The sequence below is a fragment of the Zophobas morio genome, unplaced genomic scaffold (genome assembly GCF_036711695.1).
Source record: "Zophobas morio isolate AGI-343-1 ecotype UQ-CSIRO unplaced genomic scaffold, CSIRO_AGI_Zmor_V1 ptg000272l, whole genome shotgun sequence".
NCBI lineage: Eukaryota > Metazoa > Arthropoda > Insecta > Coleoptera > Tenebrionidae > Zophobas > Zophobas morio.
In genome coordinates, this window is record NW_026972376.1 from 33823 (window position 1) to 150141 (window position 116319).

Sequence of the window (116319 nt, forward strand, 5' to 3'; positions counted from 1 at the left end):
AGTAAATAGTATGACGGACGTATTAACTTACGTACGGAACTTTACAAAAATACAATTTAAAAAAAGTTCTTAGGAGAGAATCACACGTCTGGACACTTTTTTAAACGAAAGCTAAAATAAAGTCAATTACTCTTAATTGGTCCTATTTACAGTACCTATAATACTATAACTTATCTACTTTGTTACGAAAAAAAAGTTTTCGAGCGCTTTCTTTTTAAATTAAGTTATAGAATCAAAGTATACAGTAAAGTATTCATAAATTCCGAGTAGTGAGTAAATTCAGAAGGATTGTAAGATAATAAAGCCTTAATTAGTGGTCTCTTAAGTAATTCATTTTACTTAAGCGTTTTTCGGTAAATATATAAAATGATTTGTACTTTTAATTCTTTAGGCAAACGTGAATAATTACTTCACTTTGGAGTATCTCGGTAAACATTAATGCCATTGCGAATGATCGTTTGTACAGTTTTCTTAGCTTTGTTACTGTACTCAATTTTTTTTAAGTGGTACTTTAAATACCACTAAGCTTCTTTTAAGCTTTTAGCTAATCTTCCTTGTATGCACAAACTAACTTTTAGTTTTGGTAACAATAATTTCCAATTTAAATTTTAAAGCCCGAACAGAGAATTCTTTGAGAGAAAAACCAAGAGGTGGATGGTACTAAAGCGGGGCCTTAGAAGAAAAAAATAGGTTCACTTTCTGGGAAATAATGACATTTTATCGTCGTTGCTCGTAAGCAAATCAATCTAACGAATTGAAAAGAGCGGTAGGAAAATTAAAAACTTCCAGAATTCTTGTAAGTTAAAAATACATTAAGGTGAATTATATTAACTTAAAACGTCTACTGGGAAATTTACTAAAGCCACACCCTCGATTTACCGCCCTAATTATTTGTTGTTAATATATATATTTAGTATTAAAATGTACTTTACACTTTTTAAAATAATAGCAAATATCGTTATTTCAACATGCTAAAGCCAAAGCAATTATTTATTAAATTTAGTTAATATATAGCAGAATTTAACGGATCTATACTATATTAATATATCCTATTATATGATTTAATTATTTACCTACCTTTACTTATTTTCATACCATTAATTTTTAATATTTATTATTTGTTGCATATATATATGTATATATAAACGATCATAGCGCATCGCGGGGTCTGTGTTAGGGGTGCCATAACCCGCCCTGCAAGTTCGTGGGTCGAAAAAGTATTATAATAGAATGTAGTATTGCAAAACTTTGTCCCATTTCTAAATACAAAAGTGCCCCAATCAGGTAAGTTTGCTAAAATCCTGGGATGTACGTATTCACTTTTTGTCTAGGGTTAAGTTAGTTTGCATTAAAGCTTTACAATCTTTTTTTATTAAAAATACTTATGGTATATTGCTGCCCAAACCAGAAAAATAAATAAGACTCTACACTTATTTTGATCTTCCTTTGTACTTTAAGTCTAGTTTTTCGTCTTACAAACATTATCCTAATATAAGATATATGTATATAATCTTTTCAGGTTTTAAAATACCTTACTATCTGAGTTCTTCTTCTCTAAATAAACACTTTTCATCCTAACGTTCTTTTCTATAAATCCTTCAACATTAAACTTCCTTTAAAGTAAAATTCAAATTACTCCTCGTTCTAGAGTAAACAACTGCTTTATGTACCTTCACAACTACTATTATGGCTCAGGCAGACCCCATGAATATTTAACCTATGATATAAAATGTTCAAAAAATTACTCGTTCGAGGGATGTTATTGTCACTAACAATCTATTTGCATACGTCTTCTAGGAGTTAATAACAAAAACATTGAAACAAGATATCATAGACCATCAGCGTTAAATGGTGTACAACATGACAAAACACATAAATGCTAACCTCTCATCTTTTTTACAGTTCAGTAAAAAAAGAGAGACACGATAAGGAGAAAATGTAAATATAAACGCAGAGAGCCTAATGTAAATACTTTACTTTGGGTGAATCTGAAAGACTTATTTATAAGGACTTCATGTAACTACAAAAATATGAGGTTGGCCTATTTTAATATAAATTTGGATACAAGTGTTAATGTAGATGACTGTATAACTTTATAAAATGCTAATTTATTTTGGACAACTTGGCAAAGAAAATGATATAAAAAGCTCATTACAAATAACGAAGGTTTTTAAAAATAAGTTTGATAATTTGATGAAGTAATTTCAATGAATAGAGCGCCTTTAATCGAACAGATCGGTATTAAAATAATAACTTGAAATGTTAATAACATAACACTGGACTCATTCACCCATAACACAAAACTAAAACATCCTGGCGTTATGATTAATATCAAAGATTATGGCAGTTTTGAAGGCTTCTAAGATGCATGGCCGGTAGTAGAAGATCAGACATTGCGTAAGCAGATACTTTTTAAAAAGCTTTTTGAACAGTAACGAACAATACCTAACTGCACCAAGGAAAGTACGTCATTTAAAACTCCATAGCTTAAAATGCAGGTTAAAGTCATTGAGTTATAGCAATCTTTTATGGACGAAAAGTTACGACAAACGGCCAATTATGGGTTATATAAAACTTATCAGTGATAATTCCGTCCTCATATGAGGCTGAAACCACCTTTGAAAATCTATTAGATAACTGCATTAAAAACTACTTTTTAGTAAAGTTATCATTTCAACGAAACTGTGCTTCAAAGTTCGGGCACCCACTTGCGCCCAAAGTATAACTGCGATATGCGCTCGACCTACCAAGCGTTCACAAAAATTATATAAAAATAAACACGCCTTTTTTTGGTCTTCCTTTTACTTTTGTTCCTCCTGATTTTAATTAAATAGCATCACTTCCATGGGCGGCGGCTGTTGCTCTTCGAAGACGAATATCGAGGTAAGCACTACCTATCGTCTTGAAGTAATAGGTCATTACGCATGAAATACGGAATACAGGTAGCAGAGGCAGTAGACTGTCTTGACCTACTTCAGTACTGCCAAAATGAATGATGCATTGAAGGGCTACAGTGGGCCGTGTACACATCGATTATAAGAGCAACTTATTGCATAGGGATAACTTGGTTTTGCGCAGAGTAGCAGGTAAAGAGCACACATTCTTATCATATGTTCTTAATGATAACTTATCGCTTATAATAAGTCTAAGTATATAATTGAGAGTTCCATAGGGTCACCGCGTTTGCAGTAGAGAAGGAAGAAAGCAGCACCGCGTTTTATTTTAAATTAAAAGGACCTGGCTTCTAGCCCGAACAAGGGTTCCTAGTAGGGTTGGTAGGTACTGACATATTTACTTATAGCTCTTCGACGACGCGTAGATCTCCGTGCTGTCCATGTTAAAGGCGTTGAACCTATAATGTAAAAAACAATGAGGAAAGTAGAGAGCTCGGCCAAACTTCTGCAGTCAGCGAATGTTGCGCAGTGTCAAGGTGAGCGTGAAAGACAGGTTCATCCGGAAGGGAGCTCGCAAAAATTTCTTTAAGTCTTTAAAAACGACTTTTTTTTGGGACTTCATTAATGTAGAATAACGAGTCACTAGTGACTCTGTGTCCTGAAGTTCTTGGACCTGAACTTATACGAGATTTTACAATCTAATGCTCGTCTTCACAAAAGTCTCTAAGTCTGCGCAGCACAAGAGAGCAGGCAGGTTGGGTTATAGCGGCCGTAATAGTTTGCATCATATTAATTGATGCTGCCCTTAAAAATGGCCGCTTCTCTTTGCAGAATTTTAAGATTATTTCAATGTTTTTATATTAGCTGTGCTTTGGCAAGACCGGGAACCTTTTAATTATATTAATAAAATGGAGTTTAACTCTCGCGATACCTGGATACCCATGAGCAAAGCTGTCGGAGACCATCGATGCTCTGCTGAGTTTCTGCTACTAATTAGTAAACCCCCGATGCTGCACTCTGGGTTATTAAGACCAACTAGAAGTAAATACTAGATTGATATTATGCACACCAAAGCAGAGGCCAATTTACCGGGCATATTGTAAAAATAATTCTCTCATGAAGTTTAAAAATATTGTATAAAATGTTTATCAATCTCATTATTCAAAAATTTTCAAGTGTTTAATTTGCCGTAACTAAATTACTTACTGCGTCTTTGTTAAATTGAATTTACATTATTTGTTGAGGTTTTTATTGGTTTCTATATCCAGTTCGCAAAAATGAGAACTCGTGCGCTTGTGCACGTCATTTCTTGTACTCCGTTTTTGAAGCACAAATTTTTCATTTGGTGGGCTACATTTTACAACACTTTAAAGTTTTATAATATTTTTCCTTTTTTTTATATATAAGATCTTAACAAATTAATGGATAAATTTAATGAGAAAGACTTAGACTATAAGGAAACAACGGTAAAATTAAAAGTTGGGAAAAACTTTAAAGATAGGCGCCCTCGTTCTTCTCCTAATAAACCTAATTTTCGAAACAAATTAAGTTTTGAGAGGATGGAAGTATCTGACATTTCTTTTCCTACAAGTTCTTATAAAAATAAAAGCTCTCATAATATTGATGTAACACCCGTGTATAGTATCCTGAAGCCAGAAAGAGTAAAAAATTTGGATCTTTTGAGCAATGAATCCACTTGGAAAAATCAAAATTTTACTACTTTAGGCCAAGACAGCAATTTAAGAGTTAATGAGGATGAATTTATAAAAAAACATGCCGAGCGTGATTGTACTCCGCTTCGGAGAAGACGTTCAAAAAGTTCAAAAAAATATGATATACCTTACCGTGAGGAAAAGCAATATATTCAAAAGGTTGAACGAGATTTGGAAACAATTGTAAAGGAGACTTCCTTATTATCTGGTGTTTTATTGTATATTTTTATAATCTTATAAAAAGTACTTTTTTGTTTAGTTTTTGATGAAAACTTTGAACCCAAGCAGCTTGTTAAAAAGATAGTAGAAGAGCGTGGAAGTATTGTTAGAAGGATTACTTTTGCTTTACAACTCCAAAATATTGCTTTCAATCCAGCTACATTCCCTGTTTTTAGTCGTGACTTTGACTTTGTTTTGCAAAGTCTTTCGAAGTTTTTAGTCGGGGAATTTTGGTTAGCGCTAATTTTATTTTTTATTTAGACAACTTTGCGGTACTTGCTACTTGCATATCTACAGCGGTATTAAAAACGCCACGAAAGAAGAAAATCATTTTTTTTTAATTACTATCGGAAGAGCTTTAAGTTTTAATAGTTTGTGTGATGCTAAATCTGCAGGGCGCTATAAAAGGTTTCCTATATTCGAACTTTTAAAATTTTTTCGAGGGCATTTAAGTTTTTCAATACTAATTAAAAAAATACTTAATTTAAGATATTTATAAATTTATACAAACAGCTTTCTATTCAAGACTATCCCTTACCTTAAAAATGAAGAACTTACCATCTCGCTCCTAAATTCTTTTTATATAGTAAGATGGGCATAGAGAGTTATATTTTAATACAATATATAACTTTTTTGTTTTGTTTTCAGGCCTTACAGAAGGATGAGAATTTTCTTTTTAAGCAAACATTATTCTCTTTAATAGATTCTGTAAAAGATCTTCTAGAAACTATTGAGAATCCAAATTTATTAAAAGAGTTAAGATTTTTATTAGTTTTTAATTATTTTAAATTACTTTAAAACCTGTTTTAGGATTTTTAATATTGTGTCTCTCATATTTCAACGCTATGAAGTTTCCTTGGCTGATTTCAAAGTTTTTTTCTTACATTTGAAAATTTTTAAGTTATTTATTAAATTCTATACAATTAAGAGTCTGACGGACCTGTTAGTTGGTTGGTGCATTGATGAAAGTTTAAATAATTTGCAAATTTCTTGGTTTGTTGGTAAAATTTAATTTCTATTTCTAATTCTTATAAAATATTTTGTTGACTTTTTTAAAGATTTATTTTCGAGTATGAAAGATTACTGGAGGAAGTACGATTCGTTCACAATTCATATACTAAAGCAGCTTGCCTCTGATATTGTACTTTATATTTGTTTTTTTTTATATTTAATTTCATTTCTTTGATGGCTTTTAATTTTTAATTTTCTCATTTATTTTTATTTATAACTAGAATAAAATGGTAAAAAAACTTGCATACTATAATAATACAAAAATCAGCTCAAAGTCTACTTGCTTGGGGATCAACTCTTTTTCGAAGTACTTTTTCCATAATCTTCTGTCCAAAGCGTACTAACCACTTGACTTTGGCACGCAGATGTTTCGTGTTAATTGGGAAAAATATCGATTTCTGTCGCTACAGTGGAAGAGGACCACGTGAGGCCGACTCAGAAGGCTGCTGTATGACTTTAGACGAGCTGTGCATCGCCGTGGCTGAAAGCTTCGATGTACTCACTCGCCTTAAAAGTTCGGCTTCAGTGGATTTCCCATCCATTTCCTCGAGTATTCATATAACGTTGATTTAATTATTTAGTTTTTTTTGTAAAAATTTTGAAGATAATTATATTTGAGCTTTATACTAATTTGTATTACAAATATTTACTTTGTTTAAATTTTCAAATGCTGCTAAATTAATTTAATAAAATTTAATAAATTTTATTACAATTTTATTAGTTAATTATTTTTTATAATAATGACGTTTAATTATTTTATAAAAAGTTGCAGACATACTCCATTTGCTTTTGCCGTATTTAAATTTGACCGATTTTGGAAGTGAATCTCTTGACAGGCTAGTCAAAAACGTTTCTGTGCTAGCACTGACCACTTCGGTGCACGTTGAGGACACGTGCTCTCTTCTGAATCTTTTTTTATGTGTGCGTCGTTCTTTTTTTTGCACTGCGGTTTGTCGATAATTAAACTCTTGTAGATAATAAAAAGTTGTTATCAATGCGCGGATCATCGCGTTGTTGACGTTGTTCAATTGGCTGTTTGTGACTATTTTTTCCCCATAACAAGCGAATTGGGAAGCACTGAGGAAGCGCTAAGTGAGACACATGATTCGTCATTGTTGGATTTGCACTCTATTCCATGCGTGGACGTGCAAGAAATACTGTTGGCCGTTTATGCTGCTTTGCTCTCTTCAAAATCGTATTCTTTATATTTTATTAGTTGTCAACTTTGTTCGTTATTTTTTTTCACAAGACTTTGCAAGCATGTGAGCCTCTTACTTTTGGCGGATCTCAAAAGCCGCCTTGAAAGACTTTTTCGCAAAGATGGGGCTAAGCCAATTACGAAGAATGACACAAACGCAATACTTTTTGAGTTGTCCGTTTGTCGGGCCCACCTCCACACGCTTTTGCAGCACGAAACGGCGTTGACTGGCGCTTGTTCACGCGAGAGCTTAATCGAATGCATCGTGCGTGTGCTTAGCATTGACCCATCGTCTGTCACAGGCGAGGGGGACCATTCCATTATCATCGAGAGTGTTGCTAGTGTTTTTCTCGAGCTCATTGATAGGTCCATTTAAACACATGGATTTTTGTTTGGCTATTAATATGCTTATAAGTAGGTTTCCCACCAAATCGTTGGTGGTTGAACATACGCTTTTTTCTCTTCTCAGAAACTCACGTGTTTCATTGGAGTTGCTTATGAAGGGGCTGAAGTTCATCAGGTGTTCCCTTGACTTCTATCGGTCGTTTATGTTAAGTGCTAATACGGCTTGCAGGAGCCACTTGGAACAGTTTAGCCGCCGCATGGACAACTCCCAACAGATTGTAGACATTTTACTCGTGCACGGTGACCATTATATTTCATTCTTTTAAAAAAAAAATTAAATATTTCCAAGGAAACTCTGAATGTAGCGATGTAAGACTCGAAGTCGCCCAGTGTTGGGTTGCTTATCTTTTAAAAGGGAGAGTCGTTTCTGAGGCTTTGGTTGGCTCATTTAGAGTCTGGTGCTAAAGAACATGCCACATATTTTTCTTTCTCGTGCAGCTGCCCTCTGTAGGAAAGGAGTTTATAATTGGCTGTACCGATATTGTTCCAACCATTTCTGCCACTTACGCGGTCCTGTTTTCTTTTTATTCTCTGCGATACCCCTTTCATTGGCCTATTAAAAGGCACTATTTATATAGTTTGTTATTATTTTTGGTCACTCAATTTTTTTAATGCACGATAGTTTTGATTTATTTCAGTCCCACTTTGCTCAAAATCCCGAACTTTTTTCTGCGGAACACTTTGGTCGGCTTGTTTCGGAGTTATTTGACCCAGAAAAATTAAATTCTTCCCATGAGGTGCTTCTCATGGTTACCGATTATGATTAATTTGCGCCATACTATTTATTTTTAGGTTGACTGGATTGTCCTTCTTCTTAAGCAAAGCAAATTTATTATCAGGAGTGACGAATGCAACCTCCACATGCTTAATTTTAACACGCGAGTCAGAGAGCTTCCCCCGCATGGGAAGCTGTCCAATAAGAGCCCAATAGAAAGCGAGGGGTTCGGCGACTATTCCGTCGCTGATGGCGGGCAGGAGGAGTATGGGCGGTCCGCTATTCTTCCGCTTCTGTGGGCTCTTAATGAGGCTTCTCGCTATTGCATCATTAATAAGTTGTTTTTTTTAGTTAATTGCTTTTTTCGATCTCTTTTCTTCTGTATTTAGACTGCGCACGCCATATGGCGGGCCCAGCGCCACGCTTGCTTACCTCAGTGCTAAGCTCCATAAAATATTGACGGAGTTTTCTACACAGCCAATTAAAGTCACTGTAAGGCCAGCACATGTGGATATTTCTTACTAAGGCATGTTCTTTCCGCGATCTACTAATAGGAGGACTATAGTTACGCCTTTGCCAAACCCGTCACAGAGACTGCTCTTCACCGGGTTGAGCTAGTTCTTCATTTCATGGATCTACTTGAAAAGGTCAGCTTCGTGTTTGGCTAAACTTTTTTGCCTGCTCACTCCACGTGCATTTTATAGCATATTGTTGGCATGTGTAACGGCCTTTGTTGTTTTCCTTCTACGAGGGCCGTCGCCTCATTCTTTCACGGGAATTCCAAGGTTAATTTTTTTTAGTGAATTTTCTCTCTTCTGTGGGCCACCAACATTGTATGCAGGTCTGTCGTGAGTGGTTTTCCCGTATACGTGTCCCGCTGGTCGGCCTTTCTTTTTTGACTCGGCAGTTCCACGTGAGTGCCCACGTCTGTTTCTCTCTATCTTAATGGCTTTTCACTATTACGTCATAGCGCTCATTAAGAATTGGGCTTGAGTTTCTCAAAGACATGACCCACGCGCTTATCGTATCACAAAAAAATCTTCACGTGTCTCCACCATTACCCATAGACTTGAACGAGAATATGCCAGAGCAGATTTCAGGGGATGTTGGCGTTAGTAAACACCGTGAACTTTTTGTACCCTTTTTTTGGTCTCTGCTATTGACTGTCTACTCTGCCATAGAAGTTAAAGGTTTTTTGCCACATGCTTTCATACGAGCAGTTCGCTTAAATAATTCACAAATTTCGGCCTTCTTATAGGCTCTGATGTTTTTTCTTCCGTAGAAGATAATCTACTTACATGCATTAAAAGCTTTATTCCTACTCTTCCCGGTAAGAAAAGAGTTTTTCTCCTTATTATTAATGCTGTGTATGGTTATATTTCTAGAGCCCGCAGCAGACTTTTTTCCTCTTATAAAAGACTTCTTAAAAGCTTGTTCGTGGGAATTGCAAGAACGCTACGAGCAATGTTTGCTGGAATATTTTTCGCTTAAGCAAACCGTTATTGCAATTTTGGGGCACTCTTGCCCGTTGCCTGTCACATTGCTTCCGGGCTCTGGCAGCCTTGACAACCCTCATCCGTCCTCACAGGAAAGCCCGCCCCTGACCTCCACCTTGTTACTATACCCTACATTTCTTAAAAATTGCCCGGCACTTTTGAAGGGAACGCAAGCCTCTCCGTCAAATTCGGCTGTGAACCTCTGTTTGCATTTGCTGCTTGATTTTCTTTCCGACCGAATCGAGCGATGCTCTGTCCTGGTGGGCATGGGCTCCTCTGTGGTTGGTCAGCCCTTAATGCCAGCTGCCCAGTTAGAACTCTTTGACGTCAATGAAGCACTCCGAAAATTTGAGAGTTCCTGGGCTCTTGCTAGTGAAGACTCGCTCACTTTTGGGTACTTTTGAGACTATTTCATAAAAAACTCCCTAACACTTGTCACGCTCTTCTCCTTTTGCAGCGCACACTTAGGCGTCCCTTCCCCCACGGATGTGATTTGGTACTTTACCAGTGATAAAGACCGGTAGTGACGCCTCTTTTCTTTTTGTCCATTTACGTTTTCTCACGTTTTTTTGAAGGAGCGTTGCTGTCTTCAACAAACTGTTCGACTCTTCTGTTTCTACACTTCTTTATTTTGTTTGTTCTCAGGATATTAGCAAAAACTATGAAACCGCACTTTCTATAGTGTCCGCTTATATTTCATTGCAGTCCTCTCTGATTGGTGAAAACATGCATTTTCAGTTTCTCGTTGCCTTTTAGTATTGTTGAGCTGCTGTTTTTTTATAGTGAGTAAAAAAGACACCAACCTTCACGTGCTGTTTGAGAATACAACCGCTGAAGACTTACAAAAATTATTTCTCTGCCTCGGCAGAAATACAAAGTCATACAGAAGCACGCACTCCTTAAGCGCTCTCGTTGGCCTACTGCGATTGGTTCGTCAGCTCTGCAAGGCAACCATTGAAGAGGAAGCACGCAAAGAATATGAACACCTGCATTTCGATACACTTTTCTGTTTGTTGAAGAAGGCAAAGGATACTAAAAACTACCTCCTGACTGATCACCTCTACTCCGCAGCCAGCTCTTTTCCGGTGCCCGACCTCTCTGCACATGAGCAACTGGAATACTTCAGAATAAAATTTTGCAATGAAAAACGTGGCGTCCGTGGCGCTGAAGCCTTCGTGCTCGACAATTTGAACCCGCCAACCCCGGACAGCGCCCTTCGGGTTTTCTTGCAGGCTCTTGGTGTCGACGATGATACTCGTGCTTTTTCCGACTCGCTGAAAGCAATGCTGCTTGTCCATTTATATAAGTGGAGGTGGGCCATGTGATCTGTACTTTTTTTTGTGAGTGCGATGGAGCTTCTTTTTTTTAAAGACGCTCTACTGACTCTCCCAGCCCCCTTGACGGCCTCTTACTGGACATGAGCCGATCGTTGGATGCCCATAATAGCAAAGTCTACTACGTGTCGTGGTTGTTGTAGCCTATAACATCTTTTTTTTCCGCTTAGGCTCTCTACTATTATGCGAATTGGTGTTTTCAAAGAGGGTTGGCTCATTTTCATCAGCTACGCTCGCCGGATACTAAAGAAGAGCACTCACTTCTTGGTAGCTCCACGCAATTCCATATATTTTAATGATAAATTTCATGATTTATAAAGATTGTGAATTCGACGAGCTTAAAGACATCTGCCGCTCACTTTCTGATGATACTTCTATCGTAAAGTTTATTTCTTTTTCTTACTATATAATGGTAACCATACATATTAAAGACGATCAGACACGTGATATGCAGTAACCAATGGTTAAGAGATGCTAAACATGCAAAGTTTTTTAGGTTCCATGAAGCTGTTTATATAAAGATAAACATTAAAGTTTACGCTTCATTGTTTTTCTTCGCATTGTGAAAGATACGGCTTTTATGGCCACGAGGCCGTTACCAACACGGTGAAGCCCCTTCTTAGTAGTGAAGGGCAGGCAGCCGTCTTGCCTGCCTTGCAGAATTTTTGGCTCAAAGTTCAGCGGCGTGCATGTGGCCTCCTTTGCAGCGCTGCCGAGCATTACTCATTGTTTCTTCAGAAATTCTACTTTAAAAAGGTCCGTTTTGGACCTTAAAAAGCGTGTTTTAGCACGTGGTCATTATGACCTTTCTAGCCACATTCGGGCATGCAATCTGCTCTGCGCCTCGTGACGCTCGCGGTCATGTTGGGGCCCATTATCAAGCCACTTCTGCTTGATTGGCTTCAAGTTGTCCCTCCAGCCTGTTGGTTGGTGGATTTTTTATTTATTTATCAATTTTTAATGATTATTTAATAGGGAAAAGATTATCCCGCAGTTAATGGCCACGGTGGTGACTCCGGACGACGCCGCTGGTGATATTATTGAGACTGTGCTGGTGCAATGCGGACGGGCATTCCCGCGGGCTCTTATTTTTCCTGTGCTTACCCTTTACAAAACGGCAGGCCAATCATGTAAGCCCATCTTTCTTTTTATTGGATATCTGCTTAGCCGGCTCAAATTAGACAAAGGTAACGACCTTGCACGTGTGCAACGCTTGTTTGAGACAATTAAGAGCCGCTCGCCCGCCACTGTTTCCGACACCCAACTTCTTATCTCAGAATTGAATGTATGATAATAAAATCGACACTTTTGATTCGTTTCTGACAACGTTGCCCCCTGCGAAGCGGATCTCTCCTTTCTGGGAGGACATATGGATCGATAAGATTGCCCATTGGTCCCCGGACGCCGTACAGCGGCTTCTTCGCGTGCGTTTTGGTTTAACGCGGATGCGTTATTGGTTTCTTTTTTGGTACATCGGTTTTTTAAGGTTCAAGAAATATCTAAACGGTGCCAGCAAAACGACTCGCTGGCTGCTGAGCAGCAAATAGCCCTTATTAGCGACCAGTATAGTGCTATAATCACACCACTTTGCAACGAATTGGGTTTCTTCATTCTGGCGTTAATTTTTATGGAATTCTTTACTTTATTATGAACAGAGCAAACTCTGCGGGTGACAAGTCCTGAGAATTGTGCGACCAAGCACGAACATTGGTCAAAATATTTTTGTATATAAATAGTGAACAAAGATATAACCAACCATTAAAGGTTTTGCTCTACATTTTTTGACCGTTTGGCGGCTGCCATCCAGGAATTGAAGCATCCCGGGCTCAGTTTATTTAAAAGTACCGAAATCGTTCACTTGTGGGAACCATTTAGTAAAATAAGGTATTGGTGATACGTTTTATTTACTATGCTTTTTCATTATTATTATAACTTTTATAACACAGAAAAGAACTTCTGTTGGCTTCCCATCAAAGCGGGTTTATATTTATGCTTGAAGCAATAACAACGCGCTTGGATGCTATGAAAGGCTTTGCTGTGTCCATGCCAGGCGCCGGAAGAGAGACTACCATTGAAAAAATATGCAATAAAGTAAAAGAACAATCATTAGTGCTTGTCATTGATAACTTATTTTGATTGGTCGTTGCAGGTGTGTTTGATTCCCACCAAAACTAAACCGAAAAAGCTTACTTTTCTCGGGTCTGACGGGCTTTACTATTCGTACTTGTTTAAGGGGTCTGAAGATCTGCGAGTGGACGAGAGGATCATGCAGCTTCTGGCAACCACCAATCTCCTGCTGAATCGAGTCCTTGCTTTTTATTGATATCTTTTTTTATCACATCTTTACTTGCTAGCCCCACTAGAAAACGAAGAAACACGCAGCCAACCACCGTCCTAGCCCCGCCAGGACATACGCCGTGGTTCCTACAGGTGTCCGTTCTGGCCTTATCCAATGGGTGGCCGGACTTGTTCCATTGTACACGCTGTATAAGGTGCCTTCTGATTGGCGCCTTTGATGCGTTTTGGTTCACTGCTGATGCAGCAGTGGCATCTGACGGCACACGGGCAAGGCGGCTTTAAAGCTTCTGAAATTTTTCAGCAGAAAGTTAAGGCTCGTTTAGCGAAGTACCAATTGGCTGAGGGCACTTCTCGGAGGGACTGGCCAAAAGGTTTTTATTAATGATTTTTGATATTATTTCTATTACTATAATGAATTCTTTTAATTACAGAATTATTAAGAGAAGTTTTTGAAGAGTTATGCAAAGAGTGGCCGTCGCATTTGATTCGAGACTCAATTCTTCTTTTCGCCAACTCCAATGCCCATTGGTTGTACAAGAAGCAGCAGTTTGTGGGTTGGTGGATAAAAATTATTATTAAAAAAAAGTGAATGAATAATAAATCATAGATAAATTCTTTAAAACAATTATTATAAATAAAAAATACTAAGTATAATATAATAGTAATGAATATTTTAATTATAAAAAGTAATAAAACAAAATAAAAAATTAATAATTTTAGTAATAAAAATAAATTATTAATTAATATAATTTATAAATACTTAATATTAAATATTAATAAAACAAAAATTGTTTGGTAAATTAATATAAAGATAAATATAAGAAATATAAGAAAAATAGAAAATTTTTGATATAGAGAAAAAATATTAATCTGTTATATTTTAGTGAAGAACATAGTAGGAAGCAATAGTAAAACTTTAGTTTTTGGTGTATTAATAAAAATTGTATATATATATTATAATATGAAGTTGATTATAAAATAACAAAGAAATGAATTAGTCGTTCGTAAAGTTATAAATAAATATTAATAAGTAAAAAGTAATAAAGAAATCAATATGAAAATTTACTTTTTTAATTAAAAAAAAATAATAATAAATGAAAGGTAATAAAGAAATCGATTTGGAAATATATTACTAAATTATAAAAAAAATATATAATATATAAAAAGTAATAAAGAAATTAACATGAAAAAAAATATATATATACTAACTATAATTAAAAAATTATTATAATGAAAAATAAATAATAAAAAGTGATAAATAAATTAATATATAATAATGTTTATTAATTATTAATTAAATATTATTTAATAAAAATAAGTAATAACAAGTAAAAAGTTATAAAGAAAATTAATAAGTAATAATATTTATTAATCATTAATATAATTATAAAAAGGTAATACAGCAAATATAAAAAAAAATTGCTAAATAAATTATATAAACTTTAATAAAAATTATTCAATTTAAAGAAAATAAATAGTAAAACAAAAATTGACATATAAATTACTATATAAATAATAATAAATAATAAATAAATTTTTTTCTATAGTAAATATTTAATAAATATTAAAAAAATAGAAAATAAAATATAAATTCAAAAAAATTAAATTTTTTTTCATAAATAATATATAAATAAAAATATTAAAGCAAAACGATAATCAAAAATAAATAAATTATTATTTATTATTTATAAATAATAAAATGTAAACTAACTTAATGTAAAAATGTTTTAAGGAATATTGAATGAATATATAATAAATATTTTAATAAAAATAATAAAACAAAAAGACAATCAATAAGTTATTATTATTAAAAAAATAAAAATGCGAACTAAATGAATAAACATATTAATAATAAACAGTAAAAAAAATATCAAAATAATAAAACAAAAAAGTAACCAATCATTTTTCTTTGTTAGGGACCACCGCCACGATGTCAATGGTTGGTTACTTTTTAGGGCTCGGCGACCGCCATTTGGACAATATTCTTTTGGACGTGCGTACGGGTGAAGTAGTGCATATCGACTACAACGTCTGCTTTGAGGCCGGCAAAAAACTTCGAGTCCCTGAACGTGTAAGTTGGACGACTTTTTCTCTTCACTATTTTTTTTATGGAATCTTTTATTATTAATGAGGTCCCTTTTCGCTTAACACAAAGTATTGTGAGCGCATTGGATTGGGGGCTAAGCGGTCTTTCTTTTTTTATGAGTTTGTGCGAGGCTCTGCTGTCTGTTCTGCATGGCGAAAAAGTTATATGCAAAACTGCATTTCAATTGGTAGATTGAGTTTACCTTATTAAAGGACATCGTGTTATCGCTTCTCGAGTCGTTTGTGTATGACCCAATCACCAGCTGGCTTGAGGCTCAAGACGCGTCGATTCTTAAAGCCGCGGAGCATGTGAAAACCACAATGCATCTTTTTATTGCCCGACTCAAAGAGATGCACCACGATTGGGTTATATTTTAATAGTAATAATAAATAATGAGCCAGTAGACGGTTTATTATTTGCTTAAGCGGTTGAAGTTTAGTAAGCTTTACAGCCTCCTTGAAAAACTTTTTGAACTTTTTACGCGGCACTCCGTTAGTTTTTTTTGTTCGTTTCTCATTGGTTGATGGTTGTACTTGTCTTTTATTAGTGTCTCAAGAATTATATTGCCGACGGGAAAAAGGAAGTGGACACTGCAGCGGCGCGGTATGCTCGAATAAGAACATCAGTAAAGGACCTCTATGCGGTTCAGGAGGCCTTGTCTAAGGCAGAGGTATGGGCCCGGCCGTGATCCGCCCTCTGTAACCTCTTATATGCATGCTTTCGTTAGAGCGACTGTTCACTTGCCTCCATGCAGCTCTCTAGAGTGGACCTGCAGCTTGAACAGGAGGCTAAACAGACGGCCGCCTGCGTCTCTTTATACCAGAACCTTCTTGTCTTCCTCCAAACGACTTTTGCTTCGGTCAGCCACCCAATCGCTACTACATTGCCAGAGTCGGCGCCAGTTTACGAGTTTTTATCTAAGTTTGGCCAAAGTAAGCTGCGTTGGAGTAACTATTGATTGGTGTGTTTATCGCTGTTGGTTTATACTATCAATAGAGGACTCGGTGCAAAAGTTCAAGAGTTTGAGTGAAGCTTTCACGGAGCGTCTGGCCAATTATGATAAGTGCTATCAGGAATTATTAGAAAACTTTCGCCAATTGCGCTACTTCTTCACCGACGAGCTGGACGCCTCTTCTACACTTTTGTCCAATGACGGAATTTTTGCGCGTCCTCCGCTAAACTTCCCCAAAACTTCGTTTCTTTGGTTTTTGGAGGTTGTAAATCCACTAATCCAACTGCGAGAGGACGGTGCAGCTTTTTTTCTTGATGGCGGCCAGCAGCGTCATTTGATTGGCCGGGAAGTTTATAGTAACAATCCGCTGCACCAGAATTATAGTGACAAGTTCAACCTCGACACCTGGACAGCTACCTGCGAGCACATGAACCGTGATATTGGCGGGTTTACTTTTTCACTGGACCGTCAACCGCGAGGTCCGGCCTTCGAGGTCTACGAGGTGTTGAAAGAAATACGAGCGCGCATTTCCGGTACACATTATTTTGATGGAAACCCCTGAAACTCCTATGCTTATCGGAACCTCAGAGGCTGGTCTGTCGACCGATAGAGGAAGCGAAGGGTCTGTTCAGAAAGCTGTGCTACTGATAAAGAAATCTTTTTTTAATGAAGCGAATACTACAGTCTTTTTGCACACGGCGATTAGCGCTATTCAACATGTCTTGTCTAGCTTTGCTGTAATTTATCTTAGTTTTATTTATTACAATTATTATTATAATTCTTTATTATATAATATTTATTGTTTATTATTTATTTATTTATTTTATATTCGTTACATATTATTTATTACTTATTCTTATCTTAGAACCCATCCAACCCGTTTCCTTCGCTTTTGGGACAAGTTCGGTTTATCTGTGAAATCGTTAATATACTTGACGAACACAATAAGTCGGGCTCCGCCGATTATAGAGGAGCTAAGACTTTCTGGGCTGCTGTTTGGGAGGTCAGCCCTAAACTTTTTCATTATTATCAGTGTTCTTAAATTTTTATGGATTCATTAGACGCTCAGCCATATTAACAGCGCCGGACGGTCGTTTTTTATAGAAATGATTAGAAATCTGCCGTATTTTTTCAACGTCCACACACACGTCTCATTGGAAGGAGACGTGGACTTAATACGAGAGTTCGAGCAATTTCACAATCTGCTCACTGATTGTAGTGATACCAATAAGAAAGCGTCCAATGGGGAACACCCGTCCGTTTCGCCTGACTTAGAAAGGACAGCCTTAGTTAAACTTTTGCAAAAGACCAACATTCCCCCACTTTGCAAACTTGAAGAAGCTTTTTCTCAAGCCGAGCAAGTATGGATTCGATCTGAGGGCACCTGTGAGGATGGCGGCAGCGGATTGGATACTCTGCAAAGGGGCTTCATTAAAGTCTGCCTCAGTTTTTATAGCGATATTGCGAAGGCTGTGTTCCACGTGAAGGGCCTGAGCTCTCCCGCCACGAGGTCTAGTTTTTTTCCTTTTGAATTTGTATAGCCATGCGCACGTGCATATATGCAGCTATCTCGCCGAAAAGGCGGATGTCGAGTTGTTGAACTTTTTCAAGTCGATTTTTATGAGAAGTTTTTTTTTTCCAATGGGATTGCGCTTTTACGAATTTGTAAAAAAAAATGTTGAACTCTGCGATGCAGCTTTAATCAACTTTTCTTCATTCTTAGATCCTTCAAAAGCGTCTTATTAATGAAGGAATTGTGCTACTCGCCGCGCTTAACAAACACGTGGCCACGGCAGAGAAGGAGTGGCCGATCTCTGCCCGAAGTCAAACTCGTTCGAGCGAAAGAATTTGCCGCGCGGAGTGCAGGTTTTCTCCCGATCTTTTGACCTTCAACCTTATTATATTAAAAAAATAACAAATAAGAAAACTTCTGCGCTTGTGCAGTTTTTCTTATGAACTTTTTAGCCAAAATGAAACGAAGGAACTTCTTGCCTGCTGTGATATTGGTTTTCTTCTTAGAAAGTCACCTTTTTTTGTTACTCAACATTTTTTTAGCTCTTCTACGGCTACATTGGACGTTTAATTGGACGGCCGAATCAGACTGCCTCTCCACCGTGGAAAATTATTTGTTTAAAGCATTGCAGTGCGTATTTTTGGCAATTTTTTCATTACCCTGCTTCTCTATTTTTAATGAAATTAGAAAAAGTTACTATCAAACTTCGGAGAGTATTGTTGGATTGCAAGCTTTAAACCATCAAATGGAAATGGTGGAAAGCGACGTTCAAAGTCGGATGAAGTGGGCTGCAACCACCAATCACGACATTATAAAGACACTTGAAGAGTTTGTGGACTATCGAAAGGTTTCTTTTCGCACCAAATAAATAATGCATATATATATATATCTTATTAATTCATTTTTATCACTAAATTTCTTGTATTTTACAGCAACGAGGATTATCTTTGAAGGTACGATGCGACACGTACGCGGAAATTTCGCGAAGAGTCCAGGAATTTGCGCACTTCACAAAAGCCTCGCTTATTTCGTACGGTCTTGTTATATTTATTCAGTAGCGTTATTGGCCGTTCCTTATTTTTTTTTAGTTCAATTTTATTAGTGCATTTTTCCTATTTGAATAGTTATTTTTTTTTTGCAGTGGAATATTGACTTTCCCTTGGTAAAGTGCTTTGTTAATTAATTAGTGGACTATAATGTGCTTTTTTAGATTTGGTGGGGGGGGGGAGTGGGGCTCGTATTAACGCATTTTTAATTTTTAAGGAATTTAGAATTATATTTTTTTATTGGAGAGTTAAACTTTCACTATTTTTTATTCCAGGGAAAGAGCTGTCAATTGGGCGAAAAAGGTTTTTTCATTATTACTGGAGCGCAGGAACGTTTGCTGGTCTCTGCAGCACGTCAAGGGCCAATTGAAAGCTTATGAAGAACTTATTCAACTCAGCATGGTGGGGAAAAAATATCTGTATATATTAGTGGAATCTTATTTTGTTTTTGATGTATAGGAGGGACACGTCGATATTTTTTCGACGGAGGAAATCAACAAATGGCTGAGCTCATGCAATAAGGCTCTCCAAAAAAAGAACAGAATAATGAACACTGTATTAAAACGTTTTTTATTGGGTAAAAGGCGTTTATACGAGCTTAAACCAATAGAGATACGCCGAACTCAGAGCCATAGAAAACGAGCAGCGTGTCGGCTTAGACGCGTTGGCCATGTGCGGGAGGGATTTTGAACCGCTTTTTCAGCAAATAGACGAGGCGTTATCCTCAGTGCGGTCGTCCATGCCCTCGGGCTCATGTACACGACTTGTTGTTGGGACAGTATAGAAAAAAGCCGTTTGTCACTTGTTTTTCTATGTAGCTCCCGCCCTTCCGCAGGCCAAGCTGGTAGACGACTTTGACTGTGCTTTAAAGTTATTCACAGAGAAGTTAAAATTGTTGGACACGCTCGACAAAAATCGTCTCCAGGAATTGAAGGTTTATTAATGAAAATAATTTTTCTTATTTCCTTATTTATATATAAAGGCTTCTGCTGAACACGTGGATACTCTTTTTGGTGAATGGACTGGAGACTCAATAAGTGTAAAAAATAACGAACATCAAATGTTTAATATATTTAGGTTTAAATATTTCCCTACAACAGGCGATGTGCCCTTGTGAAACATCCAATAGTCTTTCGCAATTTGGTTGCTTCTTTTTTTTTTTTTATTCACCGTTTATTTCTGAACCCCCCCCCCCCCTTCCCAATCATTTGTTTTAGAATTTAATAAGCACGCTATCAAAGTATGGGACGTTGTCAGTGGGAAGCTCGACACCGGAGGCCAGCTTCAACCAATCAGTGCGAAGGTATTACACAATAGGAAGTTTCTTGCTTTATAATGGCTATCAACTGACACCGTCTTGGTCAATGAAGGTCGCATCTTTGGTCGAGCAGGCCCGCTCGCCTGACAATCTCAGTCACATGTACGAAGGATGGACGCCGTGGATTTAAAGTGAAGCGCGCCGGCCACCTTTTATGTCGACCAATCAAGATAGGGTTACGAAACCCTAAGGGGAAACGCCGTTTTTCCACATGTTTTCGCTTCATCTCCGTTGCTAGTGTGGATTTTGAGAAAACGAATATTGGCAATGTGAGAATTCTTTCAAATTTTTTAAAGAAGTTTTTTTATTACTGGGCATTTGGAAAAACCGCCCATGCGCTCTGGGAAAAGTATCCTCAAATAAGCGCGCTTTTTTATTCAATAAACGTAGTTATCACGTTTTAGCTGGTTAATGTAATCAATAAAGTAAATAAAAATAATGAAGTTTCTAAGGCGCTGGTTTTTTATTAAGCACCTCACGGCAACGTGGGCACAAGCACTTTGGATTGGTGGACTGATATAGCCAACAACGAGGACATTTGTTCATGCGTGTTTTTTCTACGCTTATATTGGTGGAGTACAACAATTTTTCACCACTCAACAATTCCACTTCCAGCGAGTCTGTCTTGCAGCTTCCGGACAACCCAAAGGAAAGTTCGACGCTGGCCCCTCCGAGGGCTTCTTTGAGTTCGTCTTTTTTGCCCTCGAATTCGTCCAAAAATGGTTTCAAGGCATGTGAGAGCGCGATGCGGATCTCCAATTGCTCGTTACTTGTAATATTTTTTAGTGAAGCCAAACGTTTTTCGTTGATAAGCGCTAATAAGAGTACGCGTTTATAAACAAAACGAACAGATTGGCTAATCGCCCACAACGAACGTACGCCGCAGTTTTTCTATAATACTACCGGCCACTAGTAGCTTTTCCCGGTCGGGAGTGGGAGCCGGAAGAGCTGTCCAATCCTTCATTAGTACGCTTGCCTTTGTTTCCTAAGTATTTGTTAGTCCAACTAGGATGGCCGCGAAAGGCGACGTGTAGGACCTTTCCATGTGGCCGTGGCGCGTGCTTGTAGATATCCTCGACAAGGTGGGGGAGAATTGGTGCTAGTGCCTCAGTAAAAACTTCCAAGCAATAAAAAAGGACGGTCTGCGCTGAGCGTCTTTCAGGGCCGTCCGCACGTGCTGCATACAGCCTAAAATTGTGTTAACTTATGGGCACTATTAGGAAAAAGGGTGGGGAAACCTGTCTTTCAGTAAAGTGAAATAGAAGGAAGAAAGATACGAAGTAAACGTGAGCATTCTGAATACGACACATTGAAATCTTTTCGAAAATATAATATGAAAGGGATGTTATATATATGAGAACTTTAGAAACCTGTACGAACTGTAGTGAAGGTTGAGTTCCTCTTGGAAGGCATGGAGGCGGGCCATTATATAGCGGTCGATGGTGAGCATGTTTGACTGGCTGACGCCATGAAGGCGGATACAGAAGTCATGAAGGACGCCAATTAGAAACCGTGCTGGGTGGTGTGCAGCCTTGAGTGTTACAAAAATATACCAAATAACATAAACAGAGGACCAGAGGTCCTTAACTTTCGCACGTTTTCCGAACTTTTCGCGAAACTTTCCTTTCCGGCGTAAAGATCACTGGTGAAACAGGAACTGGCCACCTCGTGTCATAAAGAGGACTGAGGGGTTCCGTTTAGGCGCAAGGAGACAGACTCAAATACCCAGAAGCGCAGCACATCAGCCCCGTAAGCAGCCTCCTTATTCTTATTGGGATTGCCTTAACAATAAATTGAGTGATTTAATGAGCATGTGAAAAAGGCGCGAACTAAAAAATGCCATTGATGATGTTGTTCGGCGAGACAACATTTCCCAGCGACTTGCTCATTTTTTTGCCCTCTGAGTCGAGAACAAAGCCATGCGTAAGAATAGTCTTGAAGGGAAGGGCTCTATACCGACACAGATGGAAAAAGGGTCTATACAAAATGGCAAACGCCGATTTAACCCTCGCAATGCCACTGAGGTCAGAAGTGATGACTGGAACCACCCACGATGCTGATCTGAGCCTGAATGGTGGATTTAATAAAGCGTAGCTTCGGGAGCATTTGGAACAGAACCTTCCACGCAAAGGTCCGCCACGTGCGATCCGGTGGCACTTTCCGTGACGGCGTTCCAGGATGTGCCACTGTCGAACCAAACGTCCATAATGTCCGTCCCACGAATGAGTCCTTTTCATTAGTATCGATATCATACAAAAAAAGAAAACCCGCCGTAAAGTAAATGCCTTCTTTCCGGCGCGAAGGGGGCAGTAGAGCGTCGTCATGCTCAGCAGACCACCAAATATCGCTACCATGTGCTCTGAAGAGCCCTGCAACGTGCTGTGAAATGTCACGACTAATCACAGCTAAGGGAAAAAAGTTTTATTTCGTCATCTAAACTTAAAAAAAAAAGATCGCACGCTGTCTCTTATCGTTATTTTTGTAGAACACTGGGATCGGCACTCCCCACACTCGCTGGCGGGACAGGCACCAGTCTGGTGTGTGAGCATTAGAAACACTATATTTTTTGCAGCCCAAAAAAAGGAAAACAATGTGCCTTTTCTCGCGGAAAGCATGGAGTGGAGGCGGTTTTTGGACGTTTCCGGGATCATCAGTAGCGTTTCTATTCCCTGCAAGGCTCGCGCTAGTAAAGGGCCTACACAGCAGCAAGAAAAAGAAGTTTTAAAATTTCAACACCAGTAAAAAAAAACTTTATAAAAAACACCGCCGATTCGACAAAACCATTGCAACGTCGATCGTAAAATGACAGGTTTTTTTGTCCGCCAATCGTATGGGTAGCGGTGGAGATGTATCTCGTGTTTTACTAAAAGTCCCTAATAAAAATGAGTTTGGATTCTTTTTTTTAAGAAAAGGTTCAACTTCGCCAGAAAGCATCCCTATAATATTTTGAGTGCCTTCCTTAAAAATATCCAAACCAGAAAACCTGTACACAAAAAAAATAAAAAACGTTTTCTATAACAACACAAGGTTGTAAGCAAGAGCAAACCTCGAATCAAAGTCGGTGAACTTTCCAGCGTCGTCCACGTAGCAAACGGAAGAAACGTCATTCACAAGAACCTTAGAAAAATAAAAACCATCAACTACTATTATGACAGCAGAAGTATTGCACCTTTCCTTCTAAATCCGGAGTGGTGCACACGTAAAAATCTTCAAGGCCGTGCGCGGGGTTGGCATGGACAATGCCAGTCCCTTAAAAAAAAACTAAACAAAATAAATTAAAAAAAAATAATAACCTACCAGTATAGCTAGACACGTGGTCCGCCGACAAAACGACGGACTCGCGTTCTTTAAAGATGGGGTGACAGCACGTGGTACCCACCAAGGCCTTTCCGAGGATTTCTCCGATGACCACAAACTCACTGACTTCAGCGGCGAGTCCATGGCTGCATTGACCACGTGATGTCGAAGGCAAACTGGCAAAGAGGCGGGAGAGGTCAAAGATTTGGGCCTTCATGAAGACCCAAACTTCTTTGCAAGGGCGAGACGCAAAGGCGACCAGCGCAATGGCGTAAGAGGCAGACGGATTTACGCAAAGAGCCACGTTGCCGGGGAGTGTCCATGGCGTGGTTGTCCAGACCAATAGACTCGCTTGGATATCGCTGTTTTGGATGTCCCCAGGTAAGCCCGCTAGAAACGTGTCTTTCGCGCATCTTATAGGAAACTTGACATACACCGAATCGCTTTCGTGTTGGTCTACGTATCTGACCAATAAAAAGTTTTGTTGTAACCGAATTGGATGACTCTAGAATATTAAGTACTCTAATTCGGCCTCTGCTAGTGCAGTTCTGGACGAAGGAGACCAATAAACAGGTTTATAGTCTTGATAAATATGGCCTGTTAGCGATAAAACTCTAATTAGAAAAAATATTCAAATTACAACTCGAAAAAATTATAAACATTTCCGTAATCTTTTTCCTCAAAATTTAAATTTTTATTTTAATTTTAAAAAAAAAATTTAGACCTTTTTCAAACATTTCAGTAAAAGCGATAACCTGGCTTGCCTCGTACTCGTTGTTCATTGTTTCATACGCGTTATCCCAGTCAGCAATAACCCTGAACAATAGCAAATAGGCTAATGAATAAGCAACTTTTGCTGAAGCATCGCAAAGGAACCCCCATCTTCGAAAGGCAGCCTTCTGCAAAGCTACAGCATCTTGAGCAAAACTGCGTGCTTTCCTTCTTATTTGAAGTGGCTGCAACGTTAAAGGTAATTTTAATTCAAAATTAAAAAATTATAAATAAATTGTAAAGTACAAGCAACTTTAAATTAGTAATTAAAAAATAAAATAGTTTTTCTACTTGTAAACATCCTTTTCATAACTTTGCTAAAAAAATAATTAAATAAAGTTAAAAAATATCTTTTAAACCATAATAAAAAAGTCCACATTTTTATAACGCAGTATTTATAAATCTACAATTCTTTCTTTATATAAACTTAAAATCTTTTTAAACTAAGAAAAAATAAACTCAAAGACTTTACACAAACCTTCTACCTAACCATTAAATTTTATTTAGTTTATTATTTTTAGCGCCGTTGATGCTTACAAATTATATTTGTCTCAATTATCTTTAGAGATTGCTCTTTTGATATACTTGAACCATTAACTAGGAAGAAAAAAAAAGGATAGCGATCTATAATTTAGGGAATTTTTTAGCTAAAATGCAAAGATAAACATCAAGTGGATAAAGAAAAGTACACTTTATAGATTTAATGCAGAGATTAAGAGGCAAACAAATAGTAAATCTTGGCAGTAACTATAATTATAGATTTTTTTATATCTTAAGCTACACTGAAGCATAATTATTAATAAAAAGGAAAGCAAAGACAATATAATCAAACGTTTAAAAATTGACCTAAGTTGTAATTCGGCATTTTGGATAGATCTTTTTAAAATTAAAAGATTAAAACTATTTTTGAGGTTTATTATACTGTCTCAATACATAACAAATCATAAACATGATAAAAAAAAATTTTTTTTAACGAGCCTTCAGTTTTTTGTAAATTTACCAAGTTTAAATCCACTTAGTGGTTATTTTTATCATTAAAAGTGAAAAGCAAAGAAGTCTGAAGTACTAAGCACTTTGACGCTCCTTTCTTAAAATTATATATTAACTTTTTTTTAATGTCGAATCTCAGGGGTTTAAGAGTGAGATGCTGTACTTCCCAGTTACTTTTTACTATGTTTTCCTAAGCAAAAGAGAAAATACCATTTACTATTAAGTACGTTCTTCTAATTATTCAAATAAAGTTTGTGGGCTAAAACGCTTGTAATAGATGTGTGTTTAAATAGAGAAAAATATTGTAACCAAAAGAAAATTAAGTGCATAAATCAATTGTAGAGAATTTTTTTAAAAAAAAAAATTTCTCGTAAGCTGTACCAACAACAATGCCTAAAACAAAACTTAAGAAGTACTCCTTACTAAGTAAAAAAAATTACTTTTTTATAAAAATCACTACTGTAAATAAAAACTTTAATTGATTTAAAAAAGCAATTTTCAATAAATTAATTTACAAATTTATATAAAAACTAATTTAAACAATAAAAAGCTTACAATGTTAGGGAATCTTACAATAATTAAAAACATTGTTGATTTAAATATGAAGTCTCTCTAAAACTAGAGATGTAGTAAATTCGAAAGAAAATTAAAGGTTTCAATTTTTTCAAATCTAAATAATTAATTAGACTACATCACGAGGAGCATCTTCTTCAGAGTTCTGAAGAGCCTTTATCTCGATAGGCAGTCCATGGCAATCCCAACCGGGAATGTAACTTACTCGGTAGCCCTCCAGTATCTTACGTCTTACAATAAAATCTTTTAAAATCTATTAAAAAAATGGTATAAATAAAAGGAAATGCTGAAATTAGAGTACAAAAAGTAAAACAATATATAATAAAAAGCAAAAGGTTATAAGCGAAATTTAGATCAAAAGTATTACAACTTTATATAAAGTTACTACAAAAGTTTTTGAAAATTCCTTAATTTTTTAATATAAAAAAAGATTAAAAAAAAATTTTCTGTTCACTTCGTTACAATTATCTGGTGTCGAGTCAAGCGATAAATAATATTTTGCACACAAGTTTACGTCCTTTATCTTAACTTATAAAACTTTACTTTTTATAAAACTAATACAGGGTAAGTATTAAAAAAGAAGCTACTGATATCTACTAGCTATACTCCAACCTAAAAAAAAAAATAAAAGCTCACAATGGAAGAAAATCTAAGATCTACTAACTCTATACCTTGAAATATAATATTACCTTATTTACTGCGTGCCCTAGGTGAACATCTCCGTTCGCAAAAGGTGGGCCGTCCTGAAGCACAAAAGTTCCTTTAACATTAGTTCTATTATACTGCCAGGAATACAAAGTCTTAAAAGATGCATCCTGAATTTCTAAATTGTGAAAATATAGTCAAAAGTATGAAATTTCTTCAACCTCACATAATATACACTAAAAAAGGTAAGGAAGAAAATACCCAATTCTCTGACGGAAGCAAAAGCTCTTTGAGAAAAGGTTGTTTTTGGAAGCAAGAGGGTGTCAGAAAATTTATAATTATTTTCTTTACTTTTGTCACTTGTCTCAATAAGATTAGTAGAATTATTACTACTATCAAATGTAGTAGCATCAATGGTCCCTTCTTTATTAGAAAATAACTTATTACTCGTAAAGGTAGTTTTAGAAAAACAATTACTTAATTTCTTAACCAAATGGTGTGCAAGAGATGCTTTGTTTCCGGAGTCATAACTTTTTTTACGTAATATTATTAACTTATTATAGTTAATATATATTAAATGATAATGAATTTTTTTTAAGTTATTGATATCCCATCTTCCAAAATTACCTAAGTACCACATAAAGGTTATAAAAAAACATTTTCTACTCGAAAGTTGTGTGAAAAGTTTTAAAGGACATGAGTTACTGGAGGGTCAAGTTCCTCCCTCTATCCCCACAATGTAAGTGAAAGTCTTTACTTTTTTTTATATTTCTAAAAGAGCGTATAGGGTATTATAAGAAATTTACTCATTCATATGATAAAGTGTTAACAAAAAGAATTTTGATTTATTATTTTGCAAGGAATCTTAAGAAAATAATATCAACTAATTATGTCGTTACACAGTCAACTTTAGTAGCAAAACTTGGGAGATGGTCTCTCTATTATTATTTATTAACTATTATTATCGGCTAAATGTATTAGCTAAAATTTGAAAGGGTATTAAGGTTACTAAGATAATCTTTTATTGATAACTGTTCATTATTGTATTGCCGAAAGTTGTGTTTTAATATTAAATAATTAAGAGGACTTTAATTTATGTTAACTTAAATTTTTAACAATTATCTAAAACGCCCCTTAACCATATTTATTTTTTATCAGATACGGTTAGTGTTTACCAACTTCTGTTTAGGTATTATTATTATAACACTTACTAGTTTATAATTTTATTAAGGAATCTGTTTATTACTTTATTAAGCTTATTGTTTCCTGGTTTTGCTGTATGATAGTAACCACACCGGAACAAACGGTAGAAATAACTCAAAAGATGTTTTAATAGGAATACTGTTACACACTTTCAACTTAGTTAATATAATATTTATAAATTAACTTCATATTAGCTTAAGGAAGTTGAAAGGACCCAAATTATAAAAGCTAAGTATAACATTTCTAACTTATAGCAAAAGCTAGTTTGTAAACAGTATATACTCGTCTAAAGACTGTAACGGGCACTTGCTTGCCTTAATTAGAGTAGCCGATTTCAGCACTTGGTTTTATTAATTAAGTTTTAACTGAAAGGCAAAGGTTATCAAATATTAAGAATTATAAGCAACGAAAGAGGTAGTCCTTGTCAGTTCCTGTTCTTTTTCTTTATAAAAAATTAATAGGAATAACAAATGTTATTGTTACAACTTATTTATTTAACTTAATTATATGATATTCTATCAGTTTGTTAGGTTTTTTCCTAAAAAAATTTTACTGGTAAAACTTTAAACGAGTATTTTAAAATTACCCCATGAATATTTTAAGCATTGTTTATTGTGCGTATGTAAAGGAAAATTTATTACTTTTTATAAAAAATGAGTGTTAGATTGCAAAGTTTAAATAATATTTCTGGACTTGCATAGCAACAAACTAGTTAATGATAAACGCAAATACTTCAAGCTAATAGCTCTTTTAGATGAACGACACTAAGTTTTCTTACATTAACATAATAATTGTTTTCCAAAGAATCTGTCCAAGAGGGTCTTTTGGTAAAAATTTATTTATTTATTTATCTAATTATAGTATTACTTACTACAAGCGTGATTTTAATCAATTAATCCTTTATTTACTCCTCCGGTATTAATTGAGGGTGCAGAGCTTCGATTTCCTTAACAAAACATAACGTCTTTAACTAGAACGGACGAGCTTAATTGTCATAACTAAATAGTATATATCAATAAAAACGCAATAGCCAATTATTAACAACACTATTAATGAAATACAATAGAATAGTTAAGTTTTAGTACTGTTTCTATTATTATAAATTATATATGTAAGTTTAAACTGTAATCTTAACCATTTCCCCCCTCTAAAGGTCTGAGAAATGTTTTTTGGGAGTACTTAGTTTAAAAACGAGAGCCATTAAGAGTTAAAATAGTATGTCATGGTAACTACTGACCCTAGTAAGCTAATTCCAAAAATTTTGTAAAAATATGTTTGACTCGACGTGACCTTTTTAGGAGTTGGTTATTACGCAAAAACCCAGGGGCCTCTACCACCATTTTCAGAGCGCAATTTTGTATAACTTAAAGTCAGGGAATATCTGTTTGAGAAATCGGCCTAAGTAATGGAGGCATAGACCATCAGCAAGCGTATAGCGGTATGTATAAAAGGAGCCTGTTTTTTTGATGCAACTTGCTTCTCCTGGCTTGTAATGGACATAAAACGACTGTAGCTTGTCTGCTTTTAGTAAAGATGCTAAGTCCAACTTAGTCTGCCGATGAATATCACCCCCGAGGTATTTAACCCTCCTCTCACAACAACTGGTAGTATGGTTTGATGAGAGACTAGGGATTTAGGGAAGTATACTCCTTGTTATAGTCTTAAAACTACTTCATGAGGCGTTAATTATTAACCTCCACATTAAAAACCAAGCCTCAAGTGCTGTTAAATAAGATCATGTTTTTAACACTCAGCAGGTAGATCTGGAATATAAAATAAGGCTGTGTCATCAGCGTACTGGGCTAACTTTATTTTCGGCGATTGTAGCATATCAGACCCATAGTGCCATTTTTTATCAAAAGCCTTTTTAAATCTAGGAAGATCACACCTGTTATCTTTCTAATTTAGAAAGCTTTTGTAATTTTTTCCGTAAGTCTAAATATTTGGCGAACAGAGAAATATAATTTTTTCGAAATAAATTGAATATTAGGCAAGACGCAAATTCTATTAAAATTATTGGAACAGAAAGGATTTAGTAAAAATATGCAATTACATACATTTCTTAATCTGATACATCACGTGCTCACACCATGTGGTGCATTATTCTACATGTTTGTCCAACGTGACCTAGTTACGTGCCATCGCACTTGTTATTTTCAATCACACATTATGGGTTACTCCTTTTACCCTTCCTGGATGTATGTGTGTTCTTCCTCTACAGAGCGATAGACTAGTTCGCTCTTCCCCTTTTTCTGTGGTAAGCTTTTCGTGTTTTCAAAATTAAAAGTAAAGTTAATCTTTGTAGTTATATCATTAGATGTTTCCGAAAAGTTTTATTTGTTAAGAAAAGTTATGAAAGTAGTGGTAAAAAGGACTTTGCATTCTTTATTATACGCTTGTGATTTAGGAAATTAAGCACAATCTTCTAAAGGGATGTTTTCATAGAATACTATTTTGTTATCATGAGTACACACGTTTCCAAAATAAGTTAAATTATTCTGATAGTGTGCGCGCGAGCAACAAAGAAAATTCCAATAAAGCGTAAGTTTTCTATAAAAATGGGCAATTAATTTTAAAGCAACCAAATATTAGCTTAAAACCTTACAAAACACTAAAGTTAAACGAATCGCTGAAAGCTTGAGATTCAATTTTTGTTATGAGATTACCACTAAGATCTCTATTGACATTTTTAAAAAAATTAGTATCAAGAAATTTAACCTAATTTTTAAAGTTAAAAATATTTTACAAATGCGTTAGCGCAGTTAATTTTATAAATGTTCCCGTGGAAATTAATTCCAATAAATTATCGTGAAGACGTCTATAGGCGTTTTATGCAAGAAAAAATAAAAATAAAAGAATTGGCCTACATAATAAAGCATAGTTACAAATTCTGTAGTGACTTTAGCCCTGCAAACATCCTGGAATTTAAAGAGTGAATCTGGTTAACTCGCAGATCTCTGAATTTAAAAATATTCGTAACTTTTAGGATTGCTAAGCTTTAGTAATTACGCCAATAATTGTTTTTAGATAAACTAAAATGCATATAAATCTTACTTACAAATATGTTAATTTTTTAAGATCTTTAAAAAGATAGGGAGGTATCAAAGCTATGTTATTGTTCCGAAGATTCCTATAACGAGAAAGTTAAAATTTTTGAAAAAAGTTTTATATTCATAAGTGGCTATACTTATAATTTAATTTTTTATTACCGAAAAAAAAGAATTTAATATTATAACTATAACAATAAAGTTGATTAAATATTGTAAAACTTACAAACGCTTAAGCTTGACCAGAGCCTTAAATAAGTTTTCACTCAAATTAAAAAGTTTGTTATTAAATAAACGGCTGGTATATTATGCATTTTCTTAGACAAAAGCGTTTTTGACGAAGTTGCAACTTACAGAAATCGTAACTCGGACAACTCAGAAAAAACGTCATCTGCAATATGGGTAATTTGATTTTTGTGAAGAGATCTTATAATTAAAAGATAATGGCTAAAAATATTTAATAAGTTTAAAAATATAATTATTCAAGTACAGCGACTTCAGTGAGACTAGTCCGTCAAATAGCTTAGAGTCAATAGAGTAAAGGAGGTTATTATTTAGGCTTCTATAGTGGTTTCATTAAAGTTAAATATTCACGAAAAGTGCAACTTACTTACAATTTCCTTAAATAAGGAAATTTAATAAATGAATTGGGAGCGATTGATACAAGCCAATTGTGACTAAGATTTCTATAGTTAAATACAAGTACGAATTTATAACAGTAAGTAATTTAACACTATAAAAATTAACTTTTAAAAGAAAAAGATAGAAAAATGGTCAGAAGTGTTAAAAAATAACAAATCATTGTGTGTGACCGTACTTTCGCAATCTATCTCGTTAGTGTTTTGTTATTTAAAAAGAACTAGTTTTTCAATATTTAATTAATATAGCTCCCCCTCCACTTTAAAATTTAATTTTCCAACTTTTTTTAACACTGACTGCAAGTTCACGGCAAATACCGTAGTATTCAGCTTAACTATAGTTATTGACTTTAACAGGTAGCTAATAAGAATAGTTGGAATTTTTTTTAAAAAACATCTTTAAATCTATCTTAAGAAAAAAGAAACTATATTAATTATGTATGACTTTCAGTTTTCAATTGATATTGACAATACTAAGCGTACTGGAGACTATACAATTAAGTTTAAAATATAAGCAGGAATTTCAAAATAACCGAATTATTTTGCAATAAGGTAAAGATGTATCAAAAGAATTTCAAGTGAAAAGTTTTAGATGGCACATACTTACAATATAATATTTAAAATGTCTGTTTTTACTTACCGAAATATTATTACCCTAAAATATGTATGTATAAAAACATAAAATATTAAAGTAAAGTTAAAAAAATATGCTTTTTATAATTACTATTTACAAGTCTCATAGCCTCGTTCTTCCTACATAGCTTTTCTATTAAATTTTTTGTAAAAATATAAACCCTCAATTACATTTATCCTATTTATTACATACTTCTAACAAAAAGCTCAGACATTGAAAATTATATTAAAAACAATTGTTATTAAATTAGACTAAACGGACATAAAAATTTTCTTAGAGTGGCAAGTCGACATTTTCTTTTAATTTTTTAATTAAGCATACCCAAAAGTTAAGAACAAATTTTTTAATGACTCAAATAAAAGAAAATAACTTTTACGGAGGAAGTAGGTAGAACGCAACTTATGGAATAATAACTATTTTCATAAAATCAATTATTGTAAATATTTTATATCACTTTTATACAATGTCAAATTAGTAAACGAAGGAAATTTCACTTAAAATTTAAGGAAGGGCCAGTCTTTTATTACAAACTCTTTATTAAAGAGGAGTAAGATAAAAACTAAAATATGCTTTTAACAAGGAAAGAAATCAACTAGAGGAAAACACTACATGTGGAAAAAAGACAGCTGTGCAACTAAATAATAAAGCAAACCTCGCGATGCGCCACGCCATTTTATAAATTTAGCAGAAGGTGCAAGAGAAATAAAGAGAAAACATAAAGATACTACTAACAGCTTATTATAAGAAAATTTAATTGCTAAAGCTTGTTAAAAGCTACTACTAGAAAGAATTTGTAACCTTTAAAAGAATACTACTTACAATAACTTAACATTTGTGGAACACATCGCGGGAGAAGGTAACTTCCGTAGTGAGCATCCCGATAAGTCTCTATTTATAATATTAAAAAAAGTTCCAAGTATATTTCAATATAGTAAATAATATTATGTAACTGTTCTACGACAGAAACTACTATTAATCTACAAGAAATATTTTGGTGTCAACAAATATTTGTTCTTTATATTAAATATTTGCTTTTTTTAGCTCTTCGACTTAAAGGTATACAAAAGTAATGAGCCAACGATGGAATGCTGAGTTAACCAATTTTTTCTGTATAATACACTTTACAGCACTCATTAAATAAAACCTTAAACTTGAAGTATAAAATTTTTATAAAATAAATTTTTTAAACGGAAGGCTTACAAGGCAGGCGCTCTACTAAGTTCTGTACATCTATCCCCCGCTAAAACTTTGCCCCAAAATATGGCTAGAAAGAATAAAAAGGAGTAGTGTAACTGCATGTGAACTTATAATTAGTAGCCCACTTTTCTCTCAGCATTTAATATGGTATAATTGTACTGTTTTTTAATTATCTTATTTTTAAACCTTTCAGTTAAAAAAAATTGCCGTAATTTTTATTGGCATTTAAGTTTAAAAGTACTTAATATCTGTTTAGCCGATAAATACAATAACAATTCAGTCAAGACCTCCTTAATTTATTAATTATTTTTTCTTACTCAATAGTGTATTTCTCGAAAGTAATTTTTTTAAAATAAAGATTGGGAAATTTTAATGGCAATTAAGTCAAGCCAGAGTGCAGGATAAGTTCTCCCATTTTAGAATTAGTAGCCATTTTTAGACTCTTCCTTAAGAAATTTAAAGTTTGTTCGAATAGGTTATGGAATAAGTAATGCCAATTAAGATAGCATAGATATTGACGACAATACAGAAGAAACTAAAAGAATAACCTTTTCGCTCACCTTTATATCCACCTGGAGACCTTGGATTTCAGACACCGATCAATGAAACGTGATTTAGAAGATATAAAAAACATTTTTAGGTAAAAAGGTACTCATTTAGTATGTAATCAATTCTTAATAAAATGAAGTTTTTTTTTAAAATTTAAGCTGAGCGCTAGGGGTAAAAGACTATCCAGGACTATGAAAGCTAGTAAGGTTATCCAAAAGTAAAAAGTAGTCTTCCTAAGTAACTGCTTTTTAACTTTTTAAAGTACACAGCTCATTAAACTATATCCTTGAGTGGTGTAATGGAAGATGAACAAATTCAAGAAAAAAATATTTTTCATGTGCACACTTTATACGACTTTAAGCGGATTTTTTATTGGCTTTTTTTACCAAGATAATATATATGTTTCACAAGCCCCTCCCGAAAATATTTAGTGATTTTTTGTTTTTGGCTTACTATCCTCAAAAAAGTGACTCAACTCAATCTTAACTAACCAATTTCTAATAGGTTGGGCCAGATTCCAAGAAGTAGAAAGAAGTTATTAGGGACGCTCTTTCGCTATGGTCTAGAATGATGGAAATTTTGATACCATCATCCAAATATTATGGGAATTACAGAAGTTTTAATAGCAAAATATTATATAAAAAGTAAAACTACAATTTTGATAGAGCCTGAAAACCTTAGTTAGCTTTTAAGTAAGATTCATAACTTGAATAATTCCAATATCAGAACCCCTTGTTTACCTTTTTTGGTTTAATTTTATATCTTATCTATATAAACTAAATCATATTGCTAAGAAATTATAGTTTTGTAAATTTTAGGGTTATTCCTTTTTTTATTAAATTAATGTACAGATTATTAACTTACTTATGACACATGTTAACTAATTATAAAAATAAAAAAAATATGTGTTAGCTCACAGTATTATTATAATCAATTGATGACTAACGGTGAGTCTTCGTTTGTAAAAACTGTAATTTGTTTTTAGTAAGTTGCATTTTAAGCTATACAGTTAAGAAGTAAATAATTGTCCAAAATAAGTGGATTAAACTTATTTTCTGGTTTATTCGTCATCAAACATATAAGAGTAAGAATCACAAATGATGCCACTCAACCGTAAGGAGGGGGGTCGTCTAAAGTTTTAAAAATAAAAAACCGTTTTTTCCTATTAAATGTACCCTTAAGGGTTCCCGCCCGTGGGTTGTTACTGCTGTTTGTAGGCGAGTCGGCACGCGTTTGTCCTATTTTCGTTTTATTTTACTAACTTAGTTGCTTTGGGTTTGAGTTGGCAAGGGTCCTGGAAAAGTTCAAGAATATAAAATAAATTATCAGTTTTCCTTAGTTTTTAACTAATTTATTTATGTGTAATACACTAGTACTCGAAACAATTATTTGGAGAACTTAACCCTATAGAATATCATTAACCGTAATTAGCTTAATAAAATAAGTCAAAATTTAGATAAATCATACTAATAACAAAAATTTAAAAAGCCTAAAAATTTTAGGAAGATACTAAAAATTAGTTTGTCAAAGAAAGTTCGTAGTTAGGAGCTTTTAAAACATTATAATTATTAGACCTATATATATATATATATATTTTTAAAGAATACATCCGTTCACGCTTCCAGTATTTTTTAAAGATGACTTACAAACATTTGTCAAGTTACGAGAACATATATTTATTTATCCACCCACACATGGTGTTTGAAAATATTTTTTAATTTTATTCAATGCATGGGGTTGCAATCGGTATCATAAAGCTACAATATCAGGTCCCCTCAGGGCACAGTAGTTCTTTTCTTTTGTAGCATTCAAAATAAATTTATATAAACTCGGAATCTTAAAGTGGACAACTTTATAAAAGTGTTGTTGTAAAGCAATTCAATAAATCGGATTTATTTTTTTCTTTAATACTATTAAAATAGACCCTGTATACAAACCAGTGAAGTACGAGTAGTTTACAAAATGAATCAAGCAGATAATATATAACTGATCAAGTCCGTTAGTCAATTATTGACGCATATATAGATGGAAAGGGCTCAAATATACTTTGAACCTTTTTACTACACTGCCAGAGCACTCTCAAAGTTATAAAGGCCAGTTTTGCATTGTCAACTCAAGTTTATCACAACGATTTAAAATTTTTTATAAAACCGACATAATATGATAGTACAAAAAAGATTTTATATCCTCTAAGGTACATGGTTAGTAAGTCTAGTAACATAACTATACTAGCATCTAAAGAAATACATCTTTTACTTTTAAAAGCGTTGAAGGAAGATTTTCTGCAGAAAATTTTCCTAATCTTACTTGTATCCCTAGAATTTTATATGAATTTGTAATATAAAAGTTTAACTCGAAACAAAGAGAGCAAACTTAGCAAAAAATAAGAATTGCTGGAAACGCAGTACTATTATGATCTATTGATGGGTTCATTACGCTTGTAGCAAAATTATGGTAGTGCTTTCTAAAAATAAAATATAAGAGTGCTCATACTTTAATTTATGGCAGAGCAATTAATTAGCATTCATATGTCATTATTTTGATTACTTAATTATATTTTAATATCATACCTGTAGTATTTTAATCGTTTCTTGTTAATTAAAAAAACGGTGATCGACTAAATGACTACTTTTAGTATGACACCACTACACTTACAATTTTTGGACAACCCCTAACTTTACGCGGCACATTTATTAAAATGACCGAAAGAAAAACACCACAGCTCTTTTAACGGCGTAAAAAGCTAATATAATTGATGGAACTTACGTAGTCGGCTTGTAAAAGTATAAGAGCAATACGCCGTGGAAGCAGAATAAGAGTATACTATATTCCTATGATTATATGCTGCTTGCATTCGTTATTTTCGCGGTTTTGTCTTCCATCATTGCAGGTCAACGAATTTAGAATTTAAATTTCTCTTCCAATTTTTTCTTATAATATGAGTTCTAATTGCTTTCTCTTAAACATTACATCCTTAGCTAATTTTTGTTTCGTTCTTTGCTATTAATTTTCCTTTCATTTTAATATTAATTACATTTTATTTAACCCCAACGAGTTATAACAGTCCAACCCGAATTTAATTACAAGCAGTGTAATTCTTAATAACTTCAGCTAAATAATAAATAAATTAGTAATAGCTAAAATTTGTCGTACTAATACGAAAGCATAAGTTAGTATACTAAAAAAAAATTTAATTAAGTGAAAGATGCCGAAGCATGATGGGAACTCCCCCCCCCCCCCTGTCTACTCCCGATGTAATTACCAATTACGAGAGTTTTTAACTGACTTTTACTATTTTTACAATTTAGTAATATATTCTCAAAAAATTAATGTGTAATGACTTTTACAACTTATAACTAATAAGTTGAATAAAATAATTATGTTATATTTTAGTTTTACATTGACACCATTAAAACCCACATTTATATTTTTCCAAAAATTTTTAAACGAATTAAAACAGTTAACTACTTTGATCAATGAACAATTGTGCAAAGTATTTACCTTGACTTCGTTTCTCTTGATACTAAAAGTTATTAAATGTTAATGAGAAATCATAGCATTCTTTAATAAAGTCGAATTAAAAGCATTGAATAATTTTTAAAAATTTTGTTTTCTTGTTGTAAGTACACAAAAAAAAAATTGAGTATAATTGGGTAACAATTCATTCGTTCAGTAGATGAGAGCACACGCCCACAAGCGAGTAGGCATATACTTCTGAATGTTGATAAAATTTTCGGTTTCCAATGTAAATATATAATCATGATTAAGAGCAACTCAAGTTGTCGTAAAAATTAAACTTCTGTAATGTAATTTCAAGTGACCAAAAAAGAACTTTTACACAAGGACAAAGCAAAAATATAAAATAAAAGACTCTGCAGGGTTATCGAAAGATTTATTAAATGAAAATTAAAGTTATAAGATTACTAGTAAACCTATGAATTTACCTAATTCATAAAAACTATAGAAAAGCTTGGAATATGTGCAAAAAATCGGGTTTGACATGCGAAAGTTAAAAAATAGTTCTGGTACGTATTTAGTATAAAGGACAAAAAAGTTTAATTTTCTCAATTAGATGATTGAAGCTCAAAAGGTGAGTTAAGTCCTAATTTTTAGCTATTTTTTTAAAAGTTTCCCCTATAGACTCCAATACGATAAAAACCGCTACTTGAATAACTTACAGAAAATCTTGTTTTTAGAGAAAAAGATTTTATAAACTCCATTTTATTATTTAATTAGTTTCTAAAGTGAGAGTTTGTAAATTATTTTGAATTTTTTATTTTTCATATAACATTATATGCAGTGCTGACTATAATTATAACGCTGTTAATTTGTAAACCATCTTTTACTCACCCTTTAAGGGTTTGAAGCTAATAAATTTTCCGTTTGCTACCGTATAGAAGAAGAATAAGGCCAAAAGAGACTTTTGCAATAGTACTAAATATTTACATTTACCAATGAGTTATCAAAATTTAATTTTTAATTGTCCACTTATATAATTTTTTACTAGAAAAAAGGGTTAACTGTTCATTAGAGTCCAATTTATCCAGGTGCAATTAATTAAGCTTAATTTTCTTAATAATTTTCGAAAGGACAAAAAAAAAATTACTTATCTCAAGGCGGATGTATATAACGTTATAAGCCCTAATTTTCGGGTACGACAATTCTACGCTCAAGGCTTAAGCTTCCAATTTTTTTTTAATGAAACTCATTCTACTTTATCGCATTTCCAAAATGAATAATAAAACTTACAAGTTAAGCTTGTTTTATTGTACACCTACTTTTTCCCGTCGTCTATAAACTACCTTGTTTGGGGTTAGGTTAAAGTTTTTAACGGTAATTGAAATTATAATTACTTGTAGAATATACATCTACATGGGCATCACAATGCCTACGCCGCAATATTTTTATTTTTATTTTTTTTCTTTTCTGTAGGTAATAAGCAAAGTTAAAAAGCTAACCTAAAGTTTCAAGCCTTTTATTTTCGACTCAAGAGTTTATTAATTTTTTTGTAAAAAAATTTTTGGTATAATTCTTACTTTTGAGTTATATGAAATTTTTTTTCCTGTAAACCTAACTAGCTACTTCCATATTATATGAAATACGTGTTCAATCAGAATTCGCCCGGTGATGGAGGCAAAAATAAAGTTTTAGGAAATATCAATTAGTTTAAACAAAATTTGGCACACTTTAGGCTTGTTATTATCAAAATTTTATATTAATTATAAAACTATTTTTAATAAAACTTACATGCATCTAATTTTTTTTTCTGCACCCCAGCATTGAAAGAGGTATCGAAGAGTAATCTTTAAATGTATAATAATAATTCAGTCTTAAATTTACTTGACAATAACATAATAAGAAAAATTCTACATTAACGTTATTTGAATTTCAAGCCGTTGTTATAGAACTAGTCCGTAAAATTTTAATGATACTTAAATTTTAAACAGGTCTAGTTATATATATATATTTTTTATATCTAAATAAGTAACGAATAATATTTTCCTATGTTAGTGGTTGCCCTCCACGTTTACGTCTTTTTGTTCTAGTATCTAATTTCCATTCACTATACTAACACTTACTATTGTCATGCATTGACCAGATGTGGTAAAGAAACTATAATTATTTTTTAGAAAGGTAAGCGTACAGACGGCACCTTTTTTTTCAATAATTATTTGTAAAGACAAACTAACAGACTTTTTATTTTAGTAGTAATCGTGCAAAAAGACTATTACAAATTACTAAACTGGTAGAGTAAATCTTAAACTCAACCAGAAAACTAAATTTCTAATTAACTCTCGGCCGCCTCAGCCACCTGGCCTCGTAGGTTTCCTTTAAAATTATGGCTCCCGCACTTACCTTAGTCCTCGCGCACTACATTTGGGCTGAAAGCCTGTGCATTGTTTTGCTGCTCGTCTTCCAATTCTTATTTGGGTCTATTTTGGAAATATCTTATTATTTATCTATTATTCACCCTCTGTAAAAAGATTTGTTGGTTTCTCTTCAGTTCTTTAGGGCTATTAGTATTACCGATATATTTGTAATTCCTTATGAATAATCCTATTTCGCTTAATAACTATTTGAGGCACGTTTTATGCTATCTGTTTTGTTACTCTCCTCTGTTTAACTTTTTTGTTAGTTTTATGAAATTTAATGTGTTTACTGTAACCGTATTCTTAAGCATATTAATTCATTTTTTGTGCTAATAGTATTATTTATAAGGGATTCTGAGTTTAGTTGTTAAAGAAGATTAGATTTACAATCTTTATTTTCTTTTTTCCTTGTAGTAGTTATTTCTCACTTTCATTGTTTCTTATAGAATATGAATTCAAGTAGAGGTCGTGGAAGAGCTATAAGACGCTCCGATGGTAATTATTTCTCTTTGCTGTGTCTCACCTCTAATTATAATTATTTTAACCAGGTACAAAATTGGCTTATGATTTTTTAATGCCTAAAGGTACTGGTTCTGTAAATAATGTAAGCTATTTATTCGCGTATTGAAATCTCTAATCTTTTTTTCTTGCCTTACTACTGTAGTGGGGGGAGTTTCTTATTTTTATGTTTCTTCCCTTTCTTTTATTCTTATTTTGTAAATCATAATTTTTTTAAAATTTATGAAGCACACAACTCCGATGAAAAAAGCCAGTAGACTCGGCACTCACTCGGAGGACAGGACAAGTGAACTAACTTTCTCGCATCAGACCAACTCTCAAAAACCGGCGACTGGGCATCCTTCTGCTCCCCACCAGAATGCTTCCTCTACTGGTTTTAGACAGCCTCCTGCCGCCAGTTCCGGGCATCCGCAGTCGCATGCCTCCGGTGTTCCTAAACATCAGCCGAATGGCCTCATGCAAGGACATCGTCGCCCAGTGGCCTCACACGATCCGCCCCACCCGATGCCTCGCGCTCAACCTCCTTATATATCACGGCAGCCGGTATCGGAAGAAGCACGGCCAGACCATGTGGATAATACGGTGGGTCAGCGGGGTCAGTATATTTTGCCTGGTTCTGCTCCTCTTTCGGGGGCAATGCCACACTATACTGCTTATCCCCAGCCGGCGCCACCCGTGCAGTCACAGGCTCCGGCACAGTATACAGCGGGCCCCCCCGCCGCCCTCTATGCTACCTACTCCCCGTACTACGCTAGTGTCTCCTATCCGCATTACATGTATTCTCAACGGATTTATGAACCAGCTTTAGAGCTGCCCACTCCCTCTTATAGCTTCAAAGAACCGCCCGCTAAGCCCAAATCTAAGGCCATTGCTATTATTGATCCCGATACCAACGAGGAAATCAAGTACGAGCAGGATCACGTGAAAACCAGAGCTACTGAAGGGCAAGAGGACAGCGGAAAAGTTTTAGGTGCAGATTCACAAGCGGTTTTGAAGGACAGCGAGTCACAAAAGAAGTTTAAAGGTGTACCAATAGATAGCCTAATTCGTAATGAAAGAAAACAGGTGAGCATAAATATTAGTGAGGTTGTTAAAATTGAAATGGAAGAAACGGGTCAGAGTTCTACAGGGGACGAGGGGGGAATAAATAGCGAAGAGCTTGAATTACTGAGGAAGAAAGAAGAGGAAGAGAAAAAGAGAGAAACTGAACAGAAAAAACTAAAAGTTGAGGAGATAAGGCGGATAGAAGAAGAGCAGAAGAGGAAGAGAGAAGAGGAAGAAAATAGATTGAGGCAAAGAGAAGAAGAGGAAAAAATATTGTTAGCTGAGGAGATAAAGAGAAAGAAAGAAGAGGAGGAGGAAAGGAAGAGAAGCGAGGAAGAACAGCAGAGATTAAAGGATGAGGAGTTGAGAAGGCAAAAAGAGGAGAGAAAAAGAAGAGAAGAGGAACAAAGAAGCATAAAAGATGAAGAACTAAAGAGGCAGAAAGAAGAAGAAGATAAGCAACGGGAGGAAGAACAACGAAAAAAGAAGGAGGAGGAGATAAAAAAGCAGAGAGAAGAAGAACAAAAGTTAGAAGAGGAGGTAAAGAAAAAAGCAGAGGAAAACCAACAAAGGCAAAAGAGAGAAGAAGAACAAAAAATAAAAGAAGAGGAAAAGAAAAAAGCAGAGGAAGAGGAGCAAAGACAAAGGAGAGAAGAAGAACGATTAATGGAAGAAGAGAAAAAGAAAATAGCAGAGAAAGAACAGCGCAGACAAAAGGATGAAGAGCTGGAAAAGCAAAGAGAAGAGGCACAAAAGTTAGAAGAAGAGGAAAAGGTAAAAAGAGAGGAAGAACAAAATAGTTTGAAAGAAGCATTAAAGAAGCTAAATGGAGAAGAGCGTACGACGATAGAAGAAGCTGAAAAACCAAAAAAAGAGGAAGAACAAAAAAAGTTGGAGGACGAAAAAGTGAACGGGCAGAGTGAAGGAGAACCGAAGGAAATAGAAAGTGAAGGGAAAATTTTATCAGAGAGCGATGATAGGAAGGAGGATGAGCCAACCGAATGCTCCTTTAGTTCTGCTGACCACACTCGTAACACGCCTTCTCCTGATCAAGTTATTCTTATATGACCCTGACAGTTTTCTTAGGTGAGCTAATATACCATTTATTTATATCTAGGACAGCCAGGTGACCCGCCCTTCCTACCTTCCGGGTTACTGGAGCCCTACCAATCCTACTGGAATGAAACTATATACTTTCGAATTCATATTCGCTTTCAAGACCCTCGTGAAGAGCAAACCTGCAGGTCTCATGGACGATCCGGAAATAAGCCAGCAGCGTGGGCTCGTCTCCTCTCATTCGCGCATGAGACGCTTGGAGGCCCCACAATTTCGACAGCACTATAGTCACCCAGCCCAGTCACATGGCTTACTGCGGGGCTCCATGGCGGGCAGGGGCGTCAGGCAGGCCAGGACAGACAGACAGCTTCCGCCTTTGAGTAACCCCCAACCTGTTCATGTATCCAAAACTTTTTTATTTAAAACTTTATTTACTTTTTTATTTTTTTTCTTCCCTTTATAACCATGTAGACTTCTGGAGAGGATTGCTGGAAGCCTTCAGTGCTGCCCGGGAAGATGACTAACCTTAGAAATTTGAGTAAAGAGGAAAGAAAAGAATTAAGCGATCAGAAGATATTTAAGCAGTTGACCATTACACTTAATAAGTTATCATATGAAAACTACGGACGTCTTAGTGCGGAGATTAAGTCCATGAATATAAACACTCGAGAACAAATCACTAAACTTGCTGACCTAATATTTGTTAGTTTTTGCTCGTTTCATTTGCAGTATTCCCTATTCATGTGCCACTTTAGAACAAAGCGTTGGAAGAAAGGCCGTACTGCGCCATGTACGCTCGGCTCTGCTTGGACCTTCACGAGCACTATGAGAAATATTTGAAATCACTGAATAAGCCATATTCGATGGAAGACACCTTCAGGGGTATACTCCTGCAGCGTTGCCAGGCCGAGTTTGAGAGTGAAAAGAAAGGTCTTATCCAAACGGCCTATACAGTCGCAGCAGAGGTCCGGCCTTTTTTTTTTAATCGTTATTTGTTAGCAGTTGCATTATTCATAAAAAAGGACGAGGACGAGAAAATTGTACGCGCCAAATATCGAATGCTGGGCAACATCCAGTTTTCTGGCGAACTTGTGAAACTGGGGATGATCTCCACTTCCGTCATATACTCGTGCATTGAGGAGCTTTTGTTATTTAAAAAGCCTGAATTCCAGGTCCCCTCCTTGGAGTCCATAGAGAGTCTCCACCACCTGCTTCTCACCGTTGGTCCGTCCACACGCCAGCGGGTTTTTTTTCTTTAGATAAACCGTTGTGTTTGGCTGCAGGGTCGACTCTTGACAGGAAATGCCCTGATAGGCTAGACAACTACTTTGCACGCATAAAGAAATTATCAGAATCAGAGCAGCTCCCTATGCGGTTCCGTTTTATGCTGCAGGACGTTATCGAACTTCGTGCTAACCGGTGAGTTTTTTTGGACTTGCTGGTGAAATAACCGCCGCCTTGACGCCCTTATTTTTTTTTGCAGCTGGAACAAAACTGGCAAGCCACCTGCATCTAAGCCCTCCGGCGAAATCTCGGGGGGTTTTGCAGAGGGTACGAGTGACTCTGGTCTTTTCCTAGTTTGATGTTGTGTAAATATATTATTACAGAGAGGCAAAAGGCGGCGGGCTTAAACGATGCAAATCTCGTAAGCATGAGCTCTTGGCAACAGCAGACTTTTCGTTCGAACGGTTTTTTATTATAAATATATATATATATATTTATTATTGATCATCAGCTCATTGTTCCAGTGAATATTTCCAAGAACGAGTGGAATCAAGTTCATCGCCGCACTTATATGCATGATCCCAATAGAAAACTTGTTCCTGGCGCCGGCAGGATGGAAAGCCGTATGTACCACGGCGGCCAGCAGCAAGGGTTTGGTTTATTGTCTGTTTTGTATAGTTGAGCGCTTTTCAATAATTTTTTTTTTCCAAGCAGCATGAAACCCACATTGCAGCCCGGCAACTCGTTCTCTGCCTTGCTGCTGCCAACGGCTGCCCAGTCGCAACCTCAGCTCCTCCGACAGCCCCAGAAGCAGCGCATGCCCTCCGGATCCTCCCAGCGACCTCCGCCTCATCTCCGGGCCACCGTCTCCGACACTACGCTGAATCAGCCACACTTTTTACCGGATATCCTTTCGGACGAGGCCAAGTTGTCCTTGTCTCCGGATGAATTTGCACTGATCGACAAAACCACGCAAGTCATCTTTGCCGAGTACATGGAGCTCGATGACTTGCAAGAAGCCATCGAGTCCTTCGATACTGAGATCAAGGATAGCCAGAATAATTATCACGCGGTCGTTGAAAGCTTGATCCTACGAAACGTGGCGAAACCCAAAACGGCCCACCGAGCATCCGACCTGATCGTCAAGCTGATGATGCACAAGAAGATCAGACCTGAGCAGTTTTGTCGCGGCTTTAACAGTGTGTTGCTGACTATCGAAAAGGACGAATTGGCTATCGACGCTCCACTCGTACTCGTAAACATGGCCGAGTTTGCCACAGAGGCCGTACTTCAGCCAACCACGGGCCTCACTTTTGCGCTATTTGTGGATAGTCTCAGCCGGGAGCAGCCTAACCAAGACAGCGAGCAGGGACAGGTGCTTTTCCACAGCTTAAACCATCTCAGTAAAAAGGTGGCTGCACTTTTGTTACTGCGCATTAATTAATTTTTAATTTTAATGTTTCTATTTCTCCATGTCATGCTTTATAGAATAAGGCTTTGGCCGAAGAGATATCGAAGACTGTTGCTATTGACTGGAAACTGTATATTGCTCCCGAATCGACAGAAGATGACTTCAAGCAGCGAATGGTCGTGCTTCTTTTTTTTTTTTTTGTTATACTATTGTTTTATTTCTTTCTGCAGGGATTCGGTTCGTAATTTTGCAGATTTATTGTATATATATTTATTTAAATTAGATGAAAGTATTAACAAGAGTATGCAAAATAAAGTGGATTTAAATTCTTTTTCTATTGTTTTACATTTGGGAAATGCTTGAACATTTATACAAATTGAATTTTCATTTTCATACTGAGTTTTCTTTTCTGGGCTGTTCCGTATTATTATAAAGCATACGCTCCAGCATTTCTTTCTCGACCTTCACATTTTCTAGTTCACTCAATATTTGCCTTTTACTTTGATGAAGCGAAGTTATAAAATTAGACACTTCTTCGAACTGCGAGGCCAACTGGCTCGTCATCTCTCGTTCTTTTAGAAGCTCCTCGAGAAATTTCTTATTTTGTTTGGCGACGTTAACTAATTGTTGCTCCAGTGCAGCACATTTATGAGTTAACGCTTTGATTTCGTCGTTGTTACTCTGAATAAAGTTTTGAATTCATAATTATAGTCAGTATTACTATTATAGTAAAAATGGGAATTTTATTAGGAATAAATCAATGAGTTGTTACCGAAATTATAGGTTTAAATAGAATAACAGTAAGTTTATATAATTCAGAAACTCAACTATTTATGAGCACCTCGTTAAGTACTGTCTCGGGATTGCTTGAATCTTTTATGTCACTTGCAATGTTATTCTCTGTTTTACTTAATTTCGCTGTACATTCAGGAACACTTACCGAATTTCCGCTACTTTTTTCGCGTGGAATTTGATTGCTTTCTGTAGTTCTGCCGTAACATATTATATTTTTTAGCTCTTCATTTTCCTTTTCCATCTTCGATAAGCGGAGCTTAAGTCTGTTTTTTTTTAATTACTTAAGAAGTTCAGATAAATATTGCTTACAATTCTCTTTGCTCCTGTAAGACCAACTGTTGCTGTGCCAAAGATCTTTCGTGCCTTTTTGCAATCATTAAACGGTCATCTTTATTTAAGAAAATAACAATTGCGGAATCTTTTATACGAATTTCACAGTCAAGGACGTGATACTGTAGTCTGTAGGGGGTACTTTTCCAGAAAGTTCTTCTTCAAGGCGATTGAGTTGCTCAATTAAACAGGAATTTTTGAATTTTTCGGTTTCAAGAAGTGTACAAGTTTCCATATGTAGATGTGTTAGTTCCACGTACCTATTTTAATTAACTCAAGTACTTTATATATATTATTTCTAATTAATATTAGTATCTATTGTATTCAGTTTAGTGAAGTCCCTGCTTTGCGGTATAGTTATAATAAAGTATAGGAAAAATAAGGGAAAAATTATAATATAGTCAATGAAAAAAAAGAATTTAAAGAAAAATCCCAGATTCTCACTTTATGGATATTTCTTCTAAAAGTTCACTGAGTGCTTTACCATCTTGTTTCGTTTTTTCCGTGGAAACTTTTACTTGATGCAAAGCGGGAGAATCAATCATTAAAAATAAACAAAAAAGGCTATCATCAAGCTTTACTAATTTGAATTTTAGAGCAGTGTTCGGACTAATACCATTTTTTATAAATCTTTATAATCCTTTATGAGTTTTTAAGGTTTTTAACTATTCACCACGAAGCTTTGTGAGTCAAGCAAAAGTTCTTTTCTGTATACTTTTGCGGCCGTTTTGAGGGCACATAGATTGGATGGATGGTGGCTGGTCTTCTAAACAGTTTTCTTTAAAGAAGTGCGGAGCCTTTTCTCCCCTAATATCTTTTTTTTATCCTTAATAATGTCAACTATACCTAACTTTAGGTCAGTAACGAGTGCTTTTATAAAATCCTTCCAGTGCTTTTTGAGTTTAAAAACTGTCTTTGTACTTCTTTCTCATTTATAATATTCTATAGTACTTCAATTTATTTTTAATACAGTAGTTATAGAAGCTTGAACCTCTAAGACCAGAAGTCAAAGTAACCTAACCTTATATATTAATTTTTCTTTAAATAGAAGAGTATAACTTGTGATTTTTAGTTAAAAAATGAAGAAAGCAGGTGTTAGTAACGAAAGTTTATCACCCGAGTTAAGCTTCCGTAAATATGGACACGATTTAACAAGTAAACTTTTTACTTTCCTGTCGCACACAATAGTCTTATAATTGTAGTCCTACATGACACTATATAAGTTAAAGGCGCTCTACTTAAAACAAGTAATATTCTCACTGTTGTACACCAAGATGTGTAAATCTTTATTTAAACTTTGCAAGCCAGGCAATTGTTACGATGAATGTTACACTGATAACAATGTTTTTAGGCGCCTTAGATAAAAGAGTCTACTTAACTTTATTTAATTTATTAAGTTTACACATGCTCAAAAATATAAAAAAAACATATTTCTCAAAGTAAGATCGTTAAAGCTAACGCAACTGTCAGTGTTGTTTACGTTTTGAAATTTATTTAGTTTTAACTAAAACACCTTTTTCTTTAAATCTAGAGTTGTCTTTATTAAAGAATTTTAAATTATATTCATAAATTTTCTGTTATTATGGTACGTCTTATAAAGATTTTTGTTTCTTCAAGACCCTATACACCCTAGAAACCCCACAAGTTTAATTGCCGAGGCAAAGCACACTCACGTCCCTCATCTTTGACTCACTGCATATAATAAATACCTTCCCTTCTAAAAGGAAAAGGCAAGGAGTCTGGCCCCCTCTGCTTTTTCATTACTTCTTTTAAGACTTTTAAGGCGTAAGAGCCGGAAGACAACTGCATTCTATTTAAAAATTTCGATCATTAGATCCTTTACCGTGAATCTAAGAAGAGTGTGCAAATAAACTTAAGAATACCGTAACGTCAGAAATATCCTAGTGCCTTCCCACTTTTTGTAATTTTCCATTTAGCCCTTAATTCGATTTTAAATTAGTACAGTATTTTCCAGTACTAGCAATTTTTAAAATATATGTATATATTATAACTTAGTGCAATTGAGTAACATTCTTCTCAAGTTTAGTGGTAGATGTTTATGCTCTAAAAGAAAAAAATAACTTTAAGATTTTTAAATTTCAAACCGATGTAGTGCTTCCTTGCAGTAACAGTTTAATAAAAAGTAGCTAAAATTGAAAGTGCGTTTATATATATATATGCAATATATATGCAATAAATAATATTCTCTATTTTTATGACTTCCAAGGTTATTTGATCAACTAAAGAACCAAAAAGTTAGCTGCTTTATATCCATACTACTAACCATTTTCTATAGTATGCCAGATGTTGTTAGTTTATAATTCAATGTTACCTTTAAAAGAACGCGTCCTCCAAAAAAAAAACATTTTTCATTCATTTGTAATATATATTAATAAAATACAATTCAAGTTATATTTTCAGTGGATTAGTAGAGTAATTAAAAAATAGATGACAGGTAAACATAAGAATTTTCCGAGTCTAATAGTAAAGACAAGAGAATTTAAAAAAAATAAACGTTTTTAAAATTTTTTTTTTACATTCAGTTCTTATTATTATCAAACCTGTACAATAAGTCAGCTAATTTAAGCAAAAACAAAAGGTGAGCACCTATTAAAAGAAGCAACTATAGGCATGCGCTCGATTTTATTAATAGCACCTGCCCGAAGCCATATGACGGTGTATAAGCAAACAGTTTCCGAGGAAATCATTTTTTTCCGGAGCAAACTTTTTCTTTCTCGCAATGGGTATTGTTGTTTTAAGCTTTATATTAGCACTATTGTTTCGGATATAATTTGTCAGTTTTGTTAATTTTATACATTTTTTATACATTCTACTTTGTTTTTGTTTAAAGAAAAGAGGTAGCTTAGTTAAAAAAAGGTTTTTTGTATCCGATAACTTTAAGATTTTTATTTTTTACTATAGGAATTAGTCGTGACAGCACACATAAAAGACGCGCTACAGGGGGTCGACAAATTTCTATTAGGAAAAAAAGGAAATTTGAGCTTGGTCGACCTCCAGCTATGACCAAAATAGGTCCCACACGCATCCACAAAGTTAGGACTATGGGGGGCCATCATAAATTCAGAGCACTTCGTTTAGGTAATTTTTACTTTATTTTTTTCCCCACATACTTTCAAACTACGACCATCACAGATCATGGTAATTTTTCTTGGGGCACTGAACATTGTACACGCAAAACACGCATTTTGAACGTAGTCTATAATGCTTCTAACAACGAGTTAGTCCGAACCAATACTTTGGTCAAGAACTGTATTGTACAGATTGACGCTACTCCTTTCAGATTGTGGTATGAGTCTTACTATGGACTACCGTTAGGCCGAAAAAAGGATTTCTCAATAGAAGATGAAGAAAAATTTAACCTACCTCGATCAAAGCACGTTAAGAATAAACTCGCTAAGCGTCGTAGGACGGCTGTACTAGATCCACACGTCCAGCAGCAGTTTTCTACCGGCCGTCTTTATGCCTGCGTATCCTCTCGTCCAGGCCAGTGCGGCCGTTGTGATGGCTACATTATAGAAGGCGAGGAGCTTGATTTTTACTTAAAAAAGTTAAGTAAAAAGCACCATCATTAAAATAAAATAATTGCTTGCTTTAATTGGCTAATTTATAATTTACTTCAGACGTTTTGCTAGATGTATTAATTTTTTGAATTATAAATTATAATTGCTTGCTTTAAATTCCACTCGACTAAAATTATAAAGTTCTGTCAGGCATCTTGCTAGATGTACCTATTCATAGGATTATAATTCTTAATTGCTTGCTTGAAATCCATTTTATTAAATCAATTTATAAAATTACTTCAGGCGTTTTTCTAGACGTAGTATAGGATTATTAATCGTATTTGCTTACTTAAATCCTATTTTACAAAGTTAATTTACATAATTACTTCAGACGTTTTTCTAGATATGTTTAGTAAAGGAATAGATGGCCAACGAAAACAGTCTATTTTCGAAAAAACAAAGCAATACGTAGAATCTTAATTATTCTTAATCTGCTAAGTAGTAGCTTAGAAACTGCTTTGTTTGAAAAATTCACTACGAGCGATTTTTCCTAACTTTTTTAAGGAGCTATAAGATTTTGTAAATATATTTTGATAATCGTCTGCGAGTTTTTCATATTGACTCAAAAAATAATTGTTTGGCATAAGACTTTACTTTGATATTTAACGATGTGGTATTGAACTTTATATTGTTTCTTTAACTATTTAAAGGTAGAAAATATTTTATAAGAGCTTTAATTAAAGTATTCTAAAAAAAAATAAAAGAAAGATAATTTTTACTTTATTTTTTCGAATAGCTTAAAACACTTGATTCAAAGCTAATAAAAAAGATATATAAGTCCTAAGGCAGAGTATATATGCTTCTTCACTGCAGTTAGCTCGATAAATTAAATCTTTAGCAAATTGAAATAAATCTAAATTTATTTTATTAAAAACTATTTAAAAATAATAGTTTTTCTAGTAATAATAATTTTTTATATTCTCATTAAGGAGTTGAGAAATGGCAAGATAAGTGAAACCCGTATTGAAGAAAAGAAAGAAATTTTAAAACTTGATTAACTTCTGATAAGTAGAGTTGTAAATATTTTTGAAATAACTTTGCTATAATTTTTTTAAAATTAAGTTATTACAAAAAAGATCTTTTTTAAAATATTTTTGTTCTATCTTCAATAAGCAGTTAGTGAGTAGCAAGGAAAGAAGGTAATCAAGGAGGCTTACTATAACAAAAATAAGTATTAGTAATCTTAATGATTTGAGAAAAGTAAAGTTTTATATACAATACATATTATTCTCTTCTTATCTTCATTTTATTTATCTATCACAAATTAACCTTTATTATTAAAATAATTTTGTTTTATACTTAACGAGCAAATAACGAAAAGCAAGAAGAGAACGTGAGCAGCAAAGCTTGCAATAGCTAAAAAGATAATTAAGTTTGTTTATTCTGGTTCTGTATGAAAAGTAAAAGTTGTAAATATAATAAGTAATTGTTCTAACAGTTGATAAATTAATTATAAAAATAGTTAAGCTATTATATCTACTTTTCAAATTAATAATTAAATAATTTAATTGCAAACCGTAAGTAATGCAAACATTTTATTCATTTTTTATAGTAAAGGGAATAACTAATCTTGAAAAAAAAAGAGACCAATCTTATAATAATTTAATCGTTCAGAGCTTTAACCAAAACTTTCAAAGTAGTATCTACTACAAGTTCGAGTAAAATATACACAAAAAAATCAACAAAAATATAATTCTGCATTCGTACAATTCACAAAAAATAAAAAATTTAAAAAACAATTTATTAAAACTTTATTTAGAATTTCATAGCTTATTTAACTTTGCCAAAATGCGAGAAGTCAATTCGGAACGATTAACTTTTTCATCGCGTCTCAAGAAAACGTCCCGAATGATTATCTATTCAACGCAAGTATGAAAATACTAAACTTTAAGTTCGGCTAAAAATTTCATCAATATGATAAAACCTGGCCTTCTTCCAATTCTGCAGGGCCAATAATAACGCAAAGAGGCACTCTTAAGTCTTCGCAGTGTTGAAACTGTCGAAGAAGTTTTGGTTGATTTTTATACATAAATTCCGTCTAAATTTAAATATTGCAAAAATTTAATTATAATTAATTAAATATTATAAATAATTTATTATTATTATTATAAACATACTTTAATTCCAGCATCCCACAATTCTGCAACTATTTTTAAACGCTCTTCTACGCATCCGTGAGTAGATGCAACGTAAACTTCAGTTTCGTTTTCCCTCGAGATGATCTAAATTGATCAGTGAAGTTAATAGTAAATCTTAATAGTAAAAAGAGGGATGGGAGCAATACTTTTTCTGCATCTAGTTTAAATAATTTAGCTTCCATCAAAGTAAAGATGCGCTCGACTCCGATGCTAACACCAACACAGGGGACCTTATACAAGTAAATTTTAAAAAAAAAGTCAGAATTAAAATAAATTATTAAAAAAAATAAAAATTAAAAAAAAAATCTTAAAGAAAAATAAAAAAATTACAATAATTAAAAAATTTATTACTTCTTAAAAAACTAAAAATTATGCCTATTAAATAAAAGCTGATAGAAAAATAATCAAACTAAAAAATATTCCAATATATGAAAAAAACACACTAACTGAAAATCTAAAATTAAATATAAAAATTGAAGACTTACTTTTCGCCCATTTTTACTAAATCTTCCGACCAGATCGTCGTATCTTCCGCCACCAGCTACGGAGCCAACTAGTGCATCTGGCCAAGATTAATAGATGACTATCAATAATAATAAAAAAGTTAAAATCTAAAATATCGGAACCTGTAAAAATAGTTTCGAAGATGACTCCCGTGTAATAGTCCAGTCCACGTGCCAAACTTAGATCAAAACTAATCTTTTCGTTGAAGAAACATACACGTGCTCAGTTCTGTTAATTTTTCTATATAAAAGCTCACACGATCCATGACTCCGAAACACTGTAAGTAGTCAAAAAGCATCTTTATTTCAAGGATTCCCGATTTTGCAGTGTCAGTATTGCCAAGGGTGCAGCTAAGCGTATAAAGAAGCTGGTGACAGTCCAAATCTTTTTCTTGTACAGTATTAAATCTACTTTAAGCGTCTTTTTATAATAATCCCAACCTCTATAATTTATAAATTCTCCAATTTGATCAGCCATGCATGCCGGAATCCCTTTGACTTCAATCATTTCCTTCCTTACAGCTTCCCAAGAACTCTACAGTATAAGCAGTGCCGCTAATAAGTTGGACATGAACTACAAAGAAATGGTGATTATAAACTTTGTCTAATTTGTCGATGGAAGAGCAGATTGTACGAAATTGAGCCGCAGGAACACCGCAGTACTCAAAAAGTCCATTAAGAATTTTGCGGTGATTAATCTAAAATGAAAATCTCGTTTAAGCCATAAATTATAGTAGAACTTTAACTATAAATTTAAATTTAAAATTAATTTAGCTAATAAACGACAGTGAAATATCTCCAATAAAGAAACTTTTATTATAAAATCTCCGAGTTCTAAAGATTGCATGATTTCATAAACGACGCGAAGGCAATCAGCATCAGGCAATAAAGGATCGTAAATGCCGGCAATATCAAAATCCTTCAAGACGAATTATAATTAATTATTTTTTTTTTATTTATTTATTAAAATAAATCTCACGCATTGATAGAACTCTCTAAAACGGCCTCGTTCGATGGCTGGCTGGTCGCGCCGATAAACCTTTGCTATGTGGTAGCGTTTGATGTTATCGATTTTGTGTGTAGCTACAAACCGCGCAAAAGGAACCTGAATTAAATTAAAATATAAATAATTAAAAAGTATAATAAAAATAAAGTAATAATGAGTACTAAAAGTATATTAGTAATATTAATAATATACAAATAATACCGTATAAAAAAATAAATATATAAAAAAAGGACATAAGTTAATAAAGTTTCGTATAAGTACTGTTGAAAATTTAAGTTTTCGAGCATGTCAAATTACTAAAACGAAAACGTAATGTAACAAAAGATCATTTAATTTGAGTTTATAAAGTAATATAGTAAAAATCCAAGCTGCTTTATATATGCGAATAAAGTTCTCTAAAGCTTCAAGCACAACTTTCTAGTAATAAAAATACAAGTGTTAATAAAAATTCGCAAAAAAATGAGCAAAATTTTTAAATTTTTTTTTACGGTGGGGATATAAAATAAAAAATTAGAATCAAAAAAAATAGTAACGATGTTTATATACTATGAAAGACCGTTAAATCGTAACGCAAGGCACAAAGCTCCCCTCCTTGATCGGCTACGTCGTATATAAGTTTAGACTCTTCACCATACTTATCAACTAAAATTTCCTGTAAGCAAATTAATTATAATTGATAATTAATAATGCGATGAAAGCACTTTCAATTCCATAACAGGAGTATCAATAGCTACAGCTCCATGTCTTTTAAAAACTTCAATTATAAGTTTAAAAACTTTTTCTCTAACAGCCATTTCTCTTGGCAAGTTATCTTTCATTCCTAATAATATTTAATAACACCGAAAATTATATAGTTTGAAACAAATTAGTAAACAAATTCTTACCTTTCGGAACCTTGGCAACAATTTTCTTAGTTTTATTGCTTGTCAAAGTTTCCTTGATACTTTGAATTTTCTGCCTCGCCAAAATGACCTGTCCAAGAAGGGCACTAAAACTAAAACAATCTGGATAATTAACTTATATACAATATATACCTCGTTGTCTTCCTCTTTTTCTAATAACTCTTTGTGTTTTAGCTCCCATTCTTCAAGTTGTTGTAAAAGTTCTGCTTTACTCGTATACATCATAGAATACAAAGTTTTATTAATTTTTAATACAAAAAAATGCAGTGAAAGTAATTTTTGTTCCTAGTGTGACACGTGACAACAAATCTTGCGATGAGCTTTAGTTTTAAGCAATGAGTTATTTTTTGCTTAAAGGCTTCGTCAAAACGCTTGGTGTGCGCTGCAGAGGTGTTTATATCTTATTTTATATTACATTATTGCCGTAATAAGGATTATTTAAAAGTTTGGAATTTAAAGTTATCTTAGGCCCCAACACTTGAGAGCTTATAAAATTATAAAGTAAATCTGAATTACTAATAAATATGTAGCGTCCCTTAAAAAGTTTTATAATTAATTTGCATAAGAATAGGACAGTTTTATATTTTTTTTATTGACTTTTATAATAACATATATATAAATTCCTTTTTTTTTAAATGAAAGGTGTTTGTTAAATTTTTTTTATAGGTTTTATTAACTCGCAGTTATTGCATATTTAACTTTAGATAATAAGCGAAGCTAAATTCTGTGCTCTAAATACAAATATGTAAATTTACCACTATATGACTCGTCAAAACTTACAAATAAAAAGCTATAGTACTGCGATTTACCAATTAAAGCTTGGTCGCTAGTGAAGTAGGTGATAAGCAAGAGTGTGCGTTTAGCAATAGTTTTTAATAACAGAAGTTAAAGTAAAGTTACCCTATGTAATAGGACTTTGTCAGTATACTAATATCATATTTCTAAAAAGTTTTTACAAGACTTAGTTCAAATTTTAATAATTATATTATATATTGCAAACTGCTTAAATTTATTTACTTATACCTGTAAAATTATAAAAGAAAACAGAAAATTGCAATCTTTACTATACGAGGGGCTATTATTTGCCCGATTTAAAATTTAAATTACCGGGAAAAAAATTAACTTAAATAAAGGTAAAATTTTATTTAAATAATAAATCGTAAATCACAAAGAACACTAAATACAAATGCCACGAAAATGCTTCTCTATTCAAAAACAACTGTTGCACCCAAAGCAGATAGTTCCGACTTCAATTTCTCCGCCTCTTGGATAGGAATATTTTCTATTGAATAAACAGAATAAAAAAGCTTAACGTTAACTCTAATATTATTTATCAAAAACCTTTAACAATATGAGGAGTGGTCGAGCAATTATCAAGACATTTTTTCGCTTGAACCAAATTTAGTTGTGGTGAATGTTTTTTTAGTTCCCTAGTTAAAGCAACCTAAAAAAAAATTAAAAAAAATAAGTAAATTATATAAAAGTACATATACCTTTTGAGTTGCATCTGTCCATCCTACCAGCTTTACGCAAAATTCTTTTTTCTCCTCCTCTGTAGGTTGTGCTGCGGCACTAGTAGTTGAACCAGGAGCTGAACTCTGTGCCATAAACGGTACATCGTCAATCTGAAGCCGTTCCTTTTTTAATAGTATATCCTTTAATCTTAAAAGTAAATAAAATAAGCCACTATACTTTAAGTAACTTATTCAATTCAGCGACTTGTAGCAAATTAAACTTTGCAATTTTTTCTACTACGTCAACAAGTGTTTGATCGACAGCTGAAGAATAAGTTCTTAATGTAAAATTCAAGGACTTCCTCTGTGAGGTAGCGAATCTCCTTACGTAGAAAATTATATAGCTCAAACATAAAAAGTGAACATGCAAAAAACAAAAATTTTTTAATAGTTATACTGATATAAACTGCATGAACAAACCTTAAATTCCATCTAAAAGATTGTAAAGAAAGAAAAGCTAGTGACATATCTTTTTTAGAAGAAAATGTAAACAATAAGTAACAGTTAACTCGGTTATTAAAGTTGTGCCATCTTTAGAAAACGTGGACTGGGGCCGCCCCTCAGGTAACGTATTGGCTACCAGAGCTTTTTCTTTGAACGTTTGAAAGCGTTTGTTCTTTATGACTGACTGACCGACTAATAGATAGACACTAAATATTAAGTACTTTAATAAAAATTCCGAGTTTTGCGAAAGGTAAATAAAAGGTTAGTAATTCCAATAAAAAACGTTAAAAGTACGGCCAAAATAACTTAAGTTAAAAAGGTAATTATCATTTACGGTAAAACCCACTTAACCTCGTATTTCAATATTTTCTAAGGTGTTTTAAAAATATAACTAATATTGTTAAACATGTGGAACAAAGAAGTCTTTAATCTTAGTCTATACTGTTTTGTAAGATGCACCTACAACCTCATTTTAATGATCGAGTGGAGGTGTAACATTTCAATTATAATGTTTTCACTTTCCCTTCATGTCTTAAGCATAGCTTTAGTTAATGAACTGACGCTAACAATGGTAATGACTAGGATTAAAGTGTAAATAATTATTTAGTACACTTTATTTAAGTGACTAACCCAGTGACATTAAATGTGATTAACCATCTCAACAAAAGCAAAGGAATTTCTGCCTGCATATATACAAATTTAGCTAGACTAATGCCATAAGAAAACTATAATTTTTTTAGTAAACTACATATATCGAGAATAATATTCTACTTTTCTCCAATGAACTGTGTAATATCTCAGCTATGTATGCACAAGCCGTATTTTGCAACCTTTTAATAGCTCCCTTTTTTGAAGATTAATGACTTCTGTCTATTAATTCCAGCGTTATTGTTCCACTACTATTTTTATTTCTATTACCGCGCAATATTGTTGCCTTTTTAATCAGCTATCAATATGTATTGTAGATTTATCAATGTAATTTTTCGTTTTAACTTTTATTAAAATAAGGTTAACTAAATTATAATGAGCTACACTCAAATAAAAGGTTTTATATAGAAATTAAATATACTGATTTTATTCGTTTTACTTGTAGATGTCTTCTTATAATGCTTAGTCGAGCCATCGAACATCGGATTCTCGAGTCAAAGTCCTTAATTTTCTCCGTAACCCAGAATAAGTTAAAAATTGTTGAGTTACGTTTCCAGCATGCGGTATTGTGCAAAGTTAGCTTTTCACACTGAGCGACGGTGTTGCGTGTTAAGTCCATTTCTAACGTATATCACGAACTACCTTTTTGGGTGCTTCAGAGTACTATTCAGTAACGAAGAGCCCTTTGTTTTTCTTGTTGTTTATACTCCCTTGTTAACGATTTAAAACCGCTGAGGTGATAAGTTAAGGTGCAGTGTTACTACCCTGAAATTTTAAATTCTTATTTAAATAATAAGCGCACTTCCAATTTAACTTTTTAGGAGATTAATATAGATAATATAGAAAAAAAAAGGTAAACTATTTAGTATTTAATTAACTTACAGCACGGCTAAAAAATTTGATTAATTAAGGTAGCTTATTCAATTTGTATTAGTATATATTAATTAAATTGCATTCATATGTGAGGTTAGCTCGTCCATTTTTCGTACTCTGCTTTTCCTTTTTTTTGGGTGTTCAACCGCATCTTTATTGTTAGAGGTTTACTTTGGTCTAAAGGGTCAGCGGTTCTAAAGGTATAAAATAGTTTTAGTCCAGAGGGCCAGAACAGAGACTAAATAGAGAGCGTTTTAGTCGAAATTAATAAATAACTTAGTAGCCTAGAGGAGAACCAATGGAATACTATACCAGATTTACTAGATATTTTAAACATAATCTAATAAAAGTCTAGAGCAAGTATGGAGGAAAGACCCAACTAAGATTTTAAAACAATAATGGGGCTAAGGCACAACCAAATTAGAGCTGTGTGCAGGTGAGAATAAAACTTAAAAACGGGCAACAGTAGAAGATAAGGGAACTTATAGAAGAAATAATTGAGTGCGTTCAAATACAAAATAGGGAACAGAATCAGAACTTTAGGTGGTAAGCTTTAAATAATTGTTTAAGTGCTAAACACATAAATACGATTAGAGACGTTTTAAAAAACAATAGTCGCAACTGCTGAGATTATTATTTTTTTTAACACATCTAATTGCTGAAGTTTTACAAAACATTTCTGAGTGAATTAGCATTAACGCAGCCCTATTGAGAAAAATTTTAAGTATTCAAAAGTTTTTCATACAAAGCTAACTATTACAATACTGTATTTTTTTCTTAACCGTTAAAGGTTACTATGCCATTTTATTTAGTAAACCATGAGCCGGAAGTCATTTTTATAAGGCTTGTACATGAATTATTTCACACAGCACACAAAAAAACATTATTACATGCTTATGCTATACTCTAGTTTATCAAAGCTTTATTATACCAAATATTTATCTGTGTATGTGTTATTTCATTTGTAAATGTCGTATGTAAAGCTTTATTGCTTTACTTAACGCTTTAGTTTTTTATAATTATTAATTCCTTTTATTTTAAAAAGTGTTATATGTTTCGTGTAAATGTATTTTTTTTGTGTTATAATAGTATTGTTTTCTGTTAATGTTTAGTGTTTTTTGTTTTGCTTTAAATGTTATTGTGCTGTATTTTGTATTTTTTAATACTCCACGGTATTCCTAAAATTTTGCAAGAAGGTGTTTGGTAAGCGAAATTTAATAATTTTGTATAGCGGTTTTCGCAATACTTAGTTGTTAAAAATACAATCTTAAATAAAACTTTTAGTCACAATTATAATAAAAGACTTACTCAGAACGAATAAATAATATATCTTAAATTGGTTGCTTTATTGACTTTGTAATCATATCATGGGTTATAAGTTAGTATAAAAAAAATTTTTAATTGAGCTGGGTGGTTAAAGAAATAGATTAGTTAAAAACAATTCTTTCATTGTGTATACACACTAAGCAGAAACAATTCGGAGGTAGGTCCTTATTGATTAAATGGACATATGCCTTTGTTGGCGCTAAATTATCATAACTTCTCTGTCAACTTTTTCATAACTTCAGTCCTTTATCGGGGAAATTAACAATAACGACTGACCTGATGCTATCGAAAATATCGGCAAAAGCTCCGAGGCAACTCTATCCAACCTGCCTAAAAGCGACTGTTAATGGGCGCGATGTTTTATATGAGTTCCGTTAAAATTTCCTCCAAACAGCTGATCGCCCTCTTCCATAAAGAAAATGCAAAATGTATAATGGAAGTCCGCTGAATAAAGTTGGCCGTTCTAGTATGCCAGCATTTGCAAATTTAGCTTGACGCAAGGGCTTGGTGGGGCCGGTAGAGAACCGCTCTATTAACGCAGTAAAGTAACGAAGCGCGCTACCGAAGCCGTCGACCTATAACGAGATGATAATTTTTCTATTGCCTTAAAGTAGGTACCTAGTAATAATAATTATTTTTTTTTAAGCTTTTGTAGTGGCTCCTAGTAAACTATGTATACAGTTATTAAATGCAAACGTTCGTTGCGAGAGAAAGTATGGATATACCAAACAATCTATCCGTCTTGAGATACTTGTCCTCAGCCCGGGTGTAATACTCGCTGGCACTAGCTTTTTCTCTAAGAACGACAAGGTAAACTGAATGTACGGCATGACGGATACATGGTCCGTTATAAGGTTGTTAAATGCGACGTTATCGTCCTTAAGAATAATTAGCAAGCCCCGCTGATCCTTCTTTTATAAATAAAACCTTTTAAATTTTATAAATTATTTTTGCATTGTTTGGTTAAAAGGCATAAGGGTAGAGAAGTAGAAAAAAAAGTTTTTTACGAAGAAAACTTGACCTCATTTGAGGCACTTGTACTTTAAGGCGACTATTCACGTTACAGACCGAGAATTCGAAGGTTACTATTAACCATCGAGCACCAGAATTGTCCCACCCTATAAATGAATTTCCTCGTGACAGTTGATGGTTAATTTTTAGCTAGGTTCTTACTGGGCTTCTATTTTAGTTCGCTCTTACTGTGAGTTTTACTGGATCTTTTATACAGTTTATATCTATAATGTTGGCCCCATACTTTAGATTATTTCCTTTTTTTTTTCTTAATATTATATTAACATTTAAAAATTCAAAATAATTTTATCTGTAATATTTTTAGGATTATTTAACGACTCGTTATGAGTCTTCTTTATCTTATACTCACTGTTCTCTAACTTCTGTTATATCATAATTTATAATTTTTTTAGTTTTTTACTTGAAGTTATGCCTTTTTCAACTAAGCTTCATGAGTATCAAGTTGTGGGCCGCAAAAGACCCACAGATACCGATCCTAAACCGAAGCTTTACCGAATGCGACTTTTTTCACCAAACCCTGTTATTGCAAAGTCTAGATTCTGGTAAAACTTATCTAGTCTTTTCATAACTATTGTATTTGGTTGAGCACAAGGTTTTCTGAGTCATTTTTTACTTTCCTCTATTTTTAAGGTATTTCTTAAAAAAGGTGAATAAAGTTAAAAAAATGACAGGCGAAATTGTTTCTTGTATCGAGGTATATATATATAATATTACAATTTCAGTAAAAAGTTAACTTTTAAACAGATTTTTGAGAAAAAACCTGATCGGGTTAAAAACTACAGTATATTCCTGCGCTATGATTCTCGTTCTGGAACTCATAACATCTACAAAGAGTTCCGTGATATTACTGCGACTGGCGCTGTGGCCCAGTGCTACCAGGATTTGGCCGCCAGACACCGCTGCCGTGCTCGCTCCATCCATATTATTCGGGTTGACGAGATCCCCGCTGGAAAGTGCAGACGCCCTCAAATTACTCAATTTCACGACTCGAAATTGAAATTTCCGCTTCCTCATCGGGTCATAAAGCGCTCTAAAGAGCACAAGTCCAAGTTTATAGCCAAAAGACCATGCACTTATTATAAATAAAAATATTCTAATTATTTTTTTTGGACTTGTGGCCCTACTATTTTTTTTGTTTTTTAATTTTTATTATAAAATGAACGCTGTTTTAGTTAGTATTTTTTTGTATTGGGTTAGTATTATATACAAATTAAGTATAAGTACCATGTCGACTCTCAATTCTATTGTAATATAAAACATTGAACTTTTAAGTTTTAAAGCAATTTTTGTTAATTTTTTAAACTATAGCGGAGCATAAACTTATTATTTTAAAGCTTAAAAACCATGTATTATAGGCTTTGTGATTAAATTACTGAATAAAGGGTATTTTTTAAATATTATTTTATTAACGTTACATAAGTTATGAAACTTTTTTTAAATTTTATTGCTGCATTTTTAAATTATATAAAAACTGAGGCCAATATTTTGGAATTTTATTCCACGGATTAGGCATCTTCTCGTTCGTTATAAATATGGCGCGAAGCTTATATATACATTCAAGCAAAATAAAATTTAAAATAGAATTGGTGGAAGTATATATATAATTTTAAGAAACCTTTCTTACTTTACAAAGTTTTAAGGCTTTCTTCATGACAAATTCGGAAGGGCAAGAGTGTATTAAAGCCACTTGAGTGCAGCACTCAAAATCAGTATTTAATTCTTCTATTCATATTATAGTTTACTTAATATAAAGTGATATAAATTTATTAAACAAAAATTAATATTTCATAGTTCTATATAAGCTCAAGATTAATAAACTTATTTAAAACATAATCATAATAAAATTTCCGAGAACGAAAATATTTCTTTAGCAGAATTAAATTCCGAGTTAAAGGCGGGTTAAGATTTGTTGTAATCTTAAAAAATTTATTAATATATGCTTTTAATTTGGCTATTAATTCCAAGTTACTTAACAGTTTTACTAAATATTATGATTATAAAGTATATATGAACGTGTAAGACTAACGTACTTCACAAACTATCAAGTTAAACTTAAAAAAACAATATTTGAATAGTTCGAAACTTCTACAGAGAGATAATAGTTTAAATTTGCTTTAGACGGAAGATAAGATTTGGTTTTGGAAAATTCCCTTATTAAATAGAAAAGATAAAGTAAAAACTTTTTTTTTACATCTCGTCGATTATTAAAAAAAAACCCAATTTCTCCTTGGATATGTGCAAAAATTTATGAAACATTCGTTTAAATATTTTTTAATTTAAAAAGATATTGATAAAATAAATTATTTTATAAATAATATTTATTAATGTACTATTGCGAAATTGGAAAAAACAACAAGTGCTTGAGCAATTTAATTTTATTTTATAGAAAGTAGCATCTTTTGGTATTTTGTAAAATTAACTTATAATAAATAAATAAAAAGGATGTTTTAGACGAAAACACATTTATCTAAATTGGACCCGAAAAGTGGTGGTGTTTGATGGTACTACCGTCGTATTGATAAAGATTTTCTTTGTTCCAGTTAGAATAGAAGTTTTCAAACGTAACTATATAGTTGCAAAGTCTAAAGTAATCCTCATGGGGAACTCGCCCTTTATTAAAATGGGATAAGTTAATTACAGTTTTATAATTAATAAAAATGGTCTGTACCAGGATTTAACATTATTTGAAAAAGTTTTCCATATTTACTATCTAGTAAATATATGTTAATTTCTATAATACGGGAAAAAGTAGTAGAAAAACAGATAAAACTGCAAAGACGCCGGTAGTATGTTAAATCTTGCTTATGACTGGTTACCTCATCCAGAAATAGTCTAAAAAATTAAAAAAATTTTTAAGTGCGATGTAGGTGGCATAACAAATAAGCGGACAAACCCTGAAATACTATACCAAACCACCCATCTTTCGATATCTTCAATAACTTCTTGCATGTCTCGAGTTCCATAAGTAGTGCTAACATAACCAAAGAGCTTTCATATGTCATATGTGAATATTTTATATGTGTATACTGCAACTAAAGAATACCTTTACAAAATTATTTAACTTTTCGCATCCAAGTTGGTATTCTTTAAAAAAATAATTTTAAATAAGACAATTGACTTAAGTTTATAAGTCAAAAAGAAGGATAAATAATTTACCAAGATTTAATTTAAAGCCTGGGCCGTCGTTAGGATTAATAATAACGATGAACTGAAGGCTATTGTCAAGAGCACTTTCGTATAAAGTTTGCCAAGCAGAGACTACACATAGAATAACCAGGAGAAGAAAACGAAGAGAGTAGATTTAAAAGGTTCTTTCTAAGCAAATATTGCATACCTGAGGAGCCAAAGTCCGGATAAATATAAAACGGGAAAACTACTGTACTTGGATGGTGTTTGAAACTGTTTGTCTCAGGGTCTTTTTTAAATTTTAAGCTCTTCTTCATGTTCAGTAAACGAGCGATAAACCTTTATGTAAAATTGAAATATATAATGTAACCAATAAGATAATGTATATCTATTGTTTAATTTACTTAGCATAATATACTTTTTGAGCGGGTAATATGATAAACAATAAGATAACGTTAAATATAACTAGGCTAAATCAATAAAAATAATCCACTGCACGTATACACTCTTTTTTTGGTTTCATAAGGCAAGGAACAAAAAATATAACAACTATAGCAATAAGTATTTAAATATTATCACTCGCGTCACGTAGAATTGAGGACTTTTGACTAATTTTAGAAAATCATGACGATCTTTTTAGATATCGGAAGGTCTTAAATCACATGGGCTCTTTAAAAAGTTTTCAAGCTGTTATAAGTGACTGGTCTTGCGCAGAACGTTGGGCATTGTGTTATCTTAGCCCCTGTCCTTACTATAGTCGTGCTCTGGGAACCAATTACAAGTTTATACAGCATTACTTCTTTTTTAATAGAGAAGTACTCGCAATATATAGGCCAGGCGAACAATTTTATAACCGAAACCCAAGGTCTAATAACACATTTTAAAACATGGTTGAAGCGCAGAATCGACAAAGTAAACTATGAACATCCTTGTACAATAAATTACCCCAAACACTGGACAAAAAATAACTTTAAAAACCTATAACGGTTTCTACAAAAACTTAAATAACGTTCATTCAGGCTATTCAATGGATAGACTAGGAACCCAAGCTATAAACATAACCCTGTAACATTAGCAACTTGGAAGATGTACGTTACCCTTCATGATAAAAAAAGAGTTTTGAGCAAATAACATTGGATGCCTAAAAAAATATCCACTAAAACTTACAATATAGCAAACACTACTTTAAAACTATAATAAAGGAAAAAGTAACACATACATTTTCCCAAAACATCATTAATATGCCGTGCAGGTGCACAACTGGAAATAAAAAGAAGAAAAGTTAGCGTGGTAATACATTTGGCCAACTACTTTCCATAAATAAAATTTGCCAACTACGATAAGCGATCACATTTTGTGATAATTACCAATATGTCACAGCTAGTGCTGGTGCTGAAGCTAAATACATAACATTACATATTTTGTATTATAAAAAGTTTTATAGATAAAATCCTAATTAGGACTGGAACACAACAAATTATTAAAAATTAAAAATTTAGTAAAAAAGAGTTTAGCTTCGTTCTAAATGGCTTATTTTCTACTTTTTAAGATACACACCTATTAACTAATAGCGGAAAAAGCATTCAGCTTATCTTTAGTATGGGCTCAATTCATAGCAAAAACCATAAATTTACCACTTAGCTTTTGAAGTAACGCAGTTTAAGCCATGCAAAAATAATGGAAACTGCTATATTAGTCAACTTGTTTTACTTCCTTTAACTTCCTTAGTGCAGAGCCGCTCCAGCGACCCTGCATTCTTTGCGTTTTTCTTTACATCAATTCTTACAGGTTTTTCTTCGGAAGGCTAACTCTTTCGAGCCCTTTTTTACTAAACTAAGTTATTCAGACAAAGAGTTTGTCGGCCCTACCTTTCTTGATAAACCTATTTAAGACGAAATTTAATTTTTTATCTAGCGCAGATCTAGCTTCTTGGAAACAAGTAAACTATAAATTTAAGTTATATAATTTGAAAAAAACTCTAAAACGGGTTTCGTAGCAACCAATACACGAGACCACCCTAAAAACCAAAATGACAAGACTTGTTTCTGTTAACAGTATAATTTGAGTTGCTTTACCACAATGCAGAAATGTAATTTTCAAGTTTTTTTCTTATTAACCAGCTTTAAATTTACAATACTTGGTCTTACCTATTGAGATTATAGGGTGTGACCTTAACTGTACTTAAAAAGCTTATATTGGGATTTGCTAATGCGGTAGAGTACTATATATGTTTCTGTACTTTCTAGTACAAATTTGATAGCGGATTTTTATAGTTAACACTAATTATAAATTTTATTTATTAAAAGTTTGCAATTATTTTTATTACTCAATGTAATTCAGCCACGCTGCAAAAGAGAATTTCACTCTAATTCCGCAAAGGAGAATCGTAATGCGAAAAAGATTTTTAATAAAAAGGGAGGCTAGTTATATTTTTTGCTATTCCATACGAGCTAGCCTCTGAAAAGCTCTAAATGAGTCAGAAAAAAAAGATTTATTTTTGGTTTCTATTACATTTCCGTTATAACAGCATAATCATAAAATTTAAATTTCAAAGTGGGCGGTAAATAACTTGGTTTATACTAAATTTCAAAAATTAAGTTTTTTTTTTGTCTTTAATAAATCATAAAGGCCAACAATATTATAATTACTATAACTTTATGAACAAAAACAAACCTAAATTCATAAATAATTTATAAACTGTCAGAAAGGTTTATATTTACCCGAAAGAATATTGAACTATTTACTCAGTTCCCGAAAACTGAAGAAAAAAACTTTTTAACTTTTCTAAGGCTTTATAACGGTGGGAAATTTTATTTTTTTCGGACTTGGCCAATTCAGCGTAACTGTATTTTATTAACTTATGTAAAGTAAATAATAGAAAAAGCTTTGGCTTACGTGTTTTTAAAGCCTGCTGGCTGAAATATGGGATCCCAACCAAAGTTTGAAGGCCCTTGAGAAGGCACAATAGTTCCCTTTCGTGATAAAAAATTTCGTAAAATCATGAAATATAAGCTTAAATGAAAGAGAAGTAAAAGTCAACTTTTGTCTAATTTATAAAGAGCTTCAATAACTAAGTGAAAGTTCATATAAATTATAATATACTTCAGTTTTTCCGATAAATAATACAGGTTCAGAGGAAGGACTTGGAGAATAGGCAAATATACACACGGCATAGGCCGTTTTGTCTTTGTAGGCAGCCAGAAGATTATTTAGTCCTTCTAAGCCAATCTTGCTTAAAAACCATTTCCTTGGGAGCAATGTTATTTATAACGGTGTTCTCAATTAAATTACTCACACATAGGGTCCAGGTAGACCGCTTAGCGCGTTGAAGCAGAGAGAAGTGTCCTCCGTAATAACAGGCACCCCCAGTTCATTCGAAGCAAATTTACACTTTGCTCTGGCAATATCCTCCGGCTCTCCTTGCAACTCTGGCACTATTAATACAGCCAAAGTAATATTTAGATTATGCCAGTTGTAAATATTGTATTATAGTTTTTACAGTCCAAAGAAACACTGTTTATTTCTAAAAAATCGGAAGCTATAGCTTTAACTTCTTCAAGCTTGCTTGTGTTTGCAGTTACAAAGGTAACGCTCCTCATAGCCGTAAGTTTTGAGTTGTACTCCCCATGAGGCCATTACTTAAATGTTACAGAAGGCTAACGCCGATCAGCTGTAATGGTTTACTTTAGCGTGCCAGCGGATGTGCAAGCGTCTAGTAAAATAATTTTTTTTTATCAAAAATAAATGACACCAGCCTTTTTTTTCACACATGAATTGTTTAATTATTAAAATAATAATGTTTTTAGTCGCCACAACAAAAGCCACCCGCAAACAAGCTAACTTGTTTTAAATTAGTCGCTCTTCCAAGATACATTTATTTAATTTTTTTGCTTATAAAAAGAAAAGAAAATGATAACATTCCTGTTGTTAAAATTAAATTTATCTACTAATCTTTATTTGGAATATAAAATTTCAAAAAGTTTGAAGCAAACGGTTTTAGTATAAATAAATTCGAATCCTTTATTTTTAAAGTAGGAAATAATCTGTCCTCATGGCTATAATGACTTGTTTATAACTAAGAACTTAATTAAAAGCCTTAAAGTAATAAACTTTTTTCTATAAAATAAATATAGTCTTTTAAGCGATTTTACTATTTGTTTTTAAAATATTCTGGTCACCGCTTAATAACACATTTTTAAAAGTATACCCTGATTTCTACTTTCTTCGAGAATATCCATATTTGTATTCTTTATTTTTTTCATTTAATTATTTTTACCGACCTCTGTAAGTATAAAAGAAATTTGTCTAACGACGAAAAAATTAATTAACAACTCTGAGTAGTATTTGCACAGGATAATTCTTCGTGAAAATAGGTGAATATTTAATTTTCACACGTGGATAAAAGAAGTTAAGTAAGGCTTATGGAATTATATAACTTTAATTTATTACTTTTCTTATTAGAATAACAATGAAAATAAAGTTAAAAAAATGATATAACTTGCTAAAGAGAGAGGAAGAGAAAACGACAAAGCAAAAAAATAAGTTTAGTGCTGGCATTTTTAGGACTGTGCTAGACGGGACTTATTTTCACTAACTACTATTGGACATTACAAGGGAACAGCGCAACTTGAGACATGAAGAAATATTTTTTATTTTTATTACCAAGGTTTACAACAAATACCCGCATCTAAAACGATAAATTACAATTCTGATGTTCTCTTTTATTTAGTAAGTAAAATAAAAAAGCTGGTTTAAATAATTACTTGATTTATAAGCGAATTGGTAGTAATAATAATTAGTCTATATAAAACATAGATGCCATTTAACCAAAAACTGTTAAATAAGGTAATTCAGAGTTATCTCTTCCTTCCAACAGGCACCAAATAAATAAAGCTTTTTTTTAATATAAAAAACACAATTAGCCAAAAAATAATATTTATCTGTATTCCCATCACTCTGTGCCGAATGACAGGGGCTCGGGTCGGATTTACCGCGCAAAACAGTTATAATGCTCCTATGAGAGAGTAATACCTGCATGCACGTATACTTATAACCCTAAAAACTAAGGATTGCTGATTAAGCGTTAAATGCCCTAGAGAACTGGCGTGTATTTTAGTGATAAAAACATTACGCAACTGTCTTGATACAGCCCCCTTGTTTCCTACATAAATTTAAAAACTAACCATGGAAATAGTATGTTCCCTTTAATATAATCTATGGTTTAAATATTTAGACTCTTTCTTAGAGTATTTAAAGCTTTACTGACAGGTATCTAAACCTTTAAGCCCTTTTAAATTAATTGTAAACAGATGTATATATATAGAGAGAGAGATGTACAGATGTGACTAAAACAAAAAGAGCACTAAAAAATTAACACAATTGCCAGTTTATTTTTCATGATCCTTCATTATATCTAATAACTATGCAATGGAATAAGCGATAATAATCATAAAATTACCTAAATTGGTAATTTCGTTAAAACTTATAAACTGGATCTTTTCCTCAACACTATTCGGTTAGCATTAGTAATATAGCATTGGTTGTCATCAGTAGAGATAGGCCCGAACTGAGTGTTGAACTCGAGGCCTTCTAGAGACTCTGACCTTCACTCTGATAGCAGTTAGCTCCCTGCCAAATAAACGGAGAACTATCCCTCGCGTAGTGAAGTTGTTGGTTGTAATAGCAATTTAGAAAAAGTTGAATGAGCAACTAGAAATAAAATTGTAAGTAGGGGTAAAGTAAACTATATTTTGGCTTCTATATTTTAAGGAGATAAATAAACAAATGAGAAAACAAGGCTTACTAAACAAAATGACCGACAAAATTAATTTATCACCTGTGAAGGCTAGCGGCATGACCTTTCAAAGAAAGGGGGAGCATGAGTTTACATTGCGTGCTTGTTCACAAATATACTTTTGTGCTGTTATTAATGTAACATTAAGGATTTCGTTTCTTTAAATATTTTTTATTTAACAATGTTAAGTTCTTGTAAATAATGTTAATTGAGAGAGAAAAGCCAAACATTTTAATTACTGGAACGCCTGGGACAGGAAAGTCTACCTTGGCCAAGTCCCTCGCTTCCAGTCTCAGTTAATTAAGTTTTGGTGCTTTTTATTTATGATATCATAGTCGTTTAAAGCTAACACTTTTAAGATATTAATGTTCCTTTTTATTTCAATATTTTTCTTTGCAGGGCTCTTTCTTTATTTAACTTTTTTGTTAGGTTTTTTGCATATCGACGTCAGTAAGTTATCGATAAAAAATAACTGGCTTCTTAGTTTTGATGAAGAGTTTGATTCATATGTATTGGATGAAGACAAAGTTTATTAAATTATTTATTTCTTGTATTTTTGCTATAATTTATCTAGTTTTTGTTTTTATAAAATTTTTATTTGCATTCTTAACTGCTTTGTGTTTGTAATTGCTGTTATCATAAATTGCTCTGCATAATGCTTTTTAGAGAAAAAAATATTCTTTTGATAAAGTTTTATTTATCCCTAAAAGTGAGTAACAAGCTTACTATAGTTAATACTTTACCTTAGGAGTAACTGTAATAATGTCTTATAGTACTAATTGTTTGCTGAATAATGCTTAACTGTAGTTAATATTTATTAACACAATTATTTTTATTTATTTTGTTATCTGTTTTTACGGTTTTCTCTTTAATTTACCGGATAGCTTGTTCATTTACTTATGCTGAGACTCGGTTTCAATTTTTTAAATACTTTTATGACCTTTATACGATTCTTTTTTGCTCGAGTTAATTTAAGGTAGTAATCTGCTTAAATAGTGCTTAGATTCTTTGGAGGAACTACTGCGCCCTGGAGGTGCTGTAGTTGATTACCATTCTTGTGAATTGTTTCCTGAAAGATGGTTCGATCTTGTTGTAGTTTTGCGATGTTCCACTGAGCAATTATATGACAGGCTAAAGACTCGGTTATATTTTTGAAGTATATAATTATAAGGCTTTAATATATTATTTAAGAGGATATTCCAAAAGGAAATTGTTAAACAATCAGGAATGCGAAATTATGCAAGTTTTAATAGAAGAAGCAAAAGCTTGTTATAAAAGTGAAATTATTATGGAATTGAGCAATTCGACCGAAAAGGAATTGTCGGAAAATTTTAAATCCATAAAAGCTTGGGTCGACGCGTGGAAAATTTAATTCTTTGACTGTCTTAAAAAAATAAAGTTTATATGAAAGTGTATAACCTCATATTAGAGTAAAAGAACGCGTTTAGTCATTTTTTAAGAAAAAACTAAAATTGTTAAGCTATTAAAATTAATAAAGCAATGTGAAAATATTTTTTACAATGGCTAAGCTTCTACCGAACAGTTTAACTGACTTTAATTAATAACGAATATAGTATGTTAAAGTAATGTATAGTCTCATATAAAAGTAAAAATACTTATCTGGTATTTTTTAATTTAGTATTACAATTATTACCATCATTTAAGCAAAATGAAGGTAAAATTTTATAACGATTTAGCTTCTACCAATGAAGTTGTAAAATGAGTAGGTAGCAACTTCGCTTTACACTCATATTAGATTAATATATTGAAATTGAAGCACAACGTCTTCCATATATTATTAATAAAAACATTTTAAAGGGATGACTTTTGAGCCTGATTCCGTTCTTTGCGTGTGTTTAAGTATTTATTAGTAAAATTCTCTTTATATTTATCTCAAATATGTTCATTCTCATGCTGGAGAGGAGCAACATTGCAAAACAATTCATGTTTTTGACAATTATTTTTTTTTTAAATTTTTTATTTATTAATAAACCCCAATTTCAATTATGCGCTAATGACAACGATAACTGGACATAAAGCCTTGAGTGGCTTTTTCGGCACTTACTTTTTAACGTGATGGTGAGGCAAAAATAATTCAGAAAGCAAGGGGAAAAGGAGTGGCATATTGTAAAGTTATCTTAACAAGTTAAAAAAAAAAGGATACGAGGGTTGTTTTCAAGATACTATTGAAAATAATATTTTAAAACCAATATATAAAAATATTAATTTGATCAACGGCGATTAAGAAGGTTTAAACTTTTATTACCTGATAACTCCTAAGACAAGAAATATAATAATGAAGAGCTCAAAATAATTACTAGGTTTAAAGCTAGCGGTAGTGGCTGCCCCACACGTTTTTTGTACAGAGGTGAGGCACTTAGCTTAGTCAGGAGACGTTGCGAGTATTTACTTTGTTAAGTGACTTTGTTCATCGCAGAATTCTTACTTAACTTTTGACCATTGTATATGTGGTAATTTACTTATGCGGCCTTGGGGGAGTAAGCCTAACTGTTCGCAAGAACGTTATCCTTCCTCTGAAAAAAATTGTAAAAAAAGGAGAAAAAAAAAATTTTGTATTAAAAAAGAATCTCATAAGCAAAAATGTAAACAGACAAAACAAGATAGCACAGGCAACTTTAAACCCGCTTCGGAGCCTTCTTCGAGTTCTTGTTCCCAGTACGATCGCGATAAAAAGAATATAAAGGACATCCCTGGCTTTTATTTTGATCCAGATAAAAAAAGATTTTTTAAAATATTACAAAATACCAAACCTTTATTAAAGGCTGAAATAGGATTTAAGACCAAATCATTACTTGAAAATAGGACAACTCTATACAGAGAGTTATTCCATCGAGTACTTCTTTTTTCTCTATTTAACTATTCATTATTGTGAAACTTTACTTACTTACATCTCCACAGAGATGTTCTGTATATCACTTAACTCGTCGTTCACAATTGGAACCTACTTTTAGGCAACAATAACTAGTTTCCTTTTAAAATTTTTCCTATAAACACGAACTTTTCATTATATATCAGAGTTACGCCCGAAAAAATAGTGTCTCTATTTAAAAAAGATAATTTATTACTTTCCTCCACTTCTCCCATTAACGATCTTCAGGTACATATACAGTGTTTGGGTGGCTAGAAGTACTTTGTATAAAGTTTTTTAATTCTTTAACAATTTGGAGTTATATTTGGGCATTTTTCCTTCTTTTTTTTTCAACTTTTGGATTGTATAGCTTGCATGGGTTACTAGAATATTATCAATAACTTGGCAGGTAGATAAGCAACAGCAATATTTTGCCTTTGCAGATCGTGATCGCCTCACGTAATTTACCTATCTATTTAATATAAACTCTAAATTATTGTTTGCTCTACTTTTTATTGTTGAAAGCGTTTTTGAACTTTTAAAAAAAAATGAAAATCGCTTCAGCTTTCTTTCACATAGTATGCTAGGATCTGAATCACACGTAATATTTTGCAAATAACTTTTATCATTTAAATTTCCTTATAACTTTATGCCTTTCTATAGATAACGGCAATTCGTTGGTCTCCAAAGGCCTCTTCTCTACTTGCGTATCCGTTTAAAAATTATATTTATACCATTTGTTATTGAACTATTTATTGTGTCTCTTAAGCCAATGTTTTTTGGGAAACTCCTACACATCCGGAAACTGTAAACTTTTTCTCTTTACAAAAAACGGTCTTTTTGACAAGATTTTGGTTTTTTTAGTTGTAGATAATATATGTTCTCATGTAATAGAACCACTTCTCTTCAAAGCTAATGAATTTAACTGCGGCCGCCGGTCCGTTTGGACATGCGAGTTTTCAAATATTTACTCTCAGTTTATAGCTTGTGGTACAACAGGAAGGGTCAAAATAGTAATAATATATACGCTACGTAATTTTTAATAGTGGATTGCAGGCACTGATTTTTGATGTTTACCGCTCTCAACCGCTCCTTCAAATTCTTTTGGGACACAGCGACGTGTTCAGTCAGCAGTTTGCAGTGCGTTCCTGCTGCAATATAAAGAAATTGTTCCCCTCATAACTTGATTATGTGAGGGTTGTATTCTTTATAACGGTTCGCGCGACGGTTGCATTCGCGGGCTGGATATTAGGAGTAACCGTCCTAAAGTAATTACGAGGTGGTCTCATGGAAGTACTATTTGTAGCATGAAGACTACATCTTGTAATGGCATTATAGCCTCTTCTATGGATGGAAGAGTACTAGTGTTTCTTTTACCTCTTGCCGCCATCTGGCTTTATATTTCTTTTTAGATTTTTAAAACAGATACAAGAACTGGAAAAGTCGTTCAAGAATTTCCTGGACATAGCAACCAGCATTCCATGCTAAACTTATATTACGACGATAGCAATAAATTACTTTTCTCTGGCGGGCAAGACCGTCATGTCCGGATTTGGAGTACAACAAAAGCAACACTTTTAAAAACTACTGCGCAATTTTCTATGCCGGTTAAAGCAATGGTCTTCCTAGACACCTGGATCCCCCAATTACTGCTAACTGATGATAACGCTATTAAAATTATGACGATGTAAGCTGCGAATGCGGCTGCATTAAATAACTAATAAATGAAAAAAACATTTATTATTATTTTTGTTGTTGGTCTCCAAGAATATAATTTATGCTGAAAACTTTTGTCTTCTTTTGCTTTTTCTTCTCTGTAACACTTTTTGTGTGGTTTGTAGTAACACCCTTAAAGTTTATTACCGACTGTTCCATGATATAATTTGCTGAATAATAATTGTATATGTAGTTATTACAGTTTGGTCTGAAGCTTAGGTTAACATTGTGTACATGGTCAATGTCATTACAATCCCTATTATACATATTATTTGGGTTCTTTTCAACAATTCCAAGAGAAAAATATTTTCCTTGATGTGCTTCAGTCCTTCTACACTCTTTTACTAATTTTCCCTGTTTCATTCTATTTGAAAAACTCACCATCCCTTCCAGTTTACACGATTTGCAGAACTGTGGCCTTCATCATTTTAAGCAAATAGTAAGTTAAACTACCACCAGAGTCTTGATTGTCTGATACCTTTTTTGCCAAGGGTAGTTCCAAGTCGGTTGTTTTCCGCAATTTCCAAGGCATTTTTTGTTAATAACGTCTACCATTCCAGGAAGTTTACACTTCTTGCAGTAAAGTCGAATTTTACAATTGGGATAGTTGAAGCTGGCCTTTACATTATGTAAAAAGATGAGGTTTAAGTATTTAATAAATCAAAACTAGTTACTTACCTGTTTTCCACAATTTTTAATACATTTTTTGTTTATAACGTCGACCATTTCCTTTTCTTTGCATGTTTTGCAGAACATTGGCTTTTTTTCGCCTAATAAATATAATAATTAAAATTTATTTTTATTTTTTCCTTCAAACATATAACTATATTATAAGTACCGGGAAAATTGAAGCTTGGACGCTTATCAAAACATTTTAAACACTTTTGACTTTGGACATTAACCATATACTTCAGTTTGCATCTTATAAATTTTGGAATTTAGAAGGAAATTTTACTTTCTACTAAGTTATATACGTCTTAAGTGGGTTTATTATAAGTGTACCTAAAACAATATAATGCTTTGCGTTCCAGGGGGTAGTTGTACCTCGCTTTATTACTACAATTGGCATTTGAGCACAATGTGGTCATATTTTTTCAAAACTAATTATTTCACCTGAATATAATTAAAAGGAGAAAAAAATGTTTGCTGCGTAGAGATTATTTAGGCGTAAATAGTATACATACAGCTCTATTTATGTGTTTAAATTAATAATTTCTTATCTTGATTTACTAGGGAAGAGTTAGCAATGCTCTATATATACAATTTATAACACTATATATGTTATAGATATAATGAATTCCAAAGTAAAATCAACGTAAGAATTTAAACTTATTTTAATAATCTAAAAATAAGTAATTTTTATGTCTAATCTAGCTATTATCACTGTCAATAGGTTACATTAACTTTCAATGTTTAACTTAAATTAAAAGATCGAAACTTTACATATAGCTTTCTACATGTTTATTAAGATTTAACTCGCATTAGGTAATTCACTTAGATATACTATTTATTACAATTTATAGGTGATCTCTCAAACCCTGAAACAGATAATTACTAGGATGAATGGAATTTGTATGCTAAAGCTTACTTAATAGACTAATAACAAATTAGCTTTAAAATAATAGATTATCTATTGTTGTAATAAAAATACAAACTCAAAACACTAATTCTTTAGAGAATAAACTTTCATAAAGTTAATAAATGTTATGTTTAAACCTAATGCATGTCGCATAATTTTAGGGAGGATTCATAAACATACACATTTAACCTGAACTGGAGTAGGTATGCACTAAGTTGTTTATTAGATAATATTAAAAGTCTGCAAACCTATACGTCAAAAAATTTGTGAATGTCTTAAACTCTAATTGATTATAAAATTATTTACACATCTTTTGATTTGCCGGCACTTAGAAAAACCCATATTGGTTATTAAATGAATAATTTAAAGTGGGCAGACAATAGGCTCCTCGCTTCTAACGCCATCAGAAGATAAGCGAGCTTTTAGATTATTATAATTCATTTTTAGTAGTTTGTAACTTCTCTACTGCATTCTGTTGAAATAATTGATACTTTAGCAATTTTAATGAAATAATTTGTCGGCTAAGCTGTAACTATTTTGGTTGTGGTATTTTTAATTATCATGGTGGTTTTATTCAACTTAGGAGTTAAATTATTTTTCACAGGAATTAAATAATAATCTATTAAGTTTGTTGTTAATAATAATGATACAGATATTATTTTAACTCCATTTTATCTTGTTATAAATAATTACTTAAACTTGTTTTTAAGAAGTTATCTTTAAAAGCTATTTGAAATTATCATATTCAAGCTAAACATTTTTGGCTCTAAAAAAGTAGTTACATTTTCAAACAATTTTTATAAGAGTGTAATATAAGTTATAACAATTATTTAACAGATTACCGGATGAAGCAATATTTTTCATCTTTTACTAAGAAGAGATATTTAATAAAAGATGCTTCTAAACTTTAAAAAGCGTCTTTATAAGACTTTTTAACCAATAATTTTATTAAAAGAATTCATGTTTGATTTTAAGAAATTAAAAACATGTGCTCTATAAGATCATTTTTTCTAATGACTTTCTGAGAATAATCTTATTTGAAAGAAATATTTATAATTTTTTGTAAATTACTCATCTAATATTTATATAACTTTAATACACATTTACTTGCATTATTTAGGTTTTAAACAGAAATAAGTATATATATTTTTAAATTGATATGATTACTGTTAAATTAAAAATTTTTTTATTATAATTTAGTAATGACTTTTTGTATAGTTTTATAGAGGTATTCGCAGTATCTCTGTAGTTTTTTACATTTTACAAAAATTACAGCTGCAATTTTTTTCAATGATGAAAGTTCTGTAAATTTTATTGGCCCTTAAAAATATTCTCGTAGTTATTGGGTTATTATTCTATTTTAAAATAAAAAATTTAGTCTTAATAATAAGTTGAGCAGGTGATTATCGGTTTAATTTTTTAAGCAACACGATAATTAACTAGGCTGTTGTAGCTCATCCCTTTCTTAAACAGTTTTCATTTATTTCTAATATTAGTCTCCTTGACCAAATAATGTTACCCTCTAGGTCACTGCATAGTGTTCGTCCACCTGGATTGTGTTATACTACTTCAAATTTATGAATTTGTACATAATATAGAAAGGTTCACCACTTCTAAGATACACTTTAACTTGCATTATTGATATGGTTATGATTAATCTTGAAGTTATAATTCCTCAATCTTTTTGTATACTTTTATGGAGGGACTGTTCAGTATTTTACTGTATTTTTTAAAGTATAATAATTGCAGCTAATTAATTTTTTAAACATGTGTAAATTTCTTTGGTCCTGAAAAATTTACTGGTACCAATTAGGTTTTTATACTACTTTTAAGTAAACACAGATGCTCAACAATTTAACTCCTTCCTTATTGCTTAATCTCTAAGGTTTATCTACATGTATAAATAATAAATCGTAGTCGATTATGACAAAAAGTTATTGGCAGAAACTAATTGAACTTAACACTCATTTATGCAAAATTTTTTTTTAAGGATCCAAGGTTGTCTTAAGTTATACCTTAGGCACCAGATCTGTTGGGTAAAGGCAACGAAATTACTTCTCTTTTATTTACTTTTTTTTTAGTAATTTAGTTGAAAAGCTAGCTATTAAATCCAAAATGCTAGCTAATTTGTTTTATTATAGTAGAGTGTACAAGTATGGTAGTTTATATAATAAATTCTCCACAAATCTAGTCGGTAAACTTTGGAAAGTAACGAGTCAACAATCTTTACACTGAATTGGTAATAAAAGGAAGAAGTTAAATAAGGTATTACCGGCTTCAAGGGGAAGAGTACTGAAATCAAGGCCACAAATGAAACAACAGCAAAAAAAAGTGAACAACTAATAAAAGTTAGCTCATCTTCTAAAGGATACCAGCAATTAAGAAACTGATCTACTTTTCTTTGTTTTTCGCTAAAGTCATGAAAAGCTTTCTTAATTTGGCAAAAAGACGTCAAAGACACAAACTTAGATACTGAAACTCAAAGTTCTTGCTAGCATACGTTAGTCTTCTTGAGTAGTAGCCTGACCTTTCTTTTTTATCTTATTTAGATTGGAATCCTCTGTGTTAGGAGAGCTTAAAAGTAGCTCTCTCTTGACTCTGCTCCTAGCATTGCTTTGTATACTATAGTTGTCCCCTTTAAGCAATGAAGGTTTTCGAGAGTTGGATAGAGGTTATAAATTCACTGAGGCGCGAATGCTATTTCTCTAACAAATCTTTTTGACGTTAGTAGCAAACTTGTTAGTTTAGATCTAGGATTTTTGTTGTTCTGCAAGGTAGTTTTTCCTTTGTACTCTTTTCAGTAGTTTAGCTTTGGTACTATGCTGACTCTGTTTACTCGACGGAAGTATCCTAGATTTCTCCTCAACTAAAATTTTTTCATTAAGTTGCAAACGCAGGGGTTGTATACCCCTCCAGGGCGAAACAACCTTTTAGGTTCAACAACTAACAGCTCGAAAATTGTTCTCATCCACTAGTAGGTAATACCTTGCTTAGCAAGTTAATGATAGTTTATACTAGTATTCGAACCAAACTTTGCCTGATTCTTTGAGGCTTTAGGTCCACCTTGTTTTTTTTCACAATAACCTGAGTAACTAATCTGGAACATGACATTATCTGCGGTTCGTACGGGTAGATACAGGTAAGAAAGGTCGACCATTTTTTAAAGCCTAAATGTTAGCCAACGAAAACTTAACTGGTTAGTTTAAACCAGGTTGAGGAGATTCTCTTGTAATGGTCTAGCTTGTTCGAGAGTTACCAGAGAAAATTTACTAGATTAACTATCTAAAAGAATGAGCAACGAGATCAACCTGGGATTCCTACTTTCTCACGACTTTAAAGATGAAAGATAATGAACATAAATCGGAATTAACTTTACTACTTGGAGCTAAATGCTTTTACTTTCGATAAGATAGCTTTTGGTGACAAATAACCTCAATCAGAGTAGTGGAGTTTAACTTGGGCAGTAACACCTTAGGTGACCAAACTAAATAATTGACCTCCGCAAACAACCGTTATAAGGAACTTGCCACCGTCAGCGTTTGCACGACCTGCTTTGTGCACGGTTTGATATCGTGCACGCTCCTACCTTTGCTAAATTAGAACACAACGACCTAGGCTAATAAAAACATCATTTAAAGTTTTGGTGTAGGTTTTGATGTAGTCATCTTTTAGCTGAAAAATAGCTAACCTTATCCTCTCTGACATTCATTTGTGGTAACTCTCGTTGCACCTTCCGGCTTTACCACCAAAGGTAAACACTGGTGAAAGCAGAGTAGCAAACCACTATAGCTGTTATGACCCTAAGTACCCAATGAACACAGTATCTCGGACTGTAGAGGATCAAAGGTGGCTTAATTCACTGACTCCTAGCATTATTGTCTCATCTCTGAATGCTTCATTTGTAGTAAATACTGTTTGAAACTTCACTTTAATCCTGCATTCTTGGAGTATTAATCTTAGTAAGTAATAGAAAAATCTCGGATCTATGATAAAATTCACTATCTAGACTGGATGTGACTTTTTACGAACTGAAGAGACGACATGGGTTGCTTTACTTTAATACTATACTGGGCACATATTACCTCGCACACCTAATTTTCACTTACACTGGGGACGGCTTTTAAATAAAAGGCTTGCTCCGGGTAGAGAGATTCTTGATTTGTGTTATATTCTTTACAGTAAAGCGCGCCTTGCATCTGTTTTATATGATATTGGTCCTGGTTTTAACCTTCAGGTTTCTTTCTCAGTTTTATTGGTTACTTTTTTCTCTTTTTCATATATTTCGTTTATAATAAGTTGTACCTAATAACCAATTGTAATGATTTTAGTGCGCTTTTTTTTATCTTCATAGAACCCTAACCACATTCAGGTCTTACTTGCTTATGCTAGGGTAAAAAATAACTTACACTACAAACTTGAATTTAACTAAGTGCTGGTTAATAAACTTTGCGGCCTAAATGCTTATTTAAAGGTAAGCTGGGTGGTTACCGTGCTATGCTCCCTGAGAATAAGGGTTTAGTTATACTAGGAGAGATTTGGACTTGGTTAACTCACGGTTTGAAAGAATTGCTCTTATTAATAATTAAAAATCCATCATATAATAGTACCCTGGTAGGCTCGGAAGGCTTGTGTACTGTAATATTATACTGCTGGTGGCATCGTAGCTACGTACTACTTGCTTCTGTGCTAGAACTGTCTTACGAGATATACAACTATGTTTAGTCTCATTTTGACTTGCTACCGGTATCGTGTATCCTTAAATTCAGACGCTGTTTTCTTTAAGCCCTAGATAGTTCTCTGACTTTGTGGAGCTATGTTGCGCCCCGAAAGCTAAGGTCATACAGCTTTGTAATTATATTACATTCACTACTCCTAAGTACTTAAATTGCTAACTTTTGCATTGGTTCCTAACTTGAATGCTATAACCGCGCTTGGTTTAGTGTTTACAAATTAGTGCCTGTTTTCCAGAAGTGCCATCTTTAAATTACTTCTGGTAATAGGGTTATTACAAATAGTGTTATTTTCTAGTGATTACTGTATAATTGGCACGACTCATTGTTAGACGAGGGACGGTGATTTACAGTTATGTTCACGCAAAAATTATACTATATGTGACTTTGCCAGTTTCAGATCTTTAAAAAAAAATTGTGATATTTATTATAACTATATGCAAGTAAAAGTTAAAAAACTTCGCCTGCCCACGGGTAGAGAGAGAGAAAAAGTTAATTCAATACCCGATAGCACTAACCTTAATTTGGAGGTAGTAAAAAGCTTTGACCTTTTGCAAGGGCTATCCCGTGTTACTTTTTACCTTAGAGTTGAATTTCCAAATATTTAAGAAAAATAGGTGTATGTTCTGACCTATAAAGTTAAGAAGTTAATTATAGCGCTATATATTATTTGAGTCCTTTCAGCATCATATCTAAGGCACTATAAAAAGTAAAATTGACCCTAACCAAATTCAAAAAATTCGCTGTACTACTTGTCCTAACGAAAAAGATATGAAAAAATATTATAGAACTTTAACTATTTGTCTCATACTTTAAAATTTACATTTTCTAAACTAGAAATAGTTAACACTTGAGAATTATTACAGGGTAAAAACCGTAATTATGTCCAAAAAAGCCTTATATTTTAACATAGATATATGCTGTCATTATTGAAGTAATAATAATAATTAAATCTAAAGTCATAATAAAAATTTCCTTGAACAGAATATATATATCAGAAATTTGGACTACATCTTTTAGGATGGTTCTTCCGTTTTAGAATTAAGCCTCATTTTATCTGTATATCTTTTTTTGCGGATAATTTATATACGTCTCTCTTCGCCCTTATATAACTATCTGTATTATTATTTATAGTTTACATACGCTTGATACTCCACAACGGAAAAAGTAGGCTATCACCTTAGAAAAAAACAAAAGTTGTCAATGAGTTAGGGAATAAGCAATAAGTTAGTTTCTTTAACAACTTTAAATAAAGGAAGTTAAATTGATCGCAAATTTCGGGTGCGCAGCACAATTTCGAACTTTTCTTACACTTTTACGTTTAAGATAATAATAAAAAAAATGTATGGAAAATAGTTAAAAGTAAACTTTATTTTAGATTATTTATAGCTCTAATAAACTCGAAGTCTTCAAGTTCGTTATTAAAAGTCCCTTGCGCATATACTTCAGTCCCTCCTCCTTTACCTTTAAGTTCGCGTAAAAGTTTCTGAAGAATCTAAAAAAAAATTTAGTATTTATATATATTAACCAACTGATTAACACGAAAATCAATTAATGACGTTATTAATATATATCCAATCATATTAATGTAATTTTAATGATTATTTTAATATAATAAATAAAACTTTTTTTAAATAAATATAAAATTAAAATATAACCACAAATAGTAAAGGTGCAAAGAAAAACTACAAATTATTAATTAATTAATAAAATATTTTAATTTATACTATTTACTATTATTTTTAATTATATATTTATTGATTTTTATTATTCGTAATATAACTTGATTAAAGTAATGGTATAACCAATCACAATTAAAAAATAGGACTTATCAAGAGACAATCATTATAATAATATTAATATAATTATAAAATGATAATAAAAACTGACCAATAATTTCTGTAATAAAAAGGACCAATCATATTTAGAAAAACGTACTTGGTTCGCTGGAATCTCTTCTTTATTTGGAGAACGGCAATAAATTCTTGAGCCTTTTAATAAAAAAGTTATATGAAAAAAATAGTCAAAATCTTTTAATTACCATAAAAAACTAAATATATTTAAGCACCCGAAACAATAATGTGAAGGCCATCCGGAGCAAGACTGCATAAATGTTCAATTCGTTTTTTAATGTAATCTTTTGGGGCGTTCGAGGTTTCCCGGTGGAAGTATATTAGATTTCCTAAAAAAAGTATGAAAAATTTTATTAATATTAATAATAATAATAAAATTATTTACTAATATATAAAAATAAAAACCTCCAAAAGGAATTTGAGAACGTGCAGCGCAGTAAAGAGGCTTTCTTGCTAACTCCGTTATAAAGTTTGTCATTTCTTTATTTTTATTAATCAATCCTTTTATAACGGATACAAGACGGTCCTTTGTGTTTGCCTCGTATAATAATAATAATAATAATAATAATAATAATAATAATAATAATAATAATAATAATAATAATAATAATAATAATAATAATAATAATAATAATAATAATAATAATAATAATAATAATAATAGTAATAATAATAATAGTAATAATAATAATAATAATAGTAATAATAATAACAATAATAACAATAACAATAATAATAAATACTTTTAACATGTCTAGTAAACTTTTATACAACATTTCATAATCGTTAAAAATATTAAATGCATCTTCCGAAACGTGCGCTTCAATTCTCATAATATCTTAGAAAGTGTTACTTTTAATAAACTTTTTTTATTAAATATATTAAAAAAATAATAATAACAGTAATAATAATAATGATAATAATATTAAAAGACCGGAAGATATAGAAGACAAGGAAGTTATTTTGAAGGGAAAGATAGTGCCAGTGGAAGTCACGTGAGTGCCACAACAGAGCTCGGTAGACTTTCCTTTAATCTACAAGATAATAATAAAAAGTTAATAAAAAATAATAATTAATGACAAATAATAGTATAAATAATAATAAAATAATGGTAATAGTAGTAATAAAAAAAAAGAATAATAACTGAACCTGAACGGTTCTTACGGAAGGCCCATATTTATTACTAAAAGTGGCGACTGCGCCATTTTTTAAAGCTTCCTGATCCGAAACATTCTAAAAAAGAATCAATAAATGTCAAAGAGTAATATATAAAAAACTTTAAACTTGATAATAATTCTCCAATAACTTTTTTTATATACTCAAGCACAGCTAATCATATAGGAGCCTTTTTTTTTGAGCGTAAAGAATAAAATAAAAAGGCACTCTAAGGGGAAAAGTCGGGAGTTTGCCATAAGCTGCGCTGCATAAAAAAAAGATCCTTATAAAGTCCCACGAGTAACGAGTATACGAGTTTTTTAGTGTATAAATTTGGACCCAACAAAAGTGGCCAAGCGATACTTATAGGAGTAAAAGACATACACAAAAAATAAGCAAAAGCACAAAATATGCTGCTGTGGATGCCAAAAAAAAAAAAAGAAAGTGACTTGCACGTGAAACTTTGTTCAAAAAATTTAGTGCATACGCTTTTTCATAGCTCCGTTATAGCTCGTTGTTTTTAATTGGTTTGTTTATTTTTAATTTGGTGTCTAATATTTAAGAGTTAAATGTTTTTTATAATTTAAAGATTTGCTGTTAAAATACTTTTATGGGTTGGGTCAGTAATATATAAAATACAGTTTTTTTTACTGGTTATGGCAAACTTTTTTGGCAAAAAATATATATTGATAATCTAATAACTGTAGTAAAGTAGAAAAAGTTAATAAAGTATTCACCAACAGAATAGTATTAAAAAAATAAATATAATAACCAATAAAAACAAAAAAATAATAATAAATATTTTACTGTTTCTATAAAAATTGGAAGATCCAATAAAATAATAGTATTGACTTCCTTTTCAATAACACTTTTATCAAAACTTTTATTTCCATTTTTAGTAAAGTCAAAACGAAGTTTTTTCTCCCCAACAAACGAGCCTGGAGCCAAAAAAATTAAAACATTAATTTTAGTGAGACATGGGAACCCTACAAATATATACAATATATATATATATATATATTAATTTTTATAAACTTTTATTTGAAAAATTCACAATAAAAGTTAGCTCGCAATATTCACATTATAAAAATTAAAAAAAACCAGCTTGAGCTACGCCGTCCCCGTACAAAACTTTCAGCACGTGGCTCAGCAAATGTGTTGCTGTGTGGTACTTACAGACACGTGCTCTTCGCTCTTTGTTTACAAAGGCTTTAACAGTATCGTTGCACTAATAATGTAAATAATAAATTTTCTTCCAAAAAACTAGTGGATATATTTATTATTTTTATTGTGACCAGAATTTGAGAATTCGGAGGTAAAACTACAACTGGAATATCGTTTAACAAAAAACGGCAGCCCAAAACTTCTACGCTTTTGCCACTCGAAAGTATAAGGGAGCCTTCAATTATATATTCAATATTGGTTATATAAAAACCATTAACAAAATGTGTATTATAATAAATAGTGAAATTTATATTACTTAACTTAGACAAATTGGCTGCAGAAACTATTAAAACGGTAACAAATAATCATATTTCACACCAGTAAAAACAAATATTTAAATAGTATTCATAAAAAAGTAAAAGTGTAGTGAAATATTATATATAAACAGTAATATTAAGAAGTTTTTGCAGCGAATAATATGATTAAAAAAATAATAAAAAAAAGTAAAAGAATATAATAAATTAGTATAATTACTAATTAACTTAATAATAGTAATAAAAGTATTATTAATATTACTAATAAGTAAAAAGTGTGTAATAGATGTACCCGTATCGCTTACTTGGCCGCCGGATTCTGCATAGAATATGTTATTTTCAAGAACAACGTAATCCGCTTGAATAAAAAAAAGGATTTTTACTTTAATCAAATTAGAAGTTTATATATAATAATAGTTATTATAATAAAGTTTGTTGCATCCGAAGGGTTGTAATAAAGAATAGTAAATGTTTGACAAAACTTCTAAAAAGAAAACAATATATAAATACCGTTGAACAATTAATATAAGAGGAAGTAATAATGATAATAATAATAATATTCTTGAAAATAGTTCGAAACAAATAACTATTTTTTTATAATTTTTATAACATGATAAATATTTGTAGAGTTTTTAAAGTTTACTAAACAGAAACAATATATAAGTTTCCCAAAAGTAAAGCAAATAAACTTCATAAGAAAAATATTACGGCCCAACTTATTTCTTTATAAGTAAATTTTAAAAAAAATGTATTGGTTGTCATATTAATTTTAAAGACCAAACACGTTTACTAATAACTCTAAAATAGCCAATAAAATACAGATTACCCTTATTGGTCGAACGAAGCCAAACAACTTTTGTCTCACATTGAAGAAAATCGTATCCGATAAAGCGGCTCCGAACGTTTATTTTTTCTCCTTATAAATAAAATAATTATAATTATAATAATAACAGATTATAAGGAACCAATAAAACCGTGTTCAATAGCGTCTAAAGGTAAAGAACGCTTTTTTGATTGGTGAAGTCTTGAACGGAGTTGTTGTTTACTTAATAGTTGACGAACATCTATTATATTATTATTATTACTATCATTATTATAAAATTCATAATTATTAATTTATATTATTTTCTAATTTTTATTATTATTTTTAATTTTTTTTAAATTTCATAAAAATATAAATGTTATTACTTTTATACTAAATAATAATTTTTAAATTTTATTTATTGATATTTTAATTAATTTATAGTAATTATTATTTTTTTTAATAAAATATTTATAAATCTAATTATTAATATTTTTCCTGCGAAGTTTATAAACAAGTTATGCTTATTAGCGACCGCCGCAACCACTTCTTCCGGAAGGCCATGAGTGTCCAGCAAAAGGAAAACAGCGTCGCTCGAGAGGACATGTGACTCTGTAAAATTGTTATAACCATTAAAAGAAAGTCACGAGAGTTGCGGTGGATAACCAATACTTTTCTCCAACGTTTCTTTGATGATCTTTTTTAAATGAACCAAACCTTTTTCCAGCGTTTTATGAAAGGCAGTCTCCTGAATTAACATATTATTTTTTTGACTATAAACTTTATTATTTTTATTTAAAATATTATAATATAAAATATTACAACGAAAGCGTATAAAAAATTACTTCTTTTTGCAATACTTCAGTAATTAATGGAACCCGAGAGACCACCTGAGAACACGTGGCTGAAGGCGTGTATTTCACTACTACCTCGGCCAATGAGGAAAGAAAATTATCTAAATATAATTTATATTTTTTAAAAATGTGTACAATATCAATACTGTTTGATTTCATTTAACTATTATTATAAAAAAGCTACTAAATAAACTTAGATAGATTATTTAACTTTTCACTAAGCAACAGCATAACTATTATCAATTTGTCTCTATGTAAGCAACGATCTTGTATTAGAAGGTCGTGTACTTCCCCTTACTTTTATATACTTTTTACTACCTCAACTATTGTTATGTGTACAATATTTACTAAGTAGTCAAAACTTTAAGGAATGTACCTTTAATATCAAGTTCATACGCGGCAAACGCTGCACTTCTTATTAACTTACGCAACACGTGGCCTTGTGCATTCGCGCTAATGCGATAAAGTAAAGAAAAATAATAAAATCGTCGAGGTCGAGTGGAAACTGAGAGGGTTTCATTTTTTTTTATGTGAAACTCTTCACAAAATTTCGTGGAAACCTCGAAATTATAAAATTTAAGGCAAAGCTCGCCAATCAAGTTACACTGATCCTCGTAGACACACGTGAAAAATTACTTTTGGTGGTCAACGTTAATACTTTTGAAAAATAGCGTACAGCCTCCTTTAACAGATTCCACGTGCAGCTTATTGTATTTTTTGACCTTAATATAGCTCTTTCCCAGGTGGTGTATAAAAGGGAGAGGCCTCTGCCTAAAATATCTATGCAAAAGAACACGTGGTCTACCACTCTCTTCCTTATTAGGCTAAAACTGTGCTAATGTAGAATACAAAGTGTTTTGTTATTGTTATACACTACCTAGGTTGAACGCCTTCAGCTATAAGAAAAACACAAGCGCGAATATGATCCGCTAATAATCGAGTATTTTCTTTTTTTTCTAAAAAATAAAAAATCAAAATTCAGTTTATAATAGAAAAGGGAAAAGTAATAAGAAACAGAAGCGTTGTGGTTTCGTATAAGAAACTTTAATATTTTGTAACATTTCATTACATATATGCTCTACTTTGTGGTTTTATTATACTAATTATTACTTCTACTGTTACACTAGTGGAAAGCGAGCAATTTAGGGAAAATTCCCTAACCTTAACTATTATAATAAAAAAGGCAAAGTTTTAATAATTTTTAAGAGCGCGCGGTCGTAAAATATGAACCAACTAGAAAAATTTTGATAAAATACTGAAGAGAATTTAAACAGAATAATATAATTAAAACTATAAGGCATTAACAAAAGTTATTAACATACAATATCTATATAATAATAATAATTATAAACAAAAAAGTTTTCTAAATAAAAATATATGGATAATAACTTTACAATACTAACTTTTTAAAGAAATAGAATTATCTGCACGGCTTTGAACAAACTCCATAATGGGAGAAAAAAGATCAGTTTCAAAAATACTTTTCTTTTGCTTTTTATATAATATAAAAGTTTTTATAAAACCATGAAAGTCAGAATAAAATGAGAATAAAAAATTAAGCAAATAAGTTATTATTATTATTATTAAACCTGCAGCACGACCGCAAGTCTTTCTAAGCCCATTCCCGTATCGATGCATTTTCGTGGTAAATCAGTGATTTTTCCTTTTGTTCAAACAAATAATAATAAAGCAGTCCAAAAGCAAACCAATAAAAATAGAGTGAACCATCACTTGACATTTCTTTTTCTATAAATACAATATTCCAGAGTTCTAGATATCTAATATAATTAATACTATTATCTATATACGTAAAACCAATAAACTTTTATATGAAACTATTCTTATAAAAGAAAAATATAAATAAATGAGTATAATAATAACTTTCACCGAGTTTTACAATCAAGAGGAGCGCCGAAGTCCCAGTAAATTTCAGTACAAGGGCCACACGGCCCCGTGCTTCCCATGCTCCACTAAATTATATATTATATAATAATATTAATATAATAAAAAGAATAATAAGAATAAGAATAACCCAATTATCATTTTCTCCTTTTCTAGAAATTTGACGTTCTGGTAAACCAATAATATTCATCCAAATATCATAGGTCAGAAAGTCATCTTTATAAACTCTTACAAGTTAAAAAAAAATAATGTTTTAATCAATACGCGAAGTTTTCTTAAATTTTACTAAAGATTCTAAAAAAAAACTATAAAAGTTTGTATAAGGAATTATAATAATTAAAAAGATTTAGTTTTGATTATATTGATAATATTATATTTTCACTATTTACTATTATATTATTATAATAATTACTTAAATGTAATTTTTTTTTGTTAATATCGAAAAGAAACACTCACGTGACTATAAAGTTCTCCTGCGGCAAACAGAAGCGTTCTATAAGAAACTCCCAGCAGTGCTGGATAGCTTCAGCACGTGATAGCTCGCCAAAGGAAAACGAGCCAAGCATTTCAAAGTACGTGTTGTGACAGGGGGAGTGTCCAACCGTGTTAAGATCGTTGTGCTTTCCTGGTTTAAAGATAATAATCATAGTAAACAAGCGTATATAACTTAGAAAAATCCTAAGATGCACGCGTATAAAAAAAATTAAAAAGAAAAGGAAATGAGCCTTCAATAATTTTACTTGAGAAGACTTTGGCGGCTTTGTTTGGACGTAAATATAAAAGATGGTAATTAAACTTTTAAAGGGCAACTCTAAATTTGTACATGTTTTTTTTAAAATTAAAATAAATTTATCCAGTTTTAAAAAAGCAAGTAACGAAACAGCTTATAAATTCAAAAAGAAATCCGGATAAAAATAAATTCATAGAAAACATAAGTTTTAGGCTAACAGAAGATATTTTAATACGTTATGAATAAAACGTTTAGATGTTTATAAATAAGTTAATTTAAAAATCTCAAGGGGAAAGTTTAAAAAAGTAAAAAGCTAAGAAATATCGATATAATTATATTGCAGATACTATAAGTTAGCTGTATAGGTGTATATACTATAAAGTTATAGTTTATAAAAACTCAAATTGATTAATTTAGTTTAGTTTTCTATGCTAAAGTTTTCTGCCACCTTTGACACGTAAACATTTTTGAATAGAAAAAATTTTTTGATGAATGGCGGGCTGTTGGCCTAAAAATTGGGATTTGAAAGGAACCATTCCTACTTATGACATTAAGTAAAAAACAAAGTAAGTATTATCAAAATTTAATTCTTAAAAAATTCAAAATAAATGTTATATATATAACATACCTGCGCTTGTAAAAAGCAATTCGGGGTCTTTGTCAGCAATCAAAGACGCTGAAGTAACTTTGTGATAGCCTTTTTCCTCAAAATACTTAATAAAAGTATTTTTTATTTCATCAGAAGTTACAAGATTTGGTGCTAGAGTTGCAAATTTGTAAGTTGAATTACTACGACTACTTAAAAAGTGCAATTTTTTGAGTAAGTATTGTTTATTAAACGGTATACACCATATTAAAGAGTATAAATTTTTTAATAGATGGCTCATTAGTTCCTATATTTTTTTCTTAATAACTTAAACAAACATCATTTAATATACTAACAAATAGGTGTATAGTCAATAAGGCTGATCCCATGTCCGCGGCGAGGTAAACACGATGGAAATAAGTTCAAGTTTGAATGTTTTACTGTTAAACATAAAATCAACGCCGCCTTCTTTTTTTTTTTTTTTTAATGAATTGTGAGTAATGCACCACTTAGTTGTGTAATTGTTATAAACTCTAACCTATTTGTTTGTTCTTCTTTAACGCTTGCAAAAATAGATAATTTATTATTAACAAAAGGGTTTCTTACCAATCATAGACCTTTGAATGCTGTATGTTATGTGAGGGTTACTCGCCCGAGGGCGTATCCTTGCAAATTATCAGAGAGTTAGCACGTGTCGGCCAGACTTTTTTATAGTTTTCACTCGCTCTTGGTTTAAAGTAGCAGTACTCTCGGGAGAGTTATAGACTGTCAAATAAATTACCAGTTTCTTTTGGCCCTTCAACTTTTTTATTTTATATTTTTTAATACATCTATATTATACTAGTTCTAGAAACTATCAGCCTTTGAAATCCAATATTATGCATTTAATAAAATATCGTTAATTTTTGAGATAACTCGGTTATATCATTTTATATATAAATTCATCAGCAAGCACCATAATTAATAATAAGATATATAATTAAGATAGAGGGTGGCGTTTATACACTTTTCGGCGAAGTTGATTCTTTGTAAAGCTATCTATTTATGTAAACGCACAAATTTAATAGTTGTTAAGAACATAACGGCTCTATTATTGACGTAAAAGCGAATTTTGATATTCCAATTATTATTTCTTAACTTTTCGCAATAATTGTTATACTACTTGTTCTATTTTCCACATATTGTGTCCAATTTCAATCTTCCTATCTATGAATTGTTATTATAATAATGATTGTTACTTTCAAAATGTCCGTTGCATAGCGCTGTTTGTGTATGAAATAAGTTTGTTAAAATATATATGTCCGCTAATTATGTCAAAAAAAAGTTTTTTTTAATTAACAATTTTCTATGCGACTGAAAGAAGAGATTATGCATGCGTTTAAAAAGTAAACAATAAATTCTTAGGGTTATTAATGATAAAGAACAACTTAAATAGACCTGTCGATGTTATCTCTTAGTCTTTGCTATAACTATTAAAAAAATAAAGTTTTTATAAAGCTTTGTAGACAGGGACAGTTTTATCATTTTAACTCTTAATAAAAAGTTTATTTTAGTGCCAGACAAACGGTACGCACTAAAACAGCATTTCCATCTAATATATACGCTTTAACGCCCTTCCTTAATGTAACTATTAGACTTATTAAAGGACCTTATCTTAATAATTATTAACATTTTTTCTTTTTACTAAAGCAAAAAAATAATTATGATTTTTAAGGTTAAAAGGCTTTATCTTCGTATGAACCTCCTCAAGTCTTACTAGGTGTAATTACTCATGGGGTTCTTGGTTTATGATATAATATATAAAGTTAGATTTATTTAGCAATAACTTCAAATTTGATCTCAAAAATTTAATTAGACAATTATAGTATCCAATTTATTTAAAAACAATTTTGCTACTCTTGTGATTTAGCAGATTTACTAGCATTGGGAAGAAGTATAATTTCTGTTTCCTCCAGGACTTCTGATTTTAAATTTTAAATTGTAAGTAGCCTTAACAAAAAAAATTTTTTACTTTATTTTTATGCAGTTACAGTATTTATTTTCGAAAGTTAATTTTTTTTCGTTTTAAAAAATTAGATGGAAGTAAAAAATAAATTTTCTACCGATTTAAGTAGTAAAACACCTAGAGAGGGGAGTAAGATAGAATTAACGATTCGTGTGTTGTGGGATATGGGATACCTCCCTCTTGGTCCCTACTTTTACTTCTACTTAAACCGCCCCTGATAATGTGGGGTGTATAGATTATTTATGATGTTTAGCTTTAATATAAAAGTCACCATTTTTTCCTAATACAGGTAGTAAATTTATTCCAAAAACTAAGAAAATTATTTGCTAAATACCCATCAATAATTATGGTGTTTTTTATCTTCCAGCACACTAACGAAGGATTATATGTCGAGTGAGCAACTATTCTATAGACTGTCAAGTTATAAGTAACAAATAAAAAGTATTGTTAACCTATCTTAGGGTAAAATAGTTAGAAAATATCGGTTACTAAGACAAAGAAAAGTTATGTAAACCATATTAAAGAGAAAAATAATAATACCTGGCCCGTAACAATTAGTAACGAGTAGTGATATGTCATGGGTGTTAAAAGTGATAACTTAGCCGAATATACGTACTGATTTATAAAGTTTCACTAAAGTAATTACACGAAGTATTTATAGTTTGCATTAAATCTCTTTGATGGAGCATTAATAAGTTAATAACGAGTTCTTTTAAAGACTCTGGGTCTATAGTTTACCAACAACAGCTTTCTCGCTCAAGTATGTCGGGGGCGCCGTGGTTTGTACCAATTAATAAAAAGATGGCGAAAACAAACGGTAAGGCGGCCTTATTTATTTATAATTGGCGTTTCCAGGGGTCGATTGAGTTAATAACCACGGATGTTCTAACAGGTTAACTCGTAAATCCATCATACTGGGAATGAGAGTTTTTACAAAAGCTCAGCGTTTAGAAATGTTAAAGCGCAACCAAGGTCGTGGGCTCCATTATCATTGACGTGGCTCTCTTTATCAACCTTTGATGATTGCGTACTAAACTCGTCCTCATTAATTTAATACGCTAGAGCTTCTAAAAGTTTACGTCGCCGGCAAGTTCATATTAAGTATGCACTTGACCTTCGCATTCGATTTAAACTTTCAACTTAACATGAAAACTACCACACTAAAGGTGCATTACCGAACAGTGGCATTGTGCGACACCCATTAAATCCGCAATTGGTTTTTTTAGCTAAAGTACAATAAGTATGTCCAAGCTATTCTCCCGTAAAGGGAGATGGCATATATACAGGTACAACTTTTAATTTATAGTGTACTGTATCCATAAGCACAGACAAGGCGTGATTGTATGGAAGTACAGAAGTTTATTTTATCATACTTAAAAAGAGGATGTTTTTGCCATTGAGCCGTAGACCCAAATAACAGTTGCTTATCATGACTGGCCCAATGCACAAAAACAGTGTCTCATTTATTGCGCAATAATATTCTTACTTTTGCTGCTCGAGAGAAAAGATAGCGTCTTGGTCGGCATAAGAATGCCAAGATTGCTATATCTCTAAGCGCCCCCAGGTATATCACCTGTTCCATGGAATTTCCATGCTCCGAAGGTTAACCATCTCGGCTGTGCAATACTAAATTAACGGTGCAAAAGGATTTACCATATATATATATTTTTACGTATTAACTTTTCTCTTTGGTATGTTGACCTTCTAAGTAACCCTATATGATTGATTTAATCCGTTAAATAACAATACATACTCATTATTTGCAAATAAAAAATAGCTAACTTTACTTTTAACTGGTTAATGTACGCAATAATGATCAGCACAAAAAGGAATCAAATATTTTTCAAAAGATTAAGATATATAGGAACTCATTTTGCACTGTTTTTGTAAATTACCCTACAAAAATAAGTATGATACATAAATTTTCAGCGAGCTTGTTATCCTGTTTTTATAATCCAAAAATAGCATGAAATTCGTAACTTTCGCATTTTATCTCGTAAGTCTTATGGGAAAAAGCCAATGGTCACAAGCTAGATGGTGCAGTATGACTCCTGAGAGCTCAACTCTGTAAATATACATAAATTATTGTTTTTTATACATTTATGAATAACAAGATAATTATTATTGTGGTATGCAATGATTAGAAACCTACTTAAATGTTCCCTAACCACTTTCCAAACAGCAGAAGGGGGGCATTTTTGGGCAGTTAAAACTTTGTATTTTTTGCTTTTAATCTTTAAGTTTTTAAACCAATTTTACTAATTTTTTTAATAGAATTTTATCTTTAAATAAACTGCAATCCATATATGAAAATAATTTTAAAGGTTTTCATTTATTAACAGAGTTGTAAGTACTAATTTTTATTATTAAATTATTGTAAAAAGCTAATAAAAAAGTATAATAAGGCTAAACCACTAAATGGGATTTAGACCAAGAATTATAGACTTTTATAGTAGAAAAAAGCATTAACTTTTACAAATGGATAAGTATTTAAAAAATTTAGTGCACTTTTAAAAGGGTTTTAGCAGTTTATCTATTCAAAGCAACTTTGTTCTATATAAAAAGTAATATATGTTAAAGTATTGTATTTGGTTATAGGTACTTGGAAGGAAATGAGATTAATTCTATTTCCGCAGGAGCTTTTATGGGACTAAAAAAATTAACATATTTGTAAGAGTGAACGAGTGATAATAAGACACTAAAAAGCATCAAATATATAGTTGTCTTTTGTAGTTCATTAAGCTTTAAAGTAGTTTTTCTGTTATTAATGATTGCTCAATTGTATATAGGGTGACTGATAATGACTTATTTTTAGAGATTTGTCCTTCAACAAGCTTACATCATTAGGTCAAGAAGACTTTAAGGGGCTCCATAAACTTGAAGTTTTGTATGTATACATACATTCATTATACCCCTAACACATTAACTTAAGCAAATATTTAATAATAGGATACATTAATATAAGTGATTTACCTTTGTTACCTAGCGTATATAAATATACTCCGTAAATAACCATTTTTATAACTTCATCTTTATAAAGGAACCTTGATTCTAATAATATTCACACTATATCTGAAGGTGCATTTTCTGATTTAAGAGGGTTAATTATTTTGTAAGTTCCTAATAGTTACCGGATTCAATATAAAGTTTTCTTTGCTCATCTATATTTATAGTTTTACTCGTACTACTAACAAATAAGAATTAGGGCAACGAATAATTCATTATTTACTAAATATATGATAATAACACTTACTATCTGAAAAATTATAAACGAGCATTTACTCCACTGTTTACTAATTATAAGAACTTTGGCCTCTAACAACCTTACTTTAATCAAAAATAATGTTTTCAAAGGGCTTTCCAACTTGAGACAACTGTAAGTTTAATTTCTAAAAGGGATTATATATATTGCTTACACAAGTATTACTCTTGAATAAAATTATTAACGCTTTCAACCCTTAACCTAATCCCAACCCTAACCTAACCAATAGCATTTAATTTATTCAACAAAACTGCGTTAGATATCTTAATAAAGTAAATCTCAGCTCAATTGCAGCAAACGCCTTTTCCGAGCTGTCTGCATTGACTTCACTGTAAGTATTATAGGTAGATTAATAATAGAATAATTATAACTGTTTAAAAGTCTAATTATAAAAACGTTATACCTATTTTTAATTGACAAAAAGATTTTAAAAAATTGTTAACGACATGCTTATTATTGAACTATATAACCACATTAAATGATAATTATGAAAGTGGCTAAAATTTTATTGTACAATTAGATGGTTATATAACAACAGCCTTCAGATAATTGAAAAGGATTCGCTCAAAGGGCTCCGCAATTTGAAAAAATTGTAAGTCCCAAGTGTACGAATTTAAGAGTTCAAGACGTGACTATTTGTAATATGTCTGAAAGTTAATTTTTTTTTTTTAAAAAAAGATAAGACTTACAAAAATATGTGCTCTTCATTTTTAAGCTAAAATAGTTTCTTTTTTATGTAGTTCTTTTTAAAAAACCCTTTAAAGCCCTGAGAGCTATAACATCGCCGACATCACATCTTTTTTTTTCGCATCATGGGAGGTTAAAACCCTGCCGGCCGCTTATAGTCCATCTAACTTTTCGCAATAGAGTTAGCTTCTCTAAGTCGGCAACACCATTTGAAACTTCGAGAAACTCTTAATATAGGTTTCGTGGCTCACCTCGGATAAGCGCTTATACAGCGAAGTTTTCGCCAAAAAAGTCGCGCCAACTAAAAAAAATCCCACTTAGCCTCCTCCCTTCAAAGCCACCGCACCGCTAGGGCATCGATTCGAGCCCCACATCCCGGTTATCCTTTCTTGATAACAACACACTCTTATATTTTTTTTATAGCGAATATATTTTAACTAGCACAATTTTAATTAATTAAATTTTTATGCGCTACGTCGCAAGGTAGCGATCACTACAGGCTACTTAAGTAATTAGTTATTATTTTATCAATTTTATATAGGTTTGTTTAGACGAAAATTTATGTCTTCTTAGCTAAACTGTGCTTTAAATTTATTCGGTGTATAAATTTCTAACATGATAATGCTATGGAAAACTTAAACTCCCCTTTAAAAATTGTTAAGCTTTTCCAAAAAAATCTGAAGTAAACTCTGTTTTCCATAACTCTTTATTTTGTAGGGTGCTGGAAGTTAATAAGATAACATCTACTACATCGGGGGCATTTTCGGAACTTAAAGAGCTGTATACATTGTAAGTCAAGCGTTTTGAAATTACAGGGATATACCAAGATTTATTATTATGATAACTTATAAAATTTTGGCAATATCCTAGTAAGTAGTTGGTCTATAAAAAAATGTTGTAGATTTATTTTTGTTACAAATATTAATTATATATATTATAGTAACTTTTGTTAACTTAAATTATTTTCCAGAAACTTAAGTGGTAATTCGCTTACCTCAATAACTAGTGACACATTTGGAGGGCTTACCAAGTTGGGAGCACTGTAAGTTTCTCCTTCTACCGAAAAGAATTCTTTACACATGAATAAAATAGTTTTCTTCCTTCTGTATACGTTAAACAACAAGTACAATTGTTTAGCCTAAGTTCACTATTCCCTTGGGAGGGCAACCTAACTTGTATAGTTAACAGGGTCAATTGTCTGCTCTTAAACAAAACGAAATTATAATTAAAACGTGAGTTTCTTAGCTGCCATCGGAGTTAATAAAAACGTATAAGAAGTTAAAAAGTTAGAAAAGGGGCAAGTCATAACTACATAAATAGTTTGAATAATAAACATTTTTTTTGTTGACCATAGACATCTCGATAAAAATTCTATCGTATCAATTGCTAGTGATTCGTTTAAGGAGCTTACTGCGCTACATTACCTGTAAGTTTTCTATATGACAATATATATCCCTTGTAAAGCTAAAGCTGAGAACAGGGCGATTAATAGCGCGAGAAAATAAAAATTTTAAAATTATAAGACCTTTTTTTAAATTTTGTTAAACCCGTAGGTCCGTAAGTAAAGCAGCTAGAATATATTTGCTCATTTATAACTTAAACTATTGAATGCTGGAAATTACCTACTATTATTATAATTATATATGCTATTCAACAGTTTATCTTTTATTATAAAAACAGAAACTTAAAAAATAATCCTACAATCTGGATCGGCCCTAATGCTTTTAAAGAATTTTTTAACTTTCATAACTTGTAAGAAATAAATTAAGCTGCTCGCTTTGCATATTTGTTAAAACACTATTAAACAGGGGAATAATAGTTTCTTCAACATTCCTTTGTTGCTCGCGCATCCATTATCAGGACAAACTTGCTTTTCCCGATGAATGGTGCACCCATAACAAAACACTCCACAACGTGTCAACTTTCTTGATGGAAGCCTGCACCCCTCCACAACCTTTCATTACAGGTGATGAGATTAATCCCGTGAAAGATTTGAACAAGACAAAAATCACTGTATTACCTTCTCATTTTCCAGTTGGCAATAGTACCCCTACAACCAGTACTATAAGAAATACTGACTCTCAGAGCAAGATGAAGAAGAGCCTTGCTAAAAACACTGTCAATCTTCCTATTCCTACTAAAATAGACGCTGTCTCAGAAGTAAAAACAGACGTAAACAGTACATCTAGTAATTCATCCAGTAATGCGAGCAGTCTACCTGCCTTATTTGATAACAAAAAGGACTCAAAAATAAGTACTGGTAAAAACACTGGCTTAAATTGAGCAGAGTGGTTTCAGTTCTCTTCCAAAACTATTTATATCTAACTTTAAGACTATCCCTTCTAACTGTTGTATCAGCTTTTAAATTAGGATTTTAAGTAGACTTTCCTTAAGTAAATTTATTTTTTAAATAAAGAAAACTTTTCATGTAAAAAATTTAAAAACTAATGCTTTATGTTGTAGCGCAAAGTTTTATTTACCTTGTTATTGTTGGTCACTATAGTAGCTATTGTTTATAATTAAAATTATCATACCAAAAGTATATGAGGTATTTTAAAACTTTTACGAACGTTATTTGCCATTATTTAACTGAGAAATTACAAATTGAAGACTAAAGGCTTTTCATATTCCCAAGCATACAAGCGAATCTTTCTGTACAAAATTTTAAATTAATGACACCGGAACTCTAATAGGAAACCTCCCACCTTAACTGCGACTAATTCATAAAAAAGATAGCAAGCCCCACGCTTCCCCTTTCATCATGATGGGTAAGGTTGCACACCTTCTTTTATATCCTGGGGTAGGGTGGCTCAGAGACCTCCAGGTTCGGACCTTTTTTGGATACGAGTCTGCCTTTAGGAATCGAACTCAGGCCACTAGGAAAATAGCATATGTTTAAATTAAAGGCAACTCCTAAAAAGGGAAATCGCTAGTTGGGGCCAATTAATCGGTTATAAGGCTACATGGGGCCCAGAAATACGGGAGGGCTAATGAGTTACTTTTCAACTGACTTATATATATGGTATTAGGTTGCCTGGTTTACTTTATAATTAGGGTTTGGTATTAAAAAAAACGATGTAATGCTTAAGCTAGGAGCTACTAATTATCATTTGTCTATTTTTAAAAAAATTTATAAAAGAGTTGAGTTAGTTGCATTTTAAAGCCAAAAGATAAACGCGAATACTTCAAACTTAATTTAAAAAAATAGTTTTTCTTAATTAAATTATTAATATTAAGTATTAAAAACCTTTTACTGCGAAGGAACACAGGCAACTTTTAAAAAAAGGAAGTTAATTAGCTCCCTCTCTTCTATATACGTGTCAATCGCGTGCTTAAACGTATATAGTATTTACACTATTTTGGAAAAACTAATTTTTTAGTGATTTTATTTTTATTAGTGTTATTACCTATACAATATTCATTTATTTATTTAATTTCATTTATTTTTCAATAAACTCGTTACTTGATTGTTAGTTTATACATAGTACTAATACAAAGGTACCAATAATATGCATCGAAGCTCAGCAGTACGCTATGACGAGCCGCGACACAAGGAAGATAGTATGCTATTGTTAACTTTAGAAAATCAATAGTACTATATAACATGTCTAATAACGAAGCCAAACATGATTACTTTGTAATAAATGAATATACTAACCCTCACTCGTTACAGAGTTATGGATCTAGTGGCATTCGTATTTGGTACTAACCGTAAACTAGAGTAGTGTGCCTTTCAACTTAGCAGCTTTTGTCAATAATTTAATAATGAAGCGATCCAACAAGTAAATAGTCGATTCTATTTGTGTTTTATTGTTAGATTTTACTAGAAGCCATCATGTTATAAGTTAGTCATTATGTTATTTTAATTGTTTTAATTTTATTGTATGAATTATTTATTAGATTTGATTATAATATATTGTAGAATTTCTTTCATTATATTTTAAATTTTATAATATTTTATTATTAATTTATATTGTATTATGTTATATTGTGTTATATTTTTTATTTTATTCATTATTTTATTAGATTAATTTAATCAGATTTAGTTTATTTTATTTTTGTGATCTGTATAAATTTATTTTGTTTAGTTATATTTCATTTATTAGATTTATTTTTAGTATATTTATATCTTATATTTATTTCATTTTATTCTGTTTTATTTAATTAATAAAAGTACATAATAGTAAGTAGCACGTGTGTGTAATTATACATAACTTTTAGATCGGGAAGGGCTTGTAAAAGTTTGTAACCAGTTGACAGCAAGTTGATTTACATCTTTATAATTTTTATACAAGGTCAATAATAATGCTACTTTTTTTTAAGTAAACTAGAATAAATTAATTTTATTGAACTCTAGTTTGTTTTAATTCATTAATTTTCTTTAAGAAAGTTAAGTTAGTTTTCTTCCTTGATAACAAGGTTCTTAAGGATAAATTTGATGCAAAAATAAATCTGTTAGAGGTAACTATCCATATGTATGTATACAAATATAAAGCTAAATAATTTATAACCTCAATGAACTTGAATCAAGCTAGAGATCATTGTCCAGATTTATCAACCAATCGTTAATGCTAAAGCACTAGAGTACTAAAAGTTAAATAACAGAGTCTAGATGTTAACTATGGTTAAACCAAGATAACTTCCTAGTTGCAAAGATGATAACTAGCTTCTACCTCTTCTATTGTAGTTGTGAAGCAGGTTCTTTCACCTTGCTGTCTCAACCCTAACACAGGGACTAAAAGTAAACATAGAAATTAAAATAATGCTTACTTATGTATAATTATTGTTTTAAACTAAGAGCTTCGGTGAACTAGCTTAGAACGATAGCTAAAGCTTCACTTAGAGACCTTAGCTACAAAGTAAATTAGCTAACCAAGGTATAATTCTGCAAGATAGGTATGCTTAAGAATGGAATCGAACCATTGACGTTACTGTCAGTAATGTTTTACCACTAAACTACTTAAGCAATTTCTACTTTGGTGTAACAAAAATAACTACCACTCTAGAAATGATAATTAAATCATTATACCAAAGTAGAAAAAAAAAAAAGTAAAGTTAAAGATGATATCCTCTTTTCTAATTCTAGGGATCCCAGTTTAGGTTACGCCTCTGGGACGAAATTGCTACGCGATTATCGCCTGACGTGCTTTGCATAACATAGTTAGAGTCAGGTCCTCCTAGTGAAACAAAGAGGATATCTTTAACTTTACTTTTTTTTTTTTCTACTTTGGTATAATGATTTAATTATCATTTCTAGAGTGGTAGTTATTTTTGTTACACCAAAGTAGAAATTGCTTAAGTAGTTTAGTGGTAAAACATTACTGACAGTAACGTCAATGGTTCGATTCCATTCTTAAGCATACCTATCTTGCAGAATTATACCTTGGTTAGCTAATTTACTTTGTAGCTAAGGTCTCTAAGTGAAGCTTTAGCTATCGTTCTAAGCTAGTTCACCGAAGCTCTTAGTTTAAAACAATAATTATACATAAGTAAGCATTATTTTAATTTCTATGTTTACTTTTAGTCCCTGTGTTAGGGTTGAGACAGCAAGGTGAAAGAACCTGCTTCACAACTACAATAGAAGAGGTAGAAGCTAGTTATCATCTTTGCAACTAGGAAGTTATCTTGGTTTAACCATAGTTAACATCTAGACTCTGTTATTTAACTTTTAGTACTCTAGTGCTTTAGCATTAACGATTGGTTGATAAATCTGGACAATGATCTCTAGCTTGATTCAAGTTCATTGAGGTTATAAATTATTTAGCTTTATATTTGTATACATACATATGGATAGTTACCTCTAACAGATTTATTTTTGCATCAAATTTATCCTTAAGAACCTTGTTATCAAGGAAGAAAACTAACTTAACTTTCTTAAAGAAAATTAATGAATTAAAACAAACTAGAGTTCAATAAAATTAATTTATTCTAGTTTACTTAAAAAAAAGTAGCATTATTATTGACCTTGTATAAAAATTATAAAGATGTAAATCAACTTGCTGTCAACTGGTTACAAACTTTTACAAGCCCTTCCCGATCTAAAAGTTATGTATAATTACACACACGTGCTACTTACTATTATGTACTTTTATTAATTAAATAAAACAGAATAAAATGAAATAAATATAAGATATAAATATACTAAAAATAAATCTAATAAATGAAATATAACTAAACAAAATAAATTTATACAGATCACAAAAATAAAATAAACTAAATCTGATTAAATTAATCTAATAAAATAATGAATAAAATAAAAAATATAACACAATATAACATAATACAATATAAATTAATAATAAAATATTATAAAATTTAAAATATAATGAAAGAAATTCTACAATATATTATAATCAAATCTAATAAATAATTCATACAATAAAATTAAAACAATTAAAATAACATAATGACTAACTTATAACATGATGGCTTCTAGTAAAATCTAACAATAAAACACAAATAGAATCGACTATTTACTTGTTGGATCGCTTCATTATTAAATTATTGACAAAAGCTGCTAAGTTGAAAGGCACACTACTCTAGTTTACGGTTAGTACCAAATACGAATGCCACTAGATCCATAACTCTGTAACGAGTGAGGGTTAGTATATTCATTTATTACAAAGTAATCATGTTTGGCTTCGTTATTAGACATGTTATATAGTACTATTGATTTTCTAAAGTTAACAATAGCATACTATCTTCCTTGTGTCGCGGCTCGTCATAGCGTACTGCTGAGCTTCGATGCATATTATTGGTACCTTTGTATTAGTACTATGTATAAACTAACAATCAAGTAACGAGTTTATTGAAAAATAAATGAAATTAAATAAATAAATGAATATTGTATAGGTAATAACACTAATAAAAATAAAATCACTAAAAAATTAGTTTTTCCAAAATAGTGTAAATACTATATACGTTTAAGCACGCGATTGACACGTATATAGAAGAGAGGGAGCTAATTAACTTCCTCTTTGTTGCGCACTTTCTCTCGTGCGCTTAGCTACTTATCGGTGCACGAGCTTGTGTTGCATCCTTTCTGGTACTTTAATCACAGAAGGTAAGACCTTTGTTGTTGTATAGTAAACAGGCTGGCAACTGTGTAGGTCGGCTACTTAGCGGGTAGACGAGGCGCGGCTTTTGACTTGTGCCTTTGACTGTTAGCAATACCTTGGCGCTTTCGTGCTAGATTGTACGCTCTGCAGTTTAGTAAGGACTTGCCGGGAACTGCTGTCCCCAGGACCCTGTTAGTAAAAGCGGCCAAAAAGGATTGATTCATCTAATACGCGGTTGATACGTTTGTTATTATCGATGTCTTTCGGTACCTGCGGTAATAGAGAACCTTGACTACGATTGCCATTTAAAGGTGGATTAGTGTTTAGGTGTACATGAGCTAAGGTCTGGTAGTGTCTAGTAACCCTCTACGATGATTGGGTCTGGTAAGCTAAAGCGAAGATAATAGTACCCAAACCTTACTAGATTCAGCACCCATCGATTGTCATGAATATGGTTGCCCTGCTTTATTGAGGCAAGTTGAGGTCTACGCGCTACTTTGGAGAGAAGAAGGCCTATTGCTGCGTGTGGAAACACATGCTCTTAAAAATAATAAAACTACGTATCAAATAGGTTCACTAGACTAGTGTTATCTTCCTAAGATCAGAGAAACTGTTGCTATTGTTTCCAACCTGAATCATACTTACAATAAAAGCAGGTACTAGCCTTGCCGCTAGGAACTTTTTACAACATACTGAGACTGATAACCTATGTAACAAAATAACCTTTCGTTTATCCGCGATGTATACCAGGTTGCCTTCCGGAAACAATCCTCTGTGAAAAGCAATGGAAGTTATGCCTGAATTCTCTAGGTTTACTCATAGCCTTTGGATGTAAGCATATAAGTTTCATACGTACTTGTGCTTGTAGCTTCACTAACTGCGTGCGAAGACCTTTGTTCATAAATGGCGTATGAAATGGGCAACACTTTAGCACTAGCCCTCGTCCAGGGGCCTGCGGTCTAGTTAACTGATCGTTTAACTATTTACTAGATTTTAGTGCTTTTATTATACTTTGATGATCATCGGATTGTCGCTTGTATAGTATGGGCACTTGTTTTAGCCTTGGCTCACCGTGAGCTGAGAGTACTGTTGCTCTTCGGTTCCGATTAGTTCGGCCGCTTTTGGTAGTACTAGTTCCTATATAGTATTGTATTATTATAGGTACTAGTATTATCATTGAATAGTGCTATTTTCTAGTATATATATTAGATATAAGACAGCGAGCCCTTATTTATGGCTTTTCTTAATTCTTCCCAGAGACAAAATGCATGGTTTCCCAGGGATCCAAGTGTAATAGGAAGAAGTCAATCATTCTTACTTTTTTTCGTTCTACTTTGGTAGAACACTTAATTAGCTATCATTTTCTAGAGTGGTAGTTATTTTTGTTTTACCAAATTAGAACTTTTTTAGCAAATTGCTTAAGTAGTTAAGTGGTATAACCTTACTTCTTTACCGTAAAGTCAATGATTCAATTCCATTTAAGCCTAGCTGCCTATGGGGCAAGACCTTGGCTCTATATTGGTCGGCAAGATGTAATGGCAACATTTCTGTTTCTACTCAGGAGAATAATTGCTCAAAACTGGTATATCTAAGTCCTAAATAATTCTACCTTGCGGGGCTAATTACTTTTTAGCTCAGGTTCTAAGACCATGGTTAGCTTAAGTTAATACAATAATCGGCTTAAGTCTCTATACTATTCGACTCAAGTTGATACAATCATTAGCTTTCGCTAATGTCACCGAAGCTCAAAATAATAATTTTTATTAAAACTTAGGTTAATTCATCATTGTGTTATCGATTCCTAGTGGTGGTTCAAGCAGCTAACTAATTAGGTTAACATTAATGAATCTAAAGTCTCAAAACACAATTTAACTAATAAAAGATTTAAAATAACAAATCAAGAAGGACTCAGTATTGAATAAAGAAAAATCCATAGCCAATGGCTTATAGAGAATAATTTACTTCTGAATTAAAGCTAACATCTTTCGACCTCGAAAAGGTTCGACTAACTCTGTAGATAACACCATGTGATAAAGCACTGTGAAGGAAAACATGCAAGAGAACCCTATGGGAGTTAAATAGAGCATGCAACCTAATACTGATTGAATGACTAAATCTAATTTAACTTAGAAATGAACAAAACCCCCCTTCTAATCTAGACTCTGCTATGCTGCTCTGCTACTGTGCTATCTTTTTAGTAATCTAGTGATAATTTACTAACAAAAAGGATATAAATATGAAATATATTTTAATACTTTAACTAAACCTTATTTAACTATCTTAACATTATTTAGTAATTAGTACTTTTTTTCGACCTTTTAGAGGTCAGTTTTATAAATAAGGACTTTAACCTCGTATAAAAGATAAGAGACTTATTCTCTTGTCATATCTTGATGTTGTTGCACGTCCTGTGCCTCTATTTTACAATTTTTATCTGAACTCTTTGCGAGGGACGTGCGGCACCTCCTCAACTTGGCTGCAACTGCGGAAGGTTTAGTCCTTTGTGACTTGATAGTAAATGCATTGGCAACTGCTTAGGTTAGCTACTTACCTTGATTACTTGAGGTAATTAAAAATTTATTTAATCATAAAATTGAAAAATGATATTTAGTATTGTTTACTATAAGAATTAAGAATTTTTAAAATTATAATCCATAAATTTTAAATTTATTTAAATATATCAAAAATAGAATCAAACTAATAAACATAATATAATACGATTTAATTATTTAAAATAAAATTAATTAAATGCTGTCTTTATAACCTGTCTAAAACGAAACATATTGCTTCTACTTATTGAACGTAACATAAAGTTCTAGAGAAGAAAAGGGCATGCCTCAGTGTTATTTAGCTAACTTTGCTAACAAATATTTAGGCTTTCCAGCTCCTTTTTTACGAAAGGTATCCTAATCTTAATGTCTGATCGTCATTTAAACGACTTTAATACAATTGGACAAGCTAACTTCTACTACTAAAATCTATGGCTAAAGTCCTAGTAAATCCTTAAATCTCTTGTTTTCTGCATTCTTTTAACGATTTAGGAAACCATGTTGATTCACATTCTAATTTAGTGCATTTATCGTTCAGCTTAAATAATAAATTAAACCTAGACTTGGTTAAACACTATCTTTAAGTTTACTACTCTGTTAACTGTATCATCTTGTTTATGTTGACTTTATCGAAATATGAGCACTCTTTGATCTTTAAGGGTCATTAAAAGTAATTTTCTCATTTAAATTTTAAAACAAATGATTTTAATGCTTTTATATAGAACAATTAAGCACCTTCATTTTAACGTATAAGAGAATTGTAGCACTTTTTCTCGTATTATTCGTCTCGTCTCATGCTTGCTTTTCGCGCTCGGGGCCCCCCTTTGGAGAAACTTGACTGTGACTGCAGAAGGTAAGTCCTTAGTTGCTGGCCATCTTCATCTCTGACGAACTGCCTACGTCAGCTACTTAGTGGGCGGTAGATAGTCGCAATCAAGTTAAGTGCCTTACACTGTTATTAATATCTTGAGCCTTTTGTCAAGTTTCAATACTCTTTGGCTAACGTAAAGATTAATATGTCGTCTTTAAGGTTATCATCGTACAAGCGCACGAAAAAGGTCGTGCCCATTCTAGACGCGCCTGCTCCGTTCGTTAGTCCTTCGCGTCTACCGGTTGGAAAATCCATGGTAGGCTGTCGAGTGTCTAGTAACCTTCTAGCATTATTGGGTCCTGTGAATTTAAACGAATAATAAGTACTTGAAACTCACTGGATTCCTTGCAAAACAAGCATCCAGAATAGGGTTGCCCTGCTCTAGCTAACCATGTTGAGGTATGTACGCTACTTTGGAGAGACGAAGGTTTGCTGCATATCGAAAGATATACTTTAAAACTGGTAAAAACAGCGTAGCAGATAGGTCTATTGGCAGGTAGCTTCCCTGTGTCAGCATGTACCGTTCATTGACTCCAGCTTATTGAAGCCACAAGTATCGAACTTTGAGCAGTCGTGCATACCTATACGGGACCTATTGGATAAAATTTATGATATTGATCTGGCGGGGTGTATATTAGCGTTGCCATCGTGTGTGTCGATTCTTTGTAATTAGATACAGGGTGAGCTGTGGAAAGCAAATTGTGAGTTTGGTAGCAGGTTGACAGAAGCAGCTAAGTTCTCTAGATACTATGACTTCTAGCTACTAAATGCGTGCGAAAGCTTTCGTCATACATATCTATTGAATGAGTAACACAGTAGCACTATCTCAAGTCCATGAGATGCTGGTGCTGGTACTGTATGAATAGTATAGTATTAGCATTGTAGCAAACTGACCAATGAAAGTAGTGCTTATACTTTACAGAATATTAGTATATATAATATAGGTACTATATAGAATAGTTTTATTAGCTAGTATATAGCTAGAATGCCGGCGGTGAGCCTAATAATTAATATAAAGTATTCAAACTTCTACTCCAAGGAACATAGGCAAAATTCGCAAATACTTAAAGCTTCATTTAAAAATAGCTTTTTCTTAATTAAATTATTAATATTATGTATAAAAACTTTTACTACTAAGGAACACAGGCAACTTTTAATTTATATCTTTTTGGTCCCTCTCGGACCTTCCAACGAGTTTATTATCTTTCAGTTTTGTTTGTTTTTAGGAAACCCTGCATAGTGCGTCTTGATTCGAAGACAACTATTAAAGCTGTTATATTATAAAGGAGTAAACTATAAGTGGTAACCAAGCTGAGGAGGGTTTAAAACTGCAAGCGGAACTAATTTTTAGTAAAAAAAAAGTTTCAGTACTTCTAAAGGTTAAGACAAAAAAATTTTTTGCACGAATAAAATAACTTTAAAAGTCTGTAGAGGTTTGACTAGTAATGTGGGGCACTCCTAAAAAGAGATTTTTAACGTGACTGATTTAATCTTCCCGGTTCATACACAAAAATCTTATTATAAAATTACGACGTTCAGTAAAAGTGTAGATCCCATGTTGTAGTTCCATGAATTTGGCAGTTGTGGAATTTTAGGTTCCCTGCTGGTACTTTTTTTGTGAAATATAATTTTTCATTCAGACTCTTAGTGTTATCAAACGAGGCGGAGCATATTTGTCAATATTTTTACTAATATCTAACTTAGACAATAAATATTTGGTAAACTGTAATTTTATTTGGTATATAATGTACAACTTACCAGGAAACAATTAATGCTAGCTTTTATGTTGCGTAAAGTTACTGTTCCTCTCTTTTTCTCTTTACAGTATCTATTTTCAATATAAAACCAAAAATGTACTGTATTACCAATTGATGGCTTCTGTCCAGATGATCTCCGAATACTGGTTTATCAAAGTGAAGAAACTAAGGCCCTTATACGTACTTCACATACTACTAAGTAAACAAAGGCACAGAGCCCACACACGTTTTTCTTGCATATTTAATTAAATGCGACCGGAAAAAATGGTTTATTTCTTGTATATTTTTCTGTGAATAACTTTCTTTTGGTCAAATGACGCCTATAATGGCATGGCATCGCTCTTCGACTAGCTAAAGGGAATAGTATATAAACTCAAAAACAATAAACATTACCCACTATTAAAAGCTTCTATAACTCGTTATACGCATAAATTTTAATAATGCATATTTTAAAATACTTGAAAAAAGTTTAAGTATAAAATTAAATATTTGTGATAAAGGTTAACTGCTTTCAAAGCTTATTTTAAAAACCAGTATACTATTAACTTTATCGTTATACCTGCGCTTATCGGTAGGGGCGCACTTAAGGAGACCATAAAACCACATTATTATATTCATAACGTAAAGTTTAGAAAACTACTTAAACTTAGGATAGAGTATATTTATAGTCCTCTATTACTTAAAACTAACGGTACTGAGCTAGGTCACTATCATTCTTTGAATCTAAAGAGCAAGACTCAGCTTGAGACAAGAAGGTAAAAGTGAAGCTAAGAAAGATTAGGGAACTATGCGTTTTATTAAAGTATAATAAGTTTCTTTATTTACTAAGGTTATCCCGGACTAACTAAGAGTTGCGATGCTTTAAGATGTTAATAACTTAAAGCTTATCCTCGTTTAGCGTCAGTTACAAGACTTATGAGATTCTAAAAGATATATTTTTTAAATACAAATATAGAAACACTAATTCTTCTTAAGTTTATTTATCCGCAACCAGAGGAGGAGCATGATATGCTTCTCTGTGCTTTATATGTTTAAACTTTAAACTCATGGCTTCTGGTAAACAAATAAATACTATGCGTGCACTCACCAACTAGTTATAGGCCTGGGTTTTCAGTGTTTTCCTCTTTTTATAGTGAAAGAATTTAGTTGTTTATTAAGGTGCCTTAGTAATTAAGACAACCTCGTTTTAATTACTTTATGGAAACTTTTTTTTAAAATTAAGAACTACAAAAGTCGCGACCAATAAAAACCGAAACTTCTCCGTTAATGAAGTTTTTTACCCAAGAAGGTTTGCTTCACTTAGATAAATTCCTCTGAAAACTGTCGAAGTTAACTGCAACTCACCGAAAGCGTACGTTCTATAGTTGGGTGCGATTAATCCGTTACAGGGGTAAACATTCGACAAAAACGTCTGGTTCGTAGCATCAAAACCGAAAAATATTTTTTCCTCATAATAAAGCTTAATTTTTCTTTCGTTTAACCATGCAAAGCTCTAAATTGTATACAAAATAGTAACTGGTCTTGCAGCTTTTAACTATAAGAACAAAAAGGAAGACAGCATTAGAGGCATGCACTATGAATTTATTGACCACTTTTGACATATCTGGTCAAGTCTAATTTAGTTATCCAGCTCATGGTTTAAATTACCTAATAGGGTTATCTCATTCACATGTTACTTTTTTATACTTACGGTAGTAATTGCAAGAACACATGACTTAGGTAATTTACTAATTAATTGGTTTTTAAACACAAACCTTTTTATCTACCAATTTTTTTGCATGGGCTGGCGCTCTTAGAGTTTATATATAGTTTATGCTTTCTTTCTCCTAAGTCATTAGTTCTATTTATATATATAAATAAGAAACTGTTCTTCTATTTATTTTTTTACATGAAAATTATATGAAAGTTTTTACAAGCTGCAATATTTGTTGTCTTCAACTACTTCGTCCAGTTACTGGACACAATTTGTTTAATAAAGGCTCGGAATCCCTTTTTTACCAAAGAAGTTTAACTTCTTTAAGTGTTAAATACAACAACCTGTTGTTTTTGCCTTCGAGGCACCTAATTGATGTTAAAACTTTTACGCATAAAAATCAAGTTTTTACTGTTCCATCTCCCACACCAAAACAGCTTCAACAGCAAGCCATGAATTCTGCGCTTCCTATGATTGGTTTTGGCTTTATGGATAATTTAGTAATGATACAAGCAGGTACTTGAAAGCTTTCTCTTATTTATATATTGACTTTTTAATCCTCACTATGTTAGGGGACTTTATTGACACTACTATTGGTGTTATATTTGGCTTGTCCACTCTCTCCGCCGCCGCTCTGGGCCAAGTTGTTTCTGATGTCTCCGGAGTCTTTTTTGGGGGGACCATCGAAGCTCTTGGTATTTTTCCACTATTTTAATTAAGTATGTTTTCTTATCTTTTACCTTCGTTGTTTTTGAATTTATTTCTTGTCACTATAAAATAGCTGTTCGTCTGGGGTTAAACCCCTCAAATTTGTCTCATGAACAGTGTAACTTAAAGTCTGTGAAGATAGTGACCACTCTTGGGCGATCAGGTTAAGTTTATTTTCAAGCTGCACAATATAATCTAACACTTCTTTAAGTGGGAATCATTTTGGGCTGTCTTCTAGGAATGTGTAGTTTACTATTTATGGACACTAAAAAGTCTGACAGAATGAAGCATCAAAAAGAGCATAACGAACTTCTTAAGTCCTTAATAGAGAAAACCTCACTAACTTTAGGCGCCACCAACTACCTTTTATATTCTTACGATCAAACCACAAATAAACTTCATGTGCAAATTCCAGATAATATTTCTAGTGATCCACCGATGGACAGGTTACTCTACTATTTGGCTCCTGCTTCCATTTTAAATCTTTCGAACAATTTATTATAGCATCGCTGGGAGGACAGTAACCACTAAGAACATGTGTATTACGGACGCTGCAGTGGATGCACCTTGTGATCACTCATTTGAAAAACTAGTGGGACCCGGTACGCGCAGCGTGCTGTCGGCGCCTTTGATAAACGCGAGGGGGCAAGCGATTGGAGTATTACAACTGCTTAACAAAGTCGACAGTGACGGAAATATTATTGCATTTGAAGACCTTGATGGGGAAATCATCAAAGTTTTATGTTCGAGTATCGTGTTACTTACCGAAAATCATCCGAAAGAATCAATTTTAATATAGAAAGCTTGAACTTGTTTATATTTACCTTGTTGCTTCTTCGCTTATAATATGAATAATTTAATTATAGAAGTCTGGCTATTACTTTGTAATATACAATAAAAGAGTTTATATTAAAATTTAAGGCGCTTTATTTCTAAAAGGGAAGTATTGTAATGGTCTGCTGGTTTTTATTGAGTAGTCATGTATCTTTCTGTACTTGCTAAGGAGGGCCAAATTTGCCTACGAGATACCTTCAAATATTCAACTGAAATTCTTTATATAGGGACTTATGCTTTAAAACTTTGGAGAAAAAATTTTAGGTTTTTTCAAAGAAAAGGCTCTTTTACCAGTCATTTTTATTTTATATATTATGATACGTTCTAGTTATTAGTTTAGCACAACTGAATTTAAATTACTGAATTGTACTGCGTAGTAGCAAGAAGACCACAGTTAATCACTGACTCGTTTTTCGCTGCGTTGAGTTTTTTATAGGGTATAAATATTGCTAATAAAAAAAAAATTAGTTCGAAAAAGTACTCTTGGGATGAATCAGTGGCCACTGATGACAATGACGAAAACTCAGGGTTGAGCTAAGAAAGCAGTTAATCTTTTTTTTTTAAAAATTGCTATTAAAGCAGAGTGTGCGATTGCGGTTTTATTTAGCAAGGAACGAGGATAGCGGGGTAGCACCTACCTGACTTTACATAAACTCTAATTAAAGAACAGATTTAGCGGTAGAAGATTAATAAAATAAGAAGTCAACAACTAATATATTTCCTCAAAGCGAAGCTTTTAGAAGTCCTTTAAGAGTGTAATAAACAATATTTTGAACTAACCTAATTAGTAATTTCAATTGGAATGATATAAAAAGGTCACTTATAATTATATAATAAAAACTGTTACTGTAAGTGAAAAGGCAAAGAAAAACGATTTTGTTAAGACAATCTCACAGCTCCTCGAACATGCACAGATTTTTAGAACTTTTTTATTGAACCATAGAATCTTAAAATTGCACAGTAGCAAGACGGCTTACAAAACGATATACTTAACAACCTCGAATACACGAGCTTTACCGGGAGTTATTAATAAGGCAACCAAAAAGCCATGAAGGGGGATGCAAAAAAAAGAAACGAAAAGTAGGAAAAAATCCATTTAAATCTTTCTATATATACCTTACGAAAATAAACATAAAAAATAACGATGCAAAATTTTAAGTTTAACCCAGTAAACTATAATTAGTCGAGGAGAAATTAATTTGTAAATTTATTAGCAATCGCATATCTTTATAACTCGCAGTTTGCACATCCGAATTTCTAAGGAGAGAGCGCGGTACGAGGTAGCCTTTGTACTACTTATCGCAGTTCTAACCAACCTCCTATAATTAAATTCTTGAAACGGGCGACGTTAGAGGCGCTTTTCCCAAGTGTAAACTTCTACCAAATTTATTGGTGTTAAGTGATGTAGTTCATAGTTTTTTTCATGAATTTCTTGTTTCCTGTAAGGGTAAAAACTTGTCCCTATGTCATAACCTTCTATTGAAAGCATCTCTCCACGATAAGTTAGTAGTTTTTTTATCTGATCTAATTGGTTTTTCATTACTATAATATCCACAAGGTGCCTCTTTAAGTACGACTTATTCGACTTCAGAAGCGATTTTAAAGTTTGGTTTGATTTATATCGAAGCTTTCATATTATTAGATATTCAGTAAGTGAATTATTCATCCCGTGGTGGCTTTATTCTGCCAAGAGGCGTCTGTAAAGCAGTCAATACGATTTTTTATCTTTCTACTTCAAAAAAAAATGTGGTTCTGTTTAAGGTGAATTTATTTATTCTCAACGACTAAAAACTTTAGCTAAGATTATTTGGAGCTATTTACAGCCTTTAAACTATGAATATAACCGGTTTTATGGTCTTGAAAAGTCAAGAAAAAAGGTGTTAACGGCAAATGTATGTACTAAAAAGAGATTAACTCCTTGTTTTATTTTTATCTTTATACTATATATGTTTTGTAAATCCTTAAAAGTGGTAACAAAAATGTTCAATATGCAGAATAACTATAATAATAATAGGGTTTGTTAGCTTATTTTAAAGATTAAAACAAAGGGGATGATTCTAGTTTCTGAAGAATACACGTTGAAAGTTCTGTTAACTTAATAGCATACACGGGTTAAGTTTGGTACCGGTGTAGCATAATTTGGTATCTCTACTCTCTTTTTTAAACAATCCCTCGGACGACATAAAAACTTTGTCCATTCATTTTTATGCTTTTTTCCATAGTAGACAAAATTAGCATCTTACTGGCTGATATAAAGTGGGTTTTCGAATCAAAGTATTTATTGTCTTTTAAAGGTTTTTAGTACACTAACAACGTTTCTTTTGTGAACATTACCTACGGATTAGTCGTTACACGACTTTTAAAGATTAATTCTAATATTACTGTAGCCAGCCAAACTTTTCAGCTTTTTAATAAACATTATATTAAAAAAAAAATTTGTATATTAAAAAGTATATAATAAATATAAGAGTTGAATAAATATTGATATATACATTATATGTATAAATAATGATAATGTGGTGTATATAATAAATATATGACACAACAGATATAAAAAAATATTAAAGCAATGAATACTTTATCGGCCTGTTTTCGCTCTGTATTTCGCTTTCATATTTTATAATTAATTTAACTGAGGCAGATTAGTTCACTTTGGGATAAATATTTTCTGTGAAAATTTAGGGGGTTTGTTTGTGTTTTGCATTTTCTGTATTTGTGTTTATTTTTAAAGTATTTAACATTTAAAGTATCATATTATTTATTTTTGTGTATATGTTCTGTTTTCTTTTTGTGTTTTGAACTTTGTCTTAGGTGTTTTTGTATACTGTGCTATGGTGTTATAAATCCATATTATAGTAGTGTTGCTTAGTAAATTAATTTAAGTAGGATTTTGTTTTTGTCAAAAAATGATTTAGATAAAATACCAGCAAGATTATTCTTTGAGGTGACATGCTTGATTTTATAGTTATCCTATTTTAATTTCTGATTAGCGTGGTGGTACAATAGTTCCACATATCGAAATCTACTATTAAAAACGTCTCCTTTGCTCATTTTTTTTACTACTTCGTTATCAGAATAAAAAGCTGCTTTTATTTTTTCTCGGGCAACCGTTTATTAATTAGGTTTTCAATTCTTTGTGTATATATCACTTACTTGCTTACTACCATGTATTTAAGTTCGCAGGATGACTCTCATATCTTATTCTGTCTACAGTCGTCCTCCACTACATAGAATTTCCATTTAATAGTATTCTGTGTTTCATGGTGAATGAGAAAGTTGTAATTACCTGTACATAAGGCATCGGTTTAATATATATTTAGTATATTCTTCTCTTTGTTTTCGTTACGCTTAGTGGTTAGGTTGGCACTTATTGTTTCATAGAAATATCCACTCGTTTTCCATCATAGGATGCGTTCCATTACTGTTATGCATAAATCATTCAAATAATATGGTAGCATATGCAATATCGGGTCGTTTACAATTCGTAATGCCCTAAGAGAGCCGATTAATGTATAGTATTCAGCATTAGTTTTATAGTCCCCCTCAAAGAGTTGTAATTTGATTCGTGAAGGAAGTGGAAGTTTATGTCTCAGTATTATTTATTTTAATTGTTCTAGAAATCGTTTAAGTTAATTTTTTATTTCACCAATATCTCATTCTCTGATTGTAGTGTGTGATATACCCAATATAGTTACTAGGCACAGTCGTCTATGAGGTTTGCATTCTTTCTGCAGGTTTTGTAAGAAAGTTTGGTGTCCTCCTAGTGTTATGCAGTCATCGATGTACATTTTAAGATCTTTTCGAAGTTTTTAAAGTAAAAATGAATCCTACAATCTTGCTTTGTAAGTACATCCATATTTTTGTAACCTTAAGTTATAACGTCGTAAAACGGTCGATAGGAATAGTTAAGACCATATAAGGCAACTTAGTTGTAATGTGCATTTTTAAAATTTTGAGCAATGTGCAGAAAATAGGGAGCTCTATTGGGACTAGTAAGCACTTTTTCAATGCTTCTAAGATTAGACCTTAATCACTTATTAAATGTATTTTAAAAAAAAAAACATATAAATTAAATACACGATTGTGCTAAGCTTAGTTTGCGTAAAATTTAAAAATTTGGAAAGCAAACATCTTAAAAGAAAAGTGAATATTAATAATGCGCAGTGGACCTTTTAAAAAGGAGTTGCATTTAATCTTTACTATGAGCTTCTTAGCGGAATTAAAATACTCTATTTTTGCTAATGTGTGTTGCTTTGTAAAGTAGTCTCTTTACTCATCTACACTAATGAGTAATTAGAAGTTAAAAAAAATTAAAAAATTAATATATTTTTATAGTTACCCTATTTAAAAAAGTTGTCTTAAATTATAGAACGATGACTAAAAGTCTATTTTAAAGTGTTATATTTGACAAATTGTCTAATGAATTATGTTATTTGATATATCGTAAGAGGGGTGTGTTTTAAGTTTTAGCTTTATAAGGGTTAGGGTTAGGGTTAGGGTTAGGGTTAGGTTAGGGTTAGGTTAGGGTTTTAGGGTTAAGGGTTAGGGTTAGGTTAGGTTAAGGGTTAGGGTTAGGTTAGGGTTAGGGTTAGGTTAGGGTTTAGGGTTAGGTTTAGGGTTAAGGTTAGGGTTAGGGTTAGGGTTAGGGTTAGGTTAGGTTAGGGTTAGGTTAGGGTTAGGGTTAGGGTTAGGGTTAGGTTAGGTTAGGGTTAGGGTTAGGGTTAGGGTTAGGGTTAGGGTTAGGGTTAGGGTTAGGGTTAAGGTTAGGGTTAAGGGTTAGGTTAGGTTAGGGTTAGGGTTAGGTTAGGTTAGGGTTAGGGTTAGGGTTATTATTAAGGGTTAAGGTTAGGGTTAGGGTTAGGGTTAGGGTTAGGGTTAGGTTAGGGTTAGGGTTAGGGTTAGGTTAGGGTTAGGGTTAGGTTAGGGTTAGGGTTAGGGTTAGGGTTAGGGTTAAGGTTAGGGTTAGGGTTAGGGTTAGGGTTAGGGTTTAGGTTTAGGGTTAGGGTTAGGGTTAGGGTTAGGTTAGGGTTAGGGTTGAGGGTTAGGGTTAGGGTTAGGGTTAGGGTTAGTTAGGGTTAGGGTTAGGGTTAAGGGTTAGGGTTAAGGGTTAGGTTAGGGTTAGGGTTTAGGGTTAGGTTAAGGGTTAGGTTAGGGTTAGGTTAAGGTTAGGGTTTAGGGTTAGGGTTAGGGTTAAGGGTTAGGGTTAGGTTAGGGTTAGGGTTAGGTTAGGGTTAGGGTTAGGGTTAAGGGTTAGGTTAGGGTTAGGGTTAGGTTAAGGGTTAGGTTAGGGTTAGGGTTAAGGGTTAGGGTTAGGTTAGGGTTAGGGGTTAGGGTTAGGGTTAGGGTTAAGGGTTAGGGTTAAGGGTTAGGGTTAGGGTTAAGGTTAAGGTTAGGGTTAGGGTTAGGTTTGGGTTTAGGGTTAGTTTTTAATATAGGTTTAGGTTAAGGTTAGGGTTAGGTTAAGGTTAGGTTAGGGTTAGTTAAGGGTTAGGGTTAGGGTTAAGGTTAGGGTTAGGTTAAGGGTTAGGGTTAGGGTTAAGGGTTAGGTTAGGTTAGGTTAGGGTTAGGGTTAGGTTAGGTTTAGGGTTAGGTTAGGTTAGGGTTAGGTTAAGGTGTAGGGGTTAGGTTAAGGGTTAAGGTTAGGGTTAGGGTTAGGGTTAGGTTAGGGTTAGGTTAGGGTTAGGGTTAAGGTTAGGGTTAGGGTTAAGGTTAGGTGGGTTAGGGTTAGGGTTAGGTTAGGGTTAGGGTTAGGGTTAGGGTTAGG

General features: G+C 32.3%; 12 protein-coding genes and 4 long non-coding RNA genes across 16 annotated transcripts; 7 read left to right on the forward strand and 9 right to left on the reverse strand.

The window, feature by feature from the left end:
• Window positions 1–7474: 7474 nt before the first annotated feature.
• LOC135119537 (uncharacterized) lies at window positions 7475–7986 on the forward strand. The gene is made up of 4 exons (XR_010278260.1): window positions 7475–7554; window positions 7609–7679; window positions 7729–7817; window positions 7878–7986. It is a non-coding gene; the product is annotated as an uncharacterized LOC135119537 (long non-coding RNA).
• An 83-nt stretch (window positions 7987–8069) lies between these two features.
• LOC135119536 (uncharacterized) lies at window positions 8070–12635 on the forward strand. Its single transcript, XM_064043951.1, has 21 exons — window positions 8070–8176; window positions 8232–8491; window positions 8544–8646; window positions 8709–8801; window positions 8859–8939; window positions 8996–9067; window positions 9125–9344; window positions 9413–9484; window positions 9540–10044; window positions 10108–10170; window positions 10226–10368; window positions 10434–10962; window positions 11022–11100; window positions 11155–11251; window positions 11305–11363; window positions 11416–11480; window positions 11554–11740; window positions 11798–11910; window positions 11960–12269; window positions 12328–12408; window positions 12471–12635. Exons 2-21 carry the CDS (start codon window positions 8301–8303, stop codon window positions 12633–12635), a joined length of 3228 nt encoding a protein of 1075 aa, XP_063900021.1. The 5' UTR covers window positions 8070–8176; window positions 8232–8300.
• Window positions 12636–12980: 345 nt separating this feature from the next.
• Window positions 12981–20581, forward strand: LOC135119544 (uncharacterized). The gene is made up of 29 exons (XM_064043955.1): window positions 12981–13075; window positions 13134–13289; window positions 13348–13476; window positions 13527–13653; window positions 13714–13836; window positions 15199–15353; window positions 15415–15528; window positions 15581–15733; window positions 15794–15859; window positions 15916–16038; window positions 16096–16300; window positions 16365–16853; window positions 16909–17057; window positions 17186–17323; window positions 17382–17830; window positions 17886–17985; window positions 18044–18186; window positions 18244–18326; window positions 18376–18463; window positions 18521–18680; window positions 18766–18863; window positions 19155–19281; window positions 19339–19434; window positions 19490–19634; window positions 19698–19813; window positions 19862–19918; window positions 19980–20022; window positions 20097–20182; window positions 20250–20581. Exons 1-29 carry the CDS (start codon window positions 13007–13009, stop codon window positions 20325–20327), a joined length of 4065 nt encoding a protein of 1354 aa, XP_063900025.1. The 5' UTR covers window positions 12981–13006; the 3' UTR covers window positions 20328–20581.
• A 63-nt stretch (window positions 20582–20644) lies between these two features.
• On the reverse strand, window positions 20645–27113 carry LOC135119545 (isoleucine--tRNA ligase-like). The gene is made up of 25 exons (XM_064043956.1): window positions 26951–27113; window positions 26735–26896; window positions 26518–26651; window positions 25947–26081; window positions 24371–24450; window positions 24219–24310; window positions 24016–24091; window positions 23495–23958; window positions 23367–23446; window positions 23244–23314; window positions 23117–23180; window positions 22962–23070; window positions 22794–22892; window positions 22657–22731; window positions 22483–22602; window positions 22316–22426; window positions 22204–22264; window positions 22038–22147; window positions 21923–21978; window positions 21772–21862; window positions 21568–21712; window positions 21436–21513; window positions 21235–21385; window positions 21077–21182; window positions 20645–21012 (listed from the first exon to the last, which is right to left on the reverse strand). The coding sequence occupies exons 1-25, from the start codon at window positions 27111–27113 to the stop codon at window positions 20645–20647; spliced, it is 3201 nt and encodes a 1066-aa protein (XP_063900026.1).
• A 2962-nt stretch (window positions 27114–30075) lies between these two features.
• LOC135119551 (slit homolog 2 protein-like) lies at window positions 30076–33284 on the reverse strand. Its single transcript, XM_064043962.1, has 11 exons — window positions 33196–33284; window positions 32815–32883; window positions 31338–31409; window positions 31214–31285; window positions 31078–31149; window positions 30950–31021; window positions 30735–30806; window positions 30562–30633; window positions 30423–30494; window positions 30282–30353; window positions 30076–30226 (listed from the first exon to the last, which is right to left on the reverse strand). Exons 2-11 carry the CDS (start codon window positions 32838–32840, stop codon window positions 30088–30090), a joined length of 741 nt encoding a protein of 246 aa, XP_063900032.1. The 5' UTR covers window positions 32841–32883; window positions 33196–33284; the 3' UTR covers window positions 30076–30087.
• A 6345-nt stretch (window positions 33285–39629) lies between these two features.
• LOC135119540 (GRB10-interacting GYF protein 2-like) lies at window positions 39630–45184 on the forward strand. Its single transcript, XM_064043953.1, has 15 exons — window positions 39630–39672; window positions 40058–40106; window positions 40160–40215; window positions 40359–42227; window positions 42292–42630; window positions 42702–42932; window positions 42986–43195; window positions 43253–43454; window positions 43514–43649; window positions 43714–43781; window positions 43838–43918; window positions 43979–44105; window positions 44169–44865; window positions 44943–45041; window positions 45096–45184. The coding sequence occupies exons 2-15, from the start codon at window positions 40061–40063 to the stop codon at window positions 45108–45110; spliced, it is 4176 nt and encodes a 1391-aa protein (XP_063900023.1). The 5' UTR covers window positions 39630–39672; window positions 40058–40060; the 3' UTR covers window positions 45111–45184.
• A 2-nt stretch (window positions 45185–45186) lies between these two features.
• LOC135119541 (uncharacterized) lies at window positions 45187–46528 on the reverse strand. The gene is made up of 5 exons (XM_064043954.1): window positions 46435–46528; window positions 46114–46250; window positions 45970–46048; window positions 45707–45923; window positions 45187–45546 (listed from the first exon to the last, which is right to left on the reverse strand). The coding sequence occupies exons 2-5, from the start codon at window positions 46223–46225 to the stop codon at window positions 45256–45258; spliced, it is 699 nt and encodes a 232-aa protein (XP_063900024.1). The 5' UTR covers window positions 46226–46250; window positions 46435–46528; the 3' UTR covers window positions 45187–45255.
• Window positions 46529–48669: 2141 nt separating this feature from the next.
• LOC135119538 (small ribosomal subunit protein eS8-like) lies at window positions 48670–49606 on the forward strand. The gene is made up of 3 exons (XM_064043952.1): window positions 48670–48734; window positions 48913–49089; window positions 49144–49606. Exons 1-3 carry the CDS (start codon window positions 48731–48733, stop codon window positions 49581–49583), a joined length of 621 nt encoding a protein of 206 aa, XP_063900022.1. The 5' UTR covers window positions 48670–48730; the 3' UTR covers window positions 49584–49606.
• Window positions 49607–51334: 1728 nt separating this feature from the next.
• Window positions 51335–54342, reverse strand: LOC135119546 (histidine--tRNA ligase, cytoplasmic-like). Its single transcript, XM_064043957.1, has 15 exons — window positions 54253–54342; window positions 54103–54190; window positions 53920–54038; window positions 53775–53870; window positions 53192–53317; window positions 53024–53131; window positions 52812–52910; window positions 52654–52747; window positions 52470–52603; window positions 52336–52408; window positions 52195–52271; window positions 51856–51939; window positions 51689–51793; window positions 51496–51609; window positions 51335–51427 (listed from the first exon to the last, which is right to left on the reverse strand). The coding sequence occupies exons 1-15, from the start codon at window positions 54340–54342 to the stop codon at window positions 51335–51337; spliced, it is 1500 nt and encodes a 499-aa protein (XP_063900027.1).
• Window positions 54343–55319: 977 nt separating this feature from the next.
• Window positions 55320–56091, reverse strand: LOC135119533 (large ribosomal subunit protein bL12-like). Its single transcript, XM_064043949.1, has 5 exons — window positions 56055–56091; window positions 55813–55957; window positions 55614–55757; window positions 55462–55564; window positions 55320–55402 (listed from the first exon to the last, which is right to left on the reverse strand). The coding sequence occupies exons 3-5, from the start codon at window positions 55725–55727 to the stop codon at window positions 55326–55328; spliced, it is 294 nt and encodes a 97-aa protein (XP_063900019.1). The 5' UTR covers window positions 55728–55757; window positions 55813–55957; window positions 56055–56091; the 3' UTR covers window positions 55320–55325.
• Window positions 56092–60090: 3999 nt separating this feature from the next.
• On the forward strand, window positions 60091–61022 carry LOC135119539 (uncharacterized). Its single transcript, XR_010278262.1, has 4 exons — window positions 60091–60126; window positions 60350–60499; window positions 60588–60651; window positions 60702–61022. It is a non-coding gene; the product is annotated as an uncharacterized LOC135119539 (long non-coding RNA).
• A 376-nt stretch (window positions 61023–61398) lies between these two features.
• Window positions 61399–63413, reverse strand: LOC135119547 (uncharacterized). The gene is made up of 9 exons (XM_064043959.1): window positions 63292–63413; window positions 63114–63215; window positions 63001–63041; window positions 62851–62945; window positions 62719–62789; window positions 62626–62667; window positions 62436–62567; window positions 61573–61679; window positions 61399–61500 (listed from the first exon to the last, which is right to left on the reverse strand). The coding sequence occupies exons 1-9, from the start codon at window positions 63398–63400 to the stop codon at window positions 61399–61401; spliced, it is 801 nt and encodes a 266-aa protein (XP_063900029.1). The 5' UTR covers window positions 63401–63413.
• A 2410-nt stretch (window positions 63414–65823) lies between these two features.
• On the reverse strand, window positions 65824–71586 carry LOC135119548 (uncharacterized). The gene is made up of 6 exons (XM_064043960.1): window positions 71506–71586; window positions 66583–66703; window positions 66379–66517; window positions 66186–66330; window positions 65979–66055; window positions 65824–65926 (listed from the first exon to the last, which is right to left on the reverse strand). Exons 1-6 carry the CDS (start codon window positions 71584–71586, stop codon window positions 65824–65826), a joined length of 666 nt encoding a protein of 221 aa, XP_063900030.1.
• Window positions 71587–85595: 14009 nt separating this feature from the next.
• On the reverse strand, window positions 85596–86435 carry LOC135119534 (uncharacterized). Its single transcript, XR_010278258.1, has 4 exons — window positions 86290–86435; window positions 85905–86014; window positions 85732–85807; window positions 85596–85671 (listed from the first exon to the last, which is right to left on the reverse strand). It is a non-coding gene; the product is annotated as an uncharacterized LOC135119534 (long non-coding RNA).
• Window positions 86436–87622: 1187 nt separating this feature from the next.
• Window positions 87623–88021, reverse strand: LOC135119543 (uncharacterized). Its single transcript, XR_010278263.1, has 3 exons — window positions 87946–88021; window positions 87801–87883; window positions 87623–87691 (listed from the first exon to the last, which is right to left on the reverse strand). It is a non-coding gene; the product is annotated as an uncharacterized LOC135119543 (long non-coding RNA).
• A 15025-nt stretch (window positions 88022–103046) lies between these two features.
• On the forward strand, window positions 103047–110520 carry LOC135119549 (uncharacterized). Its single transcript, XM_064043961.1, has 7 exons — window positions 103047–103100; window positions 105723–105783; window positions 109299–109529; window positions 109586–109708; window positions 109795–109884; window positions 109933–110167; window positions 110226–110520. The coding sequence occupies exons 1-7, from the start codon at window positions 103047–103049 to the stop codon at window positions 110518–110520; spliced, it is 1089 nt and encodes a 362-aa protein (XP_063900031.1).
• Window positions 110521–116319: the final 5799 nt, after the last annotated feature.

Excerpts from the sequence above, each read along its gene's own strand:
- LOC135119536 (XM_064043951.1), top strand. The coding sequence starts at position 8,301 with ATGCTTAATTTTAACACGCGAGTCAGAGAGCTTCCCCCGCATGGGAAG. Across the intron at positions 8,647-8,708 it reads CACAGCCAATTAAAGTCACT|GAGGACTATAGTTACGCCTT; the intron begins GTAAGGCCAGCA and ends ATCTACTAATAG. Across the intron at positions 8,940-8,995 it reads TCTTTCACGGGAATTCCAAG|GTCTGTCGTGAGTGGTTTTC; the intron begins GTTAATTTTTTT and ends CATTGTATGCAG.
- LOC135119544 (XM_064043955.1), top strand. The coding sequence starts at position 13,007 with ATGAAAGGCTTTGCTGTGTCCATGCCAGGCGCCGGAAGAGAGACTACC. Across the intron at positions 13,477-13,526 it reads CATTGTACACGCTGTATAAG|CAGTGGCATCTGACGGCACA; the intron begins GTGCCTTCTGAT and ends CTGCTGATGCAG. Across the intron at positions 19,635-19,697 it reads GTCCATGCCCTCGGGCTCAT|CTCCCGCCCTTCCGCAGGCC; the intron begins GTACACGACTTG and ends TTTTCTATGTAG.
- LOC135119545 (XM_064043956.1), bottom strand. The coding sequence starts at position 27,113 with ATGTGGTACTTAGGTAATTTTGGAAGATGGGATATCAATAACTTAAAA. Across the intron at positions 26,897-26,950 it reads CCATTTGGTTAAGAAATTAA|AAGGGACCATTGATGCTACT; the intron begins GTAATTGTTTTT and ends TTTCTAATAAAG. Across the intron at positions 23,071-23,116 it reads TAGGGATGCTTTCTGGCGAA|GGACTTTTAGTAAAACACGA; the intron begins GTTGAACCTTTT and ends CATTTTTATTAG.
- LOC135119551 (XM_064043962.1), bottom strand. The coding sequence starts at position 32,840 with ATGTGTTCCACAAATGTTAAGTTATT. Across the intron at positions 31,022-31,077 it reads TTGTCCGAGTTACGATTTCT|CCGTTTATTTAATAACAAAC; the intron begins GTAAGTTGCAAC and ends ATAATATACCAG. Across the intron at positions 30,354-30,422 it reads TTAACTGCGCTAACGCATTT|AGATCTTAGTGGTAATCTCA; the intron begins GTAAAATATTTT and ends AAATGTCAATAG.
- LOC135119540 (XM_064043953.1), top strand. The coding sequence starts at position 40,061 with ATGAATTCAAGTAGAGGTCGTGGAAGAGCTATAAGACGCTCCGATG. Across the intron at positions 43,196-43,252 it reads CCTATACAGTCGCAGCAGAG|GACGAGGACGAGAAAATTGT; the intron begins GTCCGGCCTTTT and ends TTCATAAAAAAG. Across the intron at positions 43,455-43,513 it reads CCACCTGCTTCTCACCGTTG|GGTCGACTCTTGACAGGAAA; the intron begins GTCCGTCCACAC and ends GTTTGGCTGCAG.
- LOC135119541 (XM_064043954.1), bottom strand. The coding sequence starts at position 46,225 with ATGGAAACTTGTACACTTCTTGAAACCGAAAAATTCAAAAATTCCTGT. Across the intron at positions 46,049-46,113 it reads AGTACCCCCTACAGACTACA|ATGACCGTTTAATGATTGCA; the intron begins GTATCACGTCCT and ends TCTTAAATAAAG. Across the intron at positions 45,547-45,706 it reads CCGAGACAGTACTTAACGAG|AGTAACAACGACGAAATCAA; the intron begins GTGCTCATAAAT and ends AACTTTATTCAG.
- LOC135119538 (XM_064043952.1), top strand. Across the intron at positions 49,090-49,143 it reads ATTCAGAGCACTTCGTTTAG|ATCATGGTAATTTTTCTTGG; the intron begins GTAATTTTTACT and ends CGACCATCACAG.
- LOC135119546 (XM_064043957.1), bottom strand. The coding sequence starts at position 54,342 with ATGTATACGAGTAAAGCAGAACTTTTACAACAACTTGAAGAATGGGAG. Across the intron at positions 54,191-54,252 it reads AAAAAGAGGAAGACAACGAG|GTCATTTTGGCGAGGCAGAA; the intron begins GTATATATTGTA and ends CTTCTTGGACAG. Across the intron at positions 53,318-53,774 it reads CCTTGCGTTACGATTTAACG|GTTCCTTTTGCGCGGTTTGT; the intron begins GTCTTTCATAGT and ends AATTTAATTCAG.
- LOC135119533 (XM_064043949.1), bottom strand. The coding sequence starts at position 55,727 with ATGGCACAGAGTTCAGCTCCTGGTTCAACTACTAGTGCCGCAGCACAA. Across the intron at positions 55,565-55,613 it reads GGACAGATGCAACTCAAAAG|GTTGCTTTAACTAGGGAACT; the intron begins GTATATGTACTT and ends ATTTTTTTTTAG. Across the intron at positions 55,403-55,461 it reads CACTCCTCATATTGTTAAAG|AAAATATTCCTATCCAAGAG; the intron begins GTTTTTGATAAA and ends TTTATTCAATAG.
- LOC135119547 (XM_064043959.1), bottom strand. The coding sequence starts at position 63,400 with ATGAAGAAGAGCTTAAAATTTAAAAAAGACCCTGAGACAAACAGTTTC. Across the intron at positions 62,946-63,000 it reads AGTTAAATAATTTTGTAAAG|CTCTTTGGTTATGTTAGCAC; the intron begins GTATTCTTTAGT and ends GACATATGAAAG. Across the intron at positions 62,668-62,718 it reads GCGTCTTTGCAGTTTTATCT|ATAGTAAATATGGAAAACTT; the intron begins GTTTTTCTACTA and ends TATATTTACTAG.
- LOC135119548 (XM_064043960.1), bottom strand. The coding sequence starts at position 71,586 with ATGTCCTTTATATTCTTTTTATCGCGATCGTACTGGGAACAAGAACTC. Across the intron at positions 66,518-66,582 it reads AAACAGTGTTTCTTTGGACT|TGCCAGAGTTGCAAGGAGAG; the intron begins GTAAAAACTATA and ends CTGTATTAATAG. Across the intron at positions 65,927-65,978 it reads CCAGCAGGCTTTAAAAACAC|TTACGCTGAATTGGCCAAGT; the intron begins GTAAGCCAAAGC and ends AATAAAATACAG.
- LOC135119549 (XM_064043961.1), top strand. The coding sequence starts at position 103,047 with ATGGCGTATGAAATGGGCAACACTTTAGCACTAGCCCTCGTCCAGGGG. Across the intron at positions 109,885-109,932 it reads GACCACTCTTGGGCGATCAG|TGGGAATCATTTTGGGCTGT; the intron begins GTTAAGTTTATT and ends CACTTCTTTAAG. Across the intron at positions 110,168-110,225 it reads AGTGATCCACCGATGGACAG|CATCGCTGGGAGGACAGTAA; the intron begins GTTACTCTACTA and ends AATTTATTATAG.